A 144,179-nucleotide genomic window follows, 5' to 3' on the forward strand; every position below is an offset into this window, starting at 1 on the left:
AAGACCTTTAGGCTTGTTTTATTAAGGCTTACTAGGAAGCTTGTGCCCACCTAATATTTATGGATGCTCGTTGATGAGTGTCATCATTGAGTAATTACATGGGCCTTAACTGGCCTTAATTCACATCCTAGCTTAGTCAAATCAACTATTCTCACAACCTATTGTATACTTTTGATTATATTTTGCTTATGAGCTGAGTTAGAGTTGGATATTTTGCTTTGTGGCCTAATGTATATGTAATGCAGGGATAAAAGGTAAAAGCAAGGAACTATGGTAAAATACCTTGGTAAAAAGTCAAATGGGACAAGGGAGAGGAATTACAGGAGGTAAATCCTCCTCATTTACTGCCCATCCATTCGAATATCCCTCCATCAGCTAAAACTACACACAGCCAAATCAGGGGTACTAAAAGACATCCAAGCAAGTGGAAGTACAAGCAGCCTCCCTACTAGAAGGCAGCTGAGCTAGTGAAAGTGAAAGGACAAGTTACCATTAAGTTGGGAGTTGTACCTCCCTAATTTTGAGGGAAGTCATTGAGACTTTAGATCTATAAATAGACAGACTTAGGACCTCAAATTTTTTAGGCAGTTAACGAATAGTCAGTCAGTCAGCTAACAAGTATTCAAACTTTTTTTTGTCCAGTGCAGACTTGTAACAATTTAATGTAATACAGTGTTCTTTGATAATGAATATGAGTTTTGATTTGAGTCAACACTAAGTTAACTCAGAGGGCTAAAGCTCTTGGGTTAGGGCCCAACCCTAGCAGCCAAAGCTCCTCTTTCTTGTATTGTATTCTAGCATAACTTCCTGCTTTATGTTCATTTTCTTAATCAAATGCATTCTCATTACAGCAATAGCATAAATGCATGGTTTGATTTTTCATTTGGTTAAATAGATGCATTTTCATTACTGTGGTTCAACACATATTTCTGGTTTCCTGCTTATTGACTTAAGTAGTTTCCTGTTTCCTATTCATTTGCTTGAATAGTCGTAGTCCATTACAGCAGGGTAGAAAAGAGTAGTTTTGTTTTAGTTTGTTCCATTTATGTTTTCATTTAATCAGTGGGTTGGTAAAGAAAAGATCCATCGGGATGCTGACAGGTGTCTCGACTTCACCTCCCCCCTCTGGGACTATGGTGTGAGGAAGAAACCCTGCAGCAATCCCAAAAACACAAGGTTTTGATTTTCATGGAGTTTTGTCATTTAATACAGCCACCGAGGTCATTTCATAGCACTCTACCCCTTTAATGGTCACTATCTTGTTCACTCTCCTTTTATCTCAGTGCTCACTCACATTCCCATGTCTTTCTCCTTTAGCCTGAAATGCTCAGCAACAACTGTTAATTCACGTTCAAACAGTTTTTAACCGTTGATCACCTTTCATACGCAAAACCCAACAATGGCTACCCAATCCACTTTTCGTGTTTGACTTTCTACCTTTTAAATCCTCACCGTCGATATGCCTTGTCAGATCCAATGATTGTCGCACACCTGCTTACCAACCTACTTAGTCACATCTCCGCCATAGATCTACCTTGCTAGATCCGACGAACCTCGTGCCATATCGCATGGAGTTACTTCCGACCATTATCAGGCTGAAAGCACACGAAATGGCTAGTTTCCCTATGCTACGTGTCGGTCGGGGAGGCTAATCGCACAAAATTCTACAAAACCATTTACGGCTTTGAGGGTGTGCGAGATACAGGTTACCGCCCTCCAAACCCACTCGTCATTTCCACACGTTTCTTTTCACGCTCCAATATTCACCGTCGATCTGCCCTACCAGATCTGATGGTTGTAGCATCACTCGATCACTTTATCACCTTGAACTCTCCACCGTTGATCTGTCTCTTGATCCAACAGCTGTCACTTCATCCGATCGCCAACTGGCTTAGCCGATCTCTGCTATTCATCTGTTGATCGACTCTGTGATATAATCCCAGTCGTCCATCCTATTAGTCCACCATGTCCGCCCATTTGCCTACATGCCCTCCTACTCTCTGATCTTAACCGTTCATTCACCCTTCACTCACTTGATCCAATGGTCCTCTTGCACTTTTTCTCCCTCACATCCTCTTTTCGCCATTTTGATCTCCGACTGTTCTTCCCTCTAAACACAGACTTAGCCTAGTTTCCATTGTTGACCCCTTAGTCTAGTTTTATGCTCTTTTACTTCTACAACTTAGATAATGAGAATTAGATTAGTGTTGTTTAGCAATTTTGCCTAGTTTAGTTGTTTTCATGATTAATTAGGTTATGGTGATTCAGGTTTTCATGTTGTTTTCTTCATCTTTGCAGTAGAATAGCTCTCCCCTAGACTAGGGCTTCTCTCCTTCCATCAAAATCAAGATTCTTCTGACCCTATAGAAGTTTGTCTTGGAACCCCTAGGGTCTCTTTCCAGATGAGCAATGACAATATACAATACCTTCACTTCTACTTGTGTATATAACACAGTCACCTCCAAGTTTGTATGAACCCCGAGTTAATAAGTAAAGCTGGTAGGCCTAGGAAGCATCCTTGCTGTAATACCTAGGCTCCTCACTTTTTGGAACCGTTGCCGAGGAGGTGTCAAATTAGTAGTGCTTACTGCTCTTTTCTTCTATTTTCTAGTTTCTAACTTTCTTCTATTAGTTTATTTCTGCAAAAGTAATCTAGTTTCTTTCTTTCATTTTGTCATTTATCTGCTTTCCTTTCCATTCTGCAAGTTAATCTAGTTTTCTTTCCTGCAAATAGAATTTCAATTCAGTAAGTAGTTCTCTTTCTGTTAGTAGTCTTTCATTTAGCAGTTTCAATTTAGCAAGTAGTTTCCTTTTGTTAGTGGTTTTCATTCAATTCAACAATTTCATTCAGCGAGTAGTTTCCATTCTGTTAGTTGCTTTTTACTTAATCAGCAACTTCCTTTCTGCAATTACTTCCCATATTTCAAGAAAAATCTCACAAAAACCCAAAAACATTTTCTTTCATGCCTCGTAGGATTAGGGATACTTCAGGAAAATTCTTGCCAGACATCCCCACTTCATCCAATAGTCAACCTCCTTTCTTCTTCACTGACGGTGAATTGGAAGCCCCTTTGGTTGAGAAAACTGACATACTTGAAGAACCCATAGGGGAAGAAGAAGAGGAAGAACCCATTCCTACTGAACCAATGGCTGAACACTTAAATGACAGAGGAGATAGAGGGAGAATTGTGAGTGCCTTCCCCATTAGGGAAACCAATAGGGAAACTAAAATGAAGAATATAAGCCCCTCTGCTCTACCTAATTTCCATGGCTTAACCACAGAGGACCCTGACACTTTCCTATTTGAGTTTGTTGTTGTTTGTCGAACCTACGACTACACAGATGATGAGCAGATGTTGAAACTGTTTCCATCTACCCTCAAGGAAGCAACATTGTTCTGGTTCATGGGTTTACCTGGATATAGCATAACGACTTGGGCTCAGATGCAGTAGGCCTTTAACAACAAATATAGGGACTACTGTAGGTCAAAGGACACTAAAGATGAAATTTTTAGGATGACCATAAGCCATGATGAATCCCTAGAAGACTACGAAGAAAGATTCCAGCTCAGCTACAAAAGTGCCAAGTGCACACTTGACCCTGAGTCACTAAAGCTAGTCTTGCTTGGAGGAGTGAGGGAGGATATCCTAAACACCTTACATATGTTATCAAGAGGAGATATCTACCAACTACCCTATGAGGACATTAAGACTATCTTTAGAACCCATTCTAAGGCAACCAAAAACAAGGGCAGAAGTATTCAACCTATGGCCAGTACATCGTCCTCCAACTCATCCATCAAGGGTGAAATTGGAAATATGCTAGAGGACTTCAAAAGTGAGATGCTGCAAACCCTTGCCTTAGAGTTGGATACCATGAATATTAGAAGAAATAAAGAGGAATCAGAGAGAACCTTGGCCATATTTTTTCCCAGGTGCACCAGAAGGCATCCTAGGAATGAATGCCCATTAAATTATATTGAGATTTGCTCATTCTGTGAAGAAAACCACTCCAGAGACAAGTGCCCTTCCTTGCCTGGACTCAAAGCTGTATACCAAGGAGTTGAAGGAGTCATTGAGTAGCTTTGCTACATTAACCAAAGGAGACCTTCTGGGCTTAGACCATACTAGCAAGGTATGCAAGGATCATCCCATGCATATTACAGACCCAACCAAAACATAGCTACACCTTCTTGGGGACCCCCTACCAATCCTTCCTAGTCTACATCCCCTCCTTGGTCCTATGCATCTCAATATCATTCCCAGCCACCCAACCAGTCATTTCAACCTTACAATCAGCCACAACATTAGTGGAATACCCCACCCCAGGGGTGGAGGCCCCAATTCAACAATGTTCCAGCTCCATTGCCTCCATCACCTACCCAACTACAACTCCTACACTCTGATCCACCTAGGAAACCCTAGATGCCTGCCCAGCCAAGTCTAAACACAAAAATTAGGTAGGCCCAACAAACATATGGTGGAGAGACATGATACCTAGCTTATGCTGTTGAAATTCAGGAGACCAACCTGAGATCTGGGAGAATTCTCCCAGATAACCAACCTCCCTCCCCACAAAAGGAGGTCGAGGAAAAAAGAGAGGAAAGCAACCTTAAATCAAATCCACCCTTTCCTAAAAGATTAACCCAACTACACTAGCCTACCCGAGAGAAACTAAACTTCTGGGAGAATTGGAAAACTCATTATCATTCCCAGCCACCCAACCAGTCATTTCAACCTTACAATCAGCCACAAGATTAGTGGAATACCCCACCCCAGGGGTGGAGGCCCCAGTTCAACGATGTTCCAGCTCCATTGCCTCCATCACCTACCCAAATACAACTCCTGCACTCTGATCCACCTAGGCAACCCTAGATGCCTGCCCAACCAAGTTTAAACACAAAAGATAGGCAGGCCCAACAAACATATGGTGGAGAGACATGATACCCAGCTTATGCTGTTGAAATTCAGGAGATCAACCTGAGATCTGGGAGAATTCTCCCAGATAACCAACCTCCCTCCCCACAAAAGGAGGTCGAGGAAAAAAGAGAGGAAAGAAACCTTAAAGCAAATCCACCCTTTCCTAAAAGATTAACCCAACTACACTAGCCTACCCGAGAAGAAACTAAACTTCTGGGAGAATTGGAAAACCTATGTGTAAAAATTCCCCTTCTCCAGGAAATTAAAGATGTGCCTATTTACAATAAATTGATTAAGGAGAAGTGCTTTAAGCATCCAAGAAGAAGAAAAAGGGATGCCCCTACAATTAATGTCATTGGGCAGTTATGACTTAATGCTAGGGCAGGCAATATGTCCAAAATATTTAGACCCTAGAAGCCTTGTAATCGATGTCCACATCAATGGCACCATTGTCCCACACACTTTGATTGATCTTGGGGCTGCCATTAATGTGATGACAAAGGACACCATCCTCAAGCTTAACCTCCAAAATTAATTGAGGAAGACCACAACAGTGCTGCAACTTGCAAACCATTCCACAATCACCCTTGAGGGAATTATGGAGGATGTGATGGTCTCCATTGATTCCTTAGAGTACCCAATAGATTTCCTAGTTCTCCAACCCAAGGTTAAGCTTATCGGTTACCCTCTTATCCTTGGGAGGCTATGGTTGGCCATAATTGATGCCTACATTAGCTGTAGAGCTAGGGATATGACCGTCAAGAATGGGCATATGTCCAAAACATTGTTGAGTTGTGTTATATTCTTTCCACGACTATCCTACGTAGTGAACTGGGTGGGTGGAGCCTCCCCTTCGTTGCGTCGATTGCATAGTGGGGGATGGGTAGCCCCCCTCTACGAGGTTTGGGGTAGTGCCCCAGGAAAAAAAATTTCGGACCCTATATTAGGTTGGGCGGACCTACCTATGGTTTTGTGCATGGTTTCTCGCACATGGTTTTGGACGTGATGGCTTTCGGTCCATGCTTTTGGACGCAATGGTTTTCAGTCCATGGTATTGGATGCTTCGGCATGTATAAATATGTATTGTAACAATGAAAGGGATATAATGAAAAATCAAGCTGGTAGTCCCAATTTTTGGATCCAGGGGAAAATATCTATGTATATGTGTTTTATGTGTTATTCTCTTGCATTGTTTATATTCTATGTTTTAGAATTCATATGCAGGTAATTTCTGTACAGGGCTAAAACCTACTTTTAGTATCAGAGTTGTTTTGGCTTCAAGGGGACGCCTTTATTGCTAAGGGGTTTCGCTTGGGCCTGTGGTAGACCCTGTTCAGTGGGAGATCTGTGAGATTGATTCTGGTGGTAAAAGAAGATGGCAAGAAGTGGAAAGATAGAGATCGAGAAATTTAATGGTCAGAGTTTTGAGTTGTGGAAACTCAAGATGGAGGATCTGTTGGTGGATAAAGATCAGTGGATCACGGAAGATCCGGGTACTAAACCAACAGGAGTGTCCGATGAAGAATGGAAGAAGTTGGATCGGAAGGCAAAGAGCACAATACGATTTTGCATCTCAGATTCACTATTTCTGAATGTATCAGGGGAAGCTACAACGATGGCTTTGTGGGACAAGTTAGGGACTTTGTACCAATCTAAGTCTCTCGTGAACAAACTGTTCCTGTGGAAAATGTTGTATAACCTGAGGATGAAAGATGGATACTCGGTGACAGAGCATCTGAATGCATTTAATACTGTAGTAAGTAAGTTATTATATGTTCATATTAAAATTTCAAATGAAAATAAGTGCATTAGTTTGTTGTGTTCTCTACCAGATTCGTGGGATAGTCTAGTTATTGCAATAGGTAGCAATGCAACTGCTTTGCAGTTTGATGAAATAGTCTCATCCTTGCTGATGGAGGAGATGAGATGGAAAAATATGGAGAGCCAAAATGGTGATGCCTTGTCTATACGATGATGGTCCTAGAAGAGATACAAAAATAAGTCATCGAGTGGGAGATCTAAATCTAGAGGGAGATCTAAATCTCTAGGAAAACTTGTAATGGTAGTTTGTTGAAAATGCGGAAAGGAAGGGCACTACAAAAGGGACTGTAAATCTAAAACTCCTAACAAAGGAAAGGGATCTGATGATGCTCCTTCTCTAGAGGTGAAAATCACCTCAGATGAAGACAAGGATGTGTACTTGGCTTCTTCGAGTACACATGTAGATCATGAGGCATGGTTAATTGACTCAGGTGCAACCTTTCACTTCACTCACCATAGAGAGTAGTTCTGCGAGTATGAGAAATACGATGGTGTTGATGTCTTCTTAGGGGATGATAGGAAGGCTATAATCATTTGTCGTGGAAAATTAAAGTTGAAGTTGCAAGGTGGAAGGGTTAGAGCACTTCCAGGTGTTCTTCATATTCCTGCATTGGCCATAAATTTGATTTTTGTAAGCAAGCTGGATGATGTAGGTGTAAAAATAGTGTTCGAGAAGGATACCTGCAAGATGGTTCGGGGAGCATTGGTATTGATGTGGGGAGTTCATATTGGAACTCTGTACAAGCTACAAGGTAGCACTATTGTTGATGGGTGCAACAGTTCTGTGGTTCCTGAAAGTGGAGCAGAAAATCTAGTGGTCTCTAGAGAGAAGACCGTGTTGTGGCATCAAAGGCTTGGACATATTGGAGAGAAAGGCCTTCGAATACTTCATGGTAAAGGTATGGTAGAAGGTATGAGTAATAGCTCTCTAGATTTTGATTTTTGTTAAAATTGTGTATATGGGAAGCAGAATCGGTTGAGTTTCCCCTCTAGTGGTAAGAGGGATAAACAGATATTAGAGCTTGTGCACATTGATGTGTTTAGACCTGTGAAGGTTCCATCACTGGGAAAGTCTATGTACTATGTATCATTTATTTATGACTTCTCAAGGAATACATGGATATATTTCCTTAAGAAGAAATCTGAAGCCTTTGATAGGTTTAAAGAATTTAAGGCTCTGGTGGAAAACCAGACAGAGAAGAAGATAAAGGTGGTGAGGTCAGATAATGGTGGAGAGTTTTGCAGCAAGGAATTTGAATAATTCTGTAAGAAATGTGGTATAGCATGGCAGAATACTACGTCATACACCCCTGAGAAAAATGGAGTTTCAAAAATAATGAACAAGACATTGATGGAAAGGGCAAGAAGCATGTTTAGTGGTGTCGGGTTAGGACAGGAATTCTGGGCAAAGGCGGTGGAGACATCATGTTACCTAGTCAACAGATCACCTTCATCAGTGTTGGAGGATAAGACTCCACAAGAGGTATGGACTGGTAATAAACCCTCTCTTTCACATCTGAGGGTATCTGGATGTGATGCATATGTACATGTTCCAAAGGAGAAATGAACCAAGTTGGATAGTAAATTTGAAAAGTTCATATTTATTGGGTATAAGGATGGTTTAAAGGGTTATAAGCTTTGGAACCCAGTAACAAGGAAGGTTGTGTACAACCAAGATGTGGTGTTTAGAGAGGTGAAAGATGTTATTAAACATGAAGTCCAACCAAAGGAACCTGAGAAGATAGAGTTTGAGCTTAAGGAGGAAGAATCAGACTCTACCGCAAAAAAGGAATCAGAAGATGAAGAGCCACAAACTCCGGGTGTTAGAAGATCAATTCAAGAAAGAAGGTAGCCAGAAAGGTATAGTCCATCTGCTTTCTGTTCAATTTTTTTCTTTATCTATTACTAATGATGATCCCAGAATTGTGAAGGAAGTTGTAGATTCAGAGGATGGCAAACTCTGCAAAGAGGCCATGGTTGATGAAATGACATCTTTGCACAAAAATGAGGCATGGGATCTAGTGGAGTTGCCGGCTGGAAGTAAACCCATTGGCAGCAAATGGGTGTTCAAGAAGAAGACAAATGCAAAAGGAAAGGTGGAGAAATACAGAGTTCGGTTGGTAGTAAAAGGTTATTCCTAGGTGCCAAGAATTGATTTTGGTGATATTTTTTCTCCTGTTGCCAAGGTAGCTTCTACTAGATTACTTTTATCTGTTGTTGCTACTTTTGATTTTGAGGTAGAACAGATGGATGTGAAGACAACATTTCTTCACGGGGATATGGAAGAGGGGATCTACATGAAGTAGTGTGAAGGCTTTGCGGTGAGGGGTAAGAAAGAACTGGTATGCAAGTTAAAGAAGTCTCTGTATGGGTTAAAACGGTCACCAAGGATGTGGTATCAGAAATTTGATACATTTATATGGGGACATGGCTTCACCAAAAGCAAAGCAGATCACTGTGTGTATTTTAAATTAATTGGTGATCGTGTTATTTATCTGGTCTTGTATGTGGATGATATGTTGCTGGTTGGAAATGACAAAGAAATTATCCAGGATTTGAAGACCCAATTGTCCTCCAAATTTGACATGAAAGATCTTGTTGCTGCAAACTATATTTTGGGCATGGAAACTAAAATAGATTGGGCAAAGAGGAAGCTCTGGTTAAACTAGAGGAAGTATGTCAAGACAATATTGCAGAGGTTTAATATGCAGGATAGTAAACCGGTGAAGGTTCCTATTCCTGTAGGTGTGAATTTATCTGTTAAACAGTGTCCCAAGACACAAGAAGAGGAAGAGGACATGTCTCGTGTTCCATATGCAAGTGTAGTCAGTAGTTTGATGTATGCGATGGTCTGTAGTAGACCAGACATTACACATGCAGTGGGAGTATTGAGCAGGTTTATGTCAAAACTAGGGAAGGAGCATTGGACAACAGTGAAGCGGGTTTTCAGGTATTTGCGTGGAACTAGTGATTATGGTTTGTGCTACTAAGGAAGACTAAGAATGGATAGAGTTTTGTATATTCGTGGCTTTGTTGATGCAAACTGGGCTGGAGATCTGGATCAAAGAAGATCTACAAGTGGGTATGTGTTTAACCTATTTGGAGGTGCAGTTAGTTGGATGAGTAAGAAACAATCTTTAATGGCACTATCAACTACAAAGGCAGAATACATGGCAGCCACTTATGCAAGCAAGGAAGTAGTTTGGTTAAAGAGATTGTGTTTAAGTATGGGGTTAGTACAGAGAGCTATAAGGATAGACTCTGACAACCAAAGTGCAATTTTCTTGGTAAAGAACACTGCTTATCATTCAAAGACAAATCATATTGATGTTCAGTATCACTTTGTGAGGGTTATGATAGAAGACAAAAAGGTGTTGCTGGTAATGGTGGACACTTTAAAGAATATTACAGATGCATTGACAAAATTTTTGAGCTCTAAGAATCTCTCTTGCTATAGAGAAACAATGGTTGTTTCAGGGCTAGATAAATGACTAAGCTCTCCTATGGAAAGAAAACAACAAGTGGGAGAATATTGGGTTGTGTTATATTCTTTCCATGACTAGCCTATGCAGTGAACCGAGGGGTTAGAGGGGGGGTGGAGCCCCCCCTTCATTGCACTGATTACTCAATGGGGGGTTTGAGGGGGGTGGGTAGCCCCCCTCTACAGGGTCTAGGGCAGTGCCCCAGGAAATTTTTTTTGGACCCTATATTAGGTTGGGCGGACCTACTTATGGTTTTGTGCATGGTTTCTGGCACATGGTTTCGGACGAGATGGTTTTCGGTCCATGGTATTTGATGCTTCGGCATGTATAAATATGTATTGTAACATTGAAAGGAATATAATGAAAAATCAAGCTGGTTGTCCCAGTTTTGGGATCCAGGGGAAAATCTCTGTGTATATGTGTTTTATGTGTTATGCTCTCGCATTGTTTATTTTCTGTGTTTTAGAATTCATATGCAGGTAATTTTTGTAAGGGGTTAAAACCTACAATAGTTAGTCCTATACCCTCCTTCTCAACCCTCCCTAGAACATGACTTACCGTTATGGTTGGAGGAGGAGGAAGAAGATGAGCTTTATTCTGCAGAACTTTATACTTTGGAAGCCATCATAGGAGGAGGACAACAAGATGAGGATGATTTAATTGAACACCTACTCCAAAATCCAACTCCTAGTCCATTATCACTAGAAGAAGAAGTCAAGGAAACATTGAACAGTCATCAAATTGACTTATGCTTGGCCGATTCCAACCCAATCCGAGTCAAAACCATAGAATTTTGCCCAGAGAAAACCTTGAAGATTAATCCATCTCTCTCTACTTCAGAGGAGGAACAACTATGCAATTTGTTGAGGGAGAACCTAGAAGCCTTTACTTGGAACTACAAGGAAATGAAGGGAGTACACCCCTCAGTGTGTACTTACCACATATACATCAAGGAATGTTGCAAGACAGTTAGGCAACCACAAAGGAGAACGAATCTAGTGCTCAAAGACATAGTCAAGGAAGAACTGCAGAAACTGTTAGATGCAGGGTTCATTTATCCTATCTTTGACAGTGAGTGGGTCTCTCCTTTTGTGTTAGTTCCCAAGAAAAATGGGAAGTGGGGGATTTGTGTCAATTATACGGAATTGAACAAGGCCACAAAGAAGGATCATTTTCTCTTACCCGTCATTGACCAAGTGCTAGATGGCCTGGTAGGGAAGAAGTTCTTTTCTTTCCTAGATGGATTCAGTGGGTACAACCAAATCCAAATCTGCCCAGAAGACTAGGATAAGACCACTTTCACCTATCCATGGGGTACTTTTGCCTATAGAGTCCTTCCTTTCAGCCTATGCAATGCTCCTGCCACTTTCCAGAGAGCAGTCCTAAGTATTTTTGTTGAATTAGTTCATGACGCTGTGGAGATCTACATGGATGATTTTACACCTTATGGTTGTGATTTCCAAGAGGCCCTGACTAACTTAGGCAAAGTATTATGCAAATGCATTAAGATGAACTTGTCCCTCAATCCAGAAAAATGTGAATTCTTAATGACTGAAGGGACTATGCTAGGTCATTCTATATCTCAGCAAGGACTGCAGGTGGACGCAAACAAGGTAGCCATCATCTAAAGGGTCCCACCTCCACAAAAGTAGAGAGATGTTAGGAGTTTCTTAGGGCTAGCTAGATATTACAAAAGATTCATAAAAGATTTCAGCAAGCTAGCCTCTCATTTGTCTGGATTATTGGCCAAAGATTCAGAATTTATATGGTCAAAGAGATGTCAAGAGGCCTTGGACATTTTAAAGGATAAGGTAACCACTGCACCAATCCTGAGAGGCTGAAATTGGGCCCTCCCTTTTCACATTCATGTTGATGCCTCACATAAAGCCATAGGAGCAGCCTTAGGATAGGTAGAAGAGAAATTGCCTTATGCCATCTACTTTACTAGTAAAACCCTGTCAAAGGTTGAACTAAACTATATTGTGACAGAAAAACAACTTCTGGATGTTATGCATTCATTGAACAAGTTTAGGCATTACATTACAGGCTATCAGAAATCTGTGCATACTGATCATGTTGTAATTAAATATTTAATGAACAAACTAGATGTAAATGCTAGAATCATCAGATGGTTACTTTTATTGTAGCAGTTTGATTTAACTATTGTTGATAAGCCCGTAGAGAAAATGTTGTTGTTGACATCCCGTATAGAATGAATCTACCTGCAGGTGAATAAGAAATGGTGGATTATCAGTTCCTAGATGAGCATTTGTTTGCTATTTTAGTGTGATCCCCATGGTTTGCTAATATGGCAAACTATATGGTGTCAGCACAGTTCCCACTAAACCTGCTCTCGAGAGAAAAATGCAAGATAATCAGGAAAAGTGCCCCCTTCACTTGGCTTGGGGGAAATCTGTTCAAACTTGGCCTAGATCAAATCTTGAGAAGATGTGTGAGGGAAGAGGAGGTCTTTGACATCCTTCTGACCTGTCATGATGGGCCTTGTGGAGGTCACATTGTAGCAAAAAGGACAACATTCAAGGTGTTGCAAGCATGCTATTATTGGCCTACTCTTCATCAGGATGTGAAGAAGTATGTTAGTCAGTGTGATTGGTGCTAGAGGATAGGAAAGCCTACTCCAAGGGATGAAATGCCCCTGTAGCCTCAAGTGACTTTCGAGCCATTTGACAAGTGGGGCATTGACTTCATTGGACCTATCAACCCTCCTTCAAAGAAAAATAGCACATCATTGTGTGCACTGATTATCTAACTAAGTGGACAGAAACCAAAGCAATCAAGGCAGTAATGGAAGAAAAGGTGGCTGAGTTCCTAAGGGAGAACATATTATACAAATTTGGGTACCCTAGAGAGCTAGTCACAGACCAAGGCAACCAGTTCACCTCCAGCATGATCGAAGAACTACTCAAGCATCACAAAATCAAACATAGGACCTCCACTCCTTATCATCCATAAGCTAATGGGCAAGTGGAGGTGATCAACAGAGCACTAGAGAACATCCTGGCCAAGGTAGTGAACAACAGCAAAAAGGACTAGGCTGAGAGACTAGTTGAGGCCACCTAGGCCTATAATACAACATGGAACACCACCACTGGGTTTACACCCTATGAGCTGGTCTATGAGAAAAAGGATTTGTTGTCCATTGAATTTGAATATAAAATATTGAGGATGGCAGCCCAACTAGATCTAGATCTCAGTCATGAACAAAAAGTAAGGTTGTTCCATTTGAATGGCCTAGATGAATTCAGAATGCAGGCCCTCCTTCATACAGAGATAGTTCAGCTTTAGAGGAAGATCTGGCATGACAAGCACATTAAGGAAAATTTGTTTCAAGAAGGATACTGGGCCTTATTATATGATTCAAGGTACAAAGACTTCAAGGGAAAGCTAAGAACAAGATGGCTCAGACCATATGTGGTGGAAAGATGCCATGACAATGGTTCAATGCGAATCAGGACTATAGATGAAGAAGCCATTCCATTACTAGTTAATGGACACAGATTGAAATTATACAAGAGGCCTTCATCTAGACAAGAGTTCATTGACAACATCAATAAGACAGTGATGATGGTGGAGCAAGTTTCAGCTCCTCCCTCATCAGGTCACTGAAAAACAAAAAACAGAATAAGGATTCAGGTGAAAACCTCCATGAGGTGCCTGAGTACCATCTTTGGGTTGAAAACCTCCATGAGGCGGCCCAAGGATGAGAAAAATGGAAAGAAAAAGAAGACCCCTGGGTGAGAACCTTTCTTTAGGCACCCGGGGTAGATACCTAGGGTGAAAACCTCTCTAAGGCAACCTAGGTGTTTTTCAAAAAATATAATAATAAAAGAAAAAGAAAAAAAACATAATTGTTGTTTGAAGAAGGATGAGAAAGACAATCAAGGAGCAAAGAGAAGATCCAAAGGAGGGCCTTGCCCCACATTCGTTCATCTCCCCCACTCCTTACCATGCATCCCTCCATAAATTCCATTGCTTTTTTTCACTTCACTACTTCAATTCAAGAGAAGATTATGTTTTCCAAAGCATCACCTCATCCATTACCATCATCCCTGCCTTCACACACACTCCTACTGCCTTTGTACAACATACAACAGAAGAGCAAAAAGATGACCATACAGCAGTAGCAGCAACATCAGATCTGCAGTCAAGAAACCATCAACAGACAGCAGAGGAGGAAGAAGAATAGCAGCACCTCTGATCTTTGACATTTGCAGCGTGGCATTAAGGCCACAGGTAAGTATCCTACTCACTCACTTATCTACATCATTTGATCAAAATTTGTAAAGGTTAAGAGGTAGTTGTTTTGTGAGAAAAATGGTGGCCAGTTTCCTCTAAAAAAGGCTATGCCCTCCAAAACCTCAGGATCCCTATAACATGGACAGTCTTCAATGACTTACCAGCAAAGGATGACATCAAAACCTTCATCTATGATGTTATTCCTTCTGTTAGTAAGGAGGACACAAAACAAGAAAAAGCAGATACAAAGTTAGATGGGGAGGAGATGGATACAGAAGAAACTAATACATAGGTACATGATGAAGGAGAACATAAAGAAACATGATGCTGAAACAAAAGAGAAATAAGGCATTGAAACACACAAAAAAAAGAAAGAGCAGCAAGAACAAAAGAGCTAAGTGGCCTCAGGGACAAAGAAGCAACTGAACAATCAAACCACATGGCCCTAATCAGCATCTAATGGCAAGTAATCCTCAGCTAACAATTAGATATCTTGATGTCCAAGGGCAAGCAAGTACACATTATGAGGATCTGTTTAGGCTTCTAAATAAATGATAATATACATTCCTTCTAAAACAGATAACACACTACCACATAACTTGAAGATCAAATAATATCAGTGGGGAGAAGGAGAAAGGAAAGAAGACTGCGATAAACAAGAATGAAAGACCACAACATAAGCATGAGATGTCAAAGAGGCTACCAGAGCCACTAAGTTGCTCAGAGGATGAGCAACACTTTTAGTAGGGGGGTGATGATGAGTCTCATCATTGAGTAATTATAATGGCCTTAATTGGCCTTAATTCACCTCCTATCTTAGTCGAACCAACTATTCTCACAACCTACTGCATACTTTTGATTATATTTTGCTTATGAGCTGAGTTAGAGTTGGATATTTTTCTTTGTGGTCTAATGTGCATGTAATGTAGGGATAAAAGATAAAAGCAAGGAACTATGGTAAAATACCTTGGTAAAAACTCAAATGGGACAAGGGAGAGGAATTATAGGAGGTAAATCCTCCTCATTTACTACCCATCCATTCGAATATCCCTCCATCAGCTAAAAGTACACACAGCCAAATCAGGAGTACTAAAAGATAGCCAAGTAAGTGCAAGTACAAGCAGCCTCCCTACTAGAAGGCAGTCGAGCTAGTGAAAATGAAAGGACAAGTTATCATTAATTTGGGAGATGTACTTCCATAATTTTGAGGGAATTCATTGAGACTTAAAAAGTATAAATAGAGAGGCTTAAGACCTCAGTTTTTTTAGGCAGTTAACCAATAATCAGTTAGTCAATTAGTAAGTATTCGGACCTTTTTTTGTCCAGTGCAAACTTGTAATAGTTTAATGTAATACAGTGTTCTTTGATAATGAAGATGAGTTTTGATTTGAGCCAACACTGAGTTAACTCAGAGGGCTGAAGCTCTTGGGTTAGGGCCCAACCCTAACAGCCAAAGCTCCTCTTTCTTGTATTATATTCTAGCATAGCTTCCTGCTTTCTATTCATTTGCTTAATCAAATGCATTCTCATTTACAGCAGTAGCATAGATGCATGGTTTGATTATTCATTTGGTTAAATAGATGCATTTTCATTACCATGGTTCAACACATATTTCTGGTTTCTTGCTCATTGATTTAAGTAGTTTCTTATTTCCTGTTCATTTGCTTGAATAATTACAGTCCATTACAGCAAGGTAGAATAGAGTCGTTGTGTTTTAGTTTGTTCCATTCATGTTTTCATTTAATCAGTAGGTTGGTAAAGAAAATATCCATCAGGATTCTCACAGGTGTCTCAACCTCACCTCCCCCCTCTGGGACTATGGTGTGAGGAAGAAACCCTGCAGCAACCCCAAAAACACAGGGTTTTGATTTTCATGGAGATTTGTCATTTAGTATAGTCACTAAAGCCATTTCATAGTGCTCTACCCCTTTAATGGTGATCATCTTGTTCGCTCTCCTTCTGTCTCAAGCCTCACTCACATTCCCATGTCTTTCTCCTTCAGCCTGAAACGCTCAGAGACAACTGTTAATTCACATTCAAACGATTTTTAACCATCGATCGCCTTTCACATGAAAAACCAACCAATCACTGCCCACTCCACTTTTTGCATTTGACTTTCTACCTTTTAAATCCTCAACATCGATCTACCTTGTCAGATCCGACAGTTGTCGCACACCCGCTCACCAAGCTGCTTGGTCACATCTCCGTCGTAAATCTACCTTTCTAGATCCGATGACCCTCATGCCATATCACATGGAGTTCCTTCTGACCATTATCTAGCTGAGAGCACGTGATATGGGCAGTTTCCCCGGGCTACGTGTCAATCGGGGAGGCTAATCACGCAAAATTATACAAAACCATTTATGGCTTTGAGGGCACACGAGATACAGCTTACTGCCCTCCAAACCCACTTGTTGTTTCCGCGCATTTCTTTTCACACTCCAATCTCCACCATCCATCTGCCCTACCCAATCTGACGGCTATCGCATCACCCGATCACTTTATCACCTTGAACTCTTCACCGTCGATCTATCTCTTGATCTAACGGCTGTCACTTCACCCGATCGCCAACTATCTTGGCCGATCTTCGTCGTTCATCTATCGATCACCTCCGCGATATAATTCCAGCCATCCATCCTGTCAGTCCACCATGTTCGCCCATTTGCCTATGTACCCTCTTACTGTCTGATCTCAACTGTTTATTCACCCTTCACCTGCCTGATCCAACGGACCTCATGCACTTTTACTCCCTCATGTCATTTTTTCGCGATTTTAACCTCCGGCTGCTCTTCTGCCTAAACATAGACTTAGCCTAGTTTCCATTGTTCACCCCTTAGTCTAGTTTTATGCTCTTTTATTTTTGCAACTTAGATAGTGAGCATTAGATTAGTGTTGTTTAGCAATTCTGCCTAGTTTAGATGTTTTCATGATTAATTAGGTTATGGTGATTCAAGTTTGCATGTTGTTTTCTTCATCTCTGCAGTAAAATAGCTCTCCCCTAGACTAGGTCTACTCTGCTTCCATCAAAATCAAGCTTCTTCTAACCTTATAGAAGTTTGGCTTGGAACCCCTGGGGTCTCTTGCCAAATGAGCAGTGACAACAGGTAGTACCTTCACTTCTACTTGTGTATATAGCACAGTCACCTCCAAGTTTGTACGAACCTCGATTTCATAAGTAAAGTTGGTAGCCCTGGGAGTTGCAGCATCCTTGCTACAATACCTATGCTCATCACTCATTTTGGGTATTTTTTCGGTCACCCATTTGAGGTTTTTTTCTCTAGTTTTTTCGTTATCCCTTTCTCGGTTTCTTGGCGAGCCTACGTGGCTACATTTTTTTGTGGCCTTTAGGCTTAGATTCTTTACTGTGAGGTGGAATAAATGAATTTATTTAGCATATACATAACTAAATTTTGTTCCTCTTTTATGATGAATAAATTTATGAGTTTCTTTTCGTAGGAAAAAAAAGGTTCACCCATAGTGAACAAAAATTGGTTTCATAATGTGACGAACAAAAACTGGCATTGCACATGATAAGAAAAACATTTTTATTGCATTATAACGAACAAAAATCAAAGTTGCATTATGACAAAAAAAATAAATTTTGTAATTTACCAAATAAAATATCTACATTGCAAAGTGACAAAGAAAAAATCAACATCTCAATTTAATGAACCAAAATCAACATTGCAATGTGATAAACAAAAAAATGGTGTTGCATTATGATGAAAAAATAACAATGTCATAACATGGTGAGATAGAAAAATATAGTCAACCTTTATAATCAACATTTAATTAGTCAACCATGTTCAATCTTGGTTAAGCATATATTGACCATAGTTAACCTTATTGATCCACTGTCAACCTTAGCTGACCATAGTGAACCTTGGTCCACCATAATCAATCTTACTCAACCATACTCAAGGTTTAATAAAATTTAATAATAACATTAATAAGGTTTAAAATGGTGTAATAATAAGGTTCTATTTATAATGTTTTATCAAAGATTGTATTTAATAACATTTAAGGTTTATTTAATATTTAAGTTTTAAAAATAATAATAATAATAATAAGGTCCATTAATAATATTAATATTAAGGTTTACTAATATGTTTAATTTTTATATTTAATAAGGTCTAACATTTATTTTATATATTGAAATTTTTAATATTTAATTTTTAATATAAATTTTATAACTTTTTTGAACTGAGAAACCATATTCAACCATGGTTGAACCAGCTCAACTATGGTCAACCATGGTCATCATGGTAATCTATGGTTAACATGGTCAATCATATATTGGTCAACTATGTTCATCTATAGTCAACCACAATTGACCATAGACAACCATGTTCACAAATTAGCATCTCAATGTGAAAAAGAAATGTTGCAATCTAATAATCAAAATCCAACATCACAATGTGATGAAAAAAATTGACATCACATGTGATGAGCAAAACATTCATGTCACAATGTCACAAACAAAAATGAACATTGTAATCTGACAACAAAAATCAAACCATGGTTGATCATGGTTGACCAAAGTTGATCATGGTTAACTAAGTTTGACCATAATTAGTCATAGTCATCCATGTCAATTAGTCAACAAAGTCAACCATGAGCAATCATAATCCACCATAGACAACCTGAGTTGATCATAAGCAAGCATGGTCATCTTTGATTAACCATAGTCACTATATAGTCAACCATAGTAAATCATTTTCAACTTTAGTCGACCTTGAGCAAGCATGGTCATCTTTTATCATCCATAGTCACCATAGTCAACCATGGTCAACCATAGTCAACCCATTGTCATCCATAATCAATGTGATCAACCATAGTCAATTGTGATCACGATGGTTAACTATGGTTGACCATAGTCAACCATGGTAGCTTGTAGATAACCATGGTCAACATGGTCAACCATCATTAACCATAGTTGACTTTTGTCTCCATAGTTGATCATAGTCAACCATGGTCAGTGATGGTCAACCATGACCATTAATGGTCACCCCTAATCAACCATAGTCAACCTTTGAAAACCATGATTAACCCATGCTCAACATGGAAAACCACGGTTAGAATGGTTAAACATGCTAAACAAAGGTCACAATGGTTGAACATGGCATGGGTATCCATTGCCAACATGGATAAACATAATCTGTGATAGAAAACTATGGTCAACCATGGTCAAAATAGTCAAACCATGTTCACCCATGTTCAGCATGGTCAACTATGGTTAACATGCCTAACCGCAATCAACCATGAGCAACCATAGTCAACCATGATCAAACATGAATAACCATGGTCAAACCTTCTTAACCATAATTTGAACATATTTACCCATAATCAACCATGGTCTACCAATCATCACCATGTACTACAATCATTAACTAACATAACGACATTAAAAATGTGGTTGATATAAGATGATTGATGCTAGCACCGATCGATGTATATCAACCACATTCACTAATTTGATTATGTTAGTTAAATACTTAATAACCTAGAACAATTATGATTTTTGTGATTCATTCATTTAATTTTCATCCCCTCCCTTTTGACTTAATTTTTACTCTATTCTCCTAGTTAAATACTTATCAACCTGGAGCAATTATGGGTTTTGTAATCCATTCATTAAATTTTCCTCCCCTCCCATTTGATTTAATTTTTACTCTACCACTCCTTTTCCTTTTTCATCAACCCCACCCTTCTTTTTCTTGTGACACCACCTAGCACTTTTAACTTAACTCTAAATCACCCTATCCCTCTTCCTTTTTCGTTGACCCTACTCTTCCCCTTTTCTACCAATGCCACCAAGTTCCTTTAATTTTATGTTGTCGATCAACTTGGATCAACCATATTTACTGATGTGGTTCTACGAGCTAAATACTAATCAACCTAAAGTAATCACGTTTTTAGTGAATTATTCATTTAATTTTTCTCCTCTACCTTTTGATTTAGCTCTTTCTCTACTACTCATTTTCCTTTTTCATCGACCCTACCATTCTCCTTTTTCCAGTGACACCACCCACTGCATTAACTTTAATTCTACCTCACAGCATCCCTTTTTCCTTTTTCACTGACCCTACCCTTCCCCTTTTTTGTCAATGCCACCAAATTCCTTTAATTTCCCATTGTCGGTTGACATGTATCAACCACATTTACTAATGTGGCTATGCTAGCTAAATACTTATCAACCTAGAGCAATCATGCCTTTTTGTCACTCATTCATTTAATTTTCCTCCCCTCCCTTTTTGTTTAATTTATGCTCTACTACTTTTCTTTTTTCATTGATCCCACCCTTCTCTTTCCTATGACATCAACCATTGCTTTTAATTTTAATTCTATCTCAACCCATCCCTTTCCTTTTTTCTCCACCCTACCTTTCTCCATTTTTGTCAACACAAGCAAGTTCTTTTAATTTTTACATAGTTATCAACAACATCATTTACTAATATGATTGTGCTAATTAAATATTTATCAACCGCAATCATTAATATGATTGTGTTAATTAAATACTTATCAACCTAAAGCAATCATGCTCATTTTGTGATTGGTTGGTTTAATTTTCCTCCCTTTCATTTTGATTTGATTTTTTCCTAGGGCTCTTTTTCCTTTTTAATGGACCCCACTATTGTACTTTTTCATGTGATGCCACCTCTTTCTAACTCTAGCTCACCTCATCCCTAATTATTTGACCTCGCCCATGTCCATCAAATTCTAAAATATTCCAAAATCTGCGATCCACATAAAGGATCTTTTTCCTTTTTAATGGACCTCACTATTGTACTTTTTCATGTGACAACACCTCTTTCTAACTCTACCTCACCTCATCCCTAATTGTTTGACCTCACCCATGTCCGTCAAATTCTAAAATATTCCAAAATCTGCAATCCACATAAGTTCAAGCTTTTATTTCTTCCTAAACCCTTTTCTTTTCTATAAACACCACCAAGTTCCTTTAACTTTTAGTCTTCCTCACCCACAAATCATGCTCACTGTCCTCTTAGAAAAGACATTGATCCCAATGCAAGCCCAAGCTTCCTCAAGCATGGCCTTCAATTTTATGCTACTGCTCCACCATGGTCGTGCACATCTTTACGGAAGGATCTTCGTATAAATAAATCTCCATGACTTTGAACCGATGCAGTTTCTGTAATAGCCACATAAGCCAAATTGTATTTGTAATTTTTCCATCACTATTTTCTCCGGCGTCAAAAACAATTTTGACTGAATTGTTTTTTTCCTCATTTTCATATGTGAATGACTTTTGATGTAAGCTACTGAGCCACACCCCCTCCCCCGCAATAAAAAGGAAAGTTATATGTATGTGTTTCTGCTCATAACCGAGACCACATGACCAAGCACGTTTATCTTCGTCAAATCTATTTATATTTTGCAAACACAAAAAAACGCTTTCACTAAGAAGATAAAGAAAGTACATCATTCATTTCGCCTTATATGCAATTTTCTGATATTCTCAGAAGCTAATACAATGTTTAGATTCTCTTTCGGATCTATTGCATAAGGATTCTTTTCCATCGACGTTTCGAACCAGCAACGATGGTTCATCTTCAGGATGTGAGAAAATATTGAAAGACTGATCTTATTTTTCTTATATATATAGAGATGCTTAGCCGACAGATATAATTAATTTAATTATTCTTTTTTACTTTAGGTCTATGGTTATATTAATTATATTTGTTTTAATTTTCTAATTTATATAATTATTTTAATTTAACTTTAATTATTTTAATTTAATTTTAATTATTCCTTATTTTAATTATACTTATTTCTTATTTTAATTATAATTCTTTTAATTATTAATCTTAATTTTAATTATTATTTATTTTAGTTAATTTTAATTTTAGTTATTATAATTATTATAATTATTAATTTTAATTTTAATTACTATAATTATTTTAATTATTAATTTTAATGGTTATAATTATATTGATTCTATAATTGTTTTATGCAGATTTTAATTATTTGTTTATTTTAATTATTATTTTAATTAATTAATTATTATTAATTTTAATTGTATTGATTGTATTTATTTTGATTATTTATTTATTTTAATTATTATTCTAATTATTTATTAATTTTTAATTTTTAAATGTTAATTGTTATAATTATATTTGTTCTAATTTATTTATTAATTATAATTTTAGTTTCAATTGTTGTAATTATATATATATATATATATGAATAATTAATTAATTATTTATTTATTTATTTATTTTATTTTTTATTATTTTTATTATTTTTATTTTTTTTGATGTCGTGATTATTTATTAAGGCTCCCTATATATTGTTCTATGTTGAAGTGTTTATTATTATTGATAGATGTTTAATTCCTAATTTTTTATTTTATTTTATTTTTTTAAGGTCAAAGTGTGTTATTAAATTAAAATGGATTAGATTTATTAAGTTTGTTCTGGGTTAATTAGGGGAGGATTCTTGTTAGGGGTAGATTTGGATGATAGGATTGGAACCCAGTTTTTGCTTATGGTCCATCCATCATCTCTGTTGAGGTTATTAGGGTGTTTGCTAATTTCTATGGCTTCCCTGAATTTCCTTATGAAGTAGTGATCACTCTTGGCTAAGATCCGGGTGTCCTCTATACATATTTGGTGCTTAGTTTTATCAGAATGTTCAGCTAGGGCTGAGGATTTGGATCGATTGTGTTTAATGTCAGCTGAGTGTTCCTGGATCCTTGTGTTAAAGGATCTTCCAGTCTCACCTACATAGGGTTTGCCGCACGAGCAGGGAATTAAGTAGACACCTTTATGGCATTTAGGGTCAATTTTGTCTTTCACTAGATTAAGGCAATTGCGGATCGTGTTTAAGGGTTTGAAAGTGGTTAGAATTCCATTGTTTTTCAAAATGCGGGAGATTTTGTCTGTAGACCCCTGTATGTAAGGGAGGTTGACTTTACCTTTTATATTGTCAAAGTTTTTATTTTTGTTAGGTCGCGTTTTTGCTTTATTTATGGCTGTGATAGCTTGATGTTTATTGTATCCATTTCTTAGGAAAACTTTAATAAGGTGTTCTATTTCTTTTTCTAGGTGTTCTTTATCAAAGATTCTAAGGGCTCTGGTTGCTAAAGTGTTGAGGACTCCTAGTTTGTGGGTCGGGTGATGATGTGAGGAGGCATGTAAATATTGTTCGGTGTGAGTCTTTTTTCTATATACCTGGTGGGATATAGAGCCATCCTCATTCCTAGTGATGAGGATATCGAGGAAAGGGAGGCTTTTGTTGACCTCCACTTCCATAGTGAATTTTATGGAAGGGGATAAACTATTTAGGTGTTGCTTGAAGGTTTCTAGGGTTTCTCTTCCATGAGGCCATATGATGAATGTGTCATCCACATATCTTTTCCACAATTTAGGTTTTAGGGGTGCTGTTTTAAGGGCTTTGTCTTCAAAGTCCTCCATAAATAAATTGGCAATAATGGGGGACAGGGGCGACCCCATGGCGACTCCACATGTTTGTTCATAAATATCTTCCATAAAGCTAAAAAAGGTTGATCTCAGGCAAATTTCTATGAGCTTAGATGTGTCAGGGTTTGTCAGTTTGTAGATAACCTCCATGGCATCATTAATGGGGATATTAACCCAGAACAAACTTCATAAATCTAATCCATTTTAATTTAATAACACACTTTGACCTTAAAAATAAAAATAAAAATAAAAATAATTTAGGAATTAAACATCTATCAATAATAATAAACACTTCAACATAGAACAATATATAGGGAGCCTTAATAAATAATCACGACATCAAAAAAAATAAAAATAAAAATAAAAATAAATAATAAATAAATAAAAAATAAAAACAAAATAAATAAATAAAGAAAATAATTATATATATATATATATATATATATATATATATATATATATATATATATATATATATAATTAGTAAGTAAATATAATTACAACAATCGAAACTAAAATTATAATTAATAAATAAATTAAAACAAATATAATTATAACAATTAACATTTAAAAATTAAAAATTAATAAATAATTAGAATAATAATTAAAATAAATAAATAATTAAAATAAATACAATCAATACAATTAAAATTAATAATTAATAATTAATTAAAATAATAATTAAGATAAAAAAATAATTAAAATTTGCATAAAACAATTATAGAATCAATATAATTATAACCATTAAAATTAATAATTAAAATAATTATAATAACTAAAATTAAAATTAATTAAAATAAATAATAATTAAAATTAAGATTAATAATTAAAAGAATTATAATTAAAATAAGAAATAAGTATAATTAAAATAAAGAATAATTAAAATTAAATTAAAATAATTAAAATTAAATTAAAATAATTATATAAATTAGAAAATTAAAACAAATATAATTAATATAATCATAGGCCTAAAGTAAAAAAGAATAATTAAATTAATTATATCTTTCGGCTAAGCATTTCTATATATATATAAGAAAAATAAGACCAGTCTTTCAATATTTTCTCACATCCCGAAGATGAACCATCGTTGCTGGTTCGAAACGTCAATGGAAAAGAATCCTTATGCGATGGATTCAGAAGAGAATCTAAACAATGATGAAACTCGCAGAAACCTCAAAAACAAGCTAATACGGTATTCATTCAATTTCTATTACAAATTGTTATTCATAATTACATTCTGAAAAATAAAAATTTGCTCAACTGTGTCAAATGGAAAACCACAGTTATCGTGCTTGCCACAGTTATCGGTATTTATGTTTATATCATTCTTTTTATAACTTCAGTGAGGCACAAAAAGTTTTATCCACGGCCTAGGTGATTGAAAAACGACACAGGGATCAACCTATAATTACTAGTTTAAATATCTTTTTATAATTATTAATTTAAATATATTTCTATTTTAAATTAAAATTATTTTATTTTCTAATTTATTAAAATATTAAATTAAAAATTTATATAAATATTACAAAAATTTAAATTTATTTTAGTTTCGAATGTTTTAATTTAATGTTAAGATTATTTTATTTTTATATTAATTAAGAAAATCAAATCAAAGATCAGTTCTCTGTAAATTAAATAATTTATAATAATGATTAAAAAAATTATTTTATTTATATAGAAAGTTATGTTTTTTCTTGGAAGGTAAAGAATATGTAATAAAAATAATATATTATTTTTAAATAATCATTATGGTAATTATGATAATAAATATTAATTGATTTATGGAATGACAATGTAATGTTAAAAGATAAATATATAGTAAAATAGTTATTTATACCATGTTTTTAATGTGTTTTAGTGTGGTTTAAAATTTCTATAATCAAATGAATATTACCTTGGGGACATATGGCACATAGTTAGAGGAGAATCATTTTGTATGACGACACTAGGATACTAAATCATGGAAGATGAAGCTTTGGACCAACAACTTGTTAGAGAGTGCATCATATTAGAGGGTTGTTGATCCCAAGGAGGATCATTCTTAGAGGGTGTTTAACATGTATGGAATTATGTCTTTATTATGTTAGCCTCCCTCACCTATTGTATAGTTAAGGGAGGATAGAGAAATTGTATATTTTGTCATTTTTGTACTCCTTTCATTATATTGTTTTAGAGAGGTCTTGTAGGGAGAAGGATGTTAGGATAATGAGGAAACCCTAGTAGCATGACATTGAGGTGCATGATAAAACCCTATAACAAGAAATGGGGAGAGAGAGATATCTTGTATGTTTCATGGGTTGTTTTGTGTGAATTTAGGTTTTCTCATGTGATGTTATGGTTTCCTGTATGCATGTAGACTCTAAAGAAGAACATGGAGTTGGTGTGATTCATAATGAGACTATGATGGATCATGTTGTACTACTTGATTTTCTAACCAAATAGAATGTAACATACACCCTACTATCCCTAACCCCTACTAAGGGTAGTAGGAGGCAATTAATATGCTGACCCGACCTCCAATGTCCTATTGTGGGGATGGGATCTAAAATTTTCAACATTTTCAATTTTTCAAAATCCCAACACAAACAACGCCATTGTGTTCGTCTTGTTGAGACATTTCCAATGATATAAATTTTGTCTCAAACAAGCTCCGGATAAAAAATTATGTCTTCCTGAAGTTCCACTAACAAACCCTACCAACATGTCCTAGTCGACTTCGTTCAACAACTAACTCTGCCAACTCATCTTGGTTGACTTCAGTTGACGATTGACCCACCAACTCATTCTAGATGACTTTACTTGATTACCAATCCATCGACTCATCTTGGTCAACTTTGCTCAACGACTGTCCCACCAACTCATCTTGGTTGACTTTATTCGATGACCAATATGTCAACTCATATTGGTTAATTCTGTTTGACGACTGACCTTCCAACTCATCCTGGTCAAATTCGTTCATCAACCAACCCTACATACGACTCTTATCCTATCACGTGGTTCCAACGCAATGACCCCACCCACTGGGATCTTCTCGATGTCATGCCACTCTGTCTTATGTCACATCACAAGACCAAGGGCCCTCATTGAAATAAAGAGCCAGTGATGATTGTCTTTGCGAGGAACCACCTTACACACAATGTTGTAGTTTCCACCTCTCAACCTCTGACCATACTCGAGCCCCAACCACTTGACCTTGCTTGGGCCTTGACCCATAGTCGATTTCTCTAGTACTTAGCCTTCGAGTCGCATACCAATCCTATTCTTGACCTTCCATCCACATACCAACCCTGTCCTATGGACCTTCATAGAAATTATCGACTTGTTTTGCAGTCATTATAATTAAAAAATTAGCTTCAGCTAATAACATGCCCAGAAAACACATAAAACTAAGCATCTTAGTGCATTCACAAATTCCCAGCGAACTTTATGAATTCCCAATCATAATATAAATATTCATTCATTTTGAATCACCATGGATAACATACACAAAGAATATAACGGAATTAATGGCAATTCATGCCAACAAGCTTTTTACATCAACTTAATGAAATAAGCATAGAGATTCAACTATATCTTATACTTAGACCATATACTTATCTCTCAACATAAGATGATTAGAAAGCGTTAGTCAAAGGAGGCCCCACTACTCGACTTACCTTAACTAGATGAAATTAGTGAAATGACTTAAACCAATTGACTTACAACAACTAAATAATACTAGCCGAAACAATCAAAACTAGTCAACCTATCTCAACTAAGCAGGACTAGTCAAAACAACCCAAACTATTCAACTTATCTCGACTAGGCAGGACCAGTTAAAATAAACCATCCAGCCAGTTTTTCCTTGACCAAACAAAATCAAAGAGAAGAACTAACCAGTTGACTTACTCGATTAAAGAAGATCGATCAGAATGACCTAATCAGTCGAAACCTCTATCTAAGTTGAATAACTAGATCATTTACAATTCAAACCTGCTTATAATTAATAGATATTTCTTATCTCTCCATACAGAGAATTTTAAGCCAACATTTGAGCCTAAAATGAATACATGAATAAGCCTATTCTTGAAAAAGTATTCAAAACATCTGCAATACATTTTTCTTGCCATATTCATATCTCTTGTCATTAATCTAGTAAATTAACATCCTTGTGCCAAACTATAATAATAACACATAAAACATAAGTAAACAGGGGTACATCAACCCTCTAGACATGAATCATCCCTTATTCATAGCATAGAAGTTTACCATAGTACAAGAATGCACAATCCTCATCATATCATAAGCATTAAACCAACATTTTGAATCATTATCATCACAATCATTAAACCCACACATTAAACGCATGCATCACAATTAAGGTGCATGAGTTTCGATAAACACTTATCATATATTATAAGTTAGGTGACTAAGTCTAGGACTTCAACTCTCCACCCAACTTACTATTGGACTAGATTGTGGCGTTTCTTGTAACCAAACACCCTTGAGGTAGATTCCATAGCTTGAGGAGGGTTTCTCAACGCATAGGACTAATATTTATAGTGAAAATTGGGACTCCAAATGACCAACCACCTACACCCACCAGTTGAATTACTGTAGTCAACCTTTCACTCGGAATCTAGAGGTCTTCCACCCCCACCATTTAGTTGCTCCATGAAGCTAGTAACTCTCCAAAAATTAGGCTGGAACAAGGAATCCAGAGGTGTCCAACCTCCACCTTTCAAGATAATAGGGAATATAGAGACCTATGTCTCCACCCTTACTTATAGAAGCACGGTGATTCCACCCAATAACGGGAGTCTAGAAATCACTATATAAACTAAGAACATAAGCATAGGAGAATTCAGAATTCTCCTTACCAAAAATCCAAGGAACTGATCTCCACCCGAGCTATCAAGGGAATTCAAATAAAACCATTTCCACCCTCTAGCCAAACGGTGAAATCTAGAGACAATTTTCCGTCACCTAAGAGAAATTCTTCCAATTCTCCTCCTGCTCAACTGAAATTTTCTTTCTTTTTTTGCTCCATAGTAATGTGGGACTTGCTTCCTGCTTTCTTTGTGCTACTTTTTAAATTTTTCCTTCAATTATTGGACGTATGCTACCCCATATGGCTCTCTATCTGCATATTTTCTCCTTTTTCTAAATGATTCATGTGGCTTCCTTTCCTGTTCCTCTCACTGTCTATTTGTCCACACCTTCCCCGTGTATGAACTGTTGTTTTCTCTCCCATTCTCTTCCATTGTCTGTGTGTTTTTCCCTAGTCTCTACACAGCCTTCATAGCCCATGGGGTGATGCCATGTATCCATCCCATGGTCTTCTTATTTCTTTTCCGTTAATTGCAATGATTTCCCCCCTCTTTGCTCATGTTCTTTGGGCACAACTTCTCAACAGCATTGTCATCACCCATTAATTTATTTTGTGTCCTCTCTTGCTTACATTTTTATCCAAGGGAGTATGACCCTTGCCCTCTTTTCTAAATACCCATTAATAGCATAACCCAACTGACTAATTTTCATACCTACCAGCCTCCTTAGCTATTATATAAATTTAAAAGAATCCAAACAATTCCCCTCCTCGGCTCTGGAATCCATGTCCCAAAATCTCAACCCATTTTAACAAAAATAATTACATTTATATACATTGATGGAAAAAAATACATGGGTTGTCATAAATCCCTCCCCCTTGGGGGAACACTATCCTCTGTTCTCAATAACCATATACAAACAAAACATGATTTAAAACCAATAACAATTGATATTGAGATTTCTATACACAACTTTGTACACCATTTACATTATATTTTCATTTGCCTCCATGAGCAAACAAAAAGGATATTTTTCGTATATTTGGTCTTTTATTTCCCATGTGGCTTCCTTGGGTCCAAAGTGTCCCCATTACACTTTGATTTGCTCGATTGCTTGATTTTGGAGTGTGAGATGTCTCGGATATAGGATGCAAATAAGTTCTGACTAGAAGTTTCCCTCTAGTTCCACCTGTAAAATAGACCGATCAATTACATGATTAGCATCTTATACTTATATTTTAAGCAAGGAAACATGGAAAACATCACAAACTTTCATTGATGGTGGTAAGGCTAGCCTATAGGCCACTAGCCCTCTTCTTTCAAGCACATCAAATGTTCCACAAAACCGTAGTGCCAAATTATCACATGACCCAATCTTTAGCAAACTATTATTCGGTTTAACTCTCAAATAGACATCTTCCCCAACTTAGAACTCCTTATGAACTCTTTTTTGGTTGGAATAACTCTTTTTTCTATCATGTGCCGCTTTTAAATTTCACATAATAGCTTGCATTTCATGTTCCATGTCCTTCATCATATCAGGCCTAATGAGGACCTTGTTAACCAGATCACTCCAGTTGAAAAGAGTGTTGCAAATCCTGCCATAAAGAGCTTCAAATGGGATCATTTGTCATGATTCTCAGTACCCATTATTGTATGCAAATTCTACAAGTGGAAGATATTATTCCCACTTCCTTGGTTCATTGCATACATCCTTAACATGTCTTCAAGGATTGTATTTTTCCTTTTTGTTTTCTAATTAATATGTGGATGGTAAGTTGTGCTAAAACCATCTCTATTCCTAGTCATGCAAATAATTCTCTCCAAAACTTTGAAGTGAACTTGGAATCTCTTATCCGATGTAATATTCTTGGGAAATCCATGAAATCTCAAAACATCCTTAATACAAATTTGAGCCACATCACTTGTTGAATCTGTAGAATTATCGGCTATGAAATGAGTCACTTTTCTCAACTTGCCAACTACTAGCATGATTACATTATGTTGTTTAGATGTTGTTGGAAGCCTTGTAATAAAGTCCATAGAGATCACTTACCACTTCCATTCTGGAATGGGAATAATATGTAATAAGCTAGTTGGATGCTTGCACTTAACTTTAACCTATTGACACTTTATGCATTTGGAAATGAAATCAACAACCTCTCTTTTTAGGTTAGGCCAATAATAAAAATTTCTTGATTATCATTAGAGTCTTTTGATATCATAGATGACCAAAATATGGATTTGCGTAAAACTCTTTTCATATGCATTTCTTCAAGTCATCGTTATTTAGCACATAAAATATGTTCTTGAATTTAATGATCCCCTTATTTTTGATTCTATAATCCTTATTTCTCTCACATTCAGGTTGTTGCTATATTTTCCTCTTAACTATTGATATCTAACATTCTACTTCCCTGCATTTTTTATCTTCTCTTCAAGATCAATTCCATAGGAACTTATGGCTGATATGTGACTTATTTGCACCCTTCGGCTGAGTGCAACCAACACTTTACTTTCCTTGCCTTTGATGTATTCGATGTCAAAGTCAAACTCGCTAAGTATGGCCAGCCATCTGTTGGGTCTCCAAAATGTCATCCATTTCACTCTCATTTCTTTCATTTTCCTTCAATATTTACCATATTGCACAACTCCATAACCATACACTAAGACCATATTCATCATTAAATATGGGTTTAGAAATTACTTTCCAATACATTTATTTTATAATTTTGAGTGAATTTATGGTTAAATAGTAAAAAAATAACTTGCATTCACCTATATCTAAAAGTTGGATGAGTTTTAAGACGTGTGTAGGCATATTTGAATATTACAACAAAGACATATTTGGCCTCTAACTCTCAAATTTGAATTTCCTCTTCAAACCCTTGAATATTTGAGGAATACTTGAGATCGTTTATTAAGCACATTTCGTAGATAATAATCATGGATGTTTTCATAAGTGTCTCTTATCAAATCTAAGAGAGATATGTGAGAGGATATGAAGAGATGACAGTTGCTAGATGTTAACACATGGTTGTAACCACATGAGATATTTGTGGATCTAGGAGAGATTTGTGGATCTACATTTATGAATTATTTATCTTAGTTTGTGTATAAATAGGAATTCCTTCTCCTCCCAAAGGTGTGTTAAGTTTGGGAATACTAAAGCTATGCTTATGCTCGATGTTCTGAATTGAAGTTGACATGTTGTAAATACAATCCTTTGATATGGTTATGCTTTTATGATGAGATATGGTGTTTGATCAAATAAATTCCTGCTCTTTCCACCTCTCGTGCACTTCCACCTCTCGTGCACTTCAAAATGGCCACATGATGAGTACGAGTGTATTTTAATGTTTCATTTATGTACAAGATTAGTTTATTTTATGCTCATTTTCTACAATGTTGATTTCAAGTCTTTTGATTAGAAGTTTTTCTCCTCATTCCATTTATGTTATTTTGTAGATCAAGTGCATTCATTTCATTTGGATAAATTATTTTATAGCATAAGTTTCTTGCATCAGCATTCTTAGGCAAATCATACTTTTAATTTATGAATGAAATTTAAGCTTCGAACACACATTGAATTCTTTAATCGTTTTATAGTCTTCAATGGATTCATAGATTAAATTTACAAGCTTTCATAGACTAAATTTTCCCTTATCCATGGATTAAATGTTTCCATGCTTTCATATACTAAATTTTAATTGTTTTCATAAATTAAAGTTTTCATGTTTTCATGGACTAAGTTTACACGCTTTTATAGATTAGATTTACCTTATTTTGTAAATTAATTTTCCAATACTTTCCTAGATTAAGTTCAAATGCTTCCATTAGATTAAAAGTTCTTTGCTTTCCTAAAATAAATTTTCTTTGTTTTCATTAGATTAGAATATTTCCTTTTCTTTCACTGCCTTCAACAATAGTCATTTCATTGCTTCAATCAATTATGCGTGTGTCTTTTGACTAGATTTCATCTCATAGATTTTCCTTGATTTTCCTTGCATTTGCAGTCTTTAGAGTTCAATTATTTTTTAGATTAATATTTTGTTTTCACTTCATCGCATTATTTTAATTCATTTGCATAGGTTTACCATTCATTTATTTCTATTATAATTAAAATTCAAAGTTGATTTCCTGGCATATATTGTGCAAGTGTACTTCACAAACATACAAACCTGGATTGATAATTTAATGCTAAATAATTTAACTCATAATTAAATTTCCTAGCATTTTTGGTGCCATTATCGGGAAAGTATACATAGGTGTTAGCTTTCAATTTAGAATGTCTCTTTATTTATACAACTCTATTTAGGAGGAAAAGTAAGACGAGACGTCATAACACATGCCCTTATGATTGTGGACTTCTTCTCAATTGTAGTTGTTGCAAATGCATCTCATTTTAGTTGCATTCATTTTTTAGATGCATAGTTAACATTCATGTAAAAAAATCATTCAGGATGCATGAATTTCAATCAATTTTGGTACTATAAAAGTTTTGATACTAATTCATTTGTGGACAGGAGATCTAGAAAGTTCTGTGTTATGAAACTAGCTCAAGAAATAGATAGAAAAGATAGATCAACACCTTAGAATTCAGCCTATTCGAGGGGGAAACCTCCTTTACATTACATAAATGAACAATTCTTGGATGATTCAAATGACAAAACCTCCTTTCTATATATAGGAGTATAAGGAATCACAATATAACCCAGCCGACCAAACAATAATAATATAAAGCCACAAAAATAACAATAGAGGGATTCTATGGGGCACAGTAATAACAATATGGGGATAATAGGGGCACAACAATATTAATAAGGGGTACAACTACAATAGTAATGGGTTAATCACTAGTATTATAGGGACCCAACATGCCCCTCTCCTTCAAAAAAGTGTTGTCCTCAACGCTTGAGAAGTTCTGGATGCTTCTGTATAAAATTCTCATCCTCCCATGTGGAATCTTCAGTGGATAAGTTCTTCCACTTGATAAGATACTCTGAAATTGATCGATTTCGTAGCTGTTGAGTTCTTATTTCTGTGACTGCTTCCAGTTCCAATATAATTTTTCCTTCCTCGTCAAGTTCTGGCAATATTGTTTGAACTGGGAGCTTGTCACCTATAACCTTCTTTAAACATGAAACATGGAAAACTGGGTGCAATCGAGAAGTTGCAGGAAGCTCCAATTTGTATGCCATAGTACCAATCTTTTGCAACACCTTGTATGGACCATAATACTTTGGTGATAATTTATTATCCTTCTTAGCTTGCTTGAGGGACATTTGCTTATATGGTTGTAGTCGTAGGAATACCCAATCACCTACATCAAAACTTCTTTCACTGCGATGTTGATCTGCCTGTTGTTTCATTCTATTCTGTGCCAACACGAGGTTATCCTTTAAGAGTTGGAGGACTTGTTGTTGATGTTCGATGTGATGTTCCACTGCTTGAACCTTAGAATTTTCTCTTAAATATGATGTGATGGATGGTGGTGATACCCATAAAGTGCCATAAATGGGGTCATTTTTGTTGATGTATGGAAGGAAGTGTTATACCACCATTCAGCCAGAGGCAACCATTTGACCCATTGTGTCTGTTTATCAGATACAAAGCAACGAAGATATCCTTCCAAACATTTGTTTACTATCTCAGTTTGCCCATCAGATTGAGGATGATAAGATGAGCTATGAGCTAACTGAGTACCAAGACAAGAAAATAATTCTGTCCAAAAATTTCCAGTGAAAATGGGATCTCTGTCACTTACAATAATCTTTGGGTTTCCATGTAGCTTTTGAATTGTTTCCATAAATGCAGTAGAAACTGTACTGGCTTTAAATGGATGTGATAATGCACAAAAGTGTGCATACTTGGTAAGTCTGTCAACTACCACCATGATGACACTCTTTCCCTCAGACTTGGGTAAACCTGTGATAAAATCCATTGAAACCTCCTCCCAACGTTGGCTTGGAATGGATAAAGGTTGTAATAGACCCAGTGTCTTAATTGTTTCAACTTTATTTTGTTGGCAAACCAAACATTCCGCCACAAACTTTTGAATATCTGATTTAAGGCCATCCCAAAAAAATTCCTTCTTAACCCTGTGGTAAGTTTTTAAAAATCCTGAGTGCCCTCCTAAGGGAGAAGTGTGCAATTCCATAAGAATCTTTTGTTTTAGCTGGGAATTCTTACAGAGGTATAAGCGATCTTTGTACCATAACGAATCATTTTGCCAGCTAAATGTATCAGACATACTGGAATCTTGTTGTAACTTTCGAATAAGTGCCCACACTTCTTCGTCATTCTTCCATTCCTCCCTTGCTTCGTTTATCCAATCTGGTTGGATAATAGAAATGGCGCACAACAATGCTTCCACATCCTCATCCTTTCTTGAGAGTGCATCTGCCACCACATTTTGCTTCCCTTTTTTGTAGATGATTTCAAAGTCATAACCCAACATCTTTGTGACCCACTTTTGTTGCTCTTCAGAGGATAATCTTTGTTCTAAAAAGTATTTAAGGCTATCATGATCCGTTTTTACCTTGAAGTGTCTTCCCATTAGGTAGGGTCGCCATTTCTTAAGTGCATGGAGTATTGCCAACATTTCCTTCTCATAAATAGCTTTGTGTAAAAACTTTCCCTTGATTGGACGACTTTCAAAAGCAATGGGTCTTTCATCTTGCATTAAAAAAGCACCAATTCCATTTCCTGAAGCATCACATTCCACAATAAAGGTTTTTGTGAAGTCCGGTGTAGCTAAGACCGGTGCTTGGCACATTGCCTCTTTAAGATGTTCGAAGGCCTTTGTTGCTTCTGGAGTCCATGAAAATGCATCTTTCTTCAATAATGTTGTTAGAGGTGCTGCTATTCTCCCATAATTCTTAACAAACTTGCGATAATACCCTGTCAACCCGAGAAATCCTCGCAGATGCTTTATGGATGTGGGGATTTTCCATTCCTTAATGGCTTTAATTTTGCTAGGGTCTACCTTAACTCCTTCATGAGATACAATATGACCCAGATATTCCACCTCTTGTACTCCAAAGAAACATTTGGATCTTTTTGCATATAATTGTTTCTCCTCCAATAGTTGTAGCACCCTGTCAACATGTTCAACATGATCCTTCCAAGACTTGCTGTAGATTAGTATATCATCAAAAAATACTAACACAAATTTTCTAAGGAATGGTTTGAAAATTGAATTCATCAAACCTTGAAATGTTGAAGGTGCATTGGTAAGGCCAAAAGGCATGACCAAAAATTCATAATGACCCTCATGAGTTCTAAATGTTGTTTTCGGAATGTCTTCAGTCTTCATTCTGATTTGATGATATCCTGAACGAAGATCCAACTTGGTGAAGTAAATTGATCCATGCAATTCATCCAGTAATTCATCAATGACAGGAATGGGAAACTTATCTTTAATAGTGAGCTTGTTGAGCTCCCTATAATCCAGACACATGCGCCATGATCCATCCTTCTTGTGCACCAATACTACTGGAGCAGAGAAAGAACTTTGACTCGGTTGAATTATACCAGCCTCTAGCATTTCTGCAACCATACGTTCAATTTCACTCTTTTGGGCATAGGGATATCTGTACGGCCTGATGTTTGGAGGAACACTTCCTGGAATCAGATGAATAGCATGATCATGATCACGAATAGGTGGGAGACCTTTGGGAGTCTCAAATACCTTGGAATGATTGTCCAAGACTTTTTGGAGATCTGGAGAAATAGATGATTCCATTGTGGAAACATCTAGCGAACATAATTGTGCAATTACACCTCTTTGTTCCTTTTTTAGAAGCTTTGTCATACCATTAGAGCTGATTATCTTTCCCGGTTTCCCTGCAATACCCCTTAATTCAACTTCCTTTCCTTCCACAGAAAATTTCATGAAAAGTTCTTGAAAATTAAAAGCTATTGTACCCAAGGATTGTAGCCATTGGACTCCTAGTACAACATCAGCACCTCCCATTGGAATGGAAAGCATTGGGCTAGTCAATACATATTCTCCCATGGATAGCTTGATATTATGGCACTTTCCAAGCAATTTATTGTTCCTCCATTTGCAACCATCACTTGACACTCTGGTGCTGGATATAAGAAGCAATTCAATTCTTTTGCTACCTTACAATGAATAAAATTGTGGGTACTTCCTGAATCAATCAACACTATTACCTTTTTCTTCTTGATTTGTCCTTCTATCTTGATGGTTTGAGGAGTGGTAATTCCCGCCAATGCATTACAAGATATGGTCGGATTCATTTCTTCTTTATCTAGGCTTTGTTCCTGGAGTATATCCTCTTCTTTTGACCTTTCTTGCTCCTTTTCTTCTTCCTCTTCACAATCTATGTAGAATAATTTCTTCTCAGCACACTTATGACCTTTAGTGTATTTGCTATCACAACTGTAACAAAGCCTTTTTTCTCTTTTTTCTTCCAATTGTTGTGGTGTCAACCTTATAGGTTGTGGAAGACTAGGGGAAACAACACTTCCATCTTTATAGTTGTGAGTGGTATGCTTCCTGGTTGCCATAATTTTGCTTTCCATTTTTCTTGCTAACCTGAATGCCTTCTCTAATGAATCAGGTTCCCAAAGGCGAACATCATGTTGGATATTATCCTTTAAAGTCCCTATGAACACATCAATCCTATGCTCCTCTGGAATATTTTTTACCCTTATGTTCAATTTTTGGAACTCCTCAATGTGCTCCATTATTGAACCCTTTTGTTTGAGACTTATCAATTGGCTAAAAAAAGTGTTGCTTTTTGTATCCTCATAATGTGCTGTCAATTCTTCCGTAAAAATTGCCCAAGTGATAATTTGTTTACGAGAGCAAAGCCATTGATACCATACAAACTGATTTGGTTCCAAATATAAAGTTACAATATGTACCTTTTGTGTGTTTTGCACATTATTGAGATCAAAAAATTGCTCCATCTGTAATATCCATGTTGCGGGATCCTTGCCATCAAACTTCCTCATATCGATTTTTGGAATATGGTGGGTCTTCGATCCAACATTAGGGTCTATGGAATCATGATTAACATTTCTTTTGTTCTCATCATGAGTTTCCTTTACTACCCTTTCACCATTAGTGACCATTTCTTGTAGCAACTTATTCATATTTATCTTCAATTCTTCCATGTCTGTCTTCAAATCTGTCTTCCAATCGTCCATCTTAGCTTCCATGCCATTCATCTTAGCTTCCACGCCCTTTATATTAGATTCATGCCATTTATCTTAGCTTCTGTTAGCTTTTGTGAGATTGACATTTGTTGCACTTGGTCTTGTAATTTTGATATATCATGTAGCATTTCTTCCTCTTCTTCATGAGTCATGCTACTACTTTCAGGTTTCTTACTAGGTGTTTGCATTTTCTTTCCTTTGGGCATCAGTTACCGATAACAATTCTCTACTATGCCCTTTGAATTCCTTCAAAATAACTTTTCAAACCAAGCTTAAGCAAAAATTTTAAAAAATCTACACACCTTTTTTCACTTTGTAGGAGCTCAATATTGCCTCTGATGTATCTTTGTAATTTATGATCATCCAGTTCTGAAATTGCGACCTGTAGTAGCCCTCCGTGTCCTCTTTCCAATGCCACCAATCTGATCCCAATCGGATTCTCCAAGGAAGAGTTATGTCAAATCTCCCACAGTGACCTGATTATAGACTAGTTCAATAGAGCAAACTTGTACGACGTGCCACGTGTCCCTGTTTCAACCTTTGGCTTTGAAAAAGATATACAAGAAACTTCAGTCTGTCCTCTTTCTATAACTTCTTACAAAATTTCAATCCAATGCTTAGAGAGAAAGTTATGACGATTTTCCCCAGGTCACCTGTTTGGAATGTAATTCAGGAGTCTGCAAAAAGACCAAATTCCTCAGATCATATCTCCGCAAATATAGTGCTAAAAGCTCTGAAATTCGGACCCGAGATTCAGCGTGGCGTCTTCTCAAATGGGTTTCTTTTTTAGCTTCTGAAACGTCGTATAAAAAAAGTTCTAGCGAAAATTCCACGATGACCTATTTGGAGCAGCGAAACCCTAGAATCCAAAGCTCTGATACCAAATGTTATGAAACCAGCTCAAGAAATAGATAGAAAAGATAGATCAATGCCTTAGAATTCAGCCTCTTTGAGGGGGAAACCTCCTTTACATTACATAAATGAACAATTCTTGGATAATTCAAATGGCAAAACCTCCTTTCTATATATAGGAGTATAAGGAGTCACAATATAACCCAGCCGACCAAACAGTAATAATATAAAGCCACAAAAATAACAATAGAGGGATTCTATGGGGCGCAGTAATAACAATATGGGGTTAATAGGGGCACAACAATATTAATAAGTGGTACAACTACAATAGTAATGGGGTAATCACTAGTATTATAGGGACCCAACATTCTGATACTAATTCATTTGTGGACAGGAGATCTATAATGATTATTAAACATTTCTTGGAGAGAAAGTAATATATTGGAGTTGGTTTTAGACAGTGAATACACCATAGCATTCATCCATTCTTAAAAAAATCCTGGCACCAAATCTAAATGTACAGGTGACCCCTCATATCCTAGTGGACATCGAGGAAGATCTATAAGAAAAGGGACACTTGTGAAGAAGGAGAACAACTACAGTTTCAAGAGCTAAAAAATTGAGGTTTGAGATCAATTCTTCTTACTTTGTTTTTCAAAATCCAAATTCCAAATGTATAAAGAAATGACAAAATTCCAAGGAATCTTCTCTTGTCTCGCCTTCTTGCAACATTAGCAAGGAAAATTTGGATAGGTTAGCTTGGAGTTTCACAATAAAATTCCTAGATTTGAATAGAAATGACTAGGAGATCTAAATTTACTATTCAGTTTAAAAAATTGCTTAAATTTTGATCTCTAACTTTCAATTAGACATGTCTCAAAATTTGCTAAAATAAATTCTTTTTCCTTATTTAATTTTTTTTGAAAAAGACCTAATTAAATTTTTTCCTCGAAAATTCTAAAATAAGTTCTTTATTTAAAAAAAAAAAAAAAAAAAAAAAAAAAAAAAACAAACTAGATATATTAAAAAATAACAAACACAAAAAAATAAAATAAAACATATAATAAAAAATAAAACATAATTAAAAAAAAATCAGAAATCAAAACAAATAAAAACAAAAACAATAAAAACAAAACATATATAACAAAACATTAAAAAAATAATAATAACTATATATAAATAATAAAACTCAAAATATTAATAAATAATAAAAACAAAAACCACACAATGCATAAAAATACAAGACAAAAAACAAATGATAAAACCACAATAAACCACCCACAACCATTATAATAAGTACTATGTACTATCTAGTACCTGACGCTTAGTTAAGTATAGCTAATTGGATTCCAAGTTGCTGACAAGTTGGTGAGCATCCTACCTCATTGCTTGTAATGAAGCTTTATAACTTTATTTGTTTGGCATTATTTCGTTCAAATTGATAATTAGAAACTTAGTTTCAAGTGAATGAGATGTCAATTCCAAGAAACTTGTTTTGCACAACCATTTGTCTCTTACAAAATTCATGAGCATTGTACATAATTGATATAGAGTTGAATGCAATTGTGTTTGTGGCAGTGAAGGCATGGGAACATGGAACAAAACTTATATTGTTATCTCTCAAATGACGTCCTATATTAAATGAGATTGCTTTCTTTTGCAGAGGAAAATGGAGTTGGGATGATCTATAATTTGTGCTTTAGTATTAAATTAAATTTTTAAGATGAATTAATTAATATTTATGAATAATACACAATAACAATCATTTTACAATTAATTTAACAACTAAATTATAACTAGCACAATTATATAAATTAAATTACTAGTGACTATAAATAGATATCAAAACACTTAATTTTTAATAAAGATAGGTAGCTCCTAAAGCATTTTTTATCGTAAAAATTAAATATTAAAATAAATAAAGTATATCGTTAGCACTTTTCAAATATTTTCCAAATATTATACATTTTTCTATGATTTGTGATTTAGTATTAAATTGGTTGAATTTGGAACATTCACTTTGAATAAAACTAGGAATAAGGTTGTAGTAGACTGCATTAACGGCATTCACACATTAACATTTTTTATGGTTAATTCGACCAATCTTTTGTTTTTGGTTAGAGGAAAGAAGGTAAAACAAATTTAAGAAACCAATTGAAATAGATGAGAAATTGAAGACTAACCTCCCAATAAATGTCAAGCAATCTCTCGCTCTGAAGTAACTTGAAGTGGAATCTAGAACTTCAAAGTGGGATTCTGGTAATACCCCCATTGTTGGGCATTGGTAGAATTAGTTTGGATCCCATACCCCAACCTTTGCACCATAGAATTTGAATCCCCTAAAATGAAATGAAGAGCTTTAGTGCATTGCATATGATTTTCCGCCACCTTGGCTTTGACCTGCAAGAACATATACACAAAGATTAAAAAAAAACTTGTTGAATTCTTGAATTCAAAAAGATCAATTTCTTGTTATAAATAAAATAAATCAACAAAGTTAGGAGAGAAATGCTCACAAGATCCTAAAAATTAGTAATTATATATCAATACAACCTTCTTAATAATATTAGGAAAGAAATGCTTACAAGATTTTAAAAATTAACAAGGGCTACATAGTAGCTAGTACCTGCCACTTAGCTTAAATATAGCTTAATTAAACAAAAAAAATAACAGAGACAAAGATTTCATCACAAAAATAAAACAACTAATAAATTATTGTTTATATTAACATAAGTATATTTATATGTGTGTTTTATTATTTTTAATATATATATATATATATATAATTGTTTATAATTAAATTTATTAAAATATATTTTTAATATAATAATAACTCACCTTAAATTGAAAATATTATGAAAAAATTATAATTCATGAAAATAGAAATAATAGAAAAAATAAAAAGAATAAATCAAAAAGTTAAATAATAATGAAATAAAACTATAAACAAAAAATTAATAACTAATAGAAATGGAAGCTACTAAACAACCCATAATAAGACCTCAACCAATCACCTTACAAATAAATAAATTTAAATAATAATAAAAAATATAAAAAATTGAATTCCTAATGTTAAACTATGGATAAACATCCTAAATTTTTGGTCAAAGACGAACTAATACCCAGTCAGAGGAAAAATTAAATGGGTTATACCATGCTCGTGGTATAATAACTAATCAACTATAAAAGCTATGTGTGAATAAGAGAACCAAAACTATGGTTATGGGAATTGTGAAAAAACGATACAAAATGATTAACAAAAATAAAATTCAAGTCAAATTTAAAAGTAATAAAACTAAAAATTAAAAAAAATAAAAATAAAAATTAAAAGAAGTTTTTTTTTTTTTTATCTTAAATTGAAAATAAAACAGCTAATAAAATATAATTAAATAATATGGTTTATATTAACATATGTACACCTTATGATATATGCTTATTTATTTTATACATATTTATGTGTTTTATTTTTTATTAATATATATAATTTTATAATTAAATTTATTAAAATATGCTTTTAATAGAATAATAAGTCATGTTAAATTGAAAATATGGAGAAAAATTATAATTCATGAAAATGGAAATAATAAAAAAAAGAGGGTAAAAAAAAAAAAGCTATAAAAAAAAAGAAAAAAAATAGTAACTAATAAAAATGGAAGTTACTAAACAACTCATAATAAAACCTCACCCAATCATTTTACAAATAAATAAATTTAAATAATAATAAAAAATGAATTCCCAATATTAAACTATGAATAAAGAGTAGAAATATTTAGTCAAAGACAAATTAACACACAATGAAAGAAAAAATTAAATATGTAATATCATGCATGTGAAAGATATAATAAAAGAAAATACCTAAAGAATAAAAAACAAATAAAGATTGAGATTGACCTAAAATAAATAAATAAATAAATAACTAAAAATAAATTGTGCATCTCAAAAAAATAATTTACGCAACAAATAATTTATGAACGTTGTTAATAATCTTCGCAAATTATAAACGGGGATGGCGAATATGATGCTTGAGAGTCCATTCATTTTGTAGCACAACAAAAAAAAATAAAAATAAAAATAAAACTTGTATTTTGCTCACATAGTCAATTCTCCCCACACTAGCTCAATAATAAAATGCGTGGTAAAACATTATCAATTCGAATTTGGCGGATTGATAATATTTCCCTGGATATGAAATAAACACGTTTAAAACAAATTTGGCGGATTGATAATATTTCCCTGGATATGAAATAAACACGTTTAAAACAAATTTTCCACATGGCTTATGGCAAGTTACATTTTTGTTTAGAGTAATAGGGTTGTTTTGTTTGGCAAAGATCTTATTTTCAAATCCACGTAGTGCTCCATTTTTATATGAAACTACGAAAAAAACAATTTGTTTTTTGCTACTATAAAAGAAATGCTTTGGTGCATTAAGAAGTGTTGTTTTTATTCAAATAAAATAGTTTTATTTTGCTATTATAAAAGAAATGCTTTGGTGCATTAAGAAGTGTTGTTGCTATGAAAAATACTTTGCTTTGGTGTATTAATAAGTGTTGTTGCTATTGAAAAAATATTTTTTAAAATGTTGTTGACACTTGAATTTTGGAGCTTATTATGGATTTTTTTATCAATCATTTTATGATCACTTCATGATCGTTTAATGTTTTGCAAAATGTTAAGCTTTTTTTTAAGTGTCAAAGTCATTTGCTCACACATGTTATGTTTTTTATGAATTCATGTAGAAATTTCTTGTAGATTCAAACTGCTAATTGTAATTTACTAAAACAATAAACTTGAATCTACATTACTCATTAGTGAAAACAATTAAATGATCGTGAAATCATGAAGCATATAAGAGAAAGAATTCAATCAAGACATTACACAATGATTTCTTGGGGAAAGCCACAACTAAAAACCATGTTATCTGTGTATTGCATGTATTGCATTAGTTAGAAAATATGAGAAGATTACAATGTTTTTCTCAAACTCGAGCAACCTATGCACTATCTCTATTTATCTCATAGCTTCCTAGACAGGCCTAGGTCGATACTTAACCAGATTTTGGCTTTCCCAAGTCCCTATTTCTTTGCACTATTTCCTAGGGAATTAGCCCCTATTAATTAGGGAAATTACTCAATTGGAATTACACAATCCTCATAGGCCTTCCTCTGACTACATGCACCACTTGTACAATTCAAATGATTATAGAATTGATAGTACAGTGTCCCTAAACTCCAATATCAACTAGGTAACTCTCAGATACATGCATGAGTTATTTATGATTGAATCATCAGTTAACTAGATGAACACATGAAGCAACACCCTATTGTTTGACCTCCTACTAGTTCCTCAATTAGTTGGAACTAGATTAACTAAGTTTAACTTAGTTAAACTGAATTAATTAATTACAAATCAAAATAAACTCAACCATGGCTCCTATAATGTAGGAGAGACTCTACATGAATCAAGTTAAACCCTCAACTCGAATTAACTAATCTAACAAAGTCAAATTAACTTAGTTAACTAATATAAGTTGTCATGTGATGTGGAATTACAATTTTATTCCTAATTTAATTCAAGGACAAAATTAAATTAGGATTTTTTTTGTTGCATTTTCAACACTCTTTCTCAATAAGAAAGGGATTATCTCCTACCCTAATCCTACCTCTATGAAACTCGAATTCACATCTTGCCAATTCCTTTGTCAAGACATATGCATCATATTCCTCTGTAGGAATGTACTCTACTAACTTGATTCTCCTTTGCACACAATCTCATAGATGGTGATACCGAATGTCAATATGCTTGAACTGATCATGAAAAACTGGATTGTCAGAGAGTTTGATACAAATATTACTATCACAGTAAATCATTGTAGGATCAAAACTGACCAAATAACCCAACAAGGATCTTCCTCATCCATATAGCTTCACAACTTGTTTGACTTGCAGCCATGTACTCTGCATTTTCCGAACTGAGTGTAATCGATCCCTGCTTCTTATTGTACCAAGAAACTGTTGCTAACCCAATACTGAAGATTCCCCCTAATGTGCTCTTCGTGTGAGATGGACTCCCTCCCCAATCTGTATATGTGAAGCCTTGCAGCTTCACTCCCTCTGTCTGTTTTTAACAAAGACAAAACTGAGTGGTGCCTCTGAGGTATCTCAACACATGTTTAGCTGCCTTCCAATTGAGTTTGATTGGCTTAATCGTTGTTTGACTAATTTGGTTAACTGCAAAACATATGTATAGTCATGTCTTCACCAAATACATAAGTGAACCCACAAGTTGTCTGTTACTTCAACTGAAGTAACATGTTCCTTCCTCCAATTCCTTGTTAGAGGAGTCCCCATGGGTTTGTTGCTCTCCATGTGGAACTTCTTTAGTATCTCGGTATATTTTCCATGAGAGACAAATAGTTCCTCGTCTCCTTGCCATACTTCCATACCAAGGAAATAATGAATGATCCCTAGGTCCTTCATCTCGAATTCTCTTGCAAGATCCTCTTTACAAGATTTTAGCAACTTCTCATCACCTGTTACAATTAAATCATCAACATATAATACTCTAATCAACAATTTACCTTCAACCAAAATATGGTAAAGGTTCACATATGCTTCACTTTTGGTGAAACCCAACCTAGTGAAATAGTTGTCAATCCTAGTGTACCGAGCAAGGGGTGCTTTTTTCAATACATACAACGCTCGCTTGAGTCTGCACACATGTGACTCTCAGTTGAAGGTCTCAAATCCTTCTATTTGTTTAATGTACAACTCTTCTTCAATCACTCTATTGAGGAATGTTGTATTCACATCCATTTGATGTATCTTCCATCCTGTTAGCCTCCTGCCGCAGCAGGTTAATCATCTTTCATGATCGACAGTTTTTCATGCCAAATATGTCGTGTTATGCATGCTGCAATGCTCCATATTTGCTACAGATGGCCAAAAAGTATCCATAAGAGTAGGCTGGTCTAAGGGCCACTGCTGTGTTCCAATTTTGATAAAGCAATCCATTTTTGGTTCGAGGCAGTTTTTCAGTTGGAGGTACTCAGGCTGGAGTTCATTAACCTCTCCCTTCTTCTCATCACCCTTATTATATAACTCCCTAACAATTTTCCCTCTTCCCCTATTTTAATCATGTATATAACACTCCCCTATGTAAATACCCCTCCCTGGCATTATAGCCATAATTCTACTAAGTCCGGGGAATCTCAGTCCATCTGGGACTGTTTTTAGCCCATCCGAGTCATTAAGGAGCTAGTTGACATCTGGTCAGCTAGTAACCTCTTCCTTAGCCCAAAAAACCCATGTTTTTACATTTCCCCTTGTAAAATTTCACCCCACCGTTGTAAAAACCCACATTCCGCCCCTAACCCAAAGATCCTGTGCATAAATATTAACCCGCGCCTTTATTTAACCCCGTAAACCTGTTTTCCTAAGTTTATAACTTATCCACCGCGCATATTAAATTCGAAATATTCCTGCGAATATTCCCGCCCGTTAACCCCCTATCCCGTCGCGTCCACCGCCAGCCGTCCGATCCACAGCCCCACAGATCAACGGCTGGTGGGCATCCTCATCCCCGACGCGCCCGGCCTTTAACGTCCGGGAGTTCGGCGGTTTTGCCGCCGTACTCCCGCCACGTGTCAGGCGCCGGGCTGTGGCGGAGCCCCTCCCTCCGAAACCGCCATCCCCCATAAGCGGTGCACCACATACCGCTTACCGTCTTCTGCCAGCTGACGTCACCAGCCCACGTCACCCCCCCTGTACAGTCACTCGATGAGTCACCCGCCTGCATGGCCTCCTGCCATGTCACTGCCACGTGTCCCCGCCACCATACCTGCCACGTCATCGACCATACGTGATGACGTCATGCTAACGTCATCCCGCCACGTTACCATGCTGATGTCATGCTGACGTCACCCGCCGTACAATGCTGACGTCATGCTGACGTCATCAACATTTTTTGGGTGCAGAGGCGCAAAAATCGCACTTCGGAGCCCCGGAATCGAATTCTGAGGTAGTTTTTGATGAGCGATTTGCGCCGCAGGATTTTTTAGGCCGAAATGGAGAATCTTTAGGGAATATTTAAGGAATCTTCTCACCATGCAGCCCCAGGAAGCCCGAAAAAGCGCAAAAATGATCCGTTTTCTTCACAGAGCATATCCAAAGGATCAGAAGACAATTCCAGATGATACAGAGGCCGGACAGCGGCCATTTAATGGTGATTAGACCCGCAGCACAGCAGATTAGCAGCCTAGATTTTGTCAGAGAGTATCAATGGAAGAAAGGATGCCAGAGAGAATCAGTCATGATTTTTTAGGGGCTCGAGGCACCTGAACATTGATGAGCCCCCAGAAAATCAAATCAATAAGCATCAGCCCATCCTTGCCTTCAAATCACCGTCAAGGCATTCAAGGCATCAGGACAGCAAGAAAGCATAAACCCATACCCATTTATTGCAGAAAACACTGCAGCAAGCCACCAAGGATAGCATCATTCATTCAGTTTTGACACATCGGCCCTGAGCACGGCCCGAGACATTATTTGCATTTATTTCTAGATATGATTAGGTCAAGTAGTCATTTTTTATGACCTAATTAGGTCAAGATGTAATAAAGGAACTCTGCAGAGAGTTTTTCCCTATATATACCACCCTCTGTATAGTTTTAAGGGTTGGTTAATTGATAATTTTCACTAGAGACTCGCTGTGTATACCTGAAACTTTTCTGTAATCAAAGATTGCTTAAAGCTTGGAGAGCGAACTGTCTGTTGTTGATGAATGTGTTGAAAAGTTGAAGATGGAATTCTTGCGCTGCGGCCTGAAGCAATAAGTGCCTCTTATCTCTGTTTATGTGTTTGCCATTATCTAAATAGTAGGAAGAAAGAATAGCCTAGAATTAGTTTAAATACTCTCTATGCTCAATTCCTGCTATTTCTTGATGTTTTCTTCTGAATGAATTGGTTATGAACATTGAATTCCTTCTGGCTCATGTTTGCCCCAGTTCACCTGTGCTGGCCAATTACTTAGGGATTCTTAATTGCCCCTAGGTAGCGCCTTGTTGTCTCCTCTGCTAATCTGTTGGAGAGATTCTTAACTGCCTCTCTTTCTTTAGCATTCTTGCCATCCCTTGAACCTGAAAGTTGCTTCTGCTTCAGTTATCTTGCTCCATTTTCCCCTCACTGTTATTAAGGAAAGACACCAGCAGTTCCCCTCCTTGACTCCACGCCCAATGGTTTGAAACATTCAAACTATACTCAGCCTCTCTACCTGAAAGTGTCAGTTTTCCCACCAAAACTCAATCGAAACCCCTGTGCATCATATTTAGCCTAAAATCACCCCTTTCAACATAGCTAAATCATAAAGAGAGAGCCCTCTCTGACTGCAGGCAGGCTAAGGCCTGCAGTCCAAAGTTGGTTTGTGGTTACCTCGGCCGTATCCCTTTAGGAGTCAAAAGGGACAACCTGAGTGATAACATAATGGCGACTCCACTGGGAAATGAATCATGTGCCTATTAGTGTGAATCCTCAATTTTGACCAGTTCGCCTCGTTTTCTGGAGAAAGTGTTCCTTTTCTTCAGGGTTTTTCATGTTCAGCTCTGATCTGTGACGGTGGACAGAGATCAGGCACTTTAAGGTTACATCATCCACCTGGCGACTCCACATCATCCTCATAATAAAGACTCCACTGGAGAAATGAACGCGAAGGAATTATATAAGCAGATCAGGCTCTTGATTTGGATGATCATCCAAGAGACCTTGTTCTTTCTCTTGCACCAAATTTTGCTGTGCATATTGTACTTTAAAAGCGATTTTATGTCAGATTTTTGTGTTTTTCCTTTGGAAAAGATTGTTGAAAAGCCTCCTTGCACATCAGAGCAGCATCTTTCAAATGTTGTTGAAGATCATCATACAGTCAAGGAGGAACCAAAAATAGTGCCCAGTCTTCTAGTTCCTGTACATACTCTCGTGCCTCGTAAAGTTCCTGAAAGATATAAGCCGCTCATTTTGCCTCCTGTGCTTGGTACCCTGCCAACAAATCATCCTGAATATCTCCCTAGATTTGATGGAGAGAATGGCACTACTGCCCAAAAACATATCCAGGCTTTTGAAGATTATCTTAATACATTTGAAGTGGAAGATGAAGATGTCAGTCTTAGACTATTCGCCCTTTCTTTGCAAAGCGAAGCTAGGACTCGGTTTAAAGCGTTGCCTGAGGCGAGCATCTCTAAGTTTCAGCAGTGTGCCAAGCTTTTCCTTGATAGATGGATGATCAGAGGTAATCTCTTCTTGCTCATCGAAGAATACAATCATTTAGAAAGGCATCCAGATGAATCTGTTCAGCAGTTTTCAGACAGATTCAATCAAGTTTATCAAGCCATGCCTCTAAATATAAGACCTCCCCTTGATCTAGCTCTATTGAAATATCCTAGAGCATTTGACACAGAAATGGAGTTCTGTCTGAGAGAAAGATGCCCATCCACTTTGAAATAGATGCTGGACATAGCTGTGGACGTGGAGGCAAATCTAAAAAGGAGGGAGGAACAGCACAAAGCAGAGCAAGAAGAAAGATTTCATAGTGTGTTACAAAAGATAGAGGAAATGATGCAGCTGATCACAATGAAAGTAGAAAGTTCAGAGCACCAAAACAGATCTGTTTCACAACAGGAAAGTAGTGACATTCACGAAAAAACCTGCCACAAAACAGATGACATATTCATCCAGCCATACATGATGGAGCAGTCTCCTGATATATTGTGTGAATATAATAGCTTCTCTTCTTTCAAATGTCTGCCCAAGTACGATCTATATGATGATGATTATGAGCCTAACAACCAAATCAGCCTTGCAGAGGAATCGGATCCTATTTTGGCAGGAACCAATGTTCAGGTTCAGCAACTTGAACCCAATGATCAGCGTGCCCATCTCAGCTATGAAAAAAGGAAGAAAACGCAGAGTGTGTTGATTTCAGTAAAGGAACTTTACCCTTTTGCTTTGAATCTTTCCAATTTATCAAGGATAACTATCATGCTATATATGATCAAGTGTCGCCACGTGTTGCTATTGACCGGCTGGAGGTTAATCAAGATATTGTTCCAAAGGTATCGCCTCTAGTTTTGCAGCCCCAAAGAGCCATTGAATATCAGATTGAGGAGGACCCAGAAGCAGAAGCATATGACCAGATGATCCAAGTGGATCCCCTGCCTCTTTGTTTTCAGCCATCTGAGTTATTCAAAGAAGAAGAAGACCAGCAGCCTGCTCAGATCAGTCAAGTCTTATTCAAGCCAGATTGTAATAAATTGCAAACACCTCTGCAAGTTCTGGATGACCTATCCGCTGGCAGGCAGAATGATGAAAGAGATCAGTACACGTCGCCATCAACAGGCTGCAAGGCTCAGTATCGAGTTGTCAATGATCTCCCGACTCCAAGGCATGGTAGTGATCCTGAACCTTTGTACAGTTCTTTAATTCAGCCAAAAAATTGTATATATATGTTGCAGGACAATTTGTATAGTATTTAAACACCGCAAAGGAGGTCAGTAGCTTCCTGATCTTCTCAAAGATTGACAAAGCCATGACAAATTGCAAAATCTCAGTTGGTATCACTAGCAAGCACAAGCAGCAAAGCCCACTCATGGTATTATTACTTAAGTGGCTGCATTGGCTATTTCACTTCACCTAACAGCAAAGTAAGTGCTGGTTAGGGTAGGTAGGTAGATAGGATCAATAAGGCAGCTAGCCAAGGGAAATTCGCAGAACACAGCAACAATTTAATGCAAGGTAGGCTGACCTGCTGTTCTTGACTTTTCACAAGGAAAAGCCATCCCCAAGTGGAGCCACTGTTAGCCTGTTGCCGCAGCAGGTTAATCATCTTTCATGATCAACAGTTTTTCATGCCAAATATGTCGTGTTATGCATGCTGCAATGCTCCATATTTGCTACAGATGGCCAAAAAGTATCCATAAGAGTAGGCTGGTCTAAGGGCCACTTCTGTGTTCCAATTTTGATAAAGTAATCCATTTTTGGTTTGAGCCAGTTTTTTAGATTGGAGGCACTCAGGCTGGAGTTCATTAACCTCTCCCTTCTTCTCATCACCTTTATTATATAACTCCCTAACAATTTTCCCTCTTCCCCTATTTTAATCATGTATATAACACTCCCCTATGTAAATACCCCTCCCTGGCATTATAGCCATAATTCTACTAAGTCCGAGGAATCTCAGTCCATCTGCGACTGTTTTTAGCCCATCCGAGTCATTAAGGAGCTAGTTGACATCTGGTCAGCTAGTAACCTGTTCCTTAGCCCAAAAAACCCATGTTTTTACATTTCCCCTTGTAAAATTTCACCCCACCGTTGTAAAAACCCACATTCCGCCCCTAACCCAAGGATCCTATGCATAAATATTAACCCGCGCCTTTATTTAACCCCGTAAACCCGTTTTCCTAAGTTTATAACTTATCTGTCGCGCATATTAAATTCGGAATATTCCTGCGAATATTCCCGCCCGTTAACCCCCTATCCCGTCGCGTCCACCGCCAGCCGTCCGATCCACAGCCCCACAGATCAACGGCTGGCGGGCATCCTCATCCCCGACGCGCCCGGCCTTTAACGTCCGGGAGTTCGGCGGTTTTGCCGCCGTACTCCCGCCACACGTCAGGCGTCGGGCTGTGGCGGAGCCCCTCCCTCCGAAACCGCCATCCCCCATAAGCGGTGCGCCACATACCGCTTACCGTCTTCTGCCAGTTAACGTCACCAGCCCACGTCACCCCCCCTGTACAGTCACCCGATGAGTCACCCGCTTGCGTGGCCTCCTGCCACGTCACTGCCACGTGTCCCCGCCACCGTACCTACCACATCATTGACCATACGTGATGACATCATGCTGACGTCATCCCGCCACGTTGCCATGCTGACGTCACCTGCCATACAATGCTGACATCATGTTGACGTCATCAACATTTTTTGGGCGCAGAGGCACAAAAATCGCACTTCGGAGCCCCGGAATCGAATTCTGAGGCAATTTTTGATGAGCGATTTGCGCCGCAGGATTTTTTAGGCCGAAATGGAGAATCTTTAAGGAATCTTTAAGGAATCTTCTCACCATGCGGCCCCAGGAAGCCCGAAAAAGCGCAAAAATGATCTGTTTTCTTCACAGAGCATATCCAAAGGATCAGAAGACAATTCCAGATGATACAGAGGCCGAACAGTGCCCATTTACTGGTGATTAGACCCGCAGCACAGCAGATCAGCAGCCCAGATTTTGTCAGAGAGTATCAGTGGAAGAAAGGACGCCAGAGAGAATCAGTCATGATTTTTTAGGGGCTCGAGGCACCTGAACATTGATGAGGCCCCCAAAAAATCAAATCGATAAGCATCAGCCCATCCTTGCCTTCAAATCACCGTCAAGGCATTCAAGGCATCAGGACAGCAAGAAAGCATAAACCAATACCCATTTATTGCAGAAAACACTGCAGCAAGCCACCAAGGACAGCATCATTCATTCAGTTTTGACACATCGGCCCTGAGCACGGCCCGAGACATTCTTTGCATTTATTTCTAGATAGGATTAGGTCAAGTAGTCATTTTTTATGACCTAATTAGGTCAAGATGTAATAAAGGAACTCTGCAGAGAGTTTTGCCCTATATATACCACCCTCTGTATAGTTTTAAGGGTTGGTTAATTGATAATTTTCACTAGAGACTCGCTGTGTATACCTGAAACTTTTCTGTAATCAAAGATTGCTTAAAGCTTGGAGAGCGAACTGTTTGTTGTTGATGAATGTGTTGAAGAGTTGAAGATGGAATTCCTGCACTGCGGCCTGAAGCAATAAGTGCCTCTTATCTCTGTTTATGTGTTTTCCATTATCTAAATAGCAGGAAGAAAGAATAGCCTAGAATTAGTTTAAATACTCTCTATGCTCAATTCCTGCTGTTTCTTGATGTTTTCTTCTGAATGAATTGGTTATGAACATTGAATTCCTTCTGGCTCATGTTTGCCCCAGTTCACCTGTGTTGGCCAATTACTTAGGGATTCTTAACTGCCCCTAGGTAGTGCCTTGTTGTCTCCTCTGCTAATCTGTTGGAGAGATTCTTAACTGCCTCTCTTTCTTTAGCATTCTTGCCATCCCTTGAACCTGAAAGTTGCTTCTGCTTCAGTTATCTTGCTCCATTTTCCCCTCACTGTTATTAAGGAAAGACACCAGCAGTTCCCCTCCTTGACTCCACGCCCAATGGTTTGAAACATTCAGACTATACTCAGCCTCTCTACCTGAAAGTGTCAGTTTTCCCAGCAAAACTCAATCAAAACCCCTGTGCATCATATCTAGCCTAAAATCACCCCTTTCAACATAGCTAAATCATAAAGAGAGAGCCCTCTCTGACTGCAGGCAGGCTAGGGCCTGCAGTCCAAAGTTGGTTTGTGGTTACCTCGGCCGTATCCCTTTAGGAGTCAAAAGGGACAACCTGAGTGATAACACATCCCATCTGCGCTAAAAGTGCTAGAATAGATCTAATGGAAGAGTACATTTCTACTAGAGAAAAGGTCTCATCGTAAGTAATTCCCTTCGCCTGAGAGAATACTATTTCCACAAATTTAGGCTTGTGTTTCTCCAAACTCCCATTTGTTGCTTGCTTTACCTTGTAAAGCCATCTGGATCTCACCACTGACTTGTCTATTAGTCTTGGGACCACTTCCCAAAAATTGTTTTTGATAATGGATTCATACTCCTCTACCATGGCATCAAACCAAACTGGTTGTTGCACTACTTCTTCAAATGAGGATGACTCAATCTCTACACTATCGCTCATTAGAGCCATGTAGCCAGTGTACCAATCTCATGACTTTCTCTGCCTGCGTTGTGATGTGGGTGCTCCCACATTATTTCTAGCACCATGCATCAATATTTTAGCCTCTCTAGTGCACTTCCTTACATCTCTATAAGTCTCTGCATGAGTGGGTACTTCCACTCTCTTCTCCTTTGCATGTGGCTGCTCCACATCATCCTAAGTTTTTTCCTTTGGAGATAAAAACTCATCATCTAGATGTAACTTGTTGTAACATTATTTATTTTTTATAAGTTAGTATATTAGTCAAAATAATTTTAAAATGTTAAGTTAGGATATGGATGCAAAAAGAAATAAAAGTTAAAATGTTAGGAAAAATTTGATGTTTTATAGGCATCCATATCAATAAAATGTTAGGTGGTAGCTTCCCTAAATAAAGAAGGCAAAGGAAAATAAAATTCTAGGGAAGCAAAAAGAAGAGAAAGGCTTCATTTTATGTTTTGTAAATACATAGGCTGCTAGTCTAAATGTGCCACAAGTCAATTATCAAATGATATTTTCATGTGCAGAAGAAAAAGACAGAAGAGTAAAGGTTTACTCTAAGGTTTATATATTAATTTTGGGTGTTAATACTATCCCATATCCTAAGTTTTAAATCCCATATTACCCCTCCACTCATTCTTCCCTTCACTTTCATATCCCTAAGTCATTACACCCCCTCATACATTATAAATAATCCATATATGTGGTTATTAATCTTCCCAACCCCACCAAACAATCTCGTCATGTCATGATTAAATCCCCGCCATGTTACACTTCATCTCCACCCCATCTTCCTACATCTGACAGCCTGCATGTGATTTCGGCATGCCCTCACCAACCAAACTTTACCATCGGGGGGAAGGGGGGTCGGGTCCGAAATAGGTGGTATACCAAACCACACCCACCCCTACGTGTCAGCTCCTCAGCGTTTCGAACCCCCCTCGAGTGAAACCACTAAACTCCATCAAATCACATTCATTCCCTCTAGTATTAGCCCGTTAAACATTAAATTGGCTTAGCCGTTAATTCAACAGACCCACGCCACCAACGGAAAACCAAAATTGCTATAAACGTCCTTCCAATTTGTGAATAGTTTATTGAATTCTTGTTTTATTACTGTTACTTGGTTTGATTATAGGTTTTTTACCAAATCCTGACATTGTCAACTCGCCACTTACACTCTCTATCTGATCATTTTCAAATTATCCCTTTCACTCCTGTCTTCGAACTCTGACTTTTGTCTGTGAATTGTCTCCTCCCAATCCATTTTTCACTCCTTCTCTTAGCCATAGCCAAAATGCCTCCAAAGGACAAAGGGCCAGAGGAAATTGTCAATCCTTTGATCCATCCTCCTATAGACCTTCATCACATTCCTATGGCTGACTGAGATTACAAAATTCATGAGACACTCTGTGAACTTGACCTCTTCGAGATGTATTGTTGGCTCGAAGACAAGTATATAGATAAATTAGATGATATCCAGCTATGGGAATCAAATTTACCTCACTACATCTTTCCTCGTACCCACAACACCCCAGATTTTATTAGAAAATGTCATGCATCCTATTTTCCAAGCCAAAGGGCCATAGTCACTCCCACTAGAGAAATTATGTTTACCATAACCCCTCAGGCCATTGATCAGATGATGCAAGCCCCCTCAGTAGAGAATGCTACCCCATTTTCCTATGAAGCACTAGTTGAAATATACCAGAAATTAGACTTTGCCAAGAGAGCCCAAACTCTTGAGTTTTTTTTGACACAATATGCTTCATTACCAAAGAAAAATCCTCCTTATCCCTCCTCCATATTCCTTGAGAGAGCCAAGTAGATTATTACTGTTGTTTCCTACCTCCTTGGCTACTACTCTGATCAATGGGTAGATGAGGCCATTATAGGATTTTTGTCCATCTTCTCTGCTGATTCTAAGCCCTCAATTGTGTTTAATTTTAGCCATTTTCTTGCAGAGTCCATTCATCAACAACTTGTTAAATTTCCAACTGAGGAGGTATTCAAATATGCCTCTGTGTTAGTCTACATGTTTCTATACTTTTAGGGGGACAACATTAACCTTGCTTTGCAAAACTAGATGAGAAGGGAAACCAACAGTCAGTCATTTTCTAGACTACTCTAGTCATGAAAGAGAAAAAAGAGTACACTTATAAACAATTTACAAAGATGTTTGTTCACCCAGCAATAGGTCTCATGAACAGCAAAATAGAACCGAGGATTAGTGAAGAAATCAAAAGGGTGTTGCAATTGTTAGATCAAGTTCAGACAGGGGACTGGTACCTTTATGAAAATTATATAAAAATAAGAATATTTGGATGCAAGCTCCCACCTTATAAGCTGCCAAAATTCCTCCCAATGAGGATTTTTTCCTTGGAGTACATAAGGCAGATGATCAACATGGATGAAATCCACTTTGTTGCTGCCAAGAAGAAATCCCAGTTTAAAATAAAAACACAGGTTGGCCCTTTCATTTGCAACAATAGGGCAGTAGGGGAAGAGGCAGATAAGCTCTTGAGGGAAATGCAGTTCAGCCTCAGTTTTACCTGGTCCTATGATCCATTAGGGATCATTTCTAGATTAAGGGTAGAAACCAAGTCTACTCCTTACTTTCACACAACCAGGCCAGAAATAGAAAAGTACAAGAATCAGTTAGAGTGGGTTGAGAACACCTTACAGGAGGTAGAAGAATAGTAGGTATCATCATCTACAGTGCAGACTCCCACCATGTAGGAGAAGACAACCAAAAGGAGTAGAGAGGAAGAGTCCCCTTTAGGGACTAACATCTTCAGTGAAGGGTTTAAAATAATGTATAGAAAGAAGTCCAAGCTTATTTCCAGACTAAGTCTTAGCAAAGATTCAGAGTAGCAGACCATTATCACCACTAATGAGCCACTTGTTTCCTCATTAGTGGGTGATCAGTCCACACAGTCTCCTACTACTTCCACAACTTCACAAGAGTAGTAGCAAATAATGCAGACAGGTACATCTACTTCAGGCGAGTCAGAGAAGAGCATAATGGACATCTTCAAGGAGATAAAAGTCAGAAATGAAGCCTTGAAGATTAACACTTACAACCAGTTTTGGAAACAGACTTCTGGTGCCCAAAGTAGGCTGTTGTTAGCCTTTGACTCAGAAAAGGGGAAAATGCAAATGGAATTCCTCCAAGCACAAGTTCCCCAACCCAAGGGAACATCAGACTACAAAAAGACAACTTTTGAGTTTGATGTAAATGATATACATCCCATTTACCAAATGGAGATGCATAAGGAGACTGTGGAAATGATTTTCTCTATTTTCATTAATACTACCATGACTTTGTCCAAATTACAGGTTACATTAGCAAATTTCCAGTCACAGCTAAAGATGGAGAAGGTCTTTGCACTTGCCAAAGACACCAGGATTAAAACCTTGGAGGATTTGGTAATCAAATTGGGTTATGATCCTACAAACATCAATGTTGCAGAGGAACTTGTCAAGAAGAAGAATTTGGATATAGCAGCATTGAGGAAGCAGTTAAAACTACCAGCTACTGAAAATTTTCTGGCTGACGACATTACAAAAATATAGACTCAAAAAGCAGATATGATGAAGCTCATCATGGAGCAGACTGCACAGCTCAAGCAAATGGAGACAGAGATGGAGAAGCTAATTAAGGAAAAGGAAAAAGTTGTTAAAAAGATTGCCCCCTTGGAAGCACTCCCTATCACAGTCATTCCTACAGCCATACCAGCTACAACAAGTATAAGAGATGTTGCAAACCAGTTGGCCAATGCAGTCCAAAATATGTCTCTTCAGACTGAGGAAATCAAGAAGTTGCAAGATCAAGTGAAACTTCTAGAGGATCATCACCAGAAATCTGAGATTTTTCATGCAACAGAGCTTTAGAGAGCTCAAAATCAGATAGAAGTATGGAAGAAGTTAGCAGCTGAGTCTTCCATTGGCCACACTCTGGGTCATGTCAAGGAAATCATATGGAACAACATCATTGAGGAGATAGATGAAATCTGGCCATGTATCCATATTATTTTTTAGCAAAAGGAGTTGATGGAAAAGGCAAAGCAGACCATTGCCAATATAAATGCTCAACTAGGAGAGATGCCTGCTACAGCCAACAACATTATAAAGTTCCTCAACTCCAAGAATAGATATGAACTGGATGATCTAGGAGTGGATGATAGGACTGAAACCATCCTGGAGGTGAAGAAAGTTCTGACCAAGAAGAACTTAGTTGTATAGTTGATAGAGAAGTGTCACACTCTTGAGGTACCAGTCAGTAGGTTTTTTCACAATAACTGATGCATTGAACAAGAAGGGTCTGCCTTCACTGTTTATAATTAATGATAAATTAATGACCAAAGAAGACTATCTGAAGAAGCTTCAGGATATTTCCAGGGACATAGCCAAGTCCTCAAACATCCAAGGTTCCATGACAGGCAGGGCATTTTACGAAGCCATCAACAACATATGTTTTATTCAACATGGGATGAAACATATTTTCACTGTAAAACCCACTTTTGCTCAGTATACTGAGGTAGATGAAATCTACCGTAAGGTAACCAAGATAGAAATCCCAGATGAAGAATGGTGGGAAAAGTTGTGTGAATTTCAAGATTAGAGGACAGATCAGCTTCACTAGCGCAACACCCGAATAGTGGCCACTCAGCAACAACTTTTTTTTCAAAACAGGGCTAGATGTTTAGATTCATTCTTTTTTATCGAATTACTTATGTTTTTGTTAGTTTTAAGTAATAATAGAATGTCGTGGCACTCAGGAATTTATTGTAATATTTTCTATTTTGTTTAAATACTTCATTCTGTCGAAGTATCGAGTGTTGCACCCTTGAACCAGTTATCACATAGATTTGTACTAAGTTGGAGCATTTTTTATTAAATAAAAGATTATGGATTTACTTCATATGGCTTGTCTCTTAGTGAGTTGTTTTCACCATGTTTTTCATTATGTATTCTTCATATAATTTAATTCTTTTACAGTCATTCGATTGAAAATTTACTTGAATCTCAATTTCATTTTGAATTGACCGTGAAGTGGCATTTATATAAAAGATTAATTCTCAAGACTATCTATTATTGTAAATTCCTCTTTGAACTTAAATTGCACTAGATTTCTGTAATAGTTTTATTATATTTTGTTGATATAGGAAACATTGTTTTCTTGATTTCTTCTTATAAATGGTTAAATATTCAGTCTGAATATTAAATCACTTATACTTCTCTATATTCTACTTATCCATCCCACTTAAATTAAAATAACCATATGTATTTAAAGAACAACCTTTTGTTTTATTAAGGATCTTTCTAAGTTTAAAGCACTTGTTTTTAAACAGTTCACTGGTCATCCAAACCATTAAAATCAATAAAACATTTTAGATGCTTTGGCATAACCAATTGACCTTAGCTTATCTCAAAGGACAAAATAACTAAAGCTCCCTATTAAGGGAACATATCATGGCCTTCTCTTCATCTAACCTAACATCTCTATGAACCACTTTCATCATGTGAGATGGAAGGTACACCTCATAGTTGTGAGGTGTATTAGTGTACCCCACAAATATGCCCAACTCAACTGTTGGTTCTAGATTTTTCCTTGCATCCTTGGTAACATGACAGTAAACTGATGAACCAAAGATCTTGATGTGTGTCACATTTAGTTTCTTACCTGAAAAATATTATTCTGGTCTACCTATCATGAGAATTTGATGAGGACTTTTGTTTCGAACATACATAGTTGTGTTGCATGCTTTAGCCACAAGTGCAACGGTAGGCCTTGATCATGTAACATCATCTGTGCAACTCCCACAATATTTATGTTCTTCATTTCAACCAACCCATTCTATTCTGGGTTATAGGGTGATGTTAACTCCCATCGAATGTCTTCTGATCCACAAAAATTCTTGAATTCATTTGACACATTCTCCACCATTATCATTCCTAAGAGTCTTCACTTTACTGCTAGTGTCTTTCTCAACAAGTGATTTAAATTCACAAAATTTAGAGAACGTATAATCTTTCTTCTACATGAATAAAATCCAACACTTATGTGAGAAATCATCTACAAATATTACACAATACCAGTTCTTGGATGTGGAGGCTTTCGACAATGGTCCACACACATCTCAGTGAACTCTTTCAAGGATCGCTTACGCTCGACTATCCTTATCATGAAACATGGCTTTGGTGTACTTCCCCATTGTACACCCTTTGCAGGTATCTCTCTGCTCTAGTGCACCATTGGGAAGTCCTGTAGAAATTTATTGCATGATCTTCAAGGCTCTATGGGATAAGTGGCCCAATCTTCTATGCCACAATTCACCGATGTCTCGGCTCTGCATCTTCTCTACTTTTGTGCTGAAAGCAGCACACTCTTCTACATCCAATTTATAGAGGTCCTTCACCTAAACCTTGATCCACTTCACTTTTCATGAGGCTATGTGACGAAGGAAAACATTTACTTTGCTAAATTTCACATCGTAGCCACGGTTCTCCAACATAGCAACTGAAACCAAATTCTTCTTCAGTCCCGAAACATACATGACATCTTTTAATGTGAGGGGGGAACCAGACTGCCTCTGAAAAGTAATAGTATTGATGTTGATCACGTTATACCTTCCATCATATACCATTTCGATGTGAATCTGGAGGTCCTTCTCATGCAGGTCACTGAAGAATTATTTATTGTCAGCTATATGGAATGAGGCCCCACTATCCAGATACCACACACTGCCCATTACTGATGTCACCATGCAAGCAATGAGGGTGAAATCCAGCTTGAATTTTGAAGCAATAGATTCACCTACCACTCCTCCTGAGGGCTTCTTGTCGGCCTTCTTATGCAGACACTTCATGGCATAGTGTCCTATCTCATGACAATGAAAGCATTTAATATTTGATAAGTCCTTCTTCTTACAACCCTAACTAGAATCTGATTTGGAATGGGATGACTTCCCTTTCACTTTCTTTTCCTTTCCATCTAAGGAACACTCCTCCTCATCTTCATGCTTGGATGAGGTTCCCTCTATGTTCCACTGAATCTCTTCTTGCACCAAGCCAGACTACAAACGCTCCCACTCTGGTAGCTTCTCCTTCCCATTTATCAAATCCTGGTAGTTGTGCCAGCTCTTGGGAAGGCCTAGAAGTGTTAGGCTAACTAGATCATATTCAGCAACTATAACACCAACACTTCTAAGCTCATCCCAACATTGGGTGAACTTGGTCAAGTAATTTGGTATTGTGTCTCCCTTCTCCATCTTGATTTTCCTGAGCTTGTCCTTTAGTGTCAGCTTCTTGTGGTCACTGTTGTTTTGAAACAGTTCTATCAAGGCCTTTCACATTGCATATGGAGTCTCCTTACCATGGAGGTTTGACACAATATGATCTCAAACCCCTTATAGTATGATCCTTCTCACCTTTGCAACATATTTTCTCCACTCTGCCAAATCTTGAGAATCATTTGTTAGAGGCTTAGGAATATCTTTGTCTATGAATTACTTAAGCTTGTTCTCTTCCAACACTACCTCCATCATGTCCTTCCAAGAAATATAGTTCGAACTACCCTAAAGGGAATATTCAAGTCTCAATATGTAGAACAACATCATGCTGGATCTCAAGTATGATACTGAAAATTTGATTTCACCTGCAAAAGACAAACTCGTATTCTCCTCTTTTAGATTGATTTCTGCTTCGATACCATGTAGAAACTCCTTGTAGATTCAAACTGCTAATTGTAATTTACGAAAACAATAGACTTGAATCTACTCAACTCATCAGCGAAAACAATTAAATGATCATGAAATCACAAAAAATACAAGAGAAAGAATCCAATCACTACATTAGACAATGATTTCCTAGGGAAAGCCACAGCTAAAGACCCCTACTATCTATATATTACATTAGTTAGAAAATATGAGAAGATTGCAATGCTTTGCTTAAGCCCGAGCAACCTCTGCACTATCTCTATTTGTATGACAACTTCCTAGACAAGCCCATGCCAATACTTAACCATATTTTGGCTTGGCGAAGTCCCTATTTCCTTGCGTTACTTCCTTGGGAATTAGCCCCTATTAATTAGGGAAATTCCTCAATTGGAATTATGCAATCCTCATAGGCCTTCCTATGACTGCATGCACCACCTGTAAAATTCATATGATTATACAACTGATAGTACATTGTCCCTGAACTCCAATCTCAAATGGTAGACTCTCAGATCTGATATGCATGATTTTTGTATGAGTGAATCATCAGTTAACTGGTTCAACACATGAAGCAACACCCCACTGTTTGACCTCCTACTAGTTCCTCCATCAGTTGGAACTAGTTTAACTAACTTTGACTCAGTTAAACTGAATTAATTAATTACAACTCAAAATAAACTCAACCAAGGCACCTATAATGTAGGAGAAAATCTACATGACTCAAGTGAGACCCTCAACTCGAATTAACTGAGCTAACTAAGTGAAATTAACTTAGGTAACTAATACAAGTTTTCATGTGATGTGGAATTACAATTTTATTCCTAATTTAATTTAACGATAAAATTAAATTAGGATTTTCTTGTTGCATTTTCAACAATTCATAAACACATATCTTTCTATGCAAGCTTGGATAGGCACCGCTCAACTCTTAAATATAAGGCTGGCACAATCACTAGTGACAGTGATTGTGCAATACATAAGCATGGTGCATTGCACAACATATGTCGAAAATCAATGTGCACTCTCTAGTGATTGTCTCCCTCACTTTGATTGAAATTGTACTTCTCTTCTAGTGAGTTTCTCAACTGTAACTTTAATGCACATTTGTTTTTCCAAGTGTCTCTTTTGCATTCACAATTGCCACGTTTTTTCTTGCATTCACTTTAACCAATGTTGTTTTCATGTCATCTTCACTTTAGCATGTGTCACTTTCACTTTCTTCAAGCCTTTGCAAGTGTCATTTGCACTTTTTTCTCACTTTTGCAAGTGTCATATTTTGGCATGGGAAGTTTCATACATCGCAAAAGGCAGAGTTGTGGTTCATTTCTAGGGGAAAATTTAGTGTCAATGGGTCCTACTTATCATATAAACATGTATTAGATACATGCATTGTCGTACTTGTGTTGTCACTATCATCACAAAGTAGTGTCGCACCTAGTCTAAGGGAGTCAATTATACATTCTTAAATGGAAGTTCTAACGTATTCTAATGGTTTAGACTTATTCCCCAAGTCTTTAGAATTTTCGTACAAGTTTCATCACTGTTGTCGCAAAGTGTATCTTAAGTGTCGCACTTAGGGGAAAGTGTTGTTTTTCCATCGCAACAATGGGATCATGTTGATTCTGAGTGTGTGAACATGTTTAAGTCTTATCCTATTTTCATATTTGCCTCATTGAACCCACACTTAGTTAAATTCCAGAAAACTTCTTTCTCGATCAACTTAGACTCACTCAGCCTCCGTGAATTGTGCATTGTGTAGTGAAAAGCCTAAAACATGCATTCCTGCCTCTTGGGAATTCACAATGTATAGTTCCTTCCTCTAAGGACTGTGCATTGTGCAATCAAATTTCTCAAGTATTGCCTCTTTCCCCTCAGAAATTACATAAACCTACCTCCCTGCTAGTCTCTTGATGTGCATTACGCTATCTCAATCATCAAGTTGTCTTCCAGATTCCTTAAATTGTGCAATTGAACAGTCGACTAACCAGTCTCCCTCTAGAAATTTTCATTGTGTAGTCTCAAGGCTTAAGCCTGCCTCATTGAGACCCTGAACTACACAATCTTTCTCCCCGATCTTCCAATGTTGCGCATTGCATAGTCACAAGGATCAGTACCTCACTCCTAGCCCATAGAACTACACACTACACAATCCCCTGGCCCATAGAACTACGCACTACATAATCCTCTGGCCTCTATCTCACTTTTGTTGTGCATTGGGTAGCCTCAAGGCTCAAGCTTTCCTCACTAAGATCCTCAACTGTGTAGTTATCTTGCCCAGGCCTCCAGAACTATGCATTGGACAGTCTCAAGGCTCCACCTTTCCTCACTGAGCTCCTCAACTGGGCAGTCATATTTCCCAAGCCTGCTTAACTATGCATTGCATACTCTCAAGCTTCAATCCATCACACCTGACCCTTGGAACATCACAATGTGTAATCCCTGAGTCTTCCTCTCAGTCTAGCACCCAGTTCCAACTCAAGATCAACATTTTCATTAAGCAAAATAGACTAAGATTTTTTCAGACTAATGTCATATTTTCAGGAGTGATTTTCAGTTGTAGGTACTTTATCTTGACATGATATGATGATGATAAAAGAGAGAAGACACTTGGGAAGTTTTGAAGACAGGATGATCATTGAAAAAAAAGATGAAGGGACACCAGTTTACGATAGAAGACCAAAGATCTGGACCACATGAAGACTACATACTATTCATCCCCTTAGAGGGTGAAGATGAAGAAAATAGTATATTTTTCATGAAGATGAAGTAATAAACAAACCCCTCATGAATATTGAAGACAAAGTAGAGAGAAACAAATTGGCATTTCCACTTCATCATGAAGTTTATATCATCATTATCAAGTTATGATTTGTATCAGTTCCATCACAGTGTCATGTGTGTCCATGTGTTTTGCCACATCATTTATGGATGTAATGATGTAATTATCAAAAGAAATGAAAAAATGTAATATAGTGGAAGTCCAAGAGTCATATGTGGAATACTAAAAGTCACATAATGATATATGGACAAAAGAGTCTTTAGGAAAAGTCCAAAAGCCATATAGATGTCCAAAGGTCATATTAGATGTTAAAGAGTCATGAGGGAAGCTCAAGAGTCATGGGGATATGAAATTTCATTCCTCTTGTTATAAATACACCCTCATAACTCAATCAAAGGTATTTTGGAGGCTTAGCCTTTGGAGAGCTAGACGTGGCTTCTATAGCTTGGCATAGGAGAGAAGATCATTCTTTGTAGAAGCAAGAAGTGACTTAGTGTTCCACTATTGGAGCTAGTGGCTCACCATTGTAACTATGTACTTGGATCTTTCACTCATAATCAAAAGCTCAATGAGGAAACACATTTTCATACATGTATCATGAATGTAGTAAGACTATTATTTTTATATTTGTAGTATAATTTTTTTCACATGTACTAAGGAAATTAAATTATTTCAGTGGCTTTGGTACTTATCTTGTTGATTGTGTTGTATTTTCTTTGTTGTTTGTTGTGTCTATGTGAACTAATTCACTAGATAACGAACAAATATTTCCTTGTGATCGTGAACCTCTCTTAGGATAGTACTATTACTTTCCTTCTAGAGACTCACTCTTACTTCCATCTCATGAAACTCTTCTTTTACACATTGCAATTTGCATTTCACAGTGTCAACTTACTTGTTCATTTCAAAGGTTATGTGCACACTCTCTTATGTGATTCATTGCATCCAAGGAAAATCTTAGAGTTATGGTGTTCATTTCGATACTCCAGATGGGGCTCCTACTCCAAATGGTGTGAGGTCTAATTGGGACTTCACAATGGGGAAACCCCCTTGGTTGACAAATTTCTAGCACCATCAAAAATTGGCACTAGAAGGAGGGTCAGATGACAAGAATTGCCCATTGAGTCTATTTTGAATCTCGTATCTTCAATTACACATCCCCAAATCATACTCCTGGGGTGTTTCACTAATAAATCCAATGGTAAACTTTCAATCTCCAATGAGTCTATTTATAACGTGTCTCATTTGAAATTTGATGGTGAAAGTGAAATATCCATAACCAAGCACATCTCTAATTTTCTCCATTTTTCTAAATTTTATGAAATTTAGTTTGAATATGGTGCTCTTATACTTTTCTACCTAACCATTGAAGTTCGCATTAACAAATGGTGTCATACCTTACCATATTCTTCCATCCACTCATTTGATCAATTCCTTAAGGAGCTTCATCAAGACTTTAATAGGTACAATTATTGAGATGTTCTTAAAAGGATTAATCAACTAAGAATGAAGCCTAATGAATCAATTGAGTCTTTTTGTAATCAATTCCTTCACCTTTGTTATGAATTTCTTGAAGAATATATGGATATGGATTTCCTCAAACAAAAATTTTAGCATTTGGTTTATATCTTCTTATATGGTCAGTCTGAACCCATTGATGATTATTCTCTCCCAACTTTTCAAATACATGAGACACCACTAATTTCAAAGGAGGAACCTACTATTCCTTTCATTTCTTTTCCTCCTCCTTTTTATGTGCCTTGTTTTGAACCTATTCAAATAAAAAAAATATGAATCATTGATCTGTCTCTTCAATCTTCATCCTCTTCCAACGATTCAAATCTAGTGGAGAAAACCTTGGAATGGTTCATGGAGCCTAGGGTGAAGAATAATCCTTCCATTCCTCAAGATGATATCACCACTCTTAACCTCAACCCTTGATCACATTGACATGATTCTTTTTACCTTGATCCACTTGATCAATTTGCTCCACCAACTAATTCTTCAGACTCTTTTGATTTTAAAGTTACTGGTTCAAATTGTGATCAAGTGCAAGGTAGTCATATTACATAGGTAGAGGAGTAGAAAGGTGAAGATAATTTTGATCTCTCTTCCCTCTTTCAAAACCCTCTATGTCAAGATGGTATTCCTTCATTCTTGGTTGATTTTGAATCTAGTAATATTGGTAGTCAATGAAATGAAATTAGTTTTCTTAATCAATCTAAAGTCTTGGAAAACCACTATTCTGATGATGATAATTCCATTGATGTATATAATGATCAATGCCCAAGTGCACCTACTTATTTTTCAGCTTCCCAAGAAAAATATGATTTGAAATATTTATATGAAGAGTATTTCAATCAAAAAAGATTCTTTCATGGAAGCTTTTGCTTCAATTCCTCATTCCTTGTGTCCTATTGCTTATATGTCTTGCTCCTCCAATCTGCCACCCAATAAGTTGAATTCTTAATTGTCACGAGGTAGTGAGGCCATCCATGATTAAGAAGTTAGCAGTCAAATCATTGAGTATCCACTCTATCCCTTGTCATTTCTAGTTTTGCAGGAAGGAAATTATTTTGTTCAAGTTACTTATGAGATTGACCCAATCTATCCATCCTTAGATGTTCAATTAGAAGAATCTTTTGACTTGGTTATATGATTGTTGAAGTTGTAAAATCTCATCAAATCAATGGTAGAGATCATCGCCATACAGATAGTAGTGGTCTTATTGAAATCAATGGTAGTAGTTATCCTCGCATCATGCATGATCTGATTCAATCTTTTAAATGTCATTTTACAATCATTGAAAGTTTTGGGACTTGTTAGGAATTTGAGGCACTTCAACTTTCATTGATGGTTATGTCAGGATTTTGTGACTCTAGTAAGATCCTTGAACTAATTCAGATCTAGTTTCCTTGAAAAATTAATTTTTTTGCATGGTTCACATGATGTAAATTATTTCTTGAAGGTTGTTTGGTATTTCATATATATTCTTTTTTACTTTCAAGATTCTTTTTCTGATTGGATTGAAGATTCTAATTTAGTGATTTCATCTTCATGCCAATCTCCTATGCCAAATTCAAGTTTTGTATGTATACATTTCATGGATGCATAAAGCTATGAAGCTGATCATTTTAAAGATCATCGTTGGCTGAAGGACTCATGCCTATCAGGTTCTTTTGAAAATAATAAACTCATGTTTTTTCTTGTGAATGTTGTACTGCCAATCATTTTCTTCAACACACCAGAAACCCTCTTGAGTGATACTAAATGCTTGAGTTATTCGGTGAATCAAGTTCCTCATTTTTATCCACCACATCTAGACTTGTTTCATGTATTTGCTATACTGGCATTCTTTTTCAATTATTTTGATGATTATGAGGTTAGGCCAATTTGTCGCTAGTTACAAGGGAATGGTTTGTTACATTCATCACGCGAGGAAGATGATTTTATTATTCAAAGCATTTGAAAAGTTGTTCAAAGTGACCTATCTTTATTGTCTATTAATCCATAATCTTATGATTTAATCATTCCACCTAATTATAATGCTTGTTTTAGTAACTATCATTCAACTTATCATTTTTCCACCAGCATATCCGATTACAGTTGTTTTACATCATTTAATATTTATGGTTTATCACATCATTTGCATACTTCTCAAGTAGTTGAGGCACTTCAGCCTTTGCTAATGGTTATGTCAGTCCCTCACTATCTTGACAAGACTTCCAAACATGATCAGATTCATTTTACCTCACAAGATTCTCATCTTGATCCCATACATTTAATTGAAAATTCATCTTGTCAAGGATTTCAGGGTTTTCAGTAGGATTTTTTTGAATTTTATGATCCAATCTATGATCAATTTCAATTATCATACTTAGCAAGCCCTTTTTATAATAACAAGCTTCAATATTTTCTCATGCTTTCTAAGGAGGATAGTACAGATGAATATGCATTCATATGTGGCTTTTGAGGTTTGTTTGATTATGGATTTTTTCAAAAAGGTAAGACTTTCACTTGGTTAGATGTAGTTGCTATGAAACATATTTATCTTGACAAGAAAGACCTTCAATTTTTTGTGCAGGTCATTCAAGCTCGTATATTTTATGTTCCACATTTATTTATGTTGGTTTTAATAGATCATATCTTTGTGACTGCAGTTCGGGAGCAGTCATGGTGGCTTCATTGGAAATTTCATTACATTTGACCCTAACCTTCTAGATATTTAGGCTAGGAGTATGTGTAGCTGCATACTAGTCTCCCTTTCACACTCATCATGCACTCGCTCTTTGTAGTCTTTCTTGTGTTTTCTTACTTTTATTTCGCATCATGTTTTTAGCTTAGCCTCGATTTGTTTTGTCCTTTTAATTTTTTTCCTTTTTGTGTCTTGTCTCTTCTTTTTCGTTTTGTTTAATAAGACTTAGCATGAAAAATGTTCCCTTTGGCTTGAAAGATAATCTGGAAAATCTTGGAAAGGGAAATTGTGAAAACAAATGATTCTTGGCTTAATTGTTATCCTCTTCTCTATCTTAGGTTTATATATTTTCGTCAATGATGTTTTAATGGAAAATGCAATCCTTTGGTGAGGAAATCTTTATGTAGAACCATGATACATGTATCTATTTGAGGAACCTCATTTCTAAGCTCGTTGTTGTAATGTTTTAGTGTTATTCATGTTGATCCAATCAAGTAGAGAAGGAAAAGGGGAAATCTATAGTGAGAAATCTATATCAGAGGTAAAATTACACTTCTATGAAGGGAAAACCTCTTCTACTCTCAATAAGTTGAGATCCATCTTCCACCCGAGTGAAATAATAAATGTTGAAGCATAATCATATAAATATATAAAATAAATAAAGAGTGAAAGAAGAGAAAGGCTTCTTGCCCAAAGAGGAAAAACAAGTAACTTCGTTGGGGTACTATCCAAGTTCGCTGGTAGCAAAACAATTCTTGTGTTCTTATAGTGACTCCAACGATGTATTTTCCAAGCCTCCTGGAAGTAGAGCAGCACCAGAGATGAAAAATCATACTTTGATTATATCAAACTCACCATTATATATTACCCTCCTCCTGAATTGAAACAATTATGATAACAACTAGTGGTGTGAATGTGTTTAACTGAGAAAGGAATAAGTAAGACTACATATATAACCAGGTTGAGTGGGAAGACCAAAGTAACCAACACAATGAATCAAAACTTCCTGAAAAACTAAACCCTATGGATAAAACTAGTCTAAGGCAGAGAAGTTGGAGTTCTACTAGTGTGTCACCAAACATTGTTGCTATGACAAACACCCTCCAAAATTTTGTCTACACTTGAATTTTGGAGCCTATTGTGGATCTTGCAATCTATTGTTCCATTGTCACTTCATGGTCATCTATTTTTTTGTAAAATTTTAAGCTTTATTCTAAGTGTCAAATTCACTTTCTCACACACGTTTTGTTTGCGATGAATTCACAAACACACATCTTTCTATGCAAGCTTGGATATGCATCGAACAACTCTTAAAGATAAGGCTTGCACAATCACTGGTGACAGTGACTATGCAAGACATGTGCATAATGTATTGCATAACATATGTCAACAATCAATGAGCACTTTGTAGTGACAATCTCCCTCACTTTTCTTCCAATTGTACTCCTATTCCGGTGAGTTTTCTCAACTATCACTCTCATACACCTTTTTTTTCCTGTGTCTCTTTCACGTTTGCGAATATCATTTTTTTCTTGTATTCACTTTAACAAAGTTTTTTTTTCATGTTATATTTTCTCTTCCATGTGTTTCTTTCACTTTCTTCAAGCCTTTTCATTTTACAGTTCTTTGTTACTTTTGCAGGTGTCTTCTTTTGGCATGGGAAGTGTTGCACATCGTAAAAGGAAGAATTATGGATCATTTCAAGGGGAAACTTTGGTTTCAATGGGTCCTATTTATCATATATACATGTATTATATCTATAACGCCCCCTCCTCCCATGTCCACCTAAGAAACCTTTTAGTTGGGGTAAACATGCGACGAGAGAGGCTACTGTAAGGAATTCAACTTCCTTTGTGACCTTAAGGAAATGGAACTGACGTAACATATCAAACAAACTCATCCACATCAACAAAAACACCTTCAAGAGACATGTCAGCCACTCAGAAATCCTGTCTCGGAGTCCTACTGATGATTTAATACTTTTAACCCTTGGTCGCTCTCATGCTATACGCATGCCAGTGTCCAACAACCAAAAGTCGCTCTCATAGGCCTATGTGCCAGCAACTATGGACTTTTCTCAGTAGACCTATGCCAATCACACCTGAGATTTGAGCCACTTTTCTAGCCTTGAATCTTTACCTTTTCCTAGAACTTTATACAACCTTTTGAATCCATCAATGACATGATAACAATTTTGATAAATCAAAATTCAACCTCGGGACTAGGCTTGAGTATCCCCAACCGAGACTGACATTTTATCAAACACTTGGAATTTATGCAACCTACAGGTCTAGGGTACAAGACAGAGCATAAATGATTGAAAGAACTTATGAAACATAACAACAAGGATCACCTCCTTCTCCATTGAACTATTATATCATCAATTAGATATTGCATCCATCCAATTAACATTTGCAAGTAAATACATGAAATAACCATGACATGAACCAGTCATATAACCATTCTTATAACCAACAAAAAAAAATATAAATATCAGAGATATGACATTGATTAAATCCACATATAAATTAGTGCAAAAGTAAGAGAACTTAGCTTTTATTAATCATAGGCAAATCTGACCAGGTTCGGGACTTCCATGTACCACCCGATCATAGACATGGCTGAACCAAATCTCTCTTTCAACCAGTCACCTGCATGCCATATTCCAATCATGAATGTGGGATCCCATAGAATAACCAATCCAAGAACAACCAAGAGAATCCAGAGGTTAAACCACCTCCACCCTCACCAAATCATGATCACACCAAAACTAGTGCTCCGATCACAACCGAACCGAACTTGGAATGTCATCCAGAATCCATCACTATCCTTGAGGAATTTTTCGTCTCCTTGTCTCTCAGGCTTTACCACAATCCAATCCTAGGTCACTATGCCCTAAACCAAGACCAATATCTCATGATTTACCACAATCCAAACTCAGATCACTAGGCCCTAAACCAAGACTTCTCCCTTAGGCTTTACAGTGTATCTCACAAAAACTCTTCAAGGGATTCCTAAGCCTTTGGGAATGAACCTTAAGACCACCTCCACCGTGGATTCCAAAATCCATCCAAGAAACCAAATCTTAAAACTGAGATAAACATCCCAACATACCATAGCATTAGGAAAAAGGCAAGGCTAGGCTGAAAACCACTGTGATAACCTGACAAAACCATGCCACCCATAGCAAGAGAACCATACACCAACATGCAAAGTTGTGCATGTCCAAACCAGTTAGGAAATCAGAAATGCAAAAGGTTATCTACGAGTATTCCTACTGAAGCTACATGATCATGCTCTTCTTCCTTGATCCTTCTTTTTCTTCCTTTCCCTTTTCTTGCCTTTACTTCCTTGATCCAAAACTATAGTTCTCCAAGAAAACTCTAAGTGACCAAGAGTGAGAGAGAGAGAGAGAGAGAGAATAATGAGAGAGTTCCAAACTTGAACTGACAAAAGGTTACCAACTGATCCTTAGAAGCCTTTTTATTAATGAGGCCTCTATTTTATTCATTTTCCATTATTTTCCTTCAATTTCTTCCTCACATGCAACATGTGACCTTTCACCTTACGTTTCTCCTATTTTCCTTTATTTTAATGAATAAATGTGCCAAAAATGCCCTTTTTTCCTTTTAATGCCTTTGCCTTAGCCTTTGCCAATTTCCTTATCCAAAAGCACACATCTAGTGATGCCCACTAGGATATCTTTGCCCAACATTTAGCTTGGAATAAGTGTCCCTTAATCGTGGTATTATTTTTCCTTTATTAACTCTTATTATATGAAATTTTCACCAGGGTTGTTACAGAACCCTCCCTCTTGGGGAACACCATCCTCAGTGTTAAAACACACCAAGACATCAGCAAAACTACTAAAAATAAAACATACTACCCATGGATCTTTATAACTTAGCTCGTTGTATTATTTACAATAAATACCTGCTCAAAAGTAAAACATCATGACAACATGACAATATAACAACCATAATAACATGACACACATACCGCTTAATAGAGCTTTATCACTTATCTCATGGAGGTATTTACATCCATATACATATACATAAATATACCAAAACATCAACAAAACATATGCCAAACATATACCAACAAAAAACCAAAACGACTTTGCCTCAACTAGCAAACAATGAAGGATACAAGGTCTGCATCTGATCCTCCATCTCCCATGTAGCTTCTTCAGGCCCAAAGTGCTTCCACTAAACTTTAACTTTCTTTGTGGCTCTTTTCCTGAGAATGAGCTTCTCTCCGTTGTAATATGCACTAAGTCTTCAGATGGAACTCTCCTTCTTGCACCACCTGCAATACACACCAATCAATAACATGATCAACATCCTTTATATACTTCTCAAGCAATGAAATATGGAAAACATCACACACTTTCACTATTGGAGACAATGCAATTCGATATGCCATTGATCCAATCCTCTCAAGGATCTCAAGAAGCCCACAATACCGTGGTGTGAACTTGACACATGAACCAATCCTCAAAGAGATTTTGTTACACTAAAATTTGTCACCATGACTATTTGCAGTTAGTATGGCTCCATCAACTGTCATACTATCCTCCTTGGCAAGTCTTATACCTCTGCTCCTCATGTCAAACTCCAAGAAAGAGAGAAAGTCCTTAAAAAGTCAATTAACTCTGGTTACACAGTTTCTCTTAACCTTACCTGCGTGTACGCACCCCAAGTTCACAATACCTGCGTACTTGTACGCTCTGTCTGTAAAGGGGTGGGTGCGTACTCCTGTAAAGGTCAAAAGGCGCGAGTTTTACTTCAAAAAAGTTACTTGTGGTTGATTCTAGAGCATTCTAGAAGATGGTTTGACGTGTATTGAGCACCTCCAGATGGTTCATGTATCCCTATGAAAGAGGAACTTATCCCATCAAGAGGGGAGCTATCCCATTCAAAGAGGGGCTTATCCCATTGATGGAGGACCTGATTAACTTCCTCCAAAGCATTATAAATATAGGCATTGGGCCAGAGGGAGGGGAGGTTGAAAGCTAAAGATTCCTAAGGGTAGATGCTGCTGAAATTAGGACTCCCTTATAGAGCTTGAGAGGAGAGATTCCCATCCTTTCTTAGCTTCATTTGGAAGTGGGTGAGCTGATCAAAGTAAAGGAGAACTCTTGCTGGACCCTGGGAGGGACCTACACAACACCAAGGCACTAGTTGTAAGGTTTCTTTTGTTTCCTATTAATACAATTAAGTTCATTCTTCTCAACAAGTTGTTATTTATAATTTGTTTCATATACTCCTTGGTCTTTATGATGAATATGTTTTATTTTATGAGTTATTCAGGTGCTATGTAATCGTTTGCTTGTTAGTGAATGTAGGTTTCAAAGAGAAGGAGGAGCTCATCCGGATCGGAGAGGCTGGACTGCTACAAACAGCGTTGGACTAAAGGTATGTTTTTAAACACCTGATTGCTTGTATTTTAAATGCATATTTAGGGAAGGATAGTGCTTGATTGTCTTGTTTGTCACTAGAAAGCCTTAGCTTCTAGGGAGGTTGGTTTTGTCCGCAAAATTGACTCTTTCCGCATGACAAAATGGCGACTCCACTGGGGAATCCATGGATTTGATTGATTTCTCTTTTGATTGATACTTTGATTTGAGAAAGTCGATTTCTTTCTAGTTTTTGACTGATTGACTGTGAATTTGGGTGGAATAGCTTAGGGTTAAGTTAGTTTTTATTTTTCTTGGTTTTGAGAGCAGTACGCACCCTCTGCGTTAAGCACAGTGCGTACCTGTACGCACTGCAGCTTTGTACACAGAGCGTGGCAAACAGGCTGCCTGCGTACCCTGTCAAAAGTTGAGAAAATTCCAATTTTTTCCTTTTTGCCTCTTAGATTTTGTTTATAGCTTGTTTTTTGCTGCCCAGATCCACTGGTTACCTGTCAGAAGCTTTCACTTTAGGTTAATTTCATTGGCATTCTTGCTTCAAGCTTTTATCAATTGGGTGTTTTGAGTCTCTTTTTTGAGAAATTCTTAATTTGATTTCCTTTGGTCATTACTTGGAGGTTTGTCTCAGTCTTTTCACAATTTTGCATCTTTTTGCTTCTGTTTTTGCAAAAAAATTTCCCCCTCATTCGCCGAGGGGGGCTAAATTGTGTATGAGTGTTAATCGCCTTTGAGTGTTTTTATTTTTTGATCTTTGGAACTCTCACCCAATTTTCTCGACTTGCACTTGATTGGTTCTTAGATTACATTAGAATCATCTTGTGTTTGAGAATTCTCTTGCATAGATCACATTTGCATAATTAGAATTCTCATTTTCAGAATATTAATGAAAAATGTGCATAGATTACATTTGCATACTTTTCAAGTGAATTGTGCATAGATTACAATTGCATAGTTTACATTCTGGAAAATCAATCGTAGATTTAGATCAGTTTTCGTTGATTTGAATTTACACAAAAATAAAAAAATTATTTTGGAATTGATTTGCATTAGTTTTTCTTGATGAAATTAGTGCATTAGAGTATTTGTTATATTTTCTCTTAGTGATCAATTTTTTGCATTGTTGGAAGTGAATGGAAACACTCTCCTTACTTTAGTTAGGATTCATCGAATTGAAAAGATTACATTATCATATTCGATTGCATTCAGTTGAGTCGGGTCATAACACCATTGGTTTCATATCCATTTACCCATTTGAGTAATAATAGCCTAAATAACACAGCGCTTAATTAAAATTCATCTAGTAATTTTTACATTTCTAGGGCTCTGATACACCAATCTAGCTTAGGCTAGTGTCTTGGAGTAGGAGAGTAATTAACTCTCCAAGACAGTAAAACCAAACAAGTAGCTTATCTTGCGGTAGGATAAATCCAACTGTTACATTTATACTCTGGGAAAGCTTCTCTTAAAGGAGAAGCACGAGATCGTGTCCGAACCAGTGAGGGAATCAATCCTCCTTCATTGGGAACGACGCCAGATACGCACGTACTACAAACGGTAAACCTCGGATTAACCATTGTCGAGGAGCCTGGGGTCACTTGTTGGTAAACCTTGGATTATTATCAAGGAGCCGGCAAGGGGATTGAGCTTGTTACTCTGCCCTTGCATGCTATCGGATCGTAGACTGTTCCCCCAAGTATATTTGTTGTTGTTGGTGACCTTAGTGACTATTATCTTTAGGGTTCTACCCAAGGTGACGGTGGAGGGAAGATCCCACTATACCTGGAGCAGACGTCGGCTAGACTCACTTGGATTTTCTGGGGGGTTTACTTCACTCGAGATGGTTAAAGTGGAGGAACTTGGTCCAGTCTATTCATTAAGCAGGTTGCCGGGGTAACTGTTCCACCCGCCACTTCTGTACTGAATTCGGCGATGTTGGATTTCATCACCAACTAGTGTTTTCGGTCCGAAAAGTTACTGTTTGTGTGTGGTTTGACTCCTAGATTTGATAGCGCGTGTTAATTTGTTTGTTTTTACTTTTAGAGACCATAGGTGTGAATTGTGAATTTTAATTGTTAGGTGTGAATTGTGAATTGTTAATTTTAGTTTTAAATTGTTAATAAAATTCACTGAAGTTGAATACAATGGCAAATGTTCTGGAATTTACCAACCTAGGAACCCCTCCTAACAAGAATCCTAGTACTTTTCCTTACTTTGGAAATGTTGGTCCTCCTTATATGGCTACTTTGTCATTGCCTGGATTTACAATAGGTTTACCGATATGGTTATTTTCAACTTCGTTGGCCCAAAGTACTCCAATTGTTCCACCTCAACCGAATGCTTCACCTCCACAGAGTTCACCATCTCAACATCGCCAACCTTCTGTTGACCCTTTACCTTCTTCGCCTAATTTTTCTTCCTCCATTTCTTCCTCTTCGCCTCGTAAAAGCCTTGATGCTAGTAACCAGGAGGCTAAGAAGAAGAAGAAATGGAAGAAGAAGAAGAAGAAGAAGAAGCAAGATAAGAAAGAAGTCAACCAACCAACCACGACTGTAACTGTTAGTTGTGTTGAGAAAAACTCCGACATGCATCGTAAAACCAAATACCCTTGCAGGCTTTGTAAGGGTGACCACTTCCTTATCAATTGTCCTGGTATTCCAAAGGTCCTGGAAGTATGGTCAGAAAAATCTCATCAACTTTCCATTGATCCATCAACCAGTGATAGTCAGGTTCCTGGGAAAAAGGGTAAAGTTAGGTTTCCTTGTAAGTTATGCAAAGGGAGTCATCAAACTCACATTTTCCCTCACATGGATGAAGCCTCAAAATTGTTGGAAAACCTTACTGTTCCACAGCAAGAATTTCCAACTGGTTACCGTAAACTTTCTCCCAACCTACCGTCAAATGACGGAGTGATTGATCTAATTTCGAGTACAATCAATCACACTCTTCCATTGGAGAGTGAAACTCATGTCACTCAGGTTGATGATCCATTAGTTGATCAAGTGGTCGATTCAATTTCACATTCGGTCGATCCCACTTTCCCTTTAGAGAGTCAACTTCATACCGCTCAGGTTCTTCTTGTTACATTAGATTCTTCTATGCTGGGGGGCATTTCACCTGTTTCTACAGAACCCCATCCAAGTACTGAGGTCTTTTCCTTTGATTGGAATAGACTGACAGAACCTCGTCTTCCTTCCTCCATCCCTTTCCAAATCATTGTCAAGGTTGGTGGTAGGGACATGCATCGCACACAGGTAGATGAAGGTGCTTCTGTTAGTATTTTATCCTCAACTGCTTGGAAAGCTTTGGGTTCCCCTCAGCTTGCGCCTATTACGCAGAATCTGAAAGCTTTTAACAGAACCATTAGTGAACCTTTAGGGATCCTTCCTAATTTTTCTATTACCTTGGAAGGTAAAATTGTCTGTATTGATCTTATGGTAGTTCGAGGTCCCTTGGATTTCAATTTACTCCTTGCGCGAGACTATGTTTATGCAATGAAAGCTGTCGTATCGACACTCTTTCACGTGATGTCTTTCCCTCACAATGGCCGTATTGTCACTGTAGACCAGCTTTCGTTCCCTAGTCTTGTTTCAACTACTAATAATATGACACCCCTAAATGTTCCTGATTCTAAAGTGGTATCTACCCCACCACGGGTTAATTATGTGGCAATTGGTCCCATGTTTTCAGTTACCGATGTAAGTGAGCCTCTCACTGTTTTCTCATCTTCCTTTGATTTAGATCCGGTAATTGACATGGAAAACTCTATGGGATTATTTGAACACGATGTTCTTATCCCTTTGGAGTCCCTTGACATGTGTTCCTTCCAGAGAACTATTCTTCCTTCTGATGAAGACCTCTTGGAAGCCATGATCAAGGTGTGTCCATTGACATGTCTTTCTTCCAGTTGGAAGCCATGATCAGTGAGCGTGAGGATAGTTTGTTCCCGTTTCAACCTCGTTAAAAAATGAAACTGGATGCAGCGAGGATAGTTTTTTCCTGTATCAACGTCGTTAAAAAATGAAACAGGCTAGTATGAGGATAGTTCTTTTACTGAGTCAACCTCATTAAAAAATGAATCAGGTATGAGGATAGTTCCTGTTACTGAGTCAACCTCGTTAAAAAATGAATCAGGTATGAGGATAGTTCCTGTTACTGAGTCAACCTCGTTAAAAAATGAATCAGGTATGAGGATGGTTCCTGTTACTGAGTCAACCTCGTTAAAATATGAATCAGGTATGAGGATAGTTCCTCTTACTGAGTCAACCTCGTTAAAAAATGAATCAGTGTGTGCGAGCATAGTTTGTTCCCATCTCGACCTCGTTAAAAAATGAAATTGGATGTAACGAGGAAAGTTCCTTTTACTATGTCAACCTCGTTAAAAAATGAATCAGTGTGTGCGAGCATAGTTCCTTGTCTTGTGTCAAGCTCATTAAAAAATGAAATAAGGAGTCATAGGTTATATAGGTAGATTGTAGTGAGTAGTCATGAGCATAGTTCCTTGTCTTGTGTCAAGCTCGTTAAAAAATGAATCAAGGTTTTTGGAGCATAGTTCCTTGTCTTGTGTCAAGCTCGTTAAAAAATGAAACAAGGAGTCATGAGCATAGTTCCTTGTCTTGTGTCAAGCTCGTTTAAAAAATGAAACAAGGGTTTGAGGATAGTTCCTTGTCTTGTGTCAACCTCGCTAAAAAATGAAACAAGGGTAGGTTAAGTAGGTAGATTTTAGAAAGTAGTTATGAGCATAGTTCCTTGTCTTGTGTCAAGCTCATTAAAAAATGAATCAAGGATTTTAGAGCATAGTTCCTTGTCTTGTGTCAAGCTCGTTAAAAAATGAATCAAGGTTTTTTAGAGCATAGTTCCTTGTCTTGTGTCAAGCTCGTTAAAAAATGAATCAAGGTTTTTTAGAGTATAGTTCCTTGTTAGGTAGATTGTAGAGAGTAGTTATGAGCATAGTTCCTTATCTTGTGTCAAGCTCGTTTAAAAAATGAAACAAGGGTTTTGAGGATAGTTCTTTTCCTGTGTCAACCTCACTAAAAAATGAAACAACTCCCACGAGTCTTTCCAAGATTTCGAATGTAAACCTTCATTTCATCCACCTGGTTGAATGCAATGAAGCTTGGGGGGCATGTACCTCGTTTTGCGTCATTATGCTGGGGGCATGTGAACTTATAACAAGCATAGTTTTTCATTTCAAGCTTGCATAAACATGAAACCGAATCCGAGCATAGTTCTTTTCCTATGTCAAGCTCATTAAAAAATGAAACAAATCCTCCTCTAATTGAGTCAGGAGTTTGACTAGATCTCATAAATGTTAAGTTGTATATTTAGGTTAGTTATTTCAGTGTTTTGCGTAATTTTCTTACAGTTTTAGGTCGAGTCTTTCAAATGATCTCGTAACTCAACCTTCATTCCATCCAGCTTGTACTTAGTTGAATGAAATGAAGCTGGGGGGCATGCGCTCTAGAAGTTATGCTTAGGGGGCATCAAGCACAGTTTTCTCTCTGTTTCAAGCTTGTGTAAAAATGAAACTACTTTGAAGCATAGTTTTTCTCTGTTTCAAGCTTTTGTAAAAATGAAACCTATCTCAAGTCAATTTCAGTTATTTTCAAGACTCGTTAAACTCACGAAAATCCCGAGATTATTTTTCTATCTTTCATTCTCGTAAAACAAATGAAAATGCCGAGTTCTTTCCTTCTTTTCCTGCTCGTAAATTAAATTGAAAGTCGGCCAAATGAGTACATTTTTATCATTTTTTCGAACTCATTAAAACTTATGAAAAAGTGAAAACCATGAGTACATTTTTGTCATTTTTTCGAACTCGTTAAAACTTACGAAAAAATGAATCCTTGGAGTTCTCTTTTAAGCCCTTTTCAGACTCTCAAAATATGAAAAGATTGCCGAGTTTTTCTTTTTAAACTCGTTAAAACAGAACTAAAAATACGGTCCTCTTACAGCCCTTTTCTGACCGTAAAAACATGAAAAGATTGCCGGATTTTTGTCGTTTCAAATTCGATATTGGAAATAAAACGACGTGTCCTTGATCGCTTTCTACTTTTCAGATCAGAGACACTAATCATGAAAGTACTCCTTGGTCGTAAAGATCAAGCGGTTCTCTCAAGTATTATTTTATACATTTTCGGGCTTGGGAGACACAAATTTACGAAAAAGGTCAACCCTGGAGTCTTCTTAAGTTTTTTCAGACTCTCTAAAATTGAAAAACGCCGAGTTTCTCCTATACTGGACTCGTTAAAATTTCACAGTAAAGGACCTGTTCGATTACAAACAGGAACGGACCACTCCTTCTTAGGGTTCGAATCTAAACTAAGTTGGACTCATCCGAAGGATGAGCTTATAATCAAGCATATGTTATCCTCCTCAAGCTTGTAAAAAATAAAGAGGTATTTGCCAGAAATGGTGGGGGAAAAGAGAGGAAAATGAGCCTATTTGTTATCCTTTGTCTCAGAAAAACCTTATCACCACTCTTGAACATGACACTTTTTCATTCACCTGGGTTGGGAAATCCTTTGCCTAACAGTTGATCAAACCACATTGAAAATCTTCAGCCGGTTCCGGGTATTAACTTTGGGTCAATTGTCACCAAGCCATCTGTTGTGTCGTTATGTGTTCAAGAGGTCACTGCAAATAAACCATTCATCTGCAAAATACCTGTCATCCATCTTGACCATCCCTGAGTCAGTCCTTACAGCTACATTTCTTCAACTTGATTTATGATTTCGTGTTGTGGGCTTGCCTGCAACGGGTCGCTTTCTATCGACATCAGCACATTATCTAGAAAGATGACCTAGAAATCATCACTACCTTGAAATCTGCATGCATCAATGGCAAGTTTCTCGCCTTTGACGATAGTTTACATCATTGACTTTCGATCGAAGGATTCCGTGATATGTTCGACATCAACACATTCATTCACATCTCATGGATTGTACTGGGTACTTTGAGAACCATTGACATCACTGGTGGTCTCTCTCACACTTGTTAACAATTTACATCATCGATTGGTAATCAAGTGGTTTCTACCATGTTCGACATCAACTCATTTATTCGCATGGATAGAATCGTACTATTTCGAGAAGTAGAAATGAAGACCCTGGATCTAGTTTCCACCATCCAGGCTGCGAGGAGTTTTGTATTCATTATACAGTAGACTAATCATAAACAGATGGCTGCGTCCATACTGTGTCTACAAGAGTCTATGATTATGATGTACTGCGAAATCATTCCTAAATCAGAGGAGTAGTTAGTTTGTTAGTTAAAGTTTTCAATCTGAGTATGGGAATGCCTACCTCAGCGATGATATGATCTTATATATGTATTTTGTGTTGAATACTTGCAGGTTCCGACTGGGCACTCCACAAGATAATCCTTGAAATGATAAAGTACTTCACCCTTCCTAGATGATATGAAACCCTAATCTACTACAGGCTTCGCACTTTAGGGGGCAATCTGTTACACCAAAATTTGTCACCATGACTATTTGCAGTTAGTATGGCTCCATCAACTGTCATGCTATCCTCCTTGGCAAGTCTTATACCTTTGCTCCTCATGTCAAACTCCAAGAAAGAGAGAAAGTCCTTAAAAAGTCAATTAACTCTGGTTACGCAGTTTCTCTTAACCTTACCTGCATGTACGCACCCCAAGTTCACAATACCTGCGTACTTGTACGCTCTGTCTGTAAAGGGGTGGGTGCGTACTCCTGTAAAGGTCAAAAGGCGCGAGTTTTACTTCAAAAAAGTTACTTGTGGTCGATTCTAGAGCATTCTAGAAGATGGTTTGACGTGTATTGAGCGCCTCCAGATGGTTCATGTATCCCTATGAAAGAGGAACTTATCCCATCAAGAGGGGAGTTATCCCATTCAAAGAGGGGCTTATCCCATTGATGGAGGACCTGATTAACTTCCTCCAAATAATTATAAATACAGGCATTGGGCCAGAGGCAGGGGAGGTTGAAAGATGAAGATTCCTAAGGGTAGATGCTGCTGAAATTAGGACTCCCTTATAGAGCTTGAGAGGAGAGATTCCCATCCTTTCTTAGCTTCATTTGGAAGTGGGTGAGCTGATCAAAGTAAAGGAGAACTCTTGCTGGACCCTGGGAGGGACCTGCACAACACCAAGGCACTGGTTGTAAGGTTTCTTTTGTTTCCTATTAATACAATTAAGTTCATTCTTCTCAACAAGTTGTTATTTATAATTTGTTTCATATACTCCTTGGTCTTTATGATGAATATGTTTTATTTTATGAGTTATTCAGATGCTATGTAATCATTTGCTTGTTAGTGAATGCAGGTTTCAAAGAGAAGGAGGAGCTCATCCGGATTGGAGAGGCTGGACTGCTACAAACAGCGTTGGACTAAAGGTATGTTTTAAAACACCTGATTGCTTGTATTTTAAATGCATATTTAGGGAAGGATAGTGCTTGATTGTCTTGTTTTTCACTAGAAAGCCTTAGCTTCTAGGGAGGTTGGTTTTGTCCGCAAAATTGACTCTTTCCGCATGATAGATTTTCTTGGGCTTGATGTGCAAATACACATGATCCCTAACTTGAAACTCCTTGAATACCTTATGTTGATCTGCATAAATCTCTTGTCTATCATTTGCTACCTATATATTCTTCTTTATATCCTGCATTTCCTGTTCCATGTCTGCCATTATATCTGGTCCAATAAGTACCATGTTCACTGGACCACTCTATCTAATGGGAGTGTTACAACTTTGCCCATATAATGCCTCGAAAGGACTCATCCTCAAAAACTCTTGATAACAATTGTTGTATGCAAACTCAACCAATGTAAGATACTCCTCCTATTTTTTCTATTGGTGCATCACATACATCCTTAACATATCCTCCAAGATCCTATTGACCCTCTCTTTCTATCCATCTGTCTGCAGATGATAAGTTGTGCTGAAGGCTAACTCTGTACCCAAACCTACAAATATCTCCTTCCAAAATTTGGAAGTGAACTTCGCATCCATGTCCTACACAATCTTCTTTGGAACACCATGCAATCTCACAATCTTTCTAATGAACACCTGTGCTACCTCACTAGCTGAATATGTAGTCTTTATTGGAATGAAGTGAGCTACCTTGCTCAACCTGTTAACCATGACCACTAGCTGAATATGTAGTCTTTATTGGAATGAAGTGAGCTACCTTGCTCAACCTGTTAACCATGACCAAATAGAGTCATGTTGCCTTATTGTCCTCAGAAGTTCTGTGATGAAATCCACGGAAATGACCTCCCATTTCCATTCTGGAATTTCTATAGGTTTTAGTAAACCATCTAGATCCTTACATTTTTCCTTTATCTGCTGACAATATAAACATGTAGCCATGAACTTTTCCACTTCCTTCTTCATATTCGGCCAATAGTAGAAATTATTGATTGTTGTCAACGTCTTCTATTATCCTAGATGACCCAAGTATGGCTTGGTTTGAAACTCCCTCAAGATAATCTTCCTGAGTTCACTACAATTTGGCACATAGATCTTGTCCCTAAACCTCCCCAAACAATCTACTGTGAGACGATAGTCTATATCCTCATCACCTGTACATGCCCCTATACATGTACCTACACCTCTACCAGTGCTCTTTTGTAACATGTGCATAATCTCCATGCATTTTTCATCCCGCTATCCTACTTGCAAGATCCTATCCTGTAAATATGTCCCATAAGAACTCATAGTTGCTATATGATTTACCTGTACCTTCATGCTAAGAGCATCTGCAACTTGGTTCTCCTTCTCTTTGATGTACCTAATATCAAAGTTGAAATCACTAAGGGTAGCCAACCATCTAGCTTGCTCGGAATTTAGATTCAGTTGGTTAAACAAATACCTCAACCCATTGTGATTGCTCATCAATGTAAACCTCCTGCTAAGAAGATAGTGTCTCCACATATTCAATGCATGTATATCATTTCTAGCTCAAGATCATGCAATGGATAGTTCTGCTCGTGCTATTCATTTTTCGTAACTCGTAACACACTACCTGTCCTTCTTGCATGAGAACTACACCAAGTCCTCTCTTGAAAGTATCTATACATACTACAGACTCCTTGTCTTGATCCACAATCTTTAACACTGATGCATGTGTCAAGAACTGCTTAAGTTGCTCAAAACTAGCTTCGCATTCTTCTGTCCATTCGAGCTTCTTACCTTTCTACTGCAATGATGTGATAGTATATGCAATGCGTGAGAAGTTCCTTATGAACCTCCTGTAGTAACTTTCCAATCCCATAAATGATCTCACCTCATCCACATTCTTAGGAGTTACCCACTCCATGATAAGCCTTATCCTTCTTGGAGACAACATGCCCTAAGTAATGTACCTCAGTATGAAAGAAGCTGCACTTTCTAAGTTTAGCATACAACTGATGCTCTTTAGGAAATCTCAACACTACTACTAAATGCTCGGCATGCTCTCCCTCATTCTTAGAATATACTAGTATGTCATCAATGAATACAATAACAAACTTGTCCAAATAATGATGCAACAAACTATTCATAAAACACATAAATGTAGTTGGAGCATTAGTCAAACCAAATGGAACAGCAACAAACTCATTGTTGTAGCTCCCAGAGACAACCTTCGGTTGCTTACAAGACCAGTGCCTGGGCACATCTAGATTTTGTGTGTCTCATAGGATTTTCTAGAGATGGAGTCACCACATATATATATATATATATATATATATATATATATATATATATATATATATATATATATATATATATATATATATATATATATATATATATATATATATATAGATAGATAGGGTTGGTTCATTCATCCAAAGGTATTTCTTCACATATGTAGTTCACAGAAATATCCATACAAGACAGCAGAGGCCGAGTACTTCAAGAGGGTTACAGTTTAATAAGATTTGCAGAGTGGAATGAGAGAAGATAAAGGAAGAGCATAACTCATAATATAGAGCCCAAAACATCAATTATTCTATATTTGGCACACAGATCTTGAAGAAAATAAGAAATTCTATGGTTATTTGAGATACAAGTAGATGTGATGAACTGAAAGAGGTTGGATGTTTTGATTCATGCAGTGCAGTTTTAAAGATATGGTTTCAACCTATCATTAAGGCACATGCATTAACTTAATCAATACAAATGGATATGTAGGAAATATGATACATTTCTAGTAGCTTTTATGGCGTGAATTCAAAGACGAAATATAAACATAATTAGTTTAAACAGCAGGGTAACATATTTTAATTCTTGAAGGACGGATCACCACCATTACTCTGATATTCTGAAGGAAATTGTTTCTATTAAGTCATACAGTCTGAAAACACACATAGATCTTATTATTACTGATTTGTGAACCTTTCTTAAGTCTTGCTTTCTCCTATTTAGCTGGAGAGGGGAGGCATGGACATTCATTACATTAGAAATATCTTCAGCGGAGTCCCAACTGTCAAGTTGACTAGCTATCTTGGCTGGGGATTGCTTTGTGGCCCAAAGTATTACGAAATTAATGGCCTCATTGAAGGAAGGCATATTGGAGGAAATCAAAATAAATATCAGTTAGACAGAAGCATTAAACTGTGTTGGTGCCCATCCTCGTAATAGCTTTTGTTTTAGGTTGCATTTTGCTCACCGTATGGCCTCTTGTGCTGCTCAACTGGCTCCCATCACTTCTGCTTTTACTACTCGAAGGTTGTAGGTTTTAACCCCGTATAGAAATTACCTGCATATGAATTCTAAAAATAGAAAATAAACAATGGCGAGAGCATAACACATAAAACAAATATACACAGAGATTTTCCCTTGGATCCCAAAACCAAGACTACCAGATTGATTTTTCATTATGTTCCTTTCAATATTATAATACATATATATACATGTCGAAGCATCCATAAACCCCAATCCATTAACCCTGGATTAGAACATAACCATAGTTCCCTTGACTGGATCTACAAAATACCATGGACCGAAAACCATCGCACCCAAAACCATGTGTGAAATCCATGCACAAAACCATTGGTAGGTCTGCCCACCTAATATAGGGTCCAAAAAAAATTTCCATGGGGCATTGCCCCGAACCCCTCTAACCCCCTGGTTTAACTACTAGGGCTAGTCGTGGAAAGAATATAACACAACCCAACAAAAGCCTTATTCTATGGAGTAGGGGTTGGATCAACTGTAAGTTCCTGTATCGACAATCCTTTGCTATGTAGAGGGATGGGGCTCCATGTTGAGCCATTAATCTTCTTGATTCCCCATGTACTGCTCCATTGTTGCACCACGCTCCATTTAAGACCTTAGTTGCCAACCCATCCACCTTAATAGCTCTGCAGAGAACCTTTCAGCCCCCAAACACACCTGGGGATGTGTTTTTGATGTAATACAAAGTCCTTCGCGCATAGGCCCTTAACACTGAAACATTGTGAAACGGTTGTGCTTTACTTTCCCATTAGGCCCCTTCAGGTATAGTCCCCTTTCCTTTTGTTTTCTTCATATGACTGGGGGAATTGAACCAAGTGCTTAGCCCTTTAGGCACTAAGGCTTTCCACTACTATCCGAGGTGGGCCTGACCCGCAGACCAACGATCGCAGGGTTCAAAGGGAAGCCTTACGGGCAAGCACTATAAACTATCGGAATGTGGAATTTTGAGTTATATAAGGAAAATGCCTCACAATCACAACATAGGGAGGGTGACCATTTCCATTCTTTCCATAGTGTTGGCCAACAATCCAAATGCAAAATCCCCATAAGATGTAACACATAAAACATCGCATCCAGGAAGTTCCCGCATATCACAATCATAGGCCGGGAAGGAATATCAGGGGAGGAATCAACTTTACTTTCCGCGATCGCTGATCACTGATCCGCAAGGTGATGTCATCACTGCAATGTGTCACCCTATGAGTGGTGACATGTGTCACCCAAAAATGGCCCCATACGACCCCTGAAAATGCTGAAACTAGGTAACATGTGTCTCATGTATGGCCACATCACCCGTCGTACTTCTATGCCACCTGTCGTACTGCGACGTGTAGGAGAGAGAAAGGATCCACCCAACCTTGGTTTTTCCATGAAATTCCTTTGTAAATGGTTTTCGGCCTTCCTCGAAGCTTTTACACTATATCGCAAAAACCTCAATATCGCAAGGTTTTGGGAGCGGTAGCCCTGTTGATAGCTGATACGCCAATTGTGATGCCCTGGTTCTACTGATCACTGACATACCATACCGCCACATGGAGGAGTGATAAGGGGGATGCCCTACCTTGGTTTGTTTCCTGCATTTACTTCATAAACTCTTTTCTACCTCCCCTAGTGATGTTACACTATATCGCATATCACAACACCATGAGGCTTTAGAGTGGTAGCCCCTCTATTCCGTCAATTTCCGATAATGTGGGATTGTGGGATGCGACATTACTGATCACCGATATGCCATACCGGCGTACCACCATGTGGAGGAGAAATAAAGGGAATAACCCACTCTTGTTTTTCCATGCATTTCCTTTGATAATCAAATTTCAGCCTCCCCTAGCGCTTCAACACTAAAACTAAGATTTTGGCGATTTTCAGTGTTATCGGCATTGACAGCTTTGTGACCCTATGTTTTTCTGCACCCCTTTATTCCTGCAATCACCGATATGCGATATCGATGATCCACATTGCGAACCTCCTATCTGTTGTGTGTCAGGCCCTTGACCGCCGATATGCAATATTTGCACCACCGGGAACTATTGATAGCCGATCTCTTGACCCCACAGATATTTCTTGTTTGTGGGACTCTGCCTTAAGACGATTTGCAATTGTGATAAGCTCCCGGGTCCTGATATGCGATTTTCCCATACTTGGTCATTTTCTTTGTTTTCGAGGCTTTCCAAGGGTAATTTCAACATGCTCTAACTTCTGATCTAGAAGTCCATTCTTGAACTTCCATATATCATTGAAAATATATTTCCAAGAACTATTGAATGAAGAGGGCCTGATTAAGCTCTAATATTTTCTGTGGCCTGAGAAGGTGGATTTAAATTTCACTACTCTTGGGCATCCTTGACCAACTGAAACCCATAATGTAGTGAGTGACAACATTCATAATGTCCATACCTGGTCCTGAACGCAGTCTTGAAGATATACTCTTCCTTGATACATACCTGATGGTATCTCGATCTCAAGTTGATCCTATATAACACTATTTCTCCCTTCAACGGATTAAACAAATCATCAATCCTCAGCAAAGGGTACATGTTCTTGATCATTAGTTTTTTCAGTTGCCTATAATCAATGCACAATCTAAGAGTGCCATATTTCTTCTTCACGAACAACACTGGTGGGCACCAAGGTGATACACTTGGCCTAATGTACCTCTTTTCCAACATTTCCTTCAACTGCAACTTTAACTCAACCAACTTAGGTGTGCTCATCCTGTAAGGTGGTTTTGATGTCGGAGACATGTCAGCCACTCAGACAACAACACCCTCAGGAGACATGTTAGCCACTCAGACAAAAACACCCTCAGGAGACATGTCAACCACTCAGACAACAACACCCTCAGGAGACATGTCAGCCACTCAGACATCCTGTCCCTGAGTCCCACTAATGATTTAATCCTTTTAACCCCTGGACTCTCTCATGATATAGTCATCACACTGTCCAGCAACCTGAAGTCGTTCTCCTAGGCCTATGTGCTAGCGATTGTGGACATTTCTCAGCAAACCTATGCCAACGACTATGGTTTTTCCTTAGGAAACCTATGCCAGTGACCATGCGATTTCAGCCACTTTTCTAGCCTAGAATCTTGGCCACTGCCCAAAACTTGGTACAAAATTTACAATCCATCAAAGACATCATAACAATGTTGGTAAATCAAAATTCAACTTTAGGACTATGATTGAGTATCCCCAACTAGGACTGGCATTCTGTCAAACACTTGGCATCAATGCAAACTATAGGTCTAGGATACAAGACAAAGCATAAATGATTGAAATTACTTATGAAACATAACCGCAAGGGTCACCTCCTTCTCCATTGAACTATTATATCATCAATTAAGTCTTGCATCCATCCAATTAAACACATGAAATAACCATGACATGAACCAATGATATAACCATGTTTATAACCAGGATCAAACCATATAAATATCAGATATATGACAACCATTAAATCCACATATAAATCAGTGCAAAATTAAGAGAACTTATCTTTTATTAATCATAGGCAAATCTGACCAGCTTTCGAACTTCCACGTACCACCCAACCATAGAGATGGCTGAACCAAATCTTTCTTTTAATCAGTCACCCCTATGCTATATTCCAAGCATGAATGTGGGATCTCATAGAACAACCAATCCAAGAACAACCAAGGAAATCCAGAGGTTAAACCACCTCCATCCTCACCAAAGTGTTATCACACCAAAACCAACTCTTTGATCACAACCGAACCGAACTTGGAATGCCATCCATAATCCATCACTACCCTTGAAGAATTTTTCGCCTCCTTGTCTCTTGTGCTTTATCGCAATCCAATCATAGATCAATAGGCCCTAAACTGATACCAACCTCTCATGATTTGCTGCAATCCAAACCCAGATCACTAGGCCATAAACCGAGACTTCTCCCTTAGGCTTTACCATGTATCTCGCCAAAACCGGTCAAACCGGTCAAGGGATTCCTAGGCCTTTGGGAATGAACCTTGAGACCACCACCACCCCAGATTCTGAAATCCATCCAGTAAACCAAAGCTCAAAACCAAGATAAACATCCCAACATACCATGGAATTTAGAAAGAGGCAAGGCTAGACTGAAAAACATTGTCATAACCCATCAAAACCATGCCCCCAACAACAAGAGAACCAAACACCCACATGAAAAGCCATGCATGTCCAAACTGGCTAGGAAATCACACATGCAAAAGATAACTTGTAAGTATTCCTATTGAAGCTTCTAGATCCTACTCTTCTTCCTTAATCCTTTATTTTCTTCCTTTCCCATTGTTTGATTTTCCTTCCTTGATCAAAAGCTAGAGTGCTTCAGGAAAACTCTAAGTGACCAAGAGTGAGAGAGATAGAAAGATAATAATGAGAGAGCTCCGAACTTGAACTCTCAAAATGTTGCCAACTGATCCTCAAAAGCCCTTTTATTAATGAGGCCTCTATTTTCTTCATTTTCCATTATTTTCCTTCAATTTCCTCCTCACATGCAACCTGTGACCTTTCAGCTTACTTTTCTCTTATTTTTGTTTATTTTCATAAGTAAATGTGCCAAAAATGCCTTTTTGCCTTTTAATGCCTTTGCCTTAGCCCTTGCCAACTTCCTTAACCAAACATACAGATCCAATGATGTCCACTAGGATATATTTTCCCAACATTCAGCTTGGAATAAGTGTCCCTTAACCGTGGTCTTATCTTTCCTTTATTAACTCTTATTACATGAAATTTTCACCAGGGTTGTTATAAGATCCATGCACTATTGTACTAGTGTCGTCAATACCTTCACAAAGTAGTGTTGCACCTAGTCGAAAGGAGTCAATTGTACATTCTTAAACAGAAACTTTGATGCATTCTTTTGCACTACTATGTCCTATTCATCATAAAGACATGCATTAGACTTATTTCCCAAGTCTTGAGCATTGTCATACAAGTGTCATCACTAGCGTGGCAAAGTGTATCTTAAGTGTTGCACTTTGGGGAAAGTGTTTTTTTTCCATTACAACAACAGGATCATGTTGATTCCAGGTGTTTAGTGTTCAATGTTGTGTTTTCAATTGTTTTGAGTGTGTGATAATGTTTAATCCTTATCTTGGTTTCATCTCTACCTCATTGATCCCACTCTTAGTCAAATTCTAGAAAACTTCTTTCCTTATGAACTTAGACTCACTCAGCCTCCCTAAACTTCTCATTGTGTAGTGGAAAGCCTCAAGAATGCATCCCTACCTCTTGGGACTACATAATGTGTAGTTCCTCCCTCTAAGGACTACGCATTGTGTAGTCACAGTGCTTAGATATGTCCTCGCTTCCCTAAGAGACTGCGCAATCCTACCTCCCATCTAATCTCTTGCTACACATTATCCAGATTCAGTCATCAATTTGTCTCCTTGAGTCCACGAAATTTGCAACCACGTTATCCACTAACCAATATTCCTTCATAATTGTGCATTGTGTAGTCTCAATGCTCAAGCCTACCTCACTGAGACCCTCAACTACATAGTCTTGCTCCCCAAGCTTCCAATGCTGCGCATTGTGTAGTCACAAGCATTAGTACCTCACTCCTGGCCCCTAAAACTGCACACTACATAATCCTCTGGCCTCTCTCTCTATTGTTCTATGAATTGGGAAGTCTCAAGGCTCAATATTTCCTCATTGAGCTCCTCAGTTGTGCATTCATCTTCCCCAAACCTCCAGAAGTACGCATTGGGCAGTCTAAATGCTCAAGCTTGCCTCATTGAACTCCTCAATTGTGCAGTTGTTGTGGGGAAAAGTATCCGATGCGGATGACCCTATCCCTACTCTAAAGGTGACAGTCTTTAGCAACAACTGAAAGTAAAGCTTTGATGTTTTCCTTTATGAAAGTACAGAGAGGGGGAAGAAATGATCAACCAACCTGGTATCCTTCGCTTAGTCGATCTTGATCCTCTCTCTTTGTCTCTTGTTCCCAGCTCCTTGCTCTCTTTGCCGGTCCAGCTATACACAAGCCCTGCACAAAACGAGAGAGGAAACTACAAGATACAAGTACTCATAACTGATGCATGGATTAGAGTGAATCAAATATACATGTAAATACAATACATCAATGCAATACAAGTATATAGGAGAACATGCAAAACTTTATTGATAGAAGTAACAGGGTTCTGAGAAGGTTACAACCAACGATGGCTCCAATCCAGCAGCACCTCCCCAGCAGCAAGAACTCTCCTCTTCACCTCTAGTAAAACAATCACCCAATAGCTCTAACTGTAATCCAACAGCACCTCCTTGCTTTACACAAAATTCCAGCCTCCTTTAGACCTCATAGAAGAGCTCTATATATAGGAGAGAAGAAGAGAGGATGAGTCAGCTTGAGGCTGGCATAGAGCTGACTAGTGTCCTCTCCCTCTTCAGTTAATCTTCAGTTCTTGAGTCCACTTGGAGATCCTTGCTTACACATGGTGATCAAGTACCTCTTACTCATCACAGGGCGAATCTCATGAACCAAGTGTCAGTTTGGAAGCTTCCTGGGCAGTTGACACCTTGCAGGATGACTGTGCCACTTGGCCAATCTCGCCCAGCGCAGGTAGCCTTCATTACTTTTGACTTCCAGTGCAGGTACAGAGTGGGACAGTTGCATTACAGCGCAGAAGCTCAGTTAAGCAGCTGACATGATCCAAAATAAGCCTGTTTTGAAGTGTTTTCAGGTGGAGAACTGATTGGAAGTGCTGTTGTTTGATGACCTTGTTCTTTTAGGGGTAAGAACAACATGTTTAGGGACTGAGGATCCCTGTAATTATTGACATTCCATGCTCCATGATGCGAGGCACAAAAATGTCTATAACAGTTGCCCCCTAAAGTATGAGGCCGTTTATCGGGTGAAATGCTTTATCTAGAGGATCCGAAGTTCGTTCCAGTGCTGAGGAGAGTGCCCTGTAATACAATACAATACAATACATTATTTTTCATTCATCATTATTCTCATGATCTAGCTGAGGCGGGCATTCCCATGCTCTGCTTTTTATAAATACATTTTGGCACATATGACAGACGATCGTCTGAAGATAGACTGATAATTTTCTGCTGAAATTATCATCCTTTGAGTAGGATGATCATCTGCTGCAATGATGTACATGGCAAATGCTTTTATATTTCCTGAACATATATCGCAGCCCGGATGGATGAAACTAGATCCGGGGTCTTCAAACTCGTTCGATCTTCACTCTAAGTACAAGTCGATCCATGTGAGAATTGCGCTGAAGTCGAACATGGAAAGACATCGCTTGATTACCGGTCAATAATGTAAACCGTTAACAAGCGCGAGAGGAATCACCAATAATGATGATGACCCTCAAGGTACTGCAGTACAATTCACGTGGCGTGAATAAAGGACTTGGCGTCGAACGCCACGCAAAATCTTCTGGTCGAAGGTCATTGATGTATACCTGTCGCCGGAAGTGAGAAACTTGCCATTGAGGCATGCAAGCTTCAAAGTACTGATGGGGGTGTTCCTAGATCAACTTCTTGGATAATGAGCTGAAGTCGACAAGAAGCGATCTATCAAAGGAGGGCCTTAATGAATCCCACATCAATGACAAGGAACGGAGCTAATGACTTTAGTGGAGGTGAAAACAAATTGTGACATATGATTCAGGGTGGCGATCATGAATGGATGAAGGATAATGTATGGCAGTGGATGGGACATGGTTGACACTTTCAGAATGACCCCTCTTGAACATATAACGACACTGATGCGATGGATTGGTAGCATTACCCCAAATGTGGATGGTTTGGCGAAGACCATGGCGATGAGACCGGTGAATGAAACAACCCAACCCGATGTGGTACGGAAGAAAAAGTGTCATGTTCAAGAGCGACTTGCTACCGTTAAGCTTTGATGTTCTCCCAATTTTTCCCCAGTCATTTCTGACCAGTACCTCTTTATTTTTGTCAAGCTTGAGGAGGATAACATATGCTTGTTCTATAACCTGCCCTTCGGGCAAGCCCATCGCTATGATTTAACGAGCTTAGCGATAGGGAAACTCGTTCTCGTCTAAAGACAAGTTTGTCGCTATTTAATCATTTTAACGAGTCTAACGACAAGGAAAACTCGGTCCTTTTCATTTTTAGAGAGTCTGAAAAGGTACAGAAAGTTAACTCCATAATTCCTTTTTCGTCATCTAATCCCTTAAGTCCGAAAAAGTATAAAACAATACAGAAGGGATGAATTTTCGATTGCTTTAACGAGCCGAACAAAACAAGCGCTCGATCTTTTTGTGCAATAATCCCTCAGGTCCAAAAAGATTAAAATCTAGAGGAGGGATAGCTCTTCCGGTCGCTTTAACGAGCTGGAAGGCCAAAACTCGGCAAACTTTTCATATTTTACGAGTCAGTGAAAAGAGCTCAAAGAAGACTCGTCTTTTGAGGAACGAGTGATAAACAGGGATAGCAGCAGATTCCAGGTACAAGTTGGAATATTCCAATCACGGCAGTGTCACAAGGATGGCTAAGTGAAATCACTCTTCGCAGCTGTTCCTCAAAATGGGTAAACAAACATATGGAGATGAACGTTTGGCCAAATGAACGGATGGAGGTGAGACTGCAAGAACACGACCAAGGGCTTTAATATGGCTGTCAAAGGTTACATTCACCAAGGTTATTTACCGGTTCATTTTTTCTGGGTGAGCTTGAACTCTAGGGGAAGATTGCTCACAACTTATGTTTATTTTTTAACGAGCATGAACTATGTGCTAAAACTGCTCGGATCTCGCGTTTATTTTTTAACGAGCATGAACATTGCTAAAACTGCTCGATGATAAGTTTGCATGCCCCCAGCATAATAATGAAAATCGAGGTGCATGCCCCCCAAGCTTCATTGCATTCAACTCGGTGGTTGGAATGAAGGTTTACCTTTGAGATTTGGAAAGGGGATTTGTTTCATTTTTTAACGAGGTTGACATGAGATAGGAACTATCCTCGACTCCTTGTTTCATTTTTTAACGAGGTTGACATGAGATAAGAACTGTCCTCGGAGCCCACTGTATTTACAGTATTTCCATTAGGGCGATGATCCATGCTGACAAAATGTTTAGGAATCTTCCGAATCCATTAGATATAGAAGATTTCATATTGTAGGTTTCCATTGTGGCCACTTCCGCTAGATCATTTGCAGGCGGTAGGGAAAAAGTACCCATTAAGGCAGGGTCTTTTAGGAGACCTACTCCGATATTTTGAAGCGAATGACTGCTTCCATGGATCATTGGAATGCTTCCCGTAACTTGTGAACTGTCGGGGAGGAAAGTTTGTTGGTCGATGACTGTAATTACTCCTTGAAAGGGAAATGCAATCTTCCTGAAGTAGGTCGACACAACTGCGGCCATGGCATATATCCAGGGCCTTCCTAGTAGGATGTTGTAATCGAGGTTTCCATCAATTACTTCAACATCAATTCCTACTGTTTTGCCCCCTAGTTCAACTTGCAAGTTACTTAAAATCCCGTATGGAGTGTATGATCGTCCATCAAATGCTTTTAACATCATCGATGATTTCGACAAGGGTGGTGAGCCTAAATTTTTCCAGCAACTCATCGACATAAGACATGTAGATGCCCCCTCATCAATAATTGTTCGATGAACAGTTTTGTCGAGGGCTTTCACTTGAATAAGGAAAGCTAGTTGAGCTGGTAAGTTAGGGTCATATCCTTTATGATCAAAGGCCACAAGATTGGAATCCATTGGGTTAATCCCACCTATTGCTGATAATAAAGTTTGCTCTTGGGAGGGGCAATTTTGCGGTACCTCAAGTGTCGACATAGCGGACGGCGATTGGGCCAGGTCCTCTATTATATTATAATTCTGTGCTATTTTGGCACTAGGATTAAATGTCGATTTGTGTACTACTCCCTTTGGCAACTTTATCATTGGTTTAGGAATGATGGGTGGCACAACTTTGGTCAAAGCTGTCGTCGAACTACTAGGTTGTTCATTAGCCTTGTTATTTGACAGCCATGGATTCCCGTAATCTTTATTCCTTGTCAAAGCATTATTCTGATGCTTTGAGGTAGACAACATAAGCACTTGGGATCGGGAAGCATTTTGATTAGCAACCAGATTTTGACCAGGATTAGGAAACGGATCAGTCAACACAGCTGAGGTTTTCGGACTCTTAAAGAATCTTTTAAGCTCAGCTTTGCATGGACAATCTACTGTCCAATGATCCTCATCGCATATATGACACCCCGAAGGGGGTTTCCCTTTTCTCCCTTTCTTTTTCTTCTTGTCTCCTAGTTGCTTCAGTTGTTTGCCCTTGTCGTCCGACACGGCACTTACTTCCGAGGCAAGAAGTTCTTCATTTGCATTTTGATTCGAAGTCTTACGGGTTTTCTTAGACGAATCCCGTGTTGACTTTGCGTTTGCAGTGCCAATCACACCATCGCCGGCATGAGAGTCACTATTTGATCCAGGAGGGGGAGGAATTGAAAATTTCGGTCTAGGGGCATCAGGTATCTTGTCATAGAGCGTGCCAGACTGAGTATATACTAAGTCTAAATACTGGGCACGAGCAATAACTTGCTCCTCTGTTACGACGCCTCCCTTGGCCACATCTTCTGTTATAGCAGGAAGAAGCGACTTTATAAACCACTCAGCTAAAAGCTGATCTGGAACATAAGTCTTTACCATCCTGCGACGACGACGCCACTCATGTATATGATCAGATATATGTGTGGCAGTTGTCTGCTTGAAATTGGTCAAGATTTCTGTTCCAGTTTCGTACCTTATAGGTAACTGAAAGTGTGTTAAGAAAGTCGTGGCTAGGGAACTAAAATTGTCGAAAGAGGCTCTAGGTAATTCAATATACCATTTGGCCGCCGGACCAGTCAATGTCCTCTGGAAAAGACGAAGCCTTATCGAATCATCATTCAAGGTATTCGACGAACACCACAGATGGAATGTCATCACATGATTCGACGGGTCTTCGCCAGGATTTCCATTGAATTTAGGAATGTCCGAAGGAAGTTTGTGAGGAATCGCTGGCCACCAATGGGCATAGGCGATTGGATCATTCGTCAATCGATGTAAATCTGGTAATTCTAGAGTCGCCACGAATGGCAACTGCTGATTCAGGTTTGGCGAGGCGTACCCAGGATACGATGGAATTGCCTGAGCAGTAGGCCTTTGCATACCAGCATAATGCAACTGATGTTGATAGGACTGATATGGCTGGTGGGCTTGGCCACTGTAAAGTGGTTGATTTAACCCGTTCTGAATATAGGGTTGCCCACTATTTGCAAAGATCTGTTGCTCAGACCCCTGGTACACCTGTTGAAACTGAGGTTGTTGGTATTGCACCATCCATGGTTGTGAAGCCATGTTTTGTTGTGCGACACTAACCGACGGACCAAGATGCGGGGTTATGGTTCCCGTTTGTATCTGTGTCGTCCCGGCAGTTAGCGATTGTGGTTGTGTTGCAGGGTCAATAGGGTGTTGCATTACAACTTGGGGTTGACATACAACAGGCATCGATTGAACTTGCGACACGGTTACAATTGCTGGCGTCGTCGGGATACTAGACATAGGTACACATTGTTGCATGGAATATACAACTCTTGGTTGTTGGGGTAACATAGGTACCCAACCACTCGTCGTTACTTCAGTCAATCCTGAATGTGGTTGAAAACTGCCGTATGGGTATCCCCCCGAAAGGGGAAGCGAAAGGGCATATTTCCCCCCATACGGTAACAATCCGGAGCTCAAGGGTATAGATGGCCTTTGAGGACTGGATGGCCCAAAATGATTCCCAAAGGGATCAATTTGTCTAGTTTCAACATAAGAATTACCGGGTATTATACCGGAAGAACAAACCGGAACAGACCAAGTTGTCATAATAGTCCCTGGGTGGACTCCTTCTAGCTGATGAGAGCTAGTCGGGACGGCTGGTATGCCGGCAAACATCGTTGGATTGGCAGCAGGAACTTCTGCTGTCGCTGTGTCGTTTGGCACAGTTCTAGATGTCGACGGTTGTTCAGACATTTTAAGTCTATCCAATAAACTTCCTAACGATTCTTCAGGAACTTCTGGTGGCGATAGACAAACTTCTGATGCAGAAGGAAAAAGAGGGGTACCTACTCCAAAATGAATTGGAGTATTTGCTTGCTGGTCCTCTACGATTTCCTCTATTGCAATCAGACCAGGAGGAAGAGGAAGACCGTCAGGTCCGTAAAAGATTTCTGGTGCCGAAGAAGGGGTTGCTTCGACAGCGACAGTCGTTTGAACAACAAGACTCTGTGGACCGGTTTCAGATGGAACTGGTTCAGTTATGCAAGTAGTTGTCTTCAGACTAGGATCAGTACCACTGTCCTTCTGTTGCTGTTGAACTTCTTCAATAGAGGCAGGGATTCCAGAAATATTGGGAGTGACCAGAATCTCAGATGTTGTTGGAACTTCCGTTCTAACTTTAAAAGGAGATTTTGACCTGGTCAAGCGAGTTCGCTTCGTCCGTACTACTCTCGGTTCCGGAGACAAAGGCGGTTGATTCGCAAGCCTCCCTGAACGACGGGGTTTTAATTGACTTTCCTCCATGGTTGCGGATTACTTGATCAACTAAAATACAAAAAGGGGAATTATGTTTCCGTATTGAATGAATTTTATTAGACGCTTTTAGACACAACTTTGCTTTTTCATGTTTTAAGAGTCGAGAAAAAGCTAAAGATGACTCTAGTCACCTTCGATGTATTAACGAGCCCGAAGTGACAAATGCTCGGTTGGACTTTTTCAGTTATAGAGTTTGAAAAGGGCCAAAAGAAACTGCTCTGGAGATCTAGGCAGAGGGTGTGCCAAACCTTTCGCGAAACCACAGAATACGTTTTACGGTACGGGTGGTCGATCTTCGTGAATGCTGTGTTCACTGCATCGCGATCAGTAGGGCGGTCGACACGGCTTCCTAAGGATAAAGGATAAAAGCTTATAGGGGTCTCCCAATATACGCGACGGTACGCGGGAGCACAAGTCCGTATTAGTGCTATCGTCCCTCAGGAGGAATCACCCACCTTCGTAGAGATCGACAGTCACTCCGTTTAACGACGCCGGAACACGTCTCTACCTAGACCTCTATTGTGAGCGTTATGTTACAATGCGTTTTTAGATTCATTCAATATATTTTAAGTTGATCTTGTTTATCAGTTTGTCTTTCAGGATCACCACGAGATGTATTGGTACAAATTCCTAAATGCAGCTAAAATGATAAGCAAGCTTTCACAATCTTTTTAGCTTTGAAAATCCTAACTACTGAGGGGAGAGAAAAACAATATCTTTCCACATAGAGCACCAAGCACAAACTAATGCACTTTCTCCTAGATCAGACACCCAAACTTATCAAAATGCAAATGCAAGATGCATGTATTTCTTTTCTTTTCCTTTAATGTTGATGTAGACAAAAGGAAAACTGTTGTATGATTTTCGAATTCAATTTGAAGCGTAAACAAACCAGTTTTTCTAAAATGAAAAGAACGCTTTACAGGTACTTGTTTCAACACTAAAAATATATGAATTCCAACCATAAAGTGAAAAACAAACAAACTCAAACAGCCATGAACAGTAATAAAACTAGCTCATAAGATCACAAAGACACTTTTACAGTTCAGGATCTAAGAGGTCACAGCTATACTGGTTCGCTTTTCACAATGGGAAACTGTAACTGCAACAAGAAATACTGAAAGAACATTCACAGTTTCATCACACAACTGAGGCGAAATAATGTCAAGGAGAAGTGGCTTACAGCAAGTACAATAACCAGCAAGCAATCAGCCAAAAACAAGTGCAAACAGGGCCAAGACACAAAGGGAAAGCTAAGCAAGACAATGGCTAACTGGACCAGCGTAGGTTCTAGTCTGCCAATTTCACTCTCAGCGCAGTTCCCGAAGGGAGTACCTGCGCTGTAATGCAGACTGCCTGTGTACAGCCTGCACTGACTCATGAGAGTTTCGTCTACAAAGAATTCCGGGTCATAAAAAGCTCAAAAATGCACTGTTTTTGATGAAATAAAAAGCTATAGGTCAAGTACAGGCTAAGGGATGATCAAGAGGATGAAGATCTATCACAAAGAGTAAAGAGTCTTTTGTAGATAGGCTCTTCAAATCTTGAATTTGCTCCGCAAATGAGCAAGAGTAGCAGTCCCTCTACTTCGCTTTTGATATAGTCAAAAGCTTTTCGATTTGGTACTCTTTTCTTCAAGAAATGAATAGCAAAATACTACAAACATCAACAAGATACTAGGTTCCCCAGCGGAGTCGCCAGTTTGTTGTGGGGAAAAGTATCCGATGCGGATGACCCTATCCCTACTCTAAAGGTGACAGTCTTTAGCAACAACTGAAAGTAAAGCTTTGATGTTTTCCTTTATGAAAGTACAGAGAGGGGGAAGAAATGATCAACCAACCTGGTATCCTTCGCTTAGTCGATCTTGATCCTCTCTCTTTGTCTCTTGTTCCCAGCTCCTTGCTCTCTTTGCCGGTCCAGCTATACACAAGCCCTGCACAAAACGAGAGAGGAAACTACAAGATACAAGTACTCATAACTGATGCATGGATTAGAGTGAATCAAATATACATGTAAATACAATACATCAATGCAATACAAGTATATAGGAGAACATGCAAAACTTTATTGATAGAAGTAACAGGGTTCTGAGAAGGTTACAACCAACGATGGCTCCAATCCAGCAGCACCTCCCCAGCAGCAAGAACTCTCCTCTTCACCTCTAGTAAAACAATCACCCAATAGCTCTAACTGTAATCCAACAACACCTCCTTACTTTACACAAAATTCCAGCCTCCTTTAGACCTCATAGAAGAGCTCTATATATAGGAGAGAAGAAGAGAGGATGAGTCAGCTTGAGGCTGGCATAGAGCTGACTAGTGTCCTCTCCCTCTTCAGTTAATCTTCAGTTCTTGAGTCCACTTGGAGATCCTTGCTTACACATGGTGATCAAGTACCTCTTACTCATCACAGGGCGAATCTCATGAACCAAGTGTCAGTTTGGAAGCTTCCTGGGCAGTTGACACCTTGCAGGATGACTGTGCCACTTGGCCAATCTCGCCCAGCGCAGGTAGCCTTCATTACTTTTGACTTCCAGCGCAGGTACAGAGTGGGACAGTTGCATTACAGCGCAGAAGCTCAGTTAAGCAGCTGACATGATCCAAAATAAGCCTGTTTTGAAGTGTTTTCAGGTGGAGAACTGATTGGAAGTGCTGTTGTTTGATGACCTTGTTCTTTTAGGGGTAAGAACAACATGTTTAGGGACTGAGGATCCCTGTAATTATTGACATTCCATGCTCCATGATGCGAGGCACAAAAATGTCTATAACAACAGTCATCTTGCCCAAGCCTCCAGAACTATGCATTGCATAGTATTAATCTTAAGTCCATCACTCCCAACCTGTGGAACTATGCATTACACAATACCTGAGTTTTCCTATCAGTCCAACACCTAGTTCCATCTCAATCAAAATTTTCATGAAGAAAGTTAGACTAAGAGTTTTTCATACTGATGTTGTCTTGTAATGTGTGATTTCCAGTGGCTGGTACTTTATCTTGACATGACAGGATGATGATCGAAGAGAAGGAGAAGGAGACAATGTTATAAGACACTTGGGAAGCTATGAAGACAAGATGATCATTGAGTGAGGAGATGAAGGGATACCAGTTTACAACAAAAGACCAAGGATCAGGACCACATGAAAACTCCATACCATTCAACCCCTTGGAGGGTGAATATGAATAAAAAATATTATTTAATGAATATGAAGTACTAAATAAACCTCTCATGAAGATTGAAGATAAAACAATGAGAGAAACATCTTGGCATTTCCACTTCATCATGAAGTTCATATCAGCATTGTCAAGTTGTTATTTGTACCAATGACATCACAATGTCATGTGTGTCCATGTGTCTTGCCACATCATTTGTGGACGTAATGATGTAATTATCAAAAGAAAGGAAAAAATGTAATGTGTGGAAGTCCAAGAGTCATATGTGGAATATGAAAACTCACATAATCATATATGGACAAAAGAGTCTTTAGGAAAAGTCCAAAAGTCATATAGAATTCCAAAGGTCAGATTATAAGATGAAGAGTCATTAGGGAAGCTCAAGAGTCACGGGGATATGAAAGGTCATTTCTCTTGTTATAAATACACCCTCATAACACAAGCAAAGGGCTCATTGTTGTAACTGTGTACTTGGAGAAGCAAGAAGTGACTTAATGTTCCACTATTGGAGCTAGTGGTTCATCATTGTAACTATGTACTTTAATCTTTCACTCATAACCATAAGCTTGATGATCCAATTCATTTTCATGCATATATCGTGGATGTAGTAAAACTATTCTTTGTATGTTTGTGGTATATGTTTTGTTCACATGTGTTAAGGAAATTGAACTAATTTGGTGGATTTGGTACTTATCTTGTTCAATGTGTGTTGTATTTACTTTATTGTTCATTGTGTCTATGTGAACTACTTCGCTAGATAACTAACAAAACTCACTCTTACTTCCATCTCATGAAATGATCATTTTACACATTGCAATTGGAATTTCATAGTGTCAATTTACTTGCTGATTTCAAAGGTTATGTGCACACTCTTGTATGTGAATTGTTGCAGCCAAGGAAAATCTTAGAGTCATGGTGATGAAGCTGATACTCGAGATGGGGCTCCTCATCCAAACACTGTGAGGTCTAACTAGGACTTCACATCAGTGATACCCCCTTGGTTGATGGATTTCCAGCACCATCCAAAGTAAGTTGTTGGGGTTCTATGTTATAGGTCATGAGTTTAAAACTCATGATTGTCCAATTTTATATCAATAAATATTTTGAAGAGAAAACTAGCTAACACATCGCAACCACTTATTGGTCCACATGGTAGCACATCATTTTCCTACACGTCAACTTGAGAATGGTCTCCACGTCAGCAGCTCCACTCAATCAATAGTCCACATTATAACCTTATCATCTCCTAGCTAGCACGTTACAATCCACGTAGCACTCTCTAATGCTTCCACATGGCACTCCTTGGTGCTGCCCCATGACACCCCTACATAATGGTTCTTACTATTTTGCAAAAACTTCAGAGGGGAATAACATTTTCATACAATGTTCGTTTGAGGGGATTCAAGTGTCATTACAAAGATCTCGAAGATCTATACATCATGGAGACATTTTCATTAACATTTGAGACAATTAAAAATGATCATTTTTTTATTTTTTTAATAATTGGACTTGGAAAAATCATCAAATCATTAAAGCACGTTTCTAATATGAATTTGATTTAATCTTGTTTCTTGATCATTCAAATAAGATATCAAACAAAGAAGTTATCAAAAAAACATTGAAGGGTATTCCAAAGTGTGTTGCTTCCCGATAGGTAAAAGTGCATCTCATTTTTATTTTATCCTACTTGGATCTATTTTATTAGCACTATTTATGAATTTTTTGTGTATATATCAGATGAAGAGAGATTGATCACCTCTATCCCTCGACAATATTACATTTTATTGCAGATTAGTGTTAAGTTATATAGGTTCTAGGATGATTAAAGAAGATCAATCTATGCACAATTGGTTTTCAAAGACCAATTTCCTATTTAGAAGAAGCATGTTTCAATTGAATCATGAAGAAGCCAAGCTCATTCCATGTTAGATCTCATATCTCATGTCATTGTTACTCATTCATTTTCCTTTCTCTAAGCTTACAGTCCATCCATGAATTTCCATCTTCCTACGACTAGAGCATGACATCAAAACTATTTTCCCTTTGGAAGTTTCGTACTCTCCTACCTCACTTACATTTTATACCTAACCCATGAACAAAGTCATTCAATTGATCCAAACTTAAACAAGAATGCAAAAAATTACAGATATAACCATATATACAGAAATGCAGAATAAATAACACTTCATTTCATTAATATCAAATACTGAAATATGCTTAAAAATAGAATGGAAATAAGACTAGCTTGAGCGATGGTCGCTTATCTCTAAGAAGGGATCTAGCGGCTAAATGCCTCTGAACTATGTTACAATGAGGCTCAAAAGCCTATTTATTATTTAGAAACAATGGAAAACCCTAAACATCCAAAAACCTAACCCTAGGCGATGAAGCGCCAAAACTATGGGCCCTGTTTGGGTAAATTGGTACATCAACTTCCCGAGGTCGTAACTTTGGCATACGATCTATGCTTGATGCACACAATACCTCATTAGAAAGATCTATATGAGAACTACAACTTCTGATTGTCCAACATGGTTTATTACCCATATTGGCCCTGATTTTCCAAAAAAAAAAAAACCATTTGGGGCCTCAAAATGGCTCCTAAAGTTTAGGACCCCAAAAACTGTCAAAACTAGTAAACTATGTTACAATTAAGGAAACTGAAAAACTAAAAGAGATAGTGATGGGGGTACAAATGGAATAGGTAGGTGGCCACCAACATCCGCCTAGATTATTCATCCCCCCTTAGGAAACAATGGTCCCAATTGTGTTAACTGCCTCCATGAGATGAGGAAACTTTTGCTGAACTTGGTCCCTAGTGAGCCACTGACCTTGGTGCAGGAGTTGGCCAACTTTGACAACCCAATATTGTTGGATCTTCCATTGGTGAGTGTTTTTGACCTATGTGTCCATAATTTGAATAGTTGTGGCATGCTCCATGCAGTCTGGGTTTAACTATGTTGGTGTGAGTTGTTTTCCAATGTCTGATGTGTCCAGTGATGGTGGGAAGTATGGTCGAACACGGTCCACATTGAACACTAGGTGTAGGCCAAGGATTGGGGGAATTTTGAGCTCAAAAGCATTGTCTCCCACATCCTTGGTAATGGTGTAAGGACCATATTAGAGTGGTCTAAGCTTCCGATGGGCTCCAGAAAGGCGTTCTTTCTACAAATGCAACAAAACTTTATCACCCACCTAAAACTTGTGTGTCACCCGATGTTAATCATGTCGCTACTTGTACTTGGAATTTGAATTCTCCAAGATGTCATGAACGTACTAGTGGATGTGTTGGATGTGTTCAATAAATTTGGTCGTTTTATCAACCTCCGACAATACATGTGTGGATTTTGTGTGTGTAGTCGCATGAGGCATGTCAACGTCAATCAGACATAATAGTTGAAATCCTAGACCCACTTGAAAGGGATTGCAACCAGTCGAGGTATGGAGAGATCTATTACTACTGTGTTGAACATAGGGAGCACTCTCATCCTAGGATTGTGGATGCTTGGAGTTGTACATGCAGAGAATCTGCACTATCATCCTATTCACAACCTCTGTCTGGCCATCAGTCTAGGGATGGAAGGCAATCGACTTGGTGAGCTTGGTGTCCAATAATGTCCAGAGGCTTGACCAAAATGTGCTCAACAACCTGCTCTCGTGATCTAATATAATGGTCTGAAGGATCCAAAAATGTACTCATACTCGTTCAAAGAAGATTTTGACAATTTCCTCTATTATGATACTCTTCTTGTAGGCCGCCAATATAGCCATCTTAGAAAGTTTGTCCATGACCACAAATACATAGTCATTACCATGCTTGGTAGAAGGGAGGCTAAACATGTAGTCCATGGAGATGGATTCCCACAGCTGACTGACAGTAGGAAGAGGAGTGTATAGTCCTTACTTCTTGATGGTTGGCTTAGCGATGGCACAGGTAATGCAGGATTTGATATATTTCCAAACATCCAGTCAGAGTTTGGGCCAATTAAAGTACTTTTGTAGTAAAAACCACAATTTTCTCCACACCAAAGTGTCCTTCGACCTGACTGTAGTGTGCCTCCAAAATTAGCTTGGAACGCTCACTTGAAGGAACACAAAGGAGACCCAGGTAGAATAATAATGCATCCTGGAGGTGGAAATAAAGAAATTTCTTTCCATCTATTAGCATCTGGTATGTGGAGGTGAACTCTCAATCATTTTTGTATACTTGAATCCATCTAGAGGTCTCGTGGCCACAAGAGTTGAGAAAAATAGTCAGTGCTGCAACTGGGGGTTGACTAAGGCAGTCTACAACATTATTGGTGCTGCCCTTTTTGTATTTAATGTTCAAGTGGAATTGTTGCAGATATGTAGACCACTTCTGATGGTGATCGTTCTACAACTTCTCTTTTGCCTATATAAACTGAAGAGGTTAGTGATCGATGTCGATGACCCTCTCTATCCCCATAATGTAATGCTTCCATTATCGAAAAGCCTGCACGATGGAATACATCTATTTATCATAGGTGGGGTACTTCCGAATTGTATCAGAAAGTGTATCACTATGATAGGCCACTAGATGCCCGTGTTGGGTGAGGACTGCACCAATAGAATAGCCTGAGGCATCTGCCTTGATTTCAAATGATTGTTTCAGGTTTCGTAGTGTGAGTACCAGTGCAGAGAAAAGTCAGTGCTTCAACTCAAGGAACGCATTTTCTTGGGACTCGAACCAGGAAAACTTTGCTTTCGCTTTGCCCTTAGTAATCTAACTCAAAGGCCAAGTGATGTGGGAAAATCCTAACATAAACCTCTGATAAAAAATTTCAAGGCCCAAAAATTTGCGAAGCTCTATTAGAGTGGTTGAGGCCAGCCAATCTCGGATGACTTGGATCTTAGTCAAATCCAGATGCATACCACGCTCATCTATGATGTAACCCAAATATTGGACCTGCCTCATGCCAAAGGTGCATTTCTCCAAGTTGGCACATAGTTTGTGCTGCCAAAGGGTTTGAAGGACCTGTCAAATGTGTTATAAGTGCTTTTCCCAACTCTTGTTGAAGATGAGAATGTCATCTAGATAAACAACCATGAATGGGTTAGTGAAGGGCTATAAGATGTCATCTATTAGCCTCATAAAAGTAGCAAGGGAATTTTTCAACCTGGAGGGAATAACCAACCATTCGAAAAGGCCTTCCTTGGATTTGAAGGTGGTCTTCCATACATCTGTGGGATCCATTGGAACCTGATGATGGCCAGAATTCAAATCGATCTTGCTGAAATACTTGGCCCCCTTGAGTTGGTTCAGAAGGTCATCAATCTGTGGGATTGGATAAATGTTCCTAACAATGACTTTTTTTTAGTGCCCAATAATCAACGCAAAGCCTCCAAATCCCATCCTTCTTTTGTACAAGTACAATTGGGCTCCCACAAGGCAAGGAACTTGGTCGTATGTTCCCTTTTTGCAACAACTCCTAGATTTTCTGCTTGATCTCTTCATTTTCTAAAATGGAGCAGCGATATAACGACCTGTTGGGTAGAGGTGCTCCGAGAGTCATATCAATCAAATGCTTGACCTAATAGTGCAAGGGTACCCTTGTGGGTGAGGAGAAGATGTCTTTGTATTCTTCTATGACCGTATCCACCTACTTTTGTTGCATGGAGGAACCCTTCCAGGGGGCCACAGATGTGGCTATGATCTTCCCCTTACTTTGAGAGAAAATCAGAAAGAAAAAAAAATCCCAGTCCAAGAGATGATCTTACTGCATTGCTTAGCAGAGATCAAAAAGATGGTAGTAGGCAGGGCTACCGCTGATATCCTGTATAACTTACTACCCAAAAAAGTAATAACAGAGCGGGGTCTAGACTCATATATAGCATTTTACTTCCACAAGTATGGTTGTCCTAATAATACATCACAAACTTCAAGAGGAGAAACATCACATAGTACCTCATCCATGAAGGGCTTAATGCTGAAGGGCTTGATCCTTGGTGAAGCCACTTGATGGTGTATGGTTGCAGATGTGTTGTAGTCAGTAAGCCTAACCGCTTCATGACCTCTACTGAAATGAGGTTCTTTTAGCTCCTGTTGTCGATAATGAACTGCAGTGGAGAACCCTTCACCCACATCTATGAGTGGAATAGGTGTTCCCCCGCCTTTGGATATTTAATCTCAATCTTCTGGATCTTGTTGGTGGCCACAGTGGCACTCGGCTCTGCGTCAATGATCTGCTTCCCTATGTCATTCTCCTTGTTGGGTTATGACTTAGAGTCGGAACATGCGTCTGACTCAGAAGCTTTCAGCTGAGTCACCAGTGACTGCTTGGCCTGACACTCACTTATGTTGTGAGCGGAGCTCTTATGGAAATCACACCACTTTCCTGTGTCCTACTTTGTCTTCGTGGTGTTATTTTTTGCTTGTGGCTTTGGCAGGTTATCCTAGGTCGCCCCGCCTTGGCTTTGCCCTTTTCTATATGGTTTGGGGTTGCCTTTCCCTTGCTTCAGATTTGCACATCCAAAGTCTTGCTTTTTCTCTTTAAACTTCTTCTCAATCTTGACAACGTATTTGTAGGTTGTGCTAAGCGAGTACATGTCTAGGAACTCCATCTCATCATGCATGTACCTATGTAGGTAGCTACGATACTTGACTACCAAATGTTTCTCCGAATCCTTGATACCCAACTTCATGTGAAGGGCATGAAAAACATTGGTAAACTTTGGCATGTCTTGGTCCCTTCCCTACCGCGGCATGGTCCACGTTATGTATTTATCCTCATAGGTCTGGGCAGGGTAATACTTCTCCTTGATGGCATCCCAGAACAAATTCCAAGTGGGTACGGCCGAAAATAGTGAGGGTGTACTTTCATCCTTCTTCTCACAGTAGGTTTTCCACCAATCCTTAACGTGGCGATGGCTTTGAGAAGTGCAAAAGTAATCTTTTCCCGACTGGAAAAATCATGAACAGAAAAATATTCTTCGAGCAAATTTAACCTTTTATCTATGACGTCTACATCTATCTAACCCTCAAATATGGGGATGTCAATATTAACTTGTACCTTAAAGGGTGTGGCACTTCCAGAGTAGCTATTTGAAGGAGATGTGTCACCCTTGGGTAGTTGCTGAAGGATCTAGGCAAAGTTGTCCATCATCACGTTCCTCTATTTCTCGAGGGCTTCTTCGAGCAAGATTTTGAAAGGATCTCCTACCCCCTCGTCTTTCTTCTCTTCCGCCATGGGAGGCCATCGGTATTTTCAAGGCTAGTCTTGCAAAGGTTTGACTAGCTTGAGCCCTAATTCTTTATATCCTGACCTCGTTGGGGACATGCAAAGAAAAATAGAGAAAGAGCAAGCCCCTTTGATACCACTAGTTCAAACTTAAACAGGAACACAACAAATTACAGATATAACCATAAATACATAGATTCAGCAAAAATAACACTTCATTTCACTAATATCAAATACTAAAATATGCTTACAAACAAAATGGAAATAAGACTAGCTTGGGTGATGGTATCTTATCTCTGAGAAGGGATGTTGTGGCTACATGCCTTTGAACTTACAATGAGGCTCAGGGGCCTATTTATTATTCAAAAACAATGGAAAACCCTAAACATCAAAAATGCTAACCCTGGGAGATGAAGCACCAAAACTATAGGCCCCATTTGGGTAAATTGGTACATCAACTTCCGGGGGCCGTAACTTTGGCATGCGATCTCCATCTGATGCGCAAAATACCTTGTATGAAAGATATATCTAAGGACTACAACTTATGAGTGGCTAACATTGGTTGACGAATCATGATGGCCCCAATTTTCCCAAAAAACTTCTTTTAGGGCCTCAAAACGGCTCTAAAAGTTTAAGACCCGAAAACCTGCCAAAAATAGTAAACTATGCTACAATTAAGGAAATGGAAAAGTTGAAAGAGATAGTGGTGGGGGTCCAGGTGGAGTAGGCTGTTGGCCACCAACATCCACCTAGATGATCAACTCACTCACAATGTTGAGTTACCCCATTTTACTCTTCCTTTTTGCCAAATAAATCTTACTTAATAAGTGAAAATCCTTCATCTATGGTCCTCTACATCATTGTTTTATACTCACATTAGATTATGGGGGATTCATTAAGGCCCTCCTTCTATAATTCTTGACCCATTGAGTTCAGCACATTATCTGGGTTTGAAACTAGAGATCATTTTAGTACCTTGAGGCTTGCATACATTAATGGTGAGTTCTCTCGCAAATAAACTGTGAGAATACATCAATGTCCCATGTTTGTTGGATCTTCTAGGTGACTTGATTACAACCTATTTTTTTTTGTACCTAGTAATATGTAATTAGGCATCTTGAATCTTATTGACATCAATGGTGAGTATTCTCATGTTGGTTAACAACATTCCTTAATGGCTGGTAATCCAACAATTTATTTCTATGTTCAACATCAGGAAAAATTATTCACATAGATAACAATCATGCCATCATGTGGATATGAGTGAAGACTATATGATTTCATTAGCTTGCAACAGTGTTCCAATAAATCATATTTTCTTTCTGATTTCACCAGTAGTAGCTTAGTTTCAACAATAAGAAGGCACAAAGATTCCAATTTCATATTTCATTCTTTACTCCTACAACCAAGAAGCAACATATTAGATTCTTTCACTTCACATGATCCATATGTAACAACCAAGTTCTTTGAGATGCATAACCTATTGACTTTTTAAGTAGGTGAAGGTGTTTTCTAATATTTAATCAATAATTCCTTAAATTCTAAAGATATGTATTTTGAAAATTTCCCATTTGACATTTCTTTCCCAATTTTCAAAAGACAAAAACATAGTTGTTATCTTCTAGCTATTAGGTTGACCTGTCTCTCTATTTAACCCTCTTCCTGGATCTGTTTCTTTATTGCGTCCTGAAGATGAACCACACTCATTGGTTCAAAATGCGTCGACCAAAATCTTCAATGTGGTTTCTTCCGAAAAAATCTTATACATTTAAAAACACCTTCAGTTGAGGCGGTGGTGGGATATTCATTATCACTGTTAATTCCATTTTCCATAACCATGCATATTATTGACTAACATGTTTCTTCGAACTAATTGGTGTTTCTTTTTTATTAAAAGAGTGATATGGTTATTATGAAAAAGGATTGATTGATACGCATATGAACAGGTCTTCATTTTGAATGCATTTTTAAGTATTCTTGGTAGTAGAAATAAAAGAAAAGTGTTGTCATGCATGAACCAACACTTAAAGTACTCATGGTTTCCACACAAGAACCAACCATAAAATTTGACACCTATATATATTTCAGAAAAAGAAGACTCACAACAATAAGAAACTCTTTAGAAGTGAAATAATTGAAGAAAACTTTGCAAGTCTTGAAGAGTATCTCAAAGTCACAAAATGTCTTGTTGACAAATGTTGCACACCTCAAGGCTACATAAAAGAATCTATAGAAAACAATAGGACTTCAATCCATGACAATCAACGCAAAGCTGCATGAGGACATGTAACATCTTCAGTTGGGGGGAATGTTGGGTCTCCAAAATATCATTCATTTCACCCTCTTTTCTTTCATTTTCCTTCAGTATTTACCATATTATGCACTTCCATAACCATGCACTAAGACCATCTTCATGATTAGATATGGGTTTAAAACAATACATTTGTTTTCATATTTTGAGTGAATTTATGGTTAAATATTAGAAAAATAACATGCATTCACTTATATCTAAAAGTTGGATGAGTTTTGCAATGTGTGTGGGCATATTTGAAGATTCCAACAAAGTCATATTTTTCCTCTAAGTCTCACATTCGAATTTCCTCTTCAAACCCTTGAATATGTGAGGAATATTTGAGATCATTGATTAAGCACATTTCATGGAGAAGAATCATGGAAGTTTTCATAATTGTCTCCTATCAAATCTAGAAGAGATTTATGAGAGGATATGAAGAGATGTTAGTTGCTAGATCTTAACACATGGTTGTAACCACATGAGATTTTTTTTTTATTTTATCTAGGGGAGATTTGTGGATCTACATTTATGAATTAGTTATCTTAGTTTTTGTATAAATAGGAGTGTCTTCTCCTCTCAAAGGTGCGTTAAGTTTGGGAATGCTAAAGCTATGCTTATGCTTGATGTTATAAATTGAAGTTCACATGTTATAAATACAATCCTTTTATATGGTTATCATTTTTTTGATGAGATATGGTGTTTGATCAAATAGCTTCCTGAACTTTCCACCTTTCTTGCACATTAAAATGACCACCTGATGAGTACTAGTGTATTTTAATGTTTCATTTCTACAAGATAGATTAGTTCCTTTTATGCTCATTTTTTTCAATGTTTATTTCAAGCCTTTTGATTATATCCTTTGTTGTTCATTCCATTTATGTTCTTTTGTAGATCAAGCGCATTCATTTCATTCACATAAATTATTTCATAGCATAATTTTCTCGCACAAGCATTCTTAGAAAAATCATGGTTTTAATTTATGAATGAAATCTAAGCTTTGAACACACACTAAATTCTTGAATTTCTTTATAGTCTTCAATGTCTTCATAGATTAAATTTACAAGTTGTCATAGATTAGATTTACTTACTTACCTTGTTAAGTTATGGTATGTTCTATGCTTATGACAGTTTACTTCTTTTTCTTATTATATTCCATAGATTAGCAATCACATGTACATAAAGTAAAGTGCATATAGAACATTAAACGATCGATAGAAAACAAGCCAAGACAAGAGACACAAGATGTGGCAACTAGCCAGGGAAAAACCCCACAATGTGTGGGGAAACCCTTTGATCAAATCTTCTTTTATCTTCAATAATTTAGCAAAGAGAAATAGTACAACAAAATTTGATTTATATCAATAGTAGCAAACCCTAGATCAGCAGCATTAGCACTAGTGGCTTCATCATCAAAACTAGGGCAGTCGATATCTCACAAACCGACCGTCGGATCGACTTGATTCCACCACCAAAAGTTGCAGCCTTCAGAGGAGGTTCAGATGAACCTACAGCATAGTTTAGAAGAGGAGGTTTGATGGTCCATGCTGGTCAAACTTTGGATCTGCAGTTGCAGCTTCAGTTTCAGCAGCTTCCTTCAAACTAGGGCAGTCAATATCTCGCAAACCGACCATCGGATCGACTTGATTCCGCCACCAAAAGTTGCAGCCTTCAGCAACGCAGTTCAGAAGAGGAGGTTTGATAGTCCACGCTAGTCAAACTTTGGATCTATAGTTGCAACTTCAGTTTCAGTAGCTTCCTTCCACATGTGTGAGAGAGAGACTCTTTTCTGCGAAGTAGAGAAGACCCTCTTTTCTGCGCAGGAGAGAAAGAGAGATGTGATGAGATGAGTGAGTGCAAATGAGGAAAATTCCTCCTGTATTTAAACACAACTTTGATGTTTGAATAGATGCAACTGTTGGGCTTCTGAGCCTACATGAGTTGTAGGTCGGCTTGATAATAATTCCATAATCAAAATAAATTCATATCTCCATAAATACTTATCAGAACCGGATGATATTTAGATCAATCCTACACCTCTCAATGAGAGGAATCTAACAAAAATAATATTAGCCATGAATAAGATGACACACATGAAGTTTGGCCCTAGTTGCCAATTTAACACTCCCTCTCAAGTAGGGAGAACTTCATTTGCAATATGTCTGTTGGTCGCTACTATTCATCCATCAAATGCACTGCCCCCTGTACAACCTGACCCTTGCCCTGCTCTGATCTATTTTACCTATTCTGCTTTGTCTTGTTCTACCCTGTACTAATTTGTACTACTCTACTCTATTCTGCCCTGCTCTGCTTTGCTTTTTTCTGCTCTGCTTTTGTCTGAATTATGAAGAAGAAGAAATGATCGAGGATGTATCATACTGACTTAAAGTCAGCCTCAGAGTATGTACCACTGGTCCCAGACCAGTCTCAACCAACCCAAAGTCAGTGTCATAGTATGTACAACTCCTACCACTGGTCCCATACCAGTAACATCCTCCACTAACTCAAAGTTATTCTCAGAGTGCATACCACTTGACCCAGACTAGTAACAACCGACCCGAAGTCAGTGTCATAGAATGTACCACTCCTACCACTAGTCCCAGACCAGTATCATTGATCCTAGATCAATGGAGGTCATCCTAGCATAGGGAGTACGGTAGATACAGTGATGTGTCCATCAGTACTAATATGGTCCCTAACTTCATTTCCCTGCTCATTGATCATATGAGAGGTACTTCCCATGAGTCCCAGACTACATGGGTAGGATGCCTCGATAGGAGAACTAATCAATCCTGTCCTCATAGGAGAACACATCAATCCTGCTACACTCACCATGGAGAACACATCAATCCAGGCCTCACAGGAGAACACATCAATCCTGCTACAATCACCATGGAGAACACACCAATCCAGGCCTCACAGGAGAACACATCAATCCTGCTACAATCGCCATGGAGACCACATCAATCCAAGCCTCATAGGAGAACTAATCATCTTGCTACACAGGAGAGTGAATCCTCCTGTTCCACAAGAGAGCGAATCATCTTGTCCCACAAGAGAGTAAATCATCTTGTTCCAGTGTGCACCACCAGGGGAGGGTGAGTCACCCTGTGGTCGTATGTTGCTCCAGTAAGAACCACAAGCCCTCAGAGCTCCCAGAGCTCAATGTATGCAACATTCAAGACCCTTGTACAAGGGTTTCTTGACAACTCCAAGTCATTTGAGAAAATCATAGATTAGATCTTTCCTCGGGGCTTTCACAAGGTGTATTGAACTATACATCATCTTAATGCGATGGAGCTTCCTTGCTCATCGACTTACCATATCCCAGATGATGTCTATCTGCTGGAGCAATTGACAAATACAGGATTCCTCAATAATAAAATCCCACCACTAGTTGTTACAGAGAATCACAGTGGTATGTGTTCAAACAGCTCACTGAAGAGCTTCCCCAACTAGGCAACTTCATACAAGATCATACTCGTAGATATGTATCTGGTCTCGGTGGTGCTTATGGAAATCGACTTCTGCTTCCTACTCATCCATTATATCGAAGCAGATTCCAAAGAGAAATAGCACTAAAAGTGCTCCAGTGATCCTCCACACTACCTGCCTAATCAGCATTCGAATAATCATGCAGTTTCATATTTTCGGCAGTGTATCTCAATCCATGAGAGATTGTGTCCTGAAGACATCTCAAAAGATTCTTGGCACCAATCTAGTGAGGCTCAACCAAATATGAGCACACAATTCTATCTGCAAAACATATGTTTGTACGGAGGTTCACCAAGAACATCAACGTGAATGAGCTTTTGAAACTCAGAGGCATTTCCAAAATCTAGTCTGACATCACTACCATATAACTTCTGAAATTTAAGATCCTCGAGGTAGTCATAGGCTTGCAGTCCATCATACCAAATCTTTTCAGAATCTTCACCACATATTTTCCTTGAGATAGGAAAATTTCCCTTGGCTTCTGCCACACTTCAAGTCCTTAGTTCTTCATTTCAAATTTAGAAGCCAACTCCCTCTTACATTTGTGAATGAGAAGGTATGCACTTGTTAGAAAAAGGTCATCCACATACAACACCAGTATGAGAGGCTTGTCATCTTCAACCATAAGGTAAAGGTTAGGATTGACTTCACTCCTAGTGAATCCCAGCTTCATCAAGTAGCTATCAATCCTCTCATACCATGCTCGGGGTGCTTGCTTCAGCCCATAGAGAACCTTCTTCAACCTACATACATGAGATTTTCAATCATCAATCTCAAATCCTTTGGGTTGCTCCACATAGACCTCTTCTTTGATCAAACCATGGAAGAACGTGGTCTTGACATCCATCTGATGTAGGTTCCATCCTTGTGAAGCCACAAGAGCTATGATCAAGCAGATAGTCATATATCTGGCAACAGGTGCAAATATCACATCATAGTCTATACCTTCCTTCTGGGAGAAACCACGAGCAACAAAACGAGCCTTATACTATTCCGTACTTCCATCTACTGCAGCTTTATCTTGTAAAGCCATTTTGAAGTAATAATTATCTTGTCCTGGGGTCTGGGAACTACTTCCCAGACATCATTCTCCATAATAGACTCATATTCTTTGGTCATAGCATCCTTCCATACTTGATGCTTGACGACATCTACGAATGATGAAGGCTCATTTTGTATGATCATGCTCATGATGGTCAGGTCTCCTTGATACCTGTTAGGTTTCTTACTTTCCCAGAAGGTTTCTCGGGGTGCAGCATGTCCTTCAGCATCATCAAGTATCCCCCTAAGCCATGAAGGCCTCTTCCTAGAAGAGGAAGGCTCGAGTGGATAAATAGGATCCATGGGTTCCTTCACATCAAGAATTGTTACATCATCTACCCATAGAGATAGGTTCCACAATTGTACGGTTCTTCCTTTCTGCCACACCATTCTGCTCAAGAGTATGTGGTGTAGTAGTCTTCCTCTTAATGCCAACCTCAGATATGCCTAAGTGAACCAACTGCAATATATCGGAGGTCTTGCTTTGGCTTGAGGGGAATGGTCCCCTTTTGTGCTCTCCTTCGGCACATCCTAGACATACACCTTCTTTCTCTACTCGGAATTCAGGCATCCCTATCACCATTTGTCTTACATCAAGTAGAGCTTTATAATGAACCAGGGGCAAACCTCCGATGCCAAAGTTTGGACTGAAGAGATGTGTAATAAGACATGACACCTAGCAGACTTCCATCGACCTGATATAATGAATCAACATGAAACCCAAGAGTAACGACATCTATAACATTATTTTTCCATATACATACCTTGCCATCCCTAAAGGTTACCTTATAGCCATTGTCTTCCATTGCCGAGATGGACACCAAGTTCTTTTTGAGGTCAGGTGCATTTAATACATCTTGTAATTTCTAGCCTTCTTGAATGGTTGTCCTCTTCCTTGATTCCTAGCTCTCCTCTTACCTTTGCTATTGAATTTGTCATTCCTTTGATTGCCATCAGAGGGATTTTTATCATCGTCCCAGTGTGAGTGCTTTCTATCGGGGCACTCCCTTGCATAGTGACCTGCTTCATCGCAGATGTAACATCGTCCTTTTCTTCCACCCTTAGGTCCAGCCTTTCCTTTTGATTTAGTCCCAGAATTATTTCTTTTCTTAGCATGAGAAGAAAAGGCAGCAGGAGGACCTTTAGGCATGGGTATTTCTTGCTCTTCTACCCTTGTTTCTTCTTGAATGCATCTAGCCATTAATTCCTCGAAACCACGAATTCTATTATTGTTTAGAAGAGTAGTCCTAAACACGTACCATTCGGATGGTAATCCTCCAAGAGTCGTGAGTGCCATTTCTCTGTTAGTAATAGTCTCCCCAATAGATAGGAGATCGTTCTTGATCTCAGTGATTCTTAAGAAGTATGCTTGCATACTCTCATCTTTACCCTTCTTGATTTCTCTCAGTTTATTTCTAAGAAACAAAACTTGATTTTCATCATTAACTTTAAATATACTCACCAGTCTATCGTATATTTCCTTGGAGGTGTCCAATTCAGAGATGTAGGCCACCAAGTGCTTGTCGATAGAGTCCTGGATGATCTTCCTTGTTTTGACTTCTCCATTTTTCCATTTGTTCCAGGCAGCAGCGGATGCATTTGATGGAGGCTCAACAATATTGCTTCTTACATGGTCCAGCACTCCTTGATCTTCTAGGGTTAGATCGATAGACATCTTCCATCCATGATAGTAAACTTTCTCATGGAGCTTGTCTTTGGTAGGAAAGAGTGTTAAGGACCCCATAGTTCTTTTAGGATAGCCTTGCCAATCTTCTCTTCAGTGATTGCTCTTTCTCTTGCTCGGGCTTTGTCTTCAAATCATCTTCAATACCATGTTAAGTTATGGTATGTTCTATGCTTATAACAGTTTACTTCTTTTTCTCATTATATTCCACATATTAGCAATCACATGTACATAAAGTAAAGTGCAGATAGAACATTAAAAAATTGATAGAAAACAAGCCAAGACAAGAGACACAAGATGTGGTGGCTAGCCAGGGACAAACCCCACAATGTGTGGGGAAACCCTTTGATCAAATCTTCTTTTATCTTCAATAATTCAGCAGAGAGAAATAGTACAATAAATCTGATTTATATCAACAGTAGCAAACCTTAGATCGGTAGCATTAGCATTAGCGGCTTCATCATCAAAACTAGGGCAGTCGATATCTCACAAATCGACCATCAGATTGACTTGATTCCACCACCAAAATTTGTAGCCTTCAGAGGAGGTTCAGATGAACCTACAACGCAGTTGAGAAGAGGAGGTTTGATGATCCACGCTGGTCAAACTTTGGATCTGTAGTTGCAGCTTCAGTTTCAGCAGCTTCCTTCAAACTAGGGCAATCGATATCTCGCAAACCGACTGTCGGATCGACTTGATTCCACCACCAAAAGTTGCAGCCTTCAGAGGAGGTTCAGATGAACCTACAACGTAGTTCAGAAGAGGAGGTTTGATGGTCCACATTGGTCAAACTTTGGATCTGCAGTTGCAGCTTCAGTTTCAGTGGCTTCCTTCCACATGTGTGAGAGAGAGACTCTTTTCTGCACAGTAGAGAAGACCCTCTTTTCTGCAAAGGAGAGCGAGAGAGATGTGATGAGATGAGTGAGTGAAAATGAGGAAAAGTCCTCTTGTATTTATACACAATGTTGATGTTTTGAATAGATGTGACTGCTGGGCTTCTGAGCCTACATGAGTTGTAGGTCGGCTCGATAATAATTCCATAATAAAAATAAATTCATATCTCCATAAATACTTATCAGAATCAGATGATCTTTAGATCAATCATACACCTCTCGACGAGAGGAATCTAATAAAAATATTATTAGCCATGAATAAGATGACCCACATGAAGTTTGGCCCTAGTTGCCAATTTAACATACGTAGATTAAAGATTTTCATGTTTTCATAGACCAAATTTCAATTGTTTTCATAGACTAAGTTTTTATGATTTCATAGATTAAGTTTACATGGTTTTATAAATTAGATTTATCTCCTTTCATAGATTAAAATTCCAATGGTTTCCTATATTAACTTCAAATCTTTCATTAGATTAAAAGTTCTTTGCTTTCCTAGAATAAATTGTCTTTGCTTTGACTAGATTTGAATATTTTCTTTTCTTTTACCACAAGGGCTTCACTCAATGAACCTATGACATAGCACATGTGTTCATGGCATACTAAAAAATACCCTTAATTTGATTACATATTGAAAAATACCTATAAAATTCACTTTATTTAACCCCCTACTAATACTAACCCAATACACCTTCCCAATTTAAAAAACCCCTACTTCACTAGATATTGTAGGTATTCATTTTTTCATTAACTTTGAGCACCATTTTTTATACACAACATATAAAAACCCTTTACCCCATATTATATGCTCAATATATTACTTCATTCTTTCCTCAATATATATCCAGCAATATGAATACACGTGGTATGGTATTTCTCCCCCAATGAAGCCTGCTTGGATTTTATTGCCTTCAAGAGTGGTCATTTCGTTCCTTCAATCAATTATATGTGTGTCCTTTAACTAGATTTCATCTCATAGATTTTCCTTGCATGTGGAGTCTTTAAATTTTTAATTTTTTTTAGATGAATATTTTATTTTCACTTCACCACATTATTTTGATTCATTTATATAGGTTTACCATTTATTTCTTACTATTAGAATTCTTCTTTTAGAATTAAAATTGAAAGCTTATTTCCTAGCATATATTGTGCAAGTGTACGGACCTGGATTGATAATTTAATGCTAAGTAATTTAGCTCACAATTAAATTACCCAACACCATCTAGTCTGCCTAGCATTTAGTTTAGGTTGATCGAACAAGTAATTCAACCCTCCATGGTCAATCATTAAAATAAATCTCCTGCTAAGGAGGTAATGCCTCCACATTTTCAGTGCATGGATAATGATAGCTAGTTCCAAGTCATGGGTTACGTAGCCCTTCTCATGCTCATTTAAATTTTGGGATTCATAACAAAACACTTGGCCTTATTGCAATAAGACTCCATTGATTCCCTCCTTATAGGAACCAATACAAACCACAATCTTTATCAGGGTATGTTATTCTTGTCACTAGGCCATTGGTTAGCAACTACTTCAATTAATTAAACATTGTTGCACAATCATGTTCCCATTCAAATTTATTTCCCTTCTTTTGTAAGGTTGTGATTGGATAGCCAATCTTTGTGAAATTTCTAATGAATCTTCCTTAGTAGCATACCAGACCCATGAATTATCTAATATCAACCATGTTTTTTGGTGTTGAACACTCCATGATAGCCTTAATATTCTCTCGATCGATAGCTACTCCTTAATTTGAAATATTGTCTCCCAAATAGTGGATTTGTGACTGGAAGAAGTCACACTTGCTAATCTTTGCATAGAGCTTGTGCTCTCTTAGCAGTTGTAATATTGCATCTAAATTCTCTTCATGCTCCTCCTTGGTCCTTGAATAAACCAATATATCATATTGTATTATGATTTATGAGAAGTCTAACAAATTAATATTATTGTTTTTGTATGACCAGTGAATGAAAACTAGTTTGATTTGTAATTTGAGTAATGTCGCAACATGTGTATTTTCCTTCTTTATGTCTTGTTGTGTTTTTCTTCCACTAGAATTGATTTATGTAGCAGCAAGTTTGAATTTTAAATTACATATTTGCCTATGTCACCTTTTGTTTCAAATGGTACTTGTGATTTGAAGTAAAGTACCTTAATAGGTGTTCCATCATTTTCAGGAAACATATTCACACATTCTTTTTTTCCAGCTCCATTAACTATTTTATCCTAAAGTTTGAAAACTTGTTTTCTGTTTTTCTCAAGTTATTAAAACTATGATTCTTTTTATTTTGATCCATTCCATCATACTTAATTATCAGGCCTGCAACCCCTAAAGTTGGCCACTCTAGTCACAACTAATAAATCTCTAAATGATGTTTTCATTATACTTATTAATAGTTTATCTCCAACTAATCTTTAAAGTTTTAATCTAAGTTTTGAATGATGTCCTTGACATTGACTCTCTACATCCATCCAGGCTTACAACAACCCAATGAATGCCCACTTTGCATATTGTTTAGTAGACTTACACTAGTATAAGTAAAAATACTTGAAAAATGTGCTTCTTTTAAACACATTTTTCATGTATTATATTTTTTTTGGTGTGGGTCTACTAAAAAGTATGCATAATGGACACTTATGGATGCAAAATCTAATTCCGCATCCAAAGGGTGCCCACATTTAAAGTTTGAGTAAACTTTTAAGGAGATAAGTCAAAACTACATTTAGAAAATGTAGTTTTATTCTTTTCCCTCCAAAAATATTTACTCCTAAAGATGACACCATCATCTTGAAGTTTATTGGTTTTTTTAAAGTTTATTTTGTTAGTGCATTTTTCATTTTGAGACTCATTTTTTATCTCAAAATTCTCCTAATGTTTGAAATTAGTACATATTTTGTCAAATTGGAAAATTTTTGCTTTCAATTATTTTATTTCTCTATATAAAACTAATGTAAAATTATGTTGAAAATTAAAGTATTTTATTTATAATAAGTATTAAAAGATTTTATTATTATTATATTTTTAATTTGTTAAAATATTATTTTAGTATTTTCAAATATAATGTTATACGACAATATCTAAATCATAACCACATTAAAAAATTATAGAAAAATTCATTTTATCATATATAGTTTTAAATATATTACCATATAAATTATAATTAAATAAATGTATATAAATATTGATCCATTTATGTTTTTTAAAATAATTACTTCTAAAATTTCATCAATATGAGAACTTATATAAATGAACTAGTAATAAGAATATAAAATGAGTTTCATTAAATTTGAAATAAAATTTAACATAAACCTTAAAAACTTTAAGATAAAATATTTAATTTTTTTTAGAATTGTTTTTTACACATAAACATAAATATATAGATATGATAATCATGATTATTAATGTTCACAAGGACTTATATGGTCTATCAAATTTTAAGAAGGTAAGAGATTAATTATATTTCTTTAACATTTAATTTCTATGCTAAAAAAGAAGTGATAGAAGAAATCTCAGATTACCATACTTTTACTAAGTTAAAAGGTCAAGAAGGTTGGTAGTGTGACAGGGATTTTCAAAATTATACTAAATATGAGTATAAGATGGAAAATCTAAGAGAAAATGATTTTCAACTTCAACCCTCTTAGGATCACACAAGTGACAAACTCTTTCATCCCATGGTGTTTTCAAAATTGACCAACGTGCGATTTCACTATGAAGCTCATGAGAATTAGTTCTAATCTTGGTAATGTTCATTTTCTTCTTAACACTAATCAAGATAGATATATAATTTTCATGTTCGAGATTGGGATTGATCACCTCCTTATAATATCATAGTTTTCTTCTTTCCCTCCAACTCTTTATTTCCCCACAATTTCTTCTTAAATTTGGAAGTAAAAATATTTTTAATATTATCTGAAATCTGCAAGATGGTCTTCTCCTGTATTCCCCAATGGTCTAGCTAAGACTAGGCATCCTTATGCCACTCTTGCGTGAGTTGAAGGTGGGGGTTTCGGTTAGAGTTAGAAGAAATTTTGGGAAACCTCTTGACATCCATGTTGTATAACTTCTTATACAAAAGATACCTAGTTATAGTCGTGCTTTCAATATGGGAAACACTTGCTTCAATAACAAAGATAGGGTAGGGAGTAGTTCATTTAATCTTGAGGTCATAGGTTATACACTACTTTTGGATTTGTTAAATCTTCCTCCATGACTCTTGGGATATAATGCAGCCCCAAGCTTTGCATACATATAAAATGACATGAGTGTCAAGAGTCTCAAAGATCAACGTCTTTTTATCCCAAATCCAAAGATTTGCCAACTTATAATTGTTTTTAAGGCCGTGGTAGGCTTTTCAACTTCCATTTATACTTTTATCAATGTTATAATACCAATTGAGCTTACGATGGATGCTAAGTTCCAAATAATTGTATGAAGGAACGTCCTCCAAGGTGTTGTTGTCTTAATTCAAAGTATTGTAGGTGATCATTTTGGATTTAATTATCATGGCTTTAGTTTTGTTGGTTTTTACAATCATATCCATCTTTGAGCAAAAAACTTGGAGCATTCTAAGTTGCTTTCCAAGATCGTGTTGGCTCCTTGCCAAAAGATTAATATCATCAACTTTAAGGAGAAGAGTTACGACCATACCAGTGAGCATGGGGCTAACACAACCTGCATTGTCCAAACACTCTTCTAACTTATCAATGCATCTACTAAAAAGGGTAAGGGATAAGGCGCACCCTTGTTTGACTTCAATATTGCATTTAATTTCCTTTGACCAACCCTCAATGATTTTAAGCTTGGCAATAACATTCTCATATAGGTTTGTCACAATAACCCTCAACTCGACATGAATCATTATATCTTCTAGCTTCTTCCATGATGTTGTTCTAAGAATGGTGTCAAAAGCTTTTCTAAAGTCAACAAAACAACATGAAAGATTAATTTTATTATTATGACATTTCTATGTAATTATCTAAAGTAACAAGATGGTCAATAGTTAAATATTATCTCCTAAGCTCAACTTTGGTTTTTCACTCTTTTACCATGAGTTTCAAACCAAAAACTAATCTTCTTTTTTAAAATTTACAAGTTTTTCTTTTTATAAGATTCATTTAATAATTTAATTTATTTTCAATTTTATAAAAAAAAAAGGTTAAAACCTAAATTTAAACTTCTATTATACAGACATAAATAAATATATATTTCATATATATTTATACCGTTATATAGGAGTTTTAGTTTATTTTAGATATTAATAAAAAAATTGGTGAAATGCGAATTGATAAATAAATTTTGAAGTTTTTAGTTTCATTTAATTATTTAAAGTATAATGCGCGCACATTCGTCCATGTGAAAGATTCTTGAAAAGGAAAGAAAAGGACAATTCAACCTATTACAGTTACACCGACAATGACAGGCACATGCAATTTGCAGGATTCATTATTCACGCAATTGGAAACGACAATCATAATTCAAACTATTACTGTCACACCGACAACGACAGGCACATGCAATGTTCAGGAATCATTTGTCCTTGTGTAAACCACAATGAAATTAATACCAAATAAATATTCAAAACATTAATATATTAACCCACAGCAATCATGCTTTATCAGCTCCTTACGAAAAAACGTTTAATAAATACATATCCACCGCGCGTTTCCATTATCGTCGGCCCCACCCTTCTCCTTTTTCCGTGCAGCACCCACCGCCTTTAACTTTATGTCTACGTCACCGGCCCTATTTCCTTTTTCATCGGCCCTAGCCTTCTCGTTTTCCGTCCACGGCAAAGGACTCCTTTGGTTTTCCGTTCACCACACCTGCTCATAAATAATGCTCAGCCCCAGCCTCAGCCTCCTCAGAAAAGATCAGAGGTCGTGATTTAAGCCCAGGCCTCCACGCCCTCTTTCTCAGCGATCAAGATGCTCGCCTACCCGTCACAGAATCTTCGCCCCTGCACGCTCGCTCCCCCAATCTGCATCTTTGTCTATATCGGGAGGAAGCGTGTGCGTCTGCGTCTTTCCCATAGACTCCTCGAATTTCTTCAATTGCAGTCGCGATTGTAATCCAAACAATACGACGTGTTTCTGAGCTTCAAAGGACCAGCGATGTGAGGAGAGGGTTTGTGGATCATCTCTACCACGCCCACCCCAGCTGGGGTTTGCGGGTATTCCTTGACACCCACGAAATCAACAGGGGAGAGGACATCTCTGCAAGCTTACACCACGCAATTGAGGTGAGTCGCATCCTGATTCCAAACACAATCGGCCTGGTGCCTCAAAGAAGCCTCGCTTATTGCGCGGCAAGTACTACGTCAAGGGAAGGAGGAGGAGTCGGCAAGTGTTATTCCTCTTTTCCACAATCTGACTCCTGCTCCAGTTCGATATCTGCCGACCGGAACAATCTGGCAGCCCACTGGGAGATACGGCGGAGATACAGCGCAGAAGAAATCGTTGGATTGGAAGGATGCTCTCTTCCAAACCTGCACTTTATCTGGGTGGTCGCTCCACCAAGATAGAAATAGTTGGTAACTCAAGTTTCTTTAGATGTGGTCTAACGGTTAGGTAAGGAAATGTAAGGAGGTTTCGTCTGCACATAATTTGTAATTGTGAAATCTGATCTACACATATTTGTATTTCATCGTCATGACAAGAATATAGAGAAATTTGATGTCACATGCTTCATGCTTCATGACAGGACTGTGTACTCCTTATAGCTGTGCCAAACCAGATTTAGTCAGATGAAAAAAAACTGTCTCCCTTTCACCTGTGTTCTATATTTTAGTTATTCATGCCTTCAATTTTAAACCAGTGATCCACCATGGCTGTGGCCATCTTGAAGGAAGGATCTTAGACTAGCTAAATACCCATGCCTCAGAGGCGATGCGTTTCTGTGACATCCACAGAAAGTCAAAATGTATTTGTAAAGTTTTCCATTGCTGTTCCGTGTAAAAGCAATTTTGACTGATTTTCAACCCTCTAAATGGATATTGATTTAATACATCGATTCACCTTCTGGTTATATGGATGCGTTTGTGTCTCAGTATCATACTCACTTTTTAACAAGGCATGTATATCTTTGTTATCCCCTCCTTTTTATGTTAGTGTTCTTCTTCTTATTTTGTGTTTAGGGTATTGAATGACTTTTGGATTTGACATTTGAATCAGTTATCTATTAAATAAGGGTTTTAACAGCATAGTAAAGAACTTAAAATCGAATAATTTATTTAAAATTAAAATTACTTTATTTTTATATTTTAGTAAAAATTATACAAAATATTATATATTTTTAATGTGTGAAATTTATTTCTTAAGAATTTATTTTAATTATTTAATTTATATTTTATTTTATTAGTATTTTTAATTATAGGAAAGGAAAATTTTAAAATGTAAGAGATGAGATTTAGTTTTTTTATTTTTAGGAACATGCCATATAAATTAAATGACTAGTAAATTAAGAAAAATGATAAAAAATAAATTATAACTTTATTTTAAAATATATTTTTTTCTTAAGAAAAAATATTAATTTTTTTTAATGTAAAAAGTTACATACAACATAAGCATCAAGTGCATTCAATTGTCTCAAAGGCCAAAAGACAAAATCATGCTCAAAACAACTACACCTAAAATCAGACATAAATGATAAAACTAAATAAATTATAACTTTATTTTAAATTATTAATTTTCTTCCTATGAAAAAATATTAATTTTCAATTAATGTAAAAAGTTACATACAGTATAAGAATCAAGTGCATTCAATTGTCTCAAAGGCCAAAAAGATAAAATCTTGCTTAAAACAACTAAACCTAAAATCACAGATATCATCATAAAATATTGTTCGTGTTTGTATCCAAAAACTAAATGAACGCAGTGAAAAAATTATTCGATGTACACTACTATCATAACATAACATATAAATAAGCCCACGGGACTTTGGATTGATGGTGAATGGGTGCACTGTTAAGGCACTCCTTGCAGTAGGTCACTGGTTCAAATCCCCCTGTGGGTGCTTAGCTACAAAAAAAACATAACATATAAATAAAAGGAGATATCATGTTCATAAAACATAACATATAAATGAGAGGAGATATCATGTTCATAAAAAAAAGATAAACCACACTGATATTGTGGAGATGAGTGTCATGGAAAAAAAAAAAACTTTAGTGAATGGCTAGTGCTGATATTACTATATTGTCCCATCTGCCAAGTTCCCATAAGTTGTTTAGTGCCCTCCTTAGTCAAAATATTTGCTTCAGTGTTTATTTCTTTATAGATGTGACAACAAGATATATAGTCAAATGATTGTTTTACCTGTAAAATCTCTTTAAATATCAAAATCAATGTGTGATTGTGACATCTTTGTGAGGCATTAAACCAATTTATAGCATTCAAGGAGTCCCCATAAACTTGAAGAGAATGATAACTTTCTTTCCTGAGCCCAATAGAGTAGAAGTTTGAGAGAGAGAAGTTCTACATAGTTGTTGAAACCCCTACCCAAAGCAATATTTGATTATAAGAAGTGTTAATCATTGAAGAAAAGGAGAAAACCACGCACACATAAACCATCTTCATTGGATGCTCCATCAAAATAGGACCATGGGATTTTTCAATTGACCACTTCTTTAGAGATTATGGACAAAACATGATGAGGGTCTTTAGTTAGTAAGAGTATATATTGCTCTAATTTCAGCTAATATGAGATCTAGTGCAAATGAAATAGCCCTAAAAGTCACTTAATTCTTAGCCACCCATACCCCTCAACAGATGAGGGGTGGAATGTCTCTAAGAGCTTTATCATTTGATGAGTCCCACCAAGACTTCCATGCATCGAGGAAAATTGTCTCCCCTCCATTCCAGATTACAACCTAGAAGTTGTTAGTTTTTCTCCATATGCTCAAGGTAAACAGACAAAGAATAAACAAATGAGAAATTGAATCATTTCACAAAATGCACTAGTTAGGTCCTCCTTTTGACGCTTTTGTAAGTTGTCCCATGTTGGTATTTTTTTTTTATGAGTCACCATAGAAAAATTCTTGAACTTTGCAGGGCAAGTGAGCTTCGAGATCAACTTCCACCACCATTCTGGGTTAGCCCTTTATCTAGCAGCAATCTAGAAACTGTAACTAGCTTTTGGAATGTAAATCCTAGAAGGAGAGTGTACCCAACATAGGGATTCCTCCCTACTTCTTATTGTAATATGTGAGATTTTAAGGGAGTTCTTATAATTAGTCCAAAGGTCAACAAATTCACCATGTAAATCCAATCAGGCAACATTCTTCCACCGTTGTGCCCAAAATGCTGACCTACCCTCATCAGTGATCTAATTAAGGAAGATTACCCACTTATCTCAGAACCATTGCTAGCTCTTGGGGAAGCCTAAATTTTTTAGAAAAATGGGCCGAGAGGTCCATTCCTCTTTTGGATTTTCCCCCATTTTAGACTTTCCAAGCAAGACTGTTGCAAACCACATTAAATGAGGAGACTAATGCTTTCTAGATAACAAAAGGATTTGATGTCCTTTTGCTACGAATTCTTATCCATTTACCAAGTGAAAGAGTGAAGATATATTTCCTATATACCACAGATGTCCATAAGTTTTTTGTTGATAGCAGCCTCCATCCAGCCTTAGTAGAGAGAGCCTTTACAAATAAGGCAAGGTATTTCAGACCCTAGCCACCCCATGCTGTTGTAGGGCTATCTTAACCCAATGCATCCATGAGAGAAAAACTTCATCTTTGGATCCAACCCATAAAAACCACCCACAAAGTTTTCTAATTGATTCTATAATTTCTTTAAGAACCCATGTATGGGCCATCCAATATATTGGAATGGCTTAAAGGACCGATTTAATCAGTACCAGTCTCCTCGCTCACGGAATCCATTTGTAGATCTAATGCTTTAGCCTTTCTTCCACCTTAGCCAATAACCACTTCCAGTCAAGGTTACTACATGAATTAGGTTTTAAATAAAAACCAAGATATTTTAAGTTGTCCTGAAATGTTTTGACAGTGAAGGGGAAGTGGATATTCACACTTTGCACCTCTCTGCGAGATATGCCAACATAGGAAAGAGTGGACTTCTGAACATTTATGACCATACTTGTTACTTTTTCGAATAGAGCAAGAGCATCCTTAATTGTTTCCAAGTACTGCCTTGAGCCATTACAAAAAATCAATATATCATCCACAAAAAGAAGGTGTGTGATAAAAATGTTATCAGCCACCTCAATACCCTTAAGATCACCTTGTCTTTTAGCTTCCAGTAATAACCTGCTCAATCCTTCTATTGCTAAAAGAAATAATAGAGGAGACAGATTGAACCCCTATCTCAAACCTTGATTGGTGTGAAAAACCATGTTGATCGATTAATCATAACTGCAAAAGAGACAAATGGAATACAACTCATAACCTTATTAGTGAAAGGGACTTCAAACCCTAGGTGGGTGAAAATATTTCAACTAAAAACTGTCATATGCTTTTGACAAGTCTATTTTGGCTACGATACCTTTCAAATTTCAAATATTAATACTAGGTAATACTTGTGCCACCCCATTAACTTCATGGATCTAACGTCCCTCTAGAAAGCCAAATTATCCTCTCAATACATTCTTGGGCAAAATTGGCTTGAGGCAAATGATTCTTATTTTGGAAATAATTTTATAGACACAATTACACAGTGAGATGTGTTTGTCTTTATTGAATGTTTGTGAGTCATCTACCTTCAGGATAAGGGTGATAAATTTCCAATTGAAAGGGTCATAAATTCTCCTATTTTGGTGAGAATCTTCTACTACCTCCAGTAGATCACCCCCCATCAGATCAAAGAATCCCAAATAGAACTCCACGATCCAACCATCTGTGCCACGACTCTTATACTTTTGCATTATCTTTAGAACAACCTCCAGCTTCCTGGACGATATAGGTTCCATCAAACTTTAATTTTCTTCTTCATTCGTAAAATGAGGAAAGCAAGTTTCAAAGATTTCTCTTGTCTCCTTTTGACTCACCCCGATGAGTTCAAGAGATGTGGGTTGCATTCTAAGTCTCATAGACCAATGTTTTGAGGCATCTATAATCTAAAAGAAGACTATGACTCAGAGAGTTGGATTCACCAGATCTTAGGGACTCTCCTGCTAGGGTGGGTTATGGCTCCCTCTGAAGCTAGTAAGTATAATTGAGTGAGTCGAACCACTTCAACAATAATGATATCTTTCCTTCAACTCTAATTTTATAACTCTCATTCCCAAATCAATTCATCCTTTGTCTTTCTCTGATATAAAAATTTATTGCTAAGGTAATAATTAATAGACTTAAGCCCATTCTATCCAAATTCATATCCCCTAAACAATTTTCTTTTATTAGAGGTATACAAAATCATGAGGCCATCACTATAGATCATGAAGCATTAAATAGCATCAAAACTCAAAATATGAAAGGGGTTGTAATCAAAATCATTTTTTCCAAAGCTTATAATTGGGTAAAATGGATCTATATCTAACTTCTTCTTACACATTTGGGTTTTTGTCTTGATTTTATAAACTAGGTTTTGTCACGCGTTCAATCTGTATCTTTCATTGTGTTGATAAATGGCTCGACTGCCCCTTTTTTCAATGTTCAAAAAGGTATGCGCGAGGGTTTACCCTTATCAACTCTTCTCTTTTTGTTGGTGGTGGGGATTCAAGTTGGATTCTTTTGGATATGAAGAAGTGGGTGATTTCAATGGAATTATTTTAGCTTAGAACCTGGTTATTTCTTATCTATTATTTGTTGATGATACCCTAATATTCAACGATGTCGACATCAGGAATATATCGTTGCTGGTGGATTTACTATCTCTTCTTGGGTGTGTCACTAACATGTCTATTAATGTTCAAAAATATTCTATCTCACATCATAATATTTCTAAGGTGGAGATTCATCACATGTCTCAGTTTCTCCCTTATGCCTCTAAGCCTTTGGAGAAGGATTTAAAATACTTAGGCTTTTAGTTGAAGCCCAATGGTTATTTCAAAGAGGATTTGGTTTGGCTAGTTCATAAGGTGGATAAAAATTTGAATTGTTGGAGTCACATATGACTTTCCAATGCGAGTTGTTTGGTTCTTATGAACTTGGTGTTCAAGGCCATCCAAGTAGTGAGCCTCCTTAGCTTGGATCCCAGAAGTATTTTGGAAAAAAATAGGAGAATTCACTCCTTTTTTCTTTAGTTCAAAAAAATGAAAAACGTCTTTTTCCATTGATCAGATGGGGTTACATTGGCAAACCAAAATCTTTGTGTGGTTTGGATTTAAATAATCTATTTCACTTCTCAAAAGAAATGCCCACTAAATGTGGTTGAAGTTTTATTTCTACAGAATGTAATTGGTCTTCGATGGTCAAACAAAAATATATTTCTCCTTTCTCTCTTGAATATTGGCTTCGAAGGCTGGATAAACCTCGATCGAATATCTCCATAATATGGTGAGCAGTTTTAAACTTTTTTGATATTAACAAGTATCGTATAACTTAGCAAGTTGGTAGGATTGATAAGGTTCATCTTGGTCATGACCCTTAGCTTGGTTGTGGTATTCGTCACATGTTGCCCCCTCACCCCATCCCCACCGATCGACTTAGGGATCATGGTTTTAGCAAGCTTTCTTATATTTCTAATCCTATCGTTTCTTTTCCTCATTGTTGACATATTGGAGCTTGGAGCTTGCCTTGAAATGGTCAGTAGGTGCATCAATCCATACAAATGCATTTTTTGTTGACTAAAAAAGATTGGTTGTTTCTTAGGTAAAAAGAAAATACACCAAATCTTGTTTACTAATGTTGCGGTCTCTAATTTGGTCTCTATTTAGACCAATTCGATAGTGTTCATACATTCTATCCTTGTAATCATAAATATTAGTTAATTGGATTTGGACATTAGAGATCGATGATACAATTGAGTTTAATGAACTTACAAGAGAAAATCATGACATCACTCTAATGCTTTGGAGATCATGTGTTAATGAACTCAAAGTAGCTAAGGATGCATCAATTTAAACATTTGGATTTCTTGGTTCTTGGTTTTGATTTGGTTGTGTTAGGTTCCTATACCAATAGGAGTCATAATTTTGAATGACTAAGGTTAAGCCTTGTAATATTGTACATACCTTTGCTTTCTGCAAATGTTTTCCATATTATAAAAAGTAAAAAATGTAAAGAGGGTATGTCCTAAAAGATAAATCAAAGGACAAAAAGAATAAGAGAAGGTAAAAAAAATGAAAGTATATGAACCCCAAAAACAAAAAGACCATGAAAGTGTGCAAGTCCAAATGCCACTACTATTTACTTTTATGCATAATAATGATTGTGTGCAACTTGTTATTCATGCCACAATCCATGGTAATCAAATAGTTTAATCTTGGTTATTCCATGATTTGAATTTCATGTTTATAGATTAGAGAATAAAATTTGACCAAACAGTTTAATCTTGGTAGATCATAGTTAGGTAGAGAAAATAAAAGGAGCTCATAAGCCTAATCTGAGCCCTTGGATGATATAAGGTTAGAAATAGATAGATTACTTTTCAAAAGAAAAATAGATGAATAAGGGTTTTCTAGCCTAAATGCACCCTAAGAAATGAAGAAAATATGTTAGAGGTAAGAAATGGGTAAGTAGAAGAAAGGTTGTTGAACTACAAAGTTAACTAGATCAAAGAACATACATCATGCTTATATAAATATTTCAACATGTATGGTCAACTATGAAGGCAAAGAAAAAGGTTTAAAAGTTCATATGATTAACTACCCTTCATTCACTTTTCCCCTTTACTTACTAATTTCCCATCTACAATTAAGTTCTAAGCACTTTTAATCCTACAAGTCAAAGAGGCTCAAAGCATTTCTCTGAATTTTGGAGGGACCGAACCCTCAGCTTAATGACTTATGGATGCAAGTACTAGAATCCCCTTCATAAATGCATTCCCCCTTCAAAAAATCCATTTCCCCTCATTACCCTAACAAAACCCCCTTTCCTAAGGTTAAAACACCTTTTTACCTAAGGAAAGTAATACCCCCCCCATGTAAATCCCTTTTGCACAAAAAACCCACTAAAAGCCTTTTTATACTAAGTTTAAGTCTGCGCAATCACATGCCTTTTGCCATTTTAACTTAGTAAAACCAACTCCGCCATTGCTTTCATACTAATTCTTAATTTTATTATATAACTCCATTATAACCCTTTTCCCGTAAATAACTAAAACCCTATATAAAATACCCCGATCCTTAGTTTTAATAAAAAACTAATATAAACTACCCATATCCCGCTATATCTTCACTTAGTTTACCTAACCCCGGTAAAACTAAGTTAATGCCACATCGGCCTCACTCGACTCCCTAATCCCTTATTAAGCCCAACCTAATCACTTAATCCAGGGTTTAAGCCTAAACTAATCTCAAACCGCCGCGATTAAAACCTGGCCCCCCACCCCCCCCCCACCCCTGAACTCCCTTTCACTCCCCCCCCTTGCAGCTCTCCCACCTGATTACCATCCGATTGCAATCTCGCAGATCCAACGACCCAAAGCCATATCGGCTGGGCTTGATGGACTGCCTTTACTTGCCCGATAAGGCAGTTTTCCCCTGACCCCCAATGACTACGTGTCACACTCTAACACAGATCAGGTTACCCCTCTCTAAACCTGCCTCCTCGCCGATTCGATAAACCGCTTAACCCTCATAAAAATGAATTTCGTGCCATTTTTCAAAAGTCTGCCCGTTAAAGTTTTCAACCTCAAGAACCTAGGTGTTCTTGCCTTTCGCCAGTTTTATACTGTGTAAACCTATGAAACCCTTCATCGCCACCCTAAGCCTCTACGATGCAATTTCCCCTCCAATGATGTCTAAAATGTTGCCACAACCCCTTTTCTAGGCATCCCATTGCAAATAAAGCCATCAAGCGCCCTTCATGCAGACTGTTGTTTTCTTAAAATATTATTGAATTTTTCAGGTTATCAGACTACGATCAGAGCTTGGATAAATAGTTCTAATACTAGTCAAAGAACCTGTTTACTCCAAGACTCGGACCAAAAACCTATTAAAAGACTAAATTCAGAAGCAGAAGATCAGTTATACATGCACAGAAGATGAAGATCATTACACACAGAGCCGAGAAGAAGATAAGGAACAAATCAGTGACAGTTCAGAACAGAGTAACCAGAACAAAGATGCAGATAGAAGACAAATAAACAAAACACATTGAAACTTGATCGATATCCAATTCCAATGCTAATACACGTGAAAACAAAGGAACTTTCTTTTGAAAAACACAGTAAAAGGTAAATTGTAACAGTGAAAGGAAGAAACATAGAAAGGATAAAGATAGGTCATCAGAGTTAAATAGTATCAGTGACGGAGAGTATCAGATGAAAGACATAAGTAACTAAAGCCTCCAACGAGATGGCTCAGCAACAAAGAGCATAAAAAGCTAAAAGCAAACCATAATAGCCAGGAACACCACAATAAAAGGAACAACATGAAAGAAGTCCATTAGCTGCCTCTATCTTCTTGCGAGAAGATATTTTCTATTTCCTAGATTAAATCTCAAGTTAGTTTGAGATATTTGTAATAACACCTTAGTGTAAATACTTCATAAATTGAAGCATGTAGGGTGGATTCCTAGACATTTCTATAGATTGCTTGATTGAAAGAATGTAAAAGCTATTGGAGCATTGACTAAGCCAGCAAGCTGGATTGGTGAATAAAGACCAGATATTTCAAAGGATTCATGTGCAGAGCGAAGTGTAGACAAGTATTTTTTCATGTTGTTGTTATCTCTTAAAGTTTTCATAATGTTGATCTAATTCTGGATGCCATAACTGGAAGTATTATATTAGAATTTGTTTAATTACACGATGCTATAACAGTTATGCAAATATATGTTTTCTACAAATAATATAAGTTAAGGAATTCTTAATTGCTCCTTAGTTTAGGTTCTTTCTTTTAATCTATATCAAAGGATTCTTAATTGCCCTTTGTTTCTGATTACCCCCTGTTCTTCGTTTCAATCCCGGTCTGAGAATTCTTAATTGCTCTGTCACCCTGGTTAAAACCTTTTCCGCCCCTCTAGCCTAAAGACCTGCATTCTACTCTGCTATCTTGCCCTTTGAACATTCCCTTTAGTGAGTTAATCTAGTTCTGTTGCCCTTCTTTTGACTCCATATGCCCAATGGTCTAGAGACATCCTTCTATCCATCTGGTTAAAGATCGCCACCACCCAATCTTTCAATACAAATAAAAAAACCCCTTGAACATTAAGAACTAGCCTAATATCCCAGCAAAAACAAAGCTAAATCACATAGAGAGAGCCCTCTCTGGACTTAGGTTGGCTAGAGCCTAAGCCTAAAAGTTGGTTTGTGGTTACCTCGGTCATTTTTTTATTCTTATAACTTCTAGAGAAAATTCTGAGTGATAACAAGTTGTTCTAAATTTTGGTTTGGTGATGGTGGGCTTTGGTTCTAATTAGTTTACATATTAACCAATTTCACTATAATTCAAAATAGTGATTGTGTTCAGGGTATTATTTGGGTTATTTTTCTAATTTTAAACCATTAACTTTAAAATAAAAAAATAAAATAAAACCCATTATAATTCTTACTTAAACTCCATAATGAGGTATGGTGTTGATTTAGTGCTCAACATTATTCAAGAATCAACAAATTTGATCAATATCTCCCAAAAACACATTGCATGATCCCAATATGGTAAAAATTGGGGCCACAGACCCATATAATAGAGATATCACCAAGAACCCATGCATGTTCCTAAGACATGTCAAGTTGCCAACTTGGTTGGTCGCTTAGGCCTGATCAAGCTTGGATGCCTAGGAATGCATGCATGCTCATGGGACCATGCATGCATTCTTGTGGGTACATTTTCTTGAAGGCCCCACAACTACTTTTGGGGCCATCATATTTTTGCGAGCGCCTATTACTCTCATGTACATCGATTAGCGATTTACATCTCAAATGTCATTATCATATAATAGATTTGCATCAATACTCATATGAGTTTTGTAACAAATAGTTAGGGTTTTTTTTATTAATGGCAAATAGTAAATGCCAAACCCTATCGTACTAGTTACAATATATACTTTCAATTTAATCCAATCTAAGATATGTGATTTCATTATATGCCACCTTTTGATATTATTTTCTACAATGACAAAGAATAATTAGATGGATTTGTTCTAAAGATTGTTAATGATATGTTGGTGCAAAGGGATGAGTAATGTAGAGCAATTAAAAAAACTTCATCATAGAAAAAAATTATGCATTTAACCAATAAATCGAACAGTCAAATTTTTGTAATCCCAATCAAACTTGCAAATTAAAAAGTGAAATAAATATTCCTAAAGAGTGATGGATACTAGCAAGTTAAAAAATAAAAAATAAAAAATAAAAAATAAAAATCAACATGGCATACAATCTTATAGTAAAAATGAAAATGCGTGTCCTCACTATAAAAGTGAAAATTCTTCTCCTCACTCCAAAGTGAAAATTCTTCCCCTATTCCTTCAACCTACTAGATGAAAGAGAATGTAATCAAATGATCGAAACTCACCAAACCAAGGTAGCAAACTTGGAAAAACCTTGGCAAGGAACCTAAACATTGAATTGAATGAAATGGACATTGATGACAATGGGCATTAAATGAAAACTAAAATGATTTCTCTAGCCAAAGGGTGAATTGAAAAGGATGGAAGAATGAATTGGGCAGACATTTGGCCACCACCAGATGAAGATTGAAATGGAAAAACATTTGGACAGACATTTTCTATTACATTTTCGAAGTTTCAAATGTTAATCTCAACACTCGATCTGTGAGGGTAATGATGAAAAATATGCCCTCCTCACTCAATCACATCCATACACTTTTTTTTTACTAAAAAATAAAAATTATGGACTTTCCATCTTTAGGGGATTTTTGATGTCTAAAAAATAATAATAGAATAATAATAAAAATAATAAAATAAGAGTTATGAAAAAAAAAACTTTTTTATGGTATTTTTCAACTTATAGGTTTACTCAAATTTCAAGTGTGGGCACTTGTTGGATGTAGAATCTAATTCTTCAGCCAATGAGTGCATGTTCTGCATATTTTTTAGAATACTTACACTGAGGAAAATCGAAAATATATTAAAAAAATTATCCTTTCAAATGCATAAGCACATTTTTTCATGTATTTTCATTTTTTCTCCATATGGGTCTACTCAAAAGTATGCATAGTGGACATTGTTGGAAGTAAAATTTAATTATGTATCCAAAGAGTGCCCACATGTAATTTTGAGTAAACTTATAAGAAGATAAGTAAAATATACAACTAAAAAATGCAGTTTGCTGCTTTTCCCTCCAAAAATATTTACTCTTAGGTATGACATCATCACCTTGAATTTTATTAGTTCTTTTATGATAAGTATTGAAAGTTTCTTTTGTTACTATTTTTTTAATTTGTTAAAGTATTATTTCATTATTCTTAATTATAATGTTATAGGAAAATATCTAAATTCTAACCATATTTGAGAAATTATAGAAAAAATCACTTCATATAAAGTTTTAAATATACTATCATATAAACTCAACAACTCGACCATGCTAACTTGGTCAATTTTTTTATTGACGTCTTACATAACTAGGGGCGCATTCTCGATCGCCAGGCATCCTTTCGCAGGAACTAGCAGTAGTTACAAGAACACATTTATGGATTCGAGGGAAAAATGGCTCCTATGGAGTACCATATTCAGAATGTCTAACATTGTCCAACCAATAGAGGTATTGAGGCTGATGACCCTAATCCATAACATATGTAATGATGAAAGTAGGCTATTTGCAGTTTCTTGATAGATTTACTGTGTGGTGGGCTTTAGATAAAAAGAGAATCAATTTTACTCAACTACTTTCAGTTATATTTTGTATGTACTTAAAGGCCAACAAATGTGATCAAAGTGAGGCCACTTTTACTACTATGAGGAGACTCTCAAGATGTATCATTTTCATAACTTAATAGAAAGTTGTTGAAGTAATATATACATATATATATATATATATATATATATATATAAAATAAAAGTTATAAACATCACCAATTAAATAAATGTACATATAAATACTAATATAATTATGCTTTTTAAAATAATTATGAGGACTTACATAAATGAGCTAACATTAAGAATATAAAATGTATTTATTCAAATTTGAAATTAAATGTCAAACAAACTTTAACGTAAACCTTTAAAACTTTTAAATTAAATATAAAAAAAATTATCTTTTATTACGCACAAAGACAATTATTTTCAAACTTTTATCTCTCACACACACACAAGTTCACACTTTTATCACCCTTTCTCTCTCACACACACACATACATACACATATATTTTGAAATCATACCATTATGATGATGATGATGATGATGATTAATGTTCAGTATGACCTATATGGTCTATCGAACCTTAAAAAAGGTAAGAGATTAATTAGATTTCTTTAACATTTTATTCATATGATGAAAATAAGTGAGAGAAGCACTCTCAAATCACTATAGTTTTGCTAAGTTAAAAGGTCAAGAAGGTTGGTAGTGTGACGAGTATTTTGAAAATTAGATTGAATATGAGTATAAGATGGACAATATAAGAGAAAGTCCTTTTGATCTTCAACTCTCCTGGGATCACATAGGTGCAAATCTCTTTCATCCCATGATGTTTTGAGAATTGACCAACATGCAGTTCCACTATGAAGCTCATGAGGATTAGTTCTAATCTTGGCAATGTTCATTTTATTCTTAACACTAATAAAGTTAGAGAGATAATTTTGGTTTTCGAGATTGGGATCGATCATCTCCTTATATAATATCATAGTTTTCTTTTTTTCCCTTTAATTCTTTATTTACCCACAATTTCTCCTTAAATTTGGAAGTAAAAATATTTTTAATATTATTTGAATTCTGAAAGATGATCTCCTCCTTTATTTTCCCATAGTCTAGCCAAGACTAGGCATCCTTATGCCACCCTTGCTTTAGTTGAAGGTGGGGTTTTTGGCGATAATTAGAAGCAATTTTGGGAAACTTTTTGGGATCCTTGTTGTATAACTTCTTCTTATACAAAAGATACCTAGTCATAGCCATGCTTTCAATAGAGGAAACAATTGCTTCAATAAGGATGATAGGGTTAGGAGTACCTCCTTTAATCTTGAGGTTGTAGGTTATAAACTGTTTTTGGATTTGTTCAATCTTACTCCATAACTCTCTGTATATACTGCAATCCCAAAATTCACATCCATGTAAAACAACAAGAGTGACAAGAGCCTCAAAGAGGAACTTATTTTTATCCCAAATCGAAAGATATACGAACTTACAATTGTTTTTAAGCCCATAGCAAGATTTTCAACCTCCATTTATCCTTTTCTCAATGATATAATTCCAATTGAGCTCATGATGAATGTTGATTCCCAAATATTTGTATGAAGGAACTTCCTCCAAGGAGTTGTTGTCAGAAGTCAAAGTATCACAGATGATCTTTTTAGATTTAACTATCATGACATTAGTTTTGTCATTTTTTACAATCATATCCATCTTGGAGGAGTCTCAGTTGGTTGCTAAGATCATAATGGTTCCTTGCCAATGGAATAATATCATCAAAATTAAGGAGAAGAGTTATGACCATACCAATGATCATGGGGCCAATACAACCTGCATCTTCTAAAGACTCTTTTATCTTATCAAGGTATATGCCAAAAAAAACCATAGGAGATAAGGGACATCCTTGCTCAACTCCAATGTTGAATTTAATTTCATCGTACCAACTCTTAGTTGTTTTAAGCTTGGCAATACCATTTTCATATAGCCTTGTCACAACAACCCTCAACTTGACAATAATCATTATCTCTTCTAACCTCTTCCATAGCTTTCTTCAAAGAATAGTGTCAAAATTTGTTAAGTCAACAATACAATAGAAGAGATCAATTTTATCCCAAAAGTAATAAGATGATCAACGGTTAAATGATATCTCATAAATCTAACTTAACTTATAACTCTTTTATAATGGCTTTTAAACATTTGAAAAGTTATAACTTCATTTTCAATTTTATAAAAAAAATATTTTCAATTTTATAAAAAGAATATTTTAAAATTATATATAAGATTTCATTTGAGCACAATTTTAAATTAATAAATGTTTTAAATTTTTTTGATGTAATTTAATTGGAATTTTATTGTTTAAAATGACTTTTTAAAAGAATAAATAACTTATTTTATCTTTAAAATATTCAGATTCTCCATCATAACTCCAACGCGTTGAGTCTCACTAAATAGATGGAAATGAAATGCTAAAAAAAAGCTACCTGTTTTCTGATTGGTTCGGCTCTCATCAACACGTGTCATTCTTTCATACCGTGCCCAAGAAATACGCGACCCATGGAATTATCTGGAAAAGTATAATGCGCGCATATGCATCTATGTGATCGATTCTTGAAACACGAAGAAAATTGTTAATTCAACCAATTTTTTTTACAACGACAAGGCACATGCAATGTCCAGTAAACATTTAAAAAAAACAAAATTTGTCCAGGAATCATTTGTCCAAGCTGTAAACGACAACCACATTCGTACCAAACAAATATTTAAAACATTAATATTTAGGGTATTGAATCACTTTTGGATTTGACATTTGAGTCAGTTATCTATTTAACAATGGTTTTAACAACATACGTGTTCATTATCAATTTAAAATTCCATAATTCCATTTGTAAATTAAAAAAATAAATAAAAATAAATAAATTATTATTTTTTTCTTAAGAAAAAATCTTAATTTTTTATTAATATAAAAAATTACATATAGCATTCAATTGTCCCAAAGACCTGAAAGACAACATCGAGCTCAAAACAATTAGACTAAAATCAAAGATATCATTATAAAATATTGTGTCTTTTTGTTCTATGTAGACTACTATCGTAACATAACATATAAATAAAAATATTTGCTTACATATATCATGTTCATGAAAGAAAAGAAACCACATTTATATTGTGGAGATGAGTTTCATGAAAAAAAATTTAAGCTTTAGTGAATGGCTAGCGCTGATATTCATGGATTGTCCCATCTATATGCTCTGAGAATTCCAAGTGCCCATAAGTTGTCTAGTGCCCTCCTTAGTCAAAATAATCGTTTCAATGTTTCTTTATCTGTAGATGTGACAACAAGATATATAGTCAAATGTTTGTTTTAGCTATAAAATATCTTCAAATATCAAAATCAATGTGTGATTATGACATCTTTATGAGGCATTAAACCAATTTATACTAGCAATTGCCCTTGAATGTGCAAAGGTACACCAAAGGAATATAATATTTGGGAAGATTATCTTGCCACTCACTCCAATGCAACCATTGTTAATTGTTTCTGACTGCAACAAAATTACTTCTCGATAAGAATATGTAGATGACAGATATCTAAAGCCACTCAGAGACATTAGAAAGGAGCATACAAATCTCTGAAGAGGACTCCACCTATTAGATTTTAACAATTGATGAGCATAATTAGGCTTCTATTAGGATTCAAGAAGGGATTTCAATATTCAAAAAGACATCATTGTCAGTTCCTTCAGTATAGTCCAGTGTCAGAGCAAGAGGAATGGGAATAGCAATAGAGGATGTGGAACTGGAGTAGAGTGACGCTCTTCCAAAGGTGGAAAGAGAGACACACTTCCAAGAAAAAAAATCTAGTTTCATTAATCATTTTCTCGTTAAGTTCATTTCTATGCTAGTTTTGAACTTCTAGGTTCTATGTTTTGTAAATATGGGAACCATGGTAATATAAAACTCCTTTTAGAAGGAAAAAAAAGAAATTTAAGAAAAATGGGTAACACATCTCACCTTTCGTGACTGCAATTACATAATTCTTTTTTGGAATAGAAGTTATCTTCTAAAATAGACAATCTTGAATTTACCAATCAATTTCTAGGTCCTGCCTATGAAATCCCAACCACACTGTATGTGATTTGAGGCTGGAGCTTATGAATAAAATTATCAATTCTTGAATGCTTCAAATCACCATCCAAGTCCCCATAATTTTCCATTTTGGGCTAAAGCAGCACGAATGGCATTGATTTCGGCCAAAGCTTTGATAGATTATAGGCACATCCAATCAATCAGATTGATTAAAAGAAGGCGACATAAAAGCGACATTACTCCATGATTAATCTACAAGAATTAAATATTTCCTTACACTTTAGTTGAAGAGAATTAGGTTGCTATTAGGATTGAAGAAGGCATTTTTGGTATTCATAAAGACGTCATTGTCAGTTCCTTCGGTACAATCTAGCGTTAGAGCAAGAGGAATGGGAATGGAAACAGAGGAGGTGGAACTGGAGTAGAGTGACGCTCTTCCAGAGGTGGAAAGAGATACACTCTTCCAGGAAAACAATCTAATTTCCTTAATCATTTTCCTGTTAAGTTCATTTCCATACTAGTTTTGAACTTCTAGGTTCTAAGTTTTGTAGATATAGGAACCATGATAATATAAAATTCCTTTTAGAAGAAAAAAAAGAAATTTAAGTGAAATGGGTAGCACATCTCACCTGTGGTGACTGAAATTACATATTTTTTTTTGGAATAGGATTTATCTTCTAAAGTAGACAATCCTGAATTCACTAACCAATTTCTAGGTCGTTCTTGTGAAATCCCAAGCACACCATCTATTATCTCAAACTTGGGCTTGCGAATAAAACTATCAATCCTTGAATGCTTCAAATCACCCTCCAAGTCCCCATAATTTTCCATTTGGGGTAAAAGCAACACCAATGGCATTGATTTTGGCCAAAGATTCGATAGATTAAAAACACATCCAATCCATCAGATTGATTAAAAGAAGTAGGTACAAAAGTGACATTACTCCATGATTAATCTACAAGAATTAAATATTTCCTTACACTTTAGGTAAAGCTCCATCACATCTTTGTGTCATTCTTCAATGTTGCTAAATTTTTCTAATACCTCCTTTATCATATCATAATATAGTATAATCATAATAGAAGAATCAAAAATACTTATATATTAAAATTTTGTATAATAAATATTAAATTTTTTATTATAAATTGACTTTAAAATATTTAAATAAAAAAATATATTATTCTAATATTTTTATAGATTTATTTTTTAAAACCCAATAAAACTTAATTTTATAATAAATTAACTTAGAAATCAATGAAAAATCAAAATATCTCAAGATTTAGGATTAGAATCTTTCTTTTTTCATTTAGGATGGGATTTAGAAAACTTTAAGCACTTCCCACAAAATTCCATGATGGTTGCAGTGCCACATGTCAAAAATACTTATATATTAATAATATATATTAAGATTTTGTATAATAAATATTATTTTTTTATTATAAATTGATTTTTAAACATTTAAATATAAAAAATATAAATTATTGGAGAGCACCTTGAGGACATAAATGATGGTGAAGATTTCTGAAGGTGCATTCTGCGTCGACATTGCTACTCAGCTCAGTGATCTGGGTAGCACTATAGAACACAAAATGGGAGTTTGATGCATCCATAGAAGATCTGAAGAAGCCTATTCGGACTTTGCCAGACAATTTCTCTTTCAATTTTTCCAAGAACCAAAGTACGATCTCCGAGAAGATGAATGACTCTTCCATTGGCCAGTGATGATCACTCATTTCCTGGATCGAAGACTTTTTCATAGATCGGGCTAGGATCTATTAGATTTGGACATCTAAAAGGTAGATCAGCCCCTACACTGGCCAGATCCATAAGCTTGTTCACTATTTGGCTATGCCCTCTATTGATCTATTGTCTCCAAGGTAAATCACAAAGGAGGGCCCTCTTGGAAGGTTTGGGACATGCTGGAAACAAGCTGAGTGTCTGAGAAGATTAGTATATTTATGCAAAGATGAATTCTAACATATTTGGGGAATTTAGTTCTAGATCTACCTCACTCTATTAAAGTTCTCAGATCCATAGTGGTAGATCAGCACCCGCATTAGACGGATCTGATTAATTTCTTGGGGACAAGTGACCAGCTCCCAAATGTGGTGCTCCAAATAATTGATCGACCTCTGCTTCGACCAGATCTCTCAGATCTAGAGCTATGTGTAGCATATCGACCCCCGTTATGGACAAATTTGGCTTTCTCTTTCCAGTTTCGAATAGTTCCATAGTGTGATGACTAGATGGAAATGATGAAGGAATGCGACAAAGAGGGGTCAAAGGCGCTCACGACCTATGACATAGGAAAAGTGAAGGCTCTAGGAAGTATGCTTCTTTTATCAACTGTACATATTATTCTTCCTTCACAGTGGGTGGATTCACTGATTTGGCCATCACATGCTTGAGAGATGATCAATAAAAGCCCGCCAAATAAGAACACACTCACAATAGATCCAGATCTAATCCAAATCTTTATTAGATCACTGCAAGGGAAGACTATTTGCAAGCATATCTGGAATGGGAGGAGAATACACGACTTAAAATGTGAGGTACAAAAACAATTGGGTATATAAGTAAGTATGCAAAGCTTGATTTATGCATGGCAAATATTGTAGGAGAATTTCACGCTCTAGGACTATGACATTGTCACAAATTCGACCATCATCCTCAATATGAGACTGAGAGGTGGATGCTCTAAGACCAGATCAAAGGGAACTGGATCATGTAAAGATGCAGTCAAAGGAAGGATGAATCCTAAACCAATCTAGCACCATATCCATAACTACCTAGACCCTATACTGTGGAGCAAAAATCCTGATATACCAACCTCGTTAGTCTCTTTGCCTTAGGTAAATGAACTCTATGCAAATTTCCATACCAAAGTAGTCATACATAGATTTAATGGTTTTTGGCCTAAATCAGACACTCTACATCAATGGATATTCTATACATGGAAATGAAATTGTGATATTCATTTATGCTCCAAAGGGGTTTTTATTGTCAAATTTGAAACAATAAAAGATAAGGATTATGCCTTAAACGAGGGACCATGGTTTTGGGATAATGTAGGTCTCTTCGTGATATCTTGATTCCCAGGTTTTGATGCCGCCACTATGGTGGTATCCAAAATGCATGTATGGGTTAGGATAAACAATCTACCTCTACATTTCTAGCACCACAAAGTATTAGAAGGAATTGGGAATTCTCTGGGAAAATTTCTTAAGATTGATGCAAACATAGTTTCAAGAGGCATTTTTAATTTTTCCAGAATCTGCATTGAAATATATCTTGGTCAAGGCTTATGTGATCGTATTATGTAATTTCACAACAATATACAATGGACTCAACCACTAGATTATGAAAATACAACATTTCGTTGTTGCGGATGTCTACAAACCTTAAAAGTGCATGGCCACAAGCTAAAAAAGGACCCAAAAGAAATAAGAAACAATCCCAATAGCCAAA

This window comes from Pinus tabuliformis, chromosome X, assembly GCF_031772625.1.
Source record: "Pinus tabuliformis cultivar Carrire ecotype Pingquan chromosome X, CPIR1, whole genome shotgun sequence".
Lineage (NCBI taxonomy): Eukaryota > Viridiplantae > Streptophyta > Pinopsida > Pinales > Pinaceae > Pinus > Pinus tabuliformis.